Source organism: Erpetoichthys calabaricus, chromosome 5 (genome assembly GCF_900747795.2).
Source record: "Erpetoichthys calabaricus chromosome 5, fErpCal1.3, whole genome shotgun sequence".
Classification (NCBI taxonomy): Eukaryota; Metazoa; Chordata; class Cladistia; order Polypteriformes; family Polypteridae; genus Erpetoichthys; species Erpetoichthys calabaricus.
Genome location: NC_041398.2, coordinates 182,929,859 through 183,074,037, shown reverse-complemented (window position 1 = coordinate 183,074,037; position 144,179 = coordinate 182,929,859). Strand labels below are relative to the sequence as shown.

The window sequence follows — 144,179 nt, the reverse complement described above, 5'->3', positions numbered from 1 at the left end:
TGACATGTGGAAAAATTAAGTTCCTCCACATCCACTTACATTTACCGCTGATTTTCCTTAACAGTCCTGGAGCCTCATGTATAAATACTGCATACGCACAGAAATGTTGCGTACGAAAGTTTCCATGCTCAAATCGCGATGTATAAAACCTAAACTTGGCGTAAAGAAACGGACATTTCCACGGTACCTCATACCTTGGCGTACGCAAGTTCTCCGCTCAGTTTTGCAGACTGGCGGCACCCAGCATCAAAGCAGTGCTACTGTTCCTGTGTGGATTCCTTTTCTTTTTTAGATCCACATCCCTGACGAGGCTTTATAAATACACTGAAATTAACCGCATATTGTTTATTAGTTTAATGCATCTGATTGTAATTAACCAGTAACAATATAATGGTCCACGAAATGGTCAAACTATTCCAAATACCATAGCTGCTTTAGCGTTGTTACTCTCACTGCACTTTCTTTTTCTTCTTTCAGCTGCTCCCGTTATGGGTTGCCACAGCGGATCATCTTTTTCCATATTACTCTCACTGCACCACTCGGAGCAGCTGATCGGAAAGAAAATTATTGGTATACAGCATCAAGCACACGCTGCTTCAGCCATGCTTCCTATTTGAACTACTTCTCACATGGCAAACGCTTCAAAACCTTTCCTGTACGGACCTCATGGTTCAGAAAGAGTTTCATCCCAAGAGCTCTAAACGAACTCAATCAGTCCATCAAGTGCTCCTTGTAGAACTGTTTGTACTTATAAGTACAATCACCACATTGTAAACTTGCACTACAGTTATAATATTGCACAACCTGAGCCACTTTATAAAGCACGTATTTACATATGGCGATGATATAATTTTTGAGATGAAATGCAGCAAAATTTGTTTATTATATTGTACAGATAAAACTTTAGCTTCATTTAAATAATCTATATTGTTAATAATTAAAGGATACGGTGTTGCTACGGTAGCAAGGATCTGGCGCTCCGTTCACGGATTATTCCTGCCTCGCACTGTATGCTTCACTGGGTCTGGCGTGAAGGATGGAATAATTAAACATGTACTACGAAGATATTTCAACGTTCCTTAAAAGTTTTGAAGAACTGGCGTTCTAAGCTTACAAAAGGCTTAACGTCTATTACAGAGCTGATTGTGTGGTGATTGGGTATTTGGAGAAAGAAAAGGAAGGACAGGAATTTGGGGTTAGTACGTTTGAAAGAGACAATACTGCTGCAATAAATTATTTCATCAAAGGTTGCACACAATCACTGCACCACCGTGTTCCCATGTTTAAGAATATGCTTTAACTCCTGTCATCATGAAAATTATATCAAGTATATATCTCAGTATTTTAATTATTCAGAGAGCTTTAATATTATGAACGTAATGGATTCTGTGTCCTGTCGGAGGAAGAGAAAGCCGGTAAGCACGTAGTGATTCACACACACAGAGCACATAGAAGATCAAATACAAAACAAAACATTTAATGTGCTACTTTAGTTACGATGGGATTTGAGAAACTAGTAAATGATTTTAAGATGAAGTTTGTGATGTTCTACTTTAATGACAAAATAAACTACATGATCAAAGTGGAAATTTCGAGATTAAAGTTGACATCTCGTGCTTTTTTCCCACTTTGTGCCCATTTTTTTTTTCTCTGTACCCTAATAAGCTTTCATATGAAACTCACATGGTGGGCTACGACTTGGCTTTTCACGGCGACTTTGATATGTGACAGCTTCTTTTTTATTTTGGGCACTGTGCGACTTTGTGAACTTCAGCTTTCGAGTTTTTCCAACACTCTCTGTCACTCAATCAACTTCCTTTTCTTGTTTATACCACTGTTTAAACCAGCAAATAGTACGTTTTTCCTTGCCTCCACTTGGTATTCGCTGAAATTCCTCTGTTTTCCTCTGTGCTTGTCCCATTGTCTTTTCACAGAAGGATGATCTTAAGGGCTATTTATATTGATTTGCATATTCAAAGAGGCATAATTCTGGGAGGAGTTGGGGCGGGACAGCAGGCGCGTGCACGTGCGTTACTTTCACGTGGAAGTTTGCTTACGTACAGATTCCTGCATCTGGATTTTTCTGTGCGTACGCACATTCCCACTTTTGTGCTTACGCGATGTTATAGTGTGAGTTCTACGCACGCCATTATACATGAAGCCCCTGCAGAGTTTTCTGCATACAGATTTTTGTACCCAATGTTTTCTTGTGTGTGACACTGAGTTTTAAGTTATGCGGCAGGTTTTTGTTTCTATTTATGAGCCCTAGATTCTGCATGGAACTTGTGATCTTCTCAAGGAAAAAAACAAGCATAGCAGAACATTACACCTTTCTACGTGAACATTTTAGTCTGCTATAGTGGTCAAACCAGGAGGTACTGAAACAACTGACATCAGGATTGTGTTTAATGGCCATTGCCTCAGCAGTATCTCCAGATGTACCTCCTCTGCATGCGGATCTGGACTCTAGGATGGGTATGGACAGCTACAGCTAACATTAACAACAAATTCTCAAGCCAGTTCAAGCTGTGAGAGTGCCTGAGCCTACAGCATCTCAGCAAGGCTGAACCAGCCCTGGACTAGGTGCCAATCTGTCTTAGAAAACTACATTACTTATTGTTATTTCATACTTGGTCGTTTATTTTTGCCAATATCATTACTTTGGTTATATAAATACTAGTAGCCACATCCAATAAGAATGCTGAAGTACAGAGTAGTTAAGCAGATAATTGCTACAAGATTATACTTTGATTTGTGACACAATGTAAAATATCATCACTTTCCGTTAGAGTAAACTCACACTGGCAATTCGTTCTGTGTGTGAGAACGTTTGTCCGCATGTAACCCCACAAAGTCTGGTTCGTTTGACAAGTGTGATCACTCTGTGCTGTGCCAACCATACCATGTCCTGATCTGCTTGGAAGAGGTGAGCCCGAGCATGGTTCAGTACCATTCAGGAACAGTGTGATCACTAAACGTGCCCGAGCACGGAAAACAGACGTCAATGATGATCATTTCATTTCATTCAATATCTTTTAAGTTAAAAACAGTTTTTTTTTCTCACCTTACACATGAACATGAATTGTAGGTGGAAAGAAAAGCTGCAAATTCCTCCCTTAACATCATTTTTCACCATCAAATCTTCTTGGACGTAAATCTGACCTAACTTTTATTCATTTTTTTTTGTTACTCCACTGAAAGCCACCTCATCCTAACAAATCCTAGGTATTTTTAGGTATTTTTCACTAGTAATAATTCAGACAGATATATATTCGCTCGCCCACCCCCCAATCCGGGGGCGTGCTTCACGCTCGCCACTTCGCATCTCTGCTGCTCGTGTTGTGAAGGGGGTGGGGGCTGAACGCATGCTAAAGAGATGCGGACGGATCAGCTGCTGCTACCGAGCTGCATTTTCTGCATGTCGCGCTGCCCGTTGATCATTTAAAAGCCTGTACAGCAGCTGTCCTTTTGTCTCACTTCCTTGTCTCGTTGGAGTGTCTCCGAGAAATTGTTTGTAAATAGGGCATGACGTGCAAGTAGTTTTGCGGGACTTCAAAGTGTCTCTCCGAGATGATCACATCTCGACCCAAGATTTTTTTATATAATAGATAGATAGATATTAAAAAATCCTGGGAAGAGACGTGACTTTTTCAGATAGATACTTTCAAGTCCCGCAGGATGAGCTTTTGTGCCAAGAGATTAAATAAAAGACAAAGAGTAGATGACAAAGTAGAACGTTGTAAAGAGGTTCAAAAACTTTGGAACGATACACATGCAGAGCAGGTTAGAGATTACGAAAGCACTAAAATTCGAAAGTCTCAAAAAAATCACAGTAAGGATCGCATTAGCGTAAACAAACAGAAATTATTACTCAGTGAAATAACAGAACAGCAAAAAGAGATTGAATATATTGTTCGATTTAAACTTTAAATCAGAGACTTGTAGATCGTCTAATTCATTTTGCCATCAGGGAAAAGTAGTGTTTCTTCCCAATGAAGAGGCCTATCCACAAGAATTAAAAGATTTGTTGTCTGGTGAAAGTGAAATCCACATACGCAAGCGAGAGAGACATGAAGTGGCTGGAGTGTAGTGCAGGACGGGGGATTGGTGAGCAAAGTGAGCAGGGGGCAAAGCCCCCTAGTATTATAAAAGAAAATCTTGGGACAAGACTTTCTCTGAGATAATTTCAAGTCCCGTGAGGGATAATTTTCCAGCCCAGACCAAGTGGAATTGAAAACCTAGCAGGTCCAAGCAGGGTCAGAAAAAGTAGAACGTCGTAAAGAGGTCCAAAGGCATTGGCGTGATACACATGCAGAGCAGGTTACAGATTATGAAAGTACTAAAATTCGAAAGTCTCAAAAAACTGATAGTAAAGATTGCATTAGCGCTAACAAATGAAAATTAATACTCTGTGAAATAATGGAACAGCAAAAGGATATCGAATATATGGACATAGGTGATATGACAGAAGTATGTAGATCTTGTTCGGCTTTAAAGTATAAGTCAGAGACTTGTAGATCGTCTAATTTGTGTTGCCATCAGGGAAAAGAAGAGTTTCTTCCCAATGAAGAGGCATATCCGCGAGAATTAAAAGATGTGTTATTTGGTGAAAGTGAAATCCACACACACTATAGGCAAAATATACGAATCTACAATATTCTGTTCGTGTATGCATCATTCAATGCTCAAAACGTAGATTTACATGATTCAGGACCATACGCTATGAGAATCTGTGGCCCTGCAACAATTAAAGCTACTACAAGTTTAATTTTGAAGAAACCACAATTCGGTCAGGTTTATATGTATGATCAAGGAGAAGCGATGCAACATAGAATCGAAAGAGTTAAATGATCCATACGTCCAAAAGTATTGCACTTTACATGAAATTTATAGTTAGTTCTATTATGCATATGTAACAATTACCATGAAAATAACAATCTGTTTAAATTTTACATACGCTTCTCCATTGGCAAGCAAGAGTTTCGCGAGGTGACTATGAGGGTTGGCGAGCAGGGAGCAGATCCCCCTAGTATATATATATATATATATATATATATATATATATATATATATATATATACTGTATATATATATATGTACTAGCTGTACCCGGCCACGCGTTGCTGTGGCTCAGTCTGGTTAAATGGAAAAGAAAGGAAAGAGAAAGCGCACGTTTCTAATATGTTTAATTTCATAATGCTTGCGGGTATACAATATTTTTTGTTGTTCCATTGTCTGTGCAGAATGTTAGACTGAATAATATTGTTAAGTTCGTAGACTTCTTTGTTTTTGGCCGCAAGAATAACTCGTTCACTCAGCCAATCGTGATTCTTATAATTGGTTTGAATATTGGGAAATACTTTTTCAACCAATTCTTCTTTTGACGTCACTAAATTGCAGAAGTTATGAGGCAATGAAATTCGTCCTGATGTCCGATCAACCGGCACCTTTCCGTTCCCAATTTCCAGATTTCTCCAACCCTGTTATTGACAGTTTGCATTATTTGATCGTAAATGCCTTTTTGCTGAAGCGTTAGCTTAGGAATATTTGATTGCACATACGACAAAAGATCACCCGTGTTGTAATTTTGTTCACGACACAATTCTACATCGAACGAAGCAGCAGCAGATCGATTCGGTGATGGCATTCCCAATTGATTGTGAACTTTGTTCGCGATTTCTAAGCACAAATCTTCAATCATTATCAACGCTTAGTTGTAGATTTCTGCTGTGAAATCCATGTTTATATTTGAATTTTACTTGCGTATTCGACAGAAAATATCTTCAGCCATGTGCGATTTATATTTCTCCCATAACTGTGTTGGAGATGAAGGAGAGCAGGCGGTCAATATGATTGCAAACAATGCACAGATTTGATTTGGATGTGACATGTTGCATGCATCATTAATGTATACATCCCAGTGTCGGTAGTTCTCCAATAAATTCAGAGCTTGACATGCACTGCGGAAAGTGGCATGTGTAATGCCGTTGACAATTCTCAATTGCTGGAAAGACGTTGGACCGGGCACATTTACCAACAGCATGCGAAGAAAGAAAAATTCATCTTGATTGGGATGCACAGTGTACAGTCTGCCCATCGTAGTTTCTTTGAATATGGCAGGTTGTCCGTCGACTCGCTCTCCTCGTTTGCGTCGTTCAAATGATTTTCTACTTGCATTCCATGTGTAATACGTAGGCACTTCCGAATACAACAGTGTTTTCGCAAACGCGTCATTTTGACATAACGTGAAGAAAGCAGTTAACGTTGTAGCCAGTGGATTCAGGGCTATTTGTTGCACATTTGCAGCTGTGAAATAAACGCGTTGTCCATTTTCTAGATGTACTGCTAAGTGAACAACATCTGGACTTCGTTCATGTATGGGAAATGAAAGAATTCGCCATACAGCTTCATTGCAGCTTATGTATCTTCCAGCCTAATACTGTGCAATTTCATTGATATGTATGACCGCATTCCTATCACTTCTTTCTGGTTGCACGCCAAAAACTGCCATGTCACTGCCTTTATTCACGTACTTTCAAATGTATTTGATCAATTTAACGGAGTTACAGTATTCCACGTTTATGTGCGCTTAACAATGTAATCGGAAACATTGAAATGGAATCGTAAAATTGGAAATTTGGAAATTGTAAATGGATCGTAAATCGGAAACATTGAAATGGAATCGTAAAATATTTAGTATAGCGTGTGATGCTTTTACGTCCAACAAATGGCGCTGTTTTTCAAAAAAAGCATGTTTTTACCTGTCACAGGTGTGACATCTATATAATATAAGTATATAAAAACACGTGCGTATTCGAATGCAACGTTGTGTCAAAATTTCAAAGCAATCGGTGAAGAACTTTCGGAGATTTAAGGTTTTGAACAAACGAACATTTACATTTTTATTTATATAGATAATAACATATGTTAGATCTATGACCCTTATAAAAGTAATAATTACTGGACTGAAATTAGGTTTGTTTTTGATTTGTATTTGGATAATCAAGTTATATTGTATTGAAAATTATAGTTTTGTTTAAATTGTCATCCAAAATCAAAGTCAAAATTTCAAGGCAAAAATTTTTAAGATTATTTTTCCAGTCCAAGAAATTGTCACTAAAAGAGCACCATGAAGCAGGGCTAAAATCAAAATGATATAAATTCCAATTACCCGTTCCTCTATGCTGCCAATGCTTAATAAATTGCCACCTTTCGACGTGCAGTCATTCTGAGCATCGACCCATGGTAATGGGTCCTTGGAAAAGAAGTAGCATTTGTTATCATAGGGTATCCAGTTAGTCTCACACTGCTCCTGTGCAAGTGCTGCAAAAAAAATATTAAGGTTAATTATTGCTTTCATTGTGTTAAACTAACTAGATTTCTGAGTACAGTACAGTAAATTTATTCCAAAGCAATGGTGCCTCTTTACAACCAGTATAATGTCATTCTAAATTACTTTCAATATACTCATATATTAAGACCTTAAACTACAACATCTTTAATTGGCTTTGTATCATTTAATATGATGTCTGTCTGAAATGCAGATTTGGCTCTAAGCCAAATCTTTAGAACATTAAAAACAATACAAATGTTTAATAAGGAAAAAAATTATTAATTGTAAATAAACCTCAAAGAATTTAAAAAATAACATTGCATTTTGATACTCTCTCACAGGTGACCACAGCTAAATCAAACAGACAGTAGTTTAATGATTTGTAACTCAAGTGGCAGAGATCAATTACCCAAATCGTGGTTGATAACAGAAGCAGGAGTCGCAATCAACATATCACACACATAAAACTGTTTTAAAGAGGGGACTCTTACACAAAGGTCAGGGTCATCAGTAGGGTTACATTTTTTTTCTTTCATTAAGTGGCCTTAATTTTGCTGTAGGATGCACAGACTACTGACTATTGACCAAATGTAGCAGACGAAAGACAGACGTATTCATTGGCCAGTAGTGTAAACAAATAAGATGAGAGGGGTACCAGTAGATTGTGGGCTTGCAGATTATACAAGCAAGACATAAGACAGCTCCCAACAAATTCATTGATTAGCCTGCTAGGGATTTATCAGCTGCTGCTTTGTTGTATTCCCACATAAAAAATATAAACAGGGACAGGATAAAGTACAGAACACAGGATGTAGTGCCTTGCTGGCAAACAAGTGAACAATACTAAAAGAACCTTCTATCACAACAGAATTAGAAGACCTCCAGTCAGTACAAACAGCTCTAGGGCTCCTGGACAGCAATCTCTGTAGTCCTTACTCAGTCCAGGGCTACAGGTCCTTAACATTTGAAAAACAAATAAAAATAAGAGAGTATCACTGCATTAAAAATAAAATCTAAGCAAGTGAAAAGTTTTTATATCAAACTTTTATATCTTGTTTTCATTTTCATTAAATTTATTGACTTATCAAGAATCTTTTGTTTAAAATTATTTAGCTTATTTTAGGAAATCTTGTCAAACAAATTTTGGTTAGCCCATTGGTTAATTTTGCTGCTAAATTAAAGTAAAACTACTTCTGCTTCCATTCTTTTTCTACTTTTTGCATATGCATTTTAGCAGTGAATTAATTATTGAGTTACTGTTATATTTTTAAATATCACACCAGTGAAAGTACTAAACCTTTCACTTAAATTTATAAGATGTCCAAATTAATGTGCTAACAACAAAGATGTATGTGTCTTGAATTCACATGCTCAAGGCAAACACACAACTCAGTGAATGCCAGGATACAACCAAAATAAAACATCGTAACTAAATAAAAGCCTCAAACAAAGGACAAGTGGCATGATGCAAAAACATGCCCAGCACTGAAAAAATTGTGACGCCTAGGACTTCCATTATTTAATTAGGCATTTGCACACAGCATACGAATTTAATTTACCTCTGTACACTGCAATAATTTCAAAATCTAAAAAATTTTCTTTCAAACTTTTAATTCATTTAACGTCTTGTAGCACTGTTTCTTACTCTCTGTGATAACTAGTTGTTAATATTGAAATTTTATCTGTTCCTTCAAGCCCCTTGCCTTCCAGTTACTAATACAATTTTTTCTGGTACTAGGTTCAAACCAGTGAACAAAAAAGAGAGCAACCGATGAAAATAAAATAAAATCTTACCCTCTTATCTTTGCATGTACTAATGAAAATAAATATTTTTCAGAGTAATTAAAGCAAGTTATTCTTAAAGGAAAAAAACGATATTTTAATACTGACTCTTAAGAGAAGTCAGAACTGCTGCTGCTGCTACATGACAGTGTTAGATTACTAACTTTATGGTTGACCTGGGGAAAAGCCAAGCAAAATGACACCTTTTATTGGCTAACTAAAAAGATTACAATATGCAAGTTTTCGAGTTGCCTCGAAAGCTTGCATATTGTAATCTTTTTAGTTAGCCAATAAAAGGTGTCATTTTGCTTGGCTTTTCTCTACATTTATAATGGCTAACACGGTGCAACACCATAGTACTACAGATATGGTTGACCTGGTTTATATAAATTAACTTTAATTCTTTGCATTTATATAGCGCTTTTCTCACTATTCAAAGTGCTCAGCAATTGCAGGTTAAGGGCCTTGCTCAAGGGCCCAACAGAGCAGAGTCCCTATTGGCATTTACAGAATTTGAACCGGCAACCTTCCGATTGCCAGGGCAGATCCCTAGCCTCAGAGCCACCTGCAATAATTCAGAGTTTGTTCACTACTTTTCTCCTGATGCTACCAGGATAAGCTCAGGTCAAGCTTATTCTTCAAGTCATTTTAAGATTTTTTTTTTTTTATTTCTGGCTGAAAAAATCAGGTAATAAGTCTGTATTTTTCAAAAATTATTTTAAGACTCATAATCAAAGCAGAATAGCAAATCGTAATCAAAGCAGAAAGTGAAGGAAGGAAAAAAAAGATTGAAGGAAAGTATAGGAAATTAAATATACACTAAAGGCAATGGAAACTAAAAAAGAATATAAGAAAAAGGGCAATGAAGAAGTAGTTGTAAATATGGAGAAGTATCATATATCATTAAATGAAAAGAAAGAAGCTTTTAAGTGGAATAAGAGCAAAACAGATTATGAACAGCAGAAGAAAAATCATCAGTAGGGGATTTGGAAAGAGCTATATGTATATGGGATAAGGAAAAAACACTATAATTTTTGCTTTTTTATGTGAAACCATTAAGAACTGTTTAAAAGAAATATACCAAGAAGTTTTCAATGACAGAATATGCTAAATTATAACAGGAAATTGAAGACCATGACCTTATTTTTGATTAAGCAGAAACGTTTGGGCCAGAGCTGTGCTATAACAGGATGAAAAGATGTAAACAGTTTGTGTGTGTTTACAGATGCAAAGAAGTATGTTTAAGACAGAAAGTATCATATTAACGTTATGATATAAATCATTTTGTGTATTTTGTTTATTCCCCTAAGGATTCCATTTTTGCAGGTTAATTTTAATGCAAACTGGAAAAAATGTATTTTTGCTCACATCTTGTTCTATTTGTTTTTTGTGTCAGTGTGTGGAGAAATCACATGGCTGCAAATGTCACAAGGATGACTCTCCAACTGTGACGATCCCAGCTTGCATTATTACTCAGTGGATGTATTACATTCAATGCGTCTCTGTTAGCACAGTTTGCTTATGAACTCAACTGGTTTCGAATTTCTTTTGATCCTGATTACAATTCTCATCAAGACTGTCTTTTTATTTTGGTACTATCTTATCTTACAACATTTGTCACTGGCCTCATTTGATCATTTGATCACATCTCTGTTTCATGCTTTGCATCTCCTGGTTGACTGGAATCTCACAACAATCCTCTCGCATGTTCAATACTTCAGCCAGATGTGGACTCCACAATGATAGATTAAAAATGGAAAACGGCACTGGAAAAACTACTGAAAAAAAAATAGAAATCCTTGGATCCAAGTAATATTACAATGGTATATGGACCATAATAGGAAACTGCACAGAAGAAACTAATCTTGATTAAAACAATAGAAAGACAAAGATGCCATTAGTTGGTGCCATTATTTATATGCTGCAATAAGTGTTTAACAAACTGACGAAGATATAATATGGAATGGCAGATGCATGGTGATGTTAGGGAAGACATAAGCATAATGAATACAGACAGCAGAGTGATATATGTAATAATAACACATTTTTAAATATTCGTAAGACATTATAGTCACAGAACAAAAAGACTGGAGCAAAGAGAAATGAAACCACACAAACACTGATACTGTATAATCGATTAATTATTGTGTATTAAGAAATTTGTCAATGAAAGTGATAACATTTCTTTTGAAAATTTCTCCAAATTTAGCCCCTTCCTAAACAGAAAAAAAATCAGTAACCACAAAAAATAAAACATTTAGAAAATGAAATGCAATTACATTTAATAGATTCATTCCTCTGGATCAGTACTATTTTTAATCACTAAGTGACTAAGTGAAAAACTGTCAGCTTTTTGGATACGTCTCACTTTTCATGATGTAATCAAGCAATACGATTTGTCGGTAATTACATAACAGTGATGGAGAGCAATTAACAAGGAGTTTTGAATCGATTAGAAAATAATACAACTCTTCATGCTATATACACAATATTCTCAAGCTGACATGTTACACCCTTTCTGGCCAACAAAAAATATTTTCTCGTGGACATCATTTCTTCTGTAGCTACTCTTCCATAAATTTAGAGAATGCCTTGATGAATCTTCCTTCATGAACACCTTCTATAGTCACATTCCCTGACTTCTGTAGCTCATTCAGAATTACATTCGCAATTGGTCTTGTCCAGTGGCAATTTCAGAAGGACATCTAGATGTTCAGTAGTCTGTGTGACACAGGTTTTTCAATTCTGCATAGAGAACTGGCCTTTGAATTTGTTTTGTATCCATCCTCAGGTTTGTATTCCTCCATAATCATATCAGACTTGCTTATCGTGCTGTTTCGTCGTTAATTTAAAGCTTTCTTTTGAAAGTCTGCACCATACTGTGTGACTTTACAGAAAGATATGTGGGGCAACACTCTCATAAAGTCATGTAAAGCAGGTGAACTGAACCACAGATTCTCTGCACTGGTGAAGTATATCAGTAAACAGCATGACTTGTTGCAATAACACCTTGCAAGTTCAAAGAGGAAGAACATTGTTTATGTCACCATTTCCATATTTCATTTTTGCAAATTGTTAAAAAATGTGAAAAGGTGCTATATGCTTAAGAAAATAATGTTGAAAGGAAGAATCAACAGCACAAACTTTATGTCATATGGCTGAGGAGGTATGAAGGAGAGTTTGGCATTATGAATGAGGATAGGGACACACAATTATTAAAAGATGTGAAATGTGAATATGCAAAAAAGAAGAAAAATTAAAATGTAGAAAAAAATCAGTGCAAACCAAAAAGTTTTGGAAAGTGAGCCTTGTGATTAAAAATAAAAATTTTAATTAATTTAGTGAATCGCAAACCCACTTAATCTATGACAGGGTCACATGGCCTATCATGGCAGCCCTTGGTGCAGAAAACAGCTTTGGACAGGAATGCCAATCTATTACAGGGCACACGGACACCCATATTCACACTCAGATTGGGACCAATTTGGAATTCAACTGAGTGGGAGACAAGCCCCTGTGGCACCCGGATGGGGCTCATGCCAGGCCGGGATGCCCAGGAGGACAGGAGGAGGGCTCATTCCTCCTCCAGAACGCAAGGGGGCGTCTGCCCTGGTTGTATTTGGGGCAACGGGTACAGAGCTTGGAAGCTCTACCTTGTAGGGGCCCGTGGCCACCGCCAGGGGGTGCCCTGATGCCTTGGGGACCCTGGACCCCAGCGCTTCCGCCACACCCGGAAGTGCTGGGGGGAAGAGAAGAAGGGACACCCGGAGTGCTTCTGGGTACACAGCCGACACTTCCGCCACACTGGGGAGTGCCGGTGGAAGACTGCCGGGGAGCACTTGGAGCACATCTGGGTGTGTATAAAAGGGGCCGCCTCCCTCCAGTCATTGACAAGAGTTAGGAGGAAGGAAGATGATGTCGGGAGGACAGCAAGGAGGCGGCCTGAAGAGAGAGAAGGCACTGTGTTGTGACCAGGACTTTGGGGTTTGTGAGCACAATAAGGACTGTGTAAATACTGTAAATAAACGTGTGTTGGATGACATGAGCGTTTCTGCCTGTCTGTGTCTGAGCCAGTTTCTACACCTCCCACAGACAATATCAGGGTGCAGGGCTTGAAATGAAGATGTTACCGTAGATCAGTCAAGGAGCTAACCACTGCATTGCCATGCCTCCAACGTTAATTCGGCATAATGAAAATATGACAATTAACATTGTATTAATGTGTTAACAAATTCAAAGAGTATAAAGCAAAAGAGTGTTTAACACTAAGAGATTAATGGACACTCACTGACTACGAGTCAACATCACTGCAGTCAGCACTGAAGATACTCCTGTAAGCCTAACAGGAAATGCGTCGTTTGGAAATGAAACTCGGAACAAAAAACAGACTAGAATACTGGGAATAAATACTCTGTGGTGTGTGAAAATTGGAGGCAGCGGGGAAAAAACGTGTTAAAAAAAATGGACAAAAGTCTGCAGGACACAACATTCAGGTGCGTTTACAGTCTTAGTTAACTGTTTTAAAAGTTGTAGCATTTTTACATTTTTTAATCACTTCAAAAAGTTAGTTATTTAACACAATTTTGTTAATGCAGTATTTTGTAACAGTGATTATTGAATGTAATTACATGTATTTGTACAGTGCATAAAAATATATATCGTTAGTACCATCTCTCTATTATAATAAAAAAATCTTGGGTCGAGACGTGATTTTCTCAGAGACAGTTTAACGTCCTGCGAGACAAGGAAGTGAGACAAAAGGACAGCTGCTGTACAGGCTTTTAAATGATCGACATGCAGCGCGACATGCAGATCACGCAGCACACCACAAGCAGCAGCAGCAAGTCAAATGATCGAGCATAGAGGAGGTAAAAAAAATGTATTTGTTTCCCATTGTATCACCATTTAAGAGGGGGTTTCGGAGGAACGACCAGATCTGCTTAGCATGCGTTCATCCCCCCTCTTCACAACGCGAGAGGCAGAGATGCAAAGTGGCTGGCGTGTAGTGTGCCCCGTGGTGGGAGGGAGGGGGAGTAATTCATTCACTACAGCTTTATTACTGGCAAATGTCAAGAAATAAAAAATGAATGGAAATGAATGGAATGAAAATAACAATCTCTTTAAATTTAATATCCGGTTAACCAAACCTGGGGGTGGGTAAGTGAAGCGAGCAGGGGGCAGAGCCCCATTGTTTTACAAAATATCCATCCATCCATTATCCACCGCTTATCTGAGGTCGGGTCGCAGGGGCAGCAGCCTAAGCAGGGAAGCCCAGACCTCCCTCTCCCTGGCCACCTCCTCCAGCTCCTCTGGGAGGACCCCGAGGCGTTCCAGGGCCAGCCAGGAGATATAATCCCTCCAGCGTGTCCTGGGTCTGCCCTATGGCCTTCTCCCAGTGGGGCATGTCCGGAACACCCCCCCCCAGGGAGGCGTCCAGGGGGCATCCTAACCAGATGCCCGAACCACCTCAACTGACTCCTCTCAATGCGGAGGAGCAGCGACCCTACTCCGAGTCTCTCCCGGATAACTGAACTCCTCACCCTATCTCTAAGGGAAAGTCCACCCACCCTGCAGAGAAAACTTATTTTGGCCGCTTGTATCCGCGATCTTGCTCTTTTGGTCACTACCCAAAGTTCGTGGCCATAGGTGAGGGCAGGAACGTAGATTGACTGGTAAATCGACAGCCTCGCCTTTTGGCTCAGCTCTCTCTTCACCACGACAAAATCATTTTTACAAAATAATGAAGTTAAAAATGGCGTCCAAATAGAATAAAATTTCAATACACTTATGCATACAAGGTTTTGGTACCCTCCATGAATAGTCTTCATATTATGGGGTGCTAGTGAGTGTGCCATGGAATACCACAGGAGGAGATGTTTCACAAGATGGTTGCAGAGAGCTGGAATCTATATATCACGTAAACCAGCATTAGAAACATTTATTTTTATTGGTAATTTTTAACTGTCTCCCTTTTTGAACTCATTTTAAACTAACAGCCTGGATCCAATAATTCCCTACATAACATGCATGGTGGTTTATTGTTTATCTCCTGCGTTATGCCTTTACAACAGTTGATCACAAAAAGAGATCAATCATGTCACCTCTTATTCGTCTTTTTCTTAACTGAAAAGGTTGAACTTCTTTAATCTTTCCTCATAACTCATTCCCTGTAGTCCTGGAATCAGCCTGGTTGCTCTTTTCTGGACTTTTTCTAGCAGCCAGACACTAAGACTGCACATAGTATTCCAGATGAGGCTCCGCCAGTGCGTTATAAAGCTTGAGCATAGCCTTTTTGGACTTGTACTCTACACATCAGGGCGCTATATAACCTGACAATCTGTTTAGCCTTCTTAATGGCTTCTGAACACAGTTTGGAAGTTGATAGTGACAAATCAATTATGACTTCCAAATCCTTCTCATAAGGCGTACTTTCAATTTTCAGACCTCCCGTTGTGTTTTCAGATCTAACACTTTTTCTTCCCACATGTAATACATTACATTTAGTTACACTAAATTTCATCTGCCACAAATCTGCACACACCTTTATGCTGTCCAAGTTCCTCTGTAATGATTCAACAGAATCTGAATTTTCTGCCACTCCACCTAACTTGGTATCATCTGCAAACGTAATTAGCTTGTTACTTGCATTCCTATTCAAATCATTAATATATTATTAAAAATATCTGCGGCCACAGCACTGAACCCCGAGGGACACCACTCTTTACATCACCCAATTCTAATAAGGTTCTTGTGTTTTATTTAATTGTGTACCCATCTACAGTGCATGATACTACAGCCTAAATTCTAGCTTCTTTAAATATGATGACCAACCTTATCAAATGCTTTCTGAAAATCAACATAAATAATATGCTATACAGCACTCTGCTCGTATCTTTTTGTTGCTTCCTCATAGAATTCCAGCATGTTGGCAAAACATGACCTCCCCTGTCTGAGCCCATGCTGACTGTTCAGTAAAACTCCTGCTCTTGCCATGTGTTCCTGAAACCGTTCCCTTAATAATTCCTTTCATTAATTTACGTGTGATGCATGTTAAGCTTACGGTTCTATAATTACTTGGGTTTGCCCAGTCATCCTTTTTGTTATAATGGGTTAATATCCCATTTTCCAGTCCTTAGGAATTTCCCTAGTACACAAGACTTTTTAAGAATACACACCAAGGGTAAATATATGCACTCACTAACCTCCTTAAGCACTTGAGGATAAATAGTACCTGGTCCTGGAGATTTGTTTGATTTCAGCCTATTCAGTTTGAGCAGTACGGCTCCCTCTACAATTTCCAAATCACTTGGTACCTCCTTATTAGTCTCTCTTACTGCTGGAGGTTATGCTCTTTCTCACATGTGAAAACCTCAGAAAAATGCAAGTACAGAACATTTGCTATTTCACTCTCTGTATTTTTTCATTCCCCTTTACTATTCCTAATACATTTCACTTTCTCCTTAACTGTTCTTTTAACTGCTAAAATACAGAAAGAATCTCTTTGTAGCAGCAGGGGGGAGCAAGACATGATCAAAGTATGGACAGGTGAACCAGCACACCACAGGACCTACTAACTCTGATAATCGGATTTACACCAGGCCAATTTAGAAATGCTAATTCACCCGACCTGCTTGTCTTTGGAAATGGCACTGGCATGGGAAGAAGACACAAACTTCATAAAGACAACGATCGGGCACAAGATTTGTACCCAGAACACTGCATCTGTGCATGCATCACTAACCATTGCACCAACTATTGAAGAATGATATATTTTAGAATATGAACAGAGCTACCATATATCTGACAAAGCATGAATGTGTTTTAGAAGAAAACGTAAAAACGACTGGCATGCAAACTTAAGTTTATTACATACAGTACTTAAAGATTATTTTTAAATGCAGCAGTTAAGGACTGAGAAACACATCAGATTAAGTTCATTGGAGATGAAGGCAGTGAAAATATATGCATGTGACAAATAACTACATACCACAGCCAAGGAGCTTCAACAAAATGAAGACTAAGAACAGATTTTTCATTGTATTACTCCAGGTTTGTCTTCCTTCCAGATAGCCTGGTGCATCCCTTTGCTCTTCTTAGTCTGGTGATTGCTGAGGTGGTGCTCTGGGAAGCCCAGCCGCCACTCTTCAGACTTCTGACCATGCCCGGGTCAAGAGCTTCAATATCTTAAGACAGCATTAATGGAAAACGTACCAGGCTGTAAAACGCGACCTTGACAACAAACTCAATAATCTTTGTACACTGGCAACAAATAACTGTACACATTTACTCATATGTGATGCCCCATTCCTACCCATAACTGAATGCCACATGACAGCGTGATGCCCAAATTAGATTACCACCATTATTGTATCAACAAGGCAGTCCTTTGAACTCAGCTGATAAGATGTCTGTGTGAAGGTTCACAAAATAGGTGGTTAATATTCTCTTATGCAATTTGCTGATCACATTCAAAATGTGTGTAAGAATTAAAAGAAAGGCAATGCAACATTAATCCAAAACACACAAATAATCTTACAGTAAATTAGTTATTGATTTAATCTTTACATATTGATCACACTGATCAGAAAGTCTTTATATTAAATAATGAACTTTACAGTCAGAGGTAAATATGTCCAAAAAATGTGGTTTCACCTTCCCACTGCCTTCAAAGAATTATCTCCCCACAACCCAGGAACTAATCATCTGGTCCTTTTAAATCAATTAATTGTGAGTTTGTTTTAGATTTACAGAACATGTTGCAAAAAACTGTTTCTTTAATCATTCATAAATAGTCACAGGCACATTGCCTTTGAATTGCAGTTATTATTGTTCTCCAGTCTGCAGGATCAGACCAGTTTTCTTTCATTTAATTCATCACAATATTGTTAAAATAATAACATAATAGTCTCAAATCAGCTTAATCCAATTCATGGTCACAGGGAGAACTGAGACTATTCTAACAGTTTTGGCCAAGGTGCATGTCATTAGGGATGTGGGAGAAAAAAATCCCAATCAACCAATGGGAAGCCAGCATGGACAACAACCAAGCATGAGATTCGAACCCAGAACACTGGGCCTGTAATGTAGCACACTAACCACATTGCTAACCTGATAACAAGTCAATTGAGGTTATGTTTAAGCTACACAACTCACTATTGTGGCCTCACTTTAAGTACTGTGCACAGTTTAGGTCTTCACATCGTTACAATCGTGTTCTGTTTTTTTTTTTATCCCTTCTCACTAAACTCTCAAAATAATGCCAAATGTTTTTATTTTTCAGATAATTCATTGGAAGTAATAGTGCTACATGCAGAAGGTTAAGTTTGGAATATTTTTTATGTCTTTTTGGGATACCATGTTGTTTTTATTATGGACGTCTCCATCTAGTCTTCTTGCTATGCTCAAGGGGTTGGTGCCACACACCTTCTGGTCATCCAAAATTGCGACTGATTCTAATGAAAAAATGTGTCTGATTGTCTTTGAGTATTCTAGCTTTAGACCACTTACTTCATTTCCTGACTTTGAATTCTGGTTAGCATTTTGATTAAATATGAGAGTAGGACTGATCACCCCAGATCAAACTTAGGCTTGTTTATGAACATCCGTTGGTACCTAAATATAAACCAAATCTGCCACCGTGTGACAACAATATACACATTGCAGAAAAGACATAACAGCACTAGAAAAAGTAGAAAGAAGAGAAATAGGCTGATTGCAGGACTGGGGGGGGTGTGAACTGTGAGGAAAGATTGAAGGAGTTTGCTATGCACTGCATTTTTGTATTAATATTTTCTCTTAAATATACAGTATATGGTCCAAGTATATTCCCGTCTGGGAGATTTGAAAATTTGAAGAATAATGTTTATTTCTCATTTGAGGGTAATATTAAAAAGATGAAAATTATTACCATTGTGCTATGATGTCATCTTTTATTTGTTTTTGGCACCGTTCATCTGGAGATTCAACGTTGGATGTTTTCTTGACAATTGCCTCCTAGAATTCTTACAGACGGGCGACACATTTAGAATGGCTCAAATGTTAATTCTGTATCTGTGATTGATGGTGTGGCACGCGGCTGGGTGTGGTACCCAGCCGGGACGCCCCAGAGGACCGGTGGAAGGCTTATGCCTATTCCAGACCACGAGAGGGCGACCACCCTGGTGGCTTTGGGGACCATGGGTACAGAGCTTTGAAGCTCAGCCCTGTAGGGGCTCGTGGCCACTGCCAGGGGGCACCCCGATGCCTACGGAGCCCTGGACCTCAGCACTTCCACCACACCCGGAAGTGCTGGGGGGAAGAGGATCAGGGATACCCGGAGTGCTTCTGGGTGTGGAGCCGGTACTTCTGCCACACTGGGGAGTGCCAGTGGAAGCTCATCGGAATACACCTGTATCACATCCAGGTGTGTATATAAGGGGCCGCCTCCCTCCATTCGATGGCTGGAGTCGGGTGGAAGAGGATGGAGCTTGGAGGAGAAGAGAAGAGAAGAGGAGTGGAGTGGAGGCGGTCAGGCGGAGAGAAAGGCATTGTACTGAGGGCCCGGACTTTGGGGTGATTGGTGCTGTGGCACTGGGTTGTGCATGATCATTGCTGTACATAATAACTGTAAATAAACGTGTGTTGGGTGACAAAACAATGTCTGCCTGTCTGTGTCCGGCCCGTTTCCCACAATGGGTATAAACCTTAAAATGCATGTAAGAAAATTCATTCCTCTGTCCTCCTGGCAGTTAGGTTCTTATCTTCTCCTATTTGGTCTTCGATTTTTGATTTGCAATTAGTTTGATTTCTGACTTTGACCTTGGCTTATTTTGACTATGTTTATTTCCCGGACCCATTCCTTAAGTATACACTGTCTCACTCTGAGTCAGTAAAGAGTTGAACCATTTTTAGTCTAAGCAAACAAAGATTAAGAGGTGACATGATTGAAGTCTTTATAATCATGGAGGGAGTTAGTATGCTGGATCCAAGGTGTTACTCTAAAGTGAATTCTTCACCATGAGACAAGGACAAGGATGGAAAACTTGTTAAGACTAAATTTCACGCAAATGTTGGAAAAGTTTTCTTCACATAAAAACCACAAACACATGGAATAAATTACCAAGTAGCCTGCTAGAGAGAGGACTTTAGGTACCTACAAATCTCAACCCAATGATATTTTGGAGAAATTGGGTGAATAGGATTGGTGGGCTTAATGGGCCGAATGGCCTATTTTTGTTCAAATTATTCTGATTTTCTAATAAACACACTACTGAGCAATAAATAACAGTATGATACAACAAAAACATTTCATATACTGAGCAAATAATGTGTTGTGGCCTGCAGACACAGCCATGAGTTCAGCAACACATGCTTTTATTTTTCTATGGGAAACACTTCCAGGATCCTTTCCTACCAAGCACAATATTTATAATAAAGCACTTTCTTTTCTTCTTCTTATCTCTCTCTCTGTCTCCAATCCTCTTCCGGCAAGCTTCCTCCTGTCTCTGGCTCCTGGAGTGGTAACAGCGCTTTAATGACTGAACCTGGAAGCACTTCCAGTGGTCTGTTAGCATTATCTGGAAGCACGTCTGGGTGATGTGGAAGCTCAACGAGACAGGGCTCTGCAATCTCTGCAGCACCCCATAGCAGCATCCACAGAACCAAGAGGGCTATGCCACACTCCAACTCCCACTTAGCCCTGTTGGAGTCTGAGGCACCATTGCAACCCAGGGGTGCTGCCATCTAGTGCTCCAGGGGAGATAATGCCTGGTATATGTTCTCTACCCCAGTCCATTAAACAGGTGACCCAGCCAAGTAAGGGTTGTAAGCAACACTGCCCCCTGGCCCCCTTTTCAGCTTAGGCATATGGAGCAAAGCAGCCTGTCCTGCGATAGCAGTCTTTCTCCAGGAGGGGGAGTTAATGTAGTCCGGTCTGTGGCTCCGCACTGAAACAAACAGAGCAGAAAGCGTTGGAGAGACATGGTCTCCAACCACTTGCCGGATGGCGACACTAGTAGCACTGTTTACCCCGTCCTGGTGCCCACAACCTGTTGGGAACTTCTGTTTTGCCTCACGCCCAGCTGAGATTGCCTAATATCTCAACGCCTGTGGACAGAGGCCCTCCACCGCACGCGAGCACACAAACTCGCATATTGCAGTGTTTGGAGACCCAATCTTTTTCTTACGGGTCTCCTTCCTTCTTTGAGGTGCAGCAGCAGTCTGGGTCTCTCCATGAGATAAAGAGAGACCCTGTGTTGTCTGCACCCCCTTTGCCTTGCGTGCGACCACCGCCAGCTTGACAAGGGGCTGGGGAGCCTGGACACCAGCACTAATGAGCCACTGCATCTCTTCCAGCTCTTGATCATCATGCCCATGTCCACTGTAGGGGTTGTAGCTACTTGGCACCCGGTATTGTTTACTTTTGGAGACCCTTCACTCTGCCCCTCTCTTTTCTGTATGGTACCGGTCACTCACCTGTACCACTGCATCATGCTTAGTAGAGAATTCCGTAGTGAGTTTCCTTAGTGCCCTTGAAGACGGTGAAGGACTACCTTCGACCATTGTCTCGAGACCCTTGACTGTCCCCTCCAAGAGTCCAATCACCTGTAACAAGCCCTGCATGGGCTGGGGCACGCTTTCCAATGGTTTGATCACACACCGCCCCCTACCCCCATTGTGGAATCTGACCATCAGGCAGGGCAACAGGAAGGTTGTGGGCCACCCTCTGCTTTGGACTTCGCCCAGGTTCTCGGGGCAGGGGCAAACAGTGGGGCAAGGTTTCCATACCTCAAATCCATTCAATTCTGCACCACTTTCGTCCACTGGCCACAGGCGGACATCTGGGCTTTCTCCATCTAGGAGTTGTGCACACAAAAGATGCAAAACACTTGCAAGATGTAGTGGTCTAGCACTCTGCACTTACCCCCTTAAATAGCAGGTTCCTTCTTTGCAGATGGCCAGGAACTCTGCTAACTATGCCACTTGTGGCTTGTATGGGGTGCACTAGCTCCCCACACATGACACAGACAGATGCAGCCACAACTTCAGCAACACGTTTTTATTTTTCTGTGGGAAACAGTTACCAAATCATTTCCCACCAATGCAGCACACTATTTTTAGGCAGTTTTATTTCTTTTGTACATTACGAAATCCTCTTTGAAAGGGAGCACATGTTTCTACTGTTTTTATTTTTTCTTTATATCCAGCCATTTCACCTAGGTCATGTATGCAGGAGTCAGTATTAAATAAATAGTCACCACACAAGGAGTAACTCTGGTTGGAGTACCAGCTGCACCACATGGCTCTCGTTTTGAATGACTTGCCCTGTGGACTTTTTGCTATTTGTGGTATGATAACACATCAAATGTACAATCTCATAAAAGTGGCCTATTAGACATCTGTTCTGATTGGGTCCTACCCATTACCAACCAATCCAAACTCCTATTTTTCTTTAAGAAAATGGTTTTTGATGAGGTCTGATTGAATAGGTTCATAATTATGAGTCCTGAGGTAGGGTTTGGAATTGATGTAAGTGTCTGTGTGTTGGGGAAATATTTTTCTGGTAATAGACCCTTTTTTCTTGCATATGTAAAGGCACCTTGTGGTGTAGCGGGTCCACGGCTCACGTCAAAAAGGCCACTTTTTAAATAATCACCACTCTTGCGGCTTAGAGAGGGAGCATGGTAGTGTGGCTGGGGCAGTTCCCGGATGATGGTTGTAGTAGTGTGGCTGGAGCAGTTCCCGGATGATGATGGTCCTCACTTAAGTGCACAGGTGAGGAGTCGTCGCTGCCAGGAGCTGCTAATTGCCACATCTGATCCACATCCCCGTAATAAATAGAAGCGCAAGGTGGCTAGGAGGGAAGAGAGAAAAGATAAGAGAGAAGGACAGAGGTTAAGGAAGAGGAAGGCTGGAGAAGTGGGGAGCAGGTGCAAGCGAGTGACAGCAGGCTTGCTTGAGCATAGGCAAGCAGCTGGAAGGAGAGCCCTCAGAGAATGTTTGGCCGACACTCAGGGTGGATGGATTGGGTCACTCCTGCTAAGCTTTTCAGAGGAGCAGGAGTGACCAGGATCATGGATGGCTCGCCGCGTAAGGCCAAGAAGGCAGCGGCAGTTGTGGAGGCTTTGGGCGTGTTGAGCCACAGCATGAGTGCCCTGGCCACTGGGGAAAAGAATCCCAAGTCTCGGTCCAGCTGGAGCCCGACGTAGCCAGGGATCGGAGGGTTACTGGACGACTTTTGAAGGAGCTGCATTTTGCTGGTAGGGCGACTCCCCTTTTGCGGGGCCTGGAAGAGATAAGCAGGGGAGTAGCCGGGTTAAAGAAGTATGCATCGGATTTTTTAAAGAAAGACTGATTCCAGCCATTATTTTAACCTCGTTGTTTTTAAAAGGATGTATTTATTGGATTTTAACCTCCACGGATGCACCTCTGTTTTAATAGATTATTTATTTAAAGATTTGTGATGCATTGCACTTTAATTTGGACACTTTGCTTTCGTTGGTTTTAATAAAAGCACTTTGCACTTTTTGCACCATCTCCTTGCTTCATTGTTGATGTCTTCACTGCCTAGCTCATCAGTGACATTAACGACTGTGTCGGGTTCAGAACTCCCAGAAGCCGGATGGGAGCATGGAGTGGAACCCGCATCGTCATACACCTTTGTACGTGTTGTATCCACATACTTGATTTTGTTAAACATACTGGAAAAAAGCAGCTGAAGTTTCTATCCAACACACTCAGGATGACATCTTAGTTTTATCTAATTAAGATTTACTGAGAAATACAACTTTGTCAAAATAAGAGCTTCTAAATCTGAAATCAATCATTTCTTGAGAAGGTGGGAAAGTGTCTTTTTCCAGGTAAAGAGGTTACAACACTTACTTGTGGAGACATTTTCTTGATCCAAAAAGAGGACAGTTGAGATCAAGAGTCCAATCTAATAAGTAAAGTACATCTTTCATGGATAATGATGTATGATAATTATTTGGAATGCTAAATTCTCAGACGGATATTTTGCTTTACCAATCTATCTATGCCATCATCCACACCTATGATCAAAAAGAGTGGAATGATAAAGTAACAGATATGAACAAAGAACCGTGTAAACTGGAGTTGTATAACTGTCAGGTGAATGCAAAAACCACTTAATACATGCACGGGTTATGTGATAATGCAATACAATGTGAAGCTGAAAATTTTCCCAAAACATGGATTAGAGTTTAAATATTACCAGAAACTATATACAGCTTTCAGTTAATTCAAAATGCTGCTGCAATTATCATTCCAAGAACTAGAAAGTATGAACACATTACACCAGTTCACAAGTCTGAACACTGGCTCCAAGTTAAGCTTAGCGTGGATTTCAAATGCCTCCTTTTAACATATAAAGATATAAATGGCCAAGATCGTGCTTAACTATCTGAAATCATCTTTACTTACAAACCACAGTGTGCATTAAAATCTGAAGATGCAGACCTATTAAAAATTCTGAGGATTAACAAAATAACAGAGTGAGGTGAACATTTTAATTCCAGGGCTCCGAAGCTGTGGAATGCTCTGCCTGCTACTGTAAGAGATGTTGTTTCGGTCTCAGCTTTTAAACCCCAGCTGAAGAATCACTACTTTCTCTCTATTATAAAAAGAAATCATGTCCCCTGTCCTGATAGTCTGCGATACGTGATAATCTCGAAAGACATTTTAAAAACCCGTGAGACATGAGACGTATGGGTGTGGGCCAGAAATAAAAGACAGGTATTGCTTTTACAATGCCACACAAGACCAGGCAGTGAGCCATCATTTAAAACAAGTCAACAGACCTCGAAGCTAGCAGTTGTTGGATTGCTTTTGGCAGGCAAGCATCATGTGTTCCCAGCTCTTAAAACAACAACATGCGACAGGCAGAAGAGGCAGCTAGCAAGCAGCAAAAAGACAGCAAATGATCCAAAGGCATATCCTTAGCATACATTCAGCCACAACACCCTTCACAACACGAGCAGTATTATATGTCTGGGAAGAAAGAGATGTAACCTCACGCGGGGAAGGAAATAAAGAAATAAGTATTGTTTTTACAAAAGTTTTTAAAGTAAAAGTGAAAATAATGCATATGTAACAATTCACAAGAAAATAACAATCTATTTAAATTGTAGATTGCCTGCCCTAAGGTAAAGTCATCCCTGATGAATGGGGACGTGGGAATGAGGGGTCCTTTCATCGGATTAGTGCTATTTCAGATGTGGAATGGTAAAATGGGGAAGGCAGCTTGATGAATGAGGTCTCCAGGACTTAAAACAAATCCAAATCATATTATGTGATATCATCTAATGTGAAATTCTACTCCGTACTTCTAGAGTTTTTATTTTTATACTGTATTGAGGATTTATTCTGTTCTATATATTGTACTGTACGGCTCAGAAATAAAAGACAATGAGTAAAATGACAAAGTAGAACTTCATAAAGACGTTTATAAACATTGGCGCTAAACACATGCAGAGCAGGTTAGAGACTATGAAACCAAGGAAATTAGAAAGGCTCAAAAAAAAAAAAAGCAATGGCACTATACACATGTGGAAAGTTAAAAGGATATGAAAGTAGGAAAATTAGAAAATATAAAAAAAGAAAGTAAAGATCACAGTAGCGCAAACAAACAAACTGCCTCATTTAACTATGCACCAGTGTAACTTACCTTAACACTTAATTCTACTTTATTCACATAATTTTACTTATTTATTATGTTCTACTATACTGTTATCTTTCATATCTTTCAATCTATGACTTTTTGTTAATCTAACTGATATTCTTCTAACTTTGCACAGTTTTTGATAAGCGGATGAGGATGCATTTCACTGCGTGTTTTCCTGTATGACTATGCATGTGACAAATAAAGAATCTTCAGAATTTCAAAAAGGGAGTTTACCGCACATGTATTTATTGGTTACTTTGTTCATGTATATATATTTATCTGTCTGCTTATTTAAAAAGCTAAAATTACCCCAGGAGTCAAAAACGTTCTGTCTAGCCCTTGTACAAAAACCTAGACAAAAGCTGGGGTATGACCTTGGTAACCCCATGTACCTTTGGATAGCACGACTTTACAGACAGGAGTCCAATGCAGAATTCTGCTTACTTTTTTACTTTGTAAAAAAAAAAAAAAAAAAACATTAACTGCTGATGATGTAGATCGTTTTGTCTGTGCTGAAATTCCAAACAGAGAAACCTGTCCTGACCTCATTAAAAAGATTCAGCATATTGGGACTCGCAAGATTACAAATATTGTTTTTACAGAAGTTCTGAAATAAAAGTGAAACTAATGAAATAGCAACAAGTCAAAGAAAAAAAAATCTTAAACGTGTGTATCCGGAAAACCAAACACATGGGTTGGCGAGCGAAGCAAGCAGGGGGTGAAGCCCCCTAGTAGTCTAAAATACCCTGACTAGAGCTGCTGATTAGCTGTGTTTTCTGCATTTCTGTTTATCAGTCATTTGTACAAATATGTAAGAAATTTACATTAATTATAACCCATTAATAACCCGCCTCCATTCTGTATTTCGTCTCAGTATCCTGCTGTGGCACTTGGTGCCACTGCTCTAAAGCCAAGCTGTTCTCATTCCCATGAAAAAGGTATCTGAGATAATGGGAACACTGGAATCATTGAATGGAAAGATTCTGCCATCAGACTGGATAACTCACCACTGACTCTAATGAAGAATGCCCAGGAAGAGGTTGGTGGGCAGTTGGCTGAAGTCTCCAGGACTTTGACTGTGTCTAACTTTGTTTTTGTTGTAATTGAGAGTGGACCCCCAAAATGTTTGTTTTTTCAAGAGATGCTGCAGACTGCAGTTTTTGTTTTCCTCTCCTCTATTGACAACTTGCCATAGTTCAGTTCTATTGGTGTTAATTGGTTTTAACGTGTGTTAACTACTTTATTTGCCTGCCTGTTTAAATAAATCAATGTCTATATGTGCATTCATTATGAAATTAGTAATTTATAAAATTGCTTTCATTTTACCATAGAATTTGTCACAACACTCTGCATCTGCACTTATTGAAGGGCACGATAAAAAACTAAACTAAACCGAATAAAATTAGAAAAAACATTTTACTTTTGAGAAGCAGCACAGTCCTCTTAAAAGAAATACACTGTCTGAGCCTCTGTTGACTTATTTGATGTCTTTGAATATATAAGGGACTACTTCATATTGGGTTCTCTGAGCACATAGCTCCCCAAATGGGGTAGAGAAGAGTCATTGAGACTGAATGAATATGAAATGTAATGTTAAAAATATGTTTGACTGAATGGCATCTCATTCATTTTAATGTGATTCATAAAATCAATTAATCTTTTTAAATTAGCAAACAAGACAAAATACATTAGGGAAACTTGACTGTACAACCAAATCCGAATCTACCAAAGCAAAGAGAGCCCAGAATGATGGCAGAGTAATTTGTAATTTTTTGGGGAAGCAACATGTGTGAATATAAAAAAGGGAAATGGTTTTATATCCACCATTCAAATCTGTTTCCTTATTTATATAATCTCGCTGCTGACACTTCCATTCAATTACAAATTACCAATGACTAGTATTATTGTTATGCATTTAATTCAGAATTATTTCAATCTGAAAATCCTAGAATGTCTCCTTAGACTGCAGTGACATGAAAATAACTTGTTTGTTAATAGCAACTCAACTTGAATGTCATCTCAAACAACTTAAGATCCAGCTCAAGTCACTGGAATAGTTGCTGTCATATACTGGTAGTATAAAGTGTGAAAAAAGAAGAAATACAGAAAGCTTAAAATGAAGACATTAAAGGAAAATTTCTGAGCATACATCAATTTTCTGCAATGTTCATGCAGAGATCTTGGCAGCAAAAGAAACAGGGAAGGAAACCAGCTCCAAAGTTAGTATATTGGAATAAGTAATAATAATAAACACAGATAAAGATCAGGCTTTCAAAATGATTTGCTAACATTTAGTTATAATTGCAAACTTTTAACCTCCTCATATTTCTCTGCCAAAGTCCAATGTATATAGTCAAATAAAACCATAAAATATCTATAAAATCTAAAATAACAAATAAACACATCATATGTTGTGTTATCCTTTAACTTGTATGACTTGCACTGGTGTCTGGTCCATAATGCCAAAGACACAGAAAATATCTCAATAAGCTGAATGACCCAAATTCTCAAACTGGATCAATCCTGATTAAAGAGGGCAGAAAATGGACTGCTGGAGAACCTTCTGCTCATTTTATTCAATACAATACCTGAAACATGGCATGCAAATGTTTGGTTTTTATCCTCATTACTTATTTCATCTTGGGCATGTGTCAATTAAAAAATAGTGTTTATCAGGTTATTAGGCTAATATACCTCATGTATATTGTTTTAACATTTCAGTTTATAAGATTTGTCAAGACAAAGACTAATTTTGTAGAAAGATATTAAATATCACCTAGAATAATTAATGTAGAATTATACATGCAACAACTGAAAACATACTGTACTGAAAATATTTAATAATGTGTTAGTTAACATTCAATAAGAAATGTATTTTATAATGTAAAAATTAAATTTATATTGCATTGATGTCAACAGTCGTGGAATGTTTTGAAAGAATTGCTGCTTAGCATATTAAAGCCAGCCTCCATCCCACCTTCGACTCTCACCAGTCTGCTTATAGATCAAATAGATGCTTGGAAGACACCACCAATACAGCCCTCCATAAGGTGATGAGCCATCTGGAATACTTATGGATGCTATTTGTTGATTAAAGCTCGACGTTTAATACAAGCATCCCTAGAATACTAATCGATTAGTTGCATAACCTGAACTTTTCCCCCTCCTTCTGCACTTGGATAAAGTGTTTCCTCACTGGCCAACCACAAACAGTTAGAATTGGGCCCCACAGCTCCTACACCCTCACACTTAGCATTGACTCCCCTCAGGGCTGTGTACTGAGCACTGTACACTTATGACTGGACATCTAATTACTCCAGCAAAACTATCATCAAGTTCACTGATGACTCCACTGTGGTAGGTCTTATAGCCAGAGACGATGAGTTGACATACAGGGATGAGGTGCAGAAGCTGTCAGTGTGGTGCTCCAGAAACATTCCACACACATAAAACTAAACAGATGGTCATTGACTTCAGGAGGAACAAAGCACAGCCTGCCCCACTCTACTTCAAAAGGGACCTGGTGGAGAGGGTCACCTCCTTTAAGTTCCTAGGAACTTACTGTACATTTCTGAGGACCTGAACTGGACAGCAAACACTCTGGCAGTGGTCAAAAAGTCCCAGCAGTGACTGCATTTCCTGAGGGGGAAGCTGTCGTTGACCTTCTACCACTCAACCATCGAGAGTGTTTTAGCATACCATATCTCATCAATCTTTTGGACATCCCAGCTGGGCTGGGCTGCCGGCTCCCTTACACCACATAGGTGTTGCTATTTCTTTTGGTTTATTGGGGTGGTCCATCTGCCTCCTATGCCCATCTGTGTAATGAACAATTTCAATTCTTTCCTTTGTTTTTTTTTTATATTACTATTTAAGTTTTGCCCCTGTCCTCCCTGAAACTGTGGAATCAAAACATCTCTGAAAACAGTGGCTTTATGCCCCCTGTTGATACCATTTCTCTATCTCCAGAGCTTACTTTTAGCTATGTATTCTTTTAAGGAAAGAAGCCTATACTTTCTGCCAGGAGATGGGCAGAAGTGTATTGGCTTCTGCCCTCTCTAAGTTTAAATGGGCAAAACAGGCCCAGTTTCCCTAGCTGTTGACTTTGTGCTGCCACCTGTTAACAAGGAAGGCTTGTAGCCTTTTGCATTCCCTTCCTTCCTTTGGTTTTATGCTCTCTCAATATCCCCCTAATTTTAATGCCCTACACAAATACAACAGGTTTTCCCACCATATATAATCATAAATATTCTGTAAATTATTATTGGCAATACACAGCTGATCTCAGCTTATGTGGTACATTGTCCTCTTTCCTGGACTTTGTCTTCTGCCCATTAACTAACCTGCAATTGTGTTTTTATACATTAATGTAAATGGTTTTATCTTCTAAATTATTCCAAGTTAAAGTGGAAGTACATGATATAAAATGTTTTGGAGTTGTTTGCCACTCCAATCATGTCTTCAAATGTGTGCAAGAAATACTTTTCAGAAGATCTTCCTCTTCAAAGCCCACATCAGATTTGATTTAAAATATTGCTGTCATACAAGCACAAACATTAGACTGAAACAAGCAGGTTAAAGAATGGGCAGATGGAGATGTGGATGGCTGGATGGATGTATGTGCCTAGTCTTTACTTGAACTAATGCAGACTCAGTTTTAGTATTTCTTGAATATTTTAATTGACTCCTTGATATACATACTGTAACTACCATAGGGGACAGATGGGGCTTCCCGTCAGGGTTAGGATTCTCACCCTCTCTTAACCGGGATGCCCAAGAAAGATGGACAGGAATCCCGACTGAGAGACAGAAGGTTCCTTTGCCCAGACAGGAAGCCCCAGGCGACTAGACAAACGTCCCAACCGGTTATACCTACAGTACCTTTCCTGGCCAGGATAGAAGGGAAGAACAGGAAGGACTGTCTCCGGGGGCCATTTTGTCCCCCAGGACTATAGATTGTAGCAGCCCTGGATATCAGTGCCCATTTGGACATCGGCAGGGAATGCTTGGAATTGTAGTCCAGTAATGCAGCCCTACTGGGGTCCAGGGGTGGCACAAGAGGGCACTTCAGGGAGATACACTCCCTACTATTTGGGACTTCCATATGACCCGGAAGTGCTTCCAAAGGGAGAAGCCCTGGTACCAGAAGTACTCCCAGGTCCTCAATAAAAGGGACCACACTGCATCATCCAGGAGAGTCACAGCAAAGCATGAACTGGGACAAGAAATTATTTAGCTTCAGACTGGAGGATACTCTCTGGTAAAAGGTATGGGCAGAAGGAAAATGGTGTTGGCATTCTAATGAATTTGAATGGTATGTACTTATTTTAGGTACTTCTTTTTTGTTATACAGTATGTGCTATAATTCTCATTTAGTTCACAAAATAAGCACTTGTTCTAAACATAGGAAATATAAAATGTCAAAAAATCTGAATTATTTAGAGAAAAGACAAGGATTTACAGATTGGTGTTCACACAAGTGTTTTATTGTGCAGATTTTTGTAGGTGCAATTTATATGAAGATATAAGTGATGTTTTCTAAATTATGAAAGGAATTGGTATACAGTATCTATTTTCAGAAACTTATCCAGGTCTGGGTCGAGGGGGAATGTGGTGTATCGGCTCCACAGCTCACTTCAAAAAGGCCACTTTTTAAATATATAATCGCCGCCTTCGCGGCTTAAAAAGGGGGCGTGGTAGTGTGGCGGATCGGTTTCCGGGGAATTCATGATGCGGGCGATCCTCACTTAAGTGCAGAGGTGAGGAGTCGTCTGCATCCATAATTGTTCCTGGGAGCTGCTAATTGCCACATCTGATCCATGTCCCTGTGATAAGCGTGAGGCGGCTAGGGGGAAAAAGAAAAGTGAACGGAGGCTGCAGGAGGAGAAGTAGGCAGGAAGCGTTGAGAGGAAAGCTGGTGCAAGAGAGTGAGAACAAGCGAGCGCCGACTCACGGGCAGCTGAGCAGTGAGCCCTAGTGGGGTGTTTGGCCGGCACCTAGGGCAGTTGGTAGTGGTCGCTCCTGCTGAGCATTTTGAAGAGCGGGAGTGACCGGAAGGAGGATGGCTCGCCGCATAACGCCAGTGAAGGCAGCGGGAATCGGGAAATGAACCCCCCTAACCCCCCGCCCCCCCAGCATGAGCGCCCTGATCGTTGGGTAGCCCATGTCAAGGTCTGGTGAGGCCCACCAGAGCCAGGGATCAGGGAGGTGAACAGACCTGCAGGAGAAGGCAGAGAGGAGGTCAGTTGCAGGTAGGGTGGCTCCCCTGGTGCATAGCCTGGATGGGAGAAGCAGGGGAGTCACCAGTAGAAAGGCACTGGGTTGTGTTTTAAAAGACTGCTTCCAGCCATTGTTTTAACCTCATTGTTTTTTGTTTTTTTAAAGATTTGTTCTAATGGATTTTAACCTCCACGGATTCACTTCGGTTTTAATGGACTATTTATTTAAAGATTTTTGATGTACTGCACTTTAATTTGGACACTTTGTTTTTTTTGCTGATTTTAAATAAAAGCACTTGGCACTTTTGCACCATCCCCTTGCTTTGTTATGCCTCACTGTCTAGCTCATCGGTGACATTACCGACGGTTTCGGGTTCAAGAGCTCCCAGAAGGAAGATGGGAGCATGGAGCGGAATCCGCATCGTCACAGGGCAACAGTCTAAATAAAGATGCCCAGATGTCCATTTTCCCCAACGCCTCCTACAACTCCACTGGGAACACATGGGCATGTTCGCAGGCCAGCCAATACATATAATCTCCTCAGCTTGCACCTGGGTCTGCCCCGAGACCTTCTCCTGGTTGAACATGCTTGAAACACCTCCCCAGGGACAAGTCCTAATCAAACACCTGAACAACCTCAGCTGGCCCCTTTTTTCAGTGCAGAGGCTCTACTTTGAGTTCCTGCCAAAATGTTTGCTCTCCGTGGCTGTGCCCAGACACCCTGTGAAGGAAGCTCATTTCTGCCTTTTGTGTCTGTGATCCAATTCTTTCAGTCATCACCCAAAGCCCATACCTAAGGTTAGGATAGGGATGTTGAGCAATGACCCGTATAAAGTCCACATTATTGCAGACGTCACTCTGATCCACTGGTCAACCTCCTGTTCCATTCTTCCCTCATTTGTAAACAGAAGATATCTAAGCCCAAGATATATAAACTCCTCCATTTCAGGCAGCATCTCATCCACAACTTGGTTGGGCATGTCACTCTTTTCTAACCTCAGACGTGGAGGAGCCAATCCCCATCCCAGGTGCTTTACACTTGGCTGCAAACTGCCCCGTGCGTGTTTGAGGGGCACAGGCAGATGAAGCCAACAGGACCATAACAGCTGCAAAATGCACTTAACACTTGAAAATCAAAAACAGTATTCTTGTTATAGACCCTTATCAATATTAACATTAGAATTCCTGAAGACTACAGAAAAGCTTGTAATCCCGGCTCACCTTAAATCCCTTCTCACCTCTCCATCAGCATCTTTTGTTTTGTAAATGTGTTGATAAGCACAAGCAGCAACCAGTCTGCTATCCAACCCCACTGTAGAAAGGTCAAAACGTTCTCCCATCTCAAGCCTTGTTTATCTGGGAATGAGGTACCTGGAGCTGTATAGTGTACATAATATATCGTTATTTGGAACACATGCATTTCATGTATGTTCCATGTTTATAAAGATCTATGTAAGTGTAGGATGACAGGAAATCCAAGAAATGTTGAATACATACCTAAAAGACAAACTTTTTTCATGTTTACTAATGACAAAATTCTGACATGAAGTATATAATGTGTGAAGAATGAAGTGAAAATATCAAGTAAGCATTTTCACAAAGGGTACAAGTATAACAAAACAAGTTCGCTTTTATTCAAGACTATAAAAAAAATTGGGTTAGGGTACTTCATTGACACAACTGCTTCGGTAGTATAGCGGTAAGAACTGCTGACTCATAATCAAGAGGTTGTGGGTTCAAACCTTGGCACTTCCCAAAATAAATGTTTTGAGTAGTGAGCTGCTCTTATTGTTACTATTATACAATTAAAACATACATTTGATTTGAGTCTGTAACCGCCGGTGTAAATGTATGGTACTTGTAAAGGTTAGCTTTTTTTTTTTTTTTAATTTAGTTTTATTCTCTCAGTCACGTTCACACTCCCCTCAATCTGACACTGCTGTTTTCAAATAAGGCCATGTTATAACAGAGGTGAACTCAGATGAGGATGAGGGTTCTACATCGGAGAAAGAGAACAGAAGCCCTCCCTGCAAGAAATGTCCACTCGCACATAAGAACAATGCAGCTGCACCAGGCGTAAAGGTGAAAGATGGCAGTGTTTGGATGCAGCAACATCCTGCCAGTCAGTCTGCCCCATACCTGTCGTTCAACGAAACAGCACGGCTTACAGAGCTCAAAAAGGTATCGTGCAAAGTCCAGTTTGTGATTATGTTTTGTGATGGTCTTTATATAAAAATATTTATATGTTACTTACTGTATATAAAAGCCAGATCAAATGTTCTTTACCTTGATTTATTTACATATCTTCTTACAGCATAAAGTCACAATTAAGACTGCAGAGCTTCTTTTGTTTGATCGACATGAGCATGCTCGCAAAGTACATGTGTACTGAAGTGACTTTAGCTGCAGGTGGAAGCTCCACGCAACTGTTGTTACAGTTCTGCCTTTGTCCAGAAACAGTTTCATAAGCTTTATGACCTTAGTCTCGAAAAGCCTTTCTCCTGTGGGGCGACTGGGATCTTTTCCTGAATAAGATCAAACACGGTTGCGTTGAGTGCGACAGGAGACCACAGTGATGCACTGAATATCACTGATCTTCACTGATGCCTTCATCATTGTTATTTCTGACCAGGCTTCTCTTATCCTGGACCCAAGAATTGTAAACATTATTGATAGCAAATAAAGAATTTATTAATTTCCATATATTGACTTTTTTGTCAAGAAAACTGCATGCTCAGTGACATCTGTGGGAACACTAAAATTTAATCTTCTTTCTTTTACAGACAGTTAAGATATTGTTGTACCGGTCAGGTTTTCCAAATATTTCCTCCAGTATTGAAGGTAGAAATTAGTATACTATCTTGCAATAATAAACATATAGGAAGTATTTCTACACTCTACTATTCTATTTTCATAAAGTTTTAATTCAAAGTGGCATTGGGAATCAGACCTTATAATCAGAAGCAGATACAGAACAGAACAGAACCACTAAAGAGATATACTAATGTTTGTCCAAACTGATCTGTGTAATTCAATTGCACTTAAATAAAATTTTCCTTGATCAAGACCTGTCAATTGTATGTTTTTGGATTATTTCTGTCTGACCATACTGGGGGAAAAATATTTGCTGACCTGTTGGAACTTAATGCAATGATAATAACTCCTAATCCAATTTTGGAAGAATACATTACTGAATGAAAAATTGTATGATAAACTAGAATGCTTGTTGTTCTTTCTTCTCGTTTAATTGGAAGAATTTTAATGCACCCTCACAGGGTGCTTTACTTACTTTGCAGTATGTGCAGTAGTGGACAGACCTACAAATAACCTTTGTTTGCTAGAAGAAACAGCAAATAATGAAAACTTTAAAAGCTTTGTCATGTGGTATTAAGTACACTATGGATGTGACTTTTGCCAGATCAATATATGGACAACAATACAGATCTTCACCCCAGATTGGTCGAGGCCCAGGTTAACAACAGCCGCCACCAGTACTGTTAGCCAAGAGTGGGGGAGACGTGTCTGGTGGCAGAAGAGAAGAGCAACATAAAGAGAGTGGGATGGAACTTTCAATGTTGGCAGTATGACTGGTAAGGGGAGAGAGTTAGCTGATGTGATGAAGAGAAGGAAGATTGATATACTGTGCGTGCAAAAGACTAAATGGAAGGAGAGTAAGGCCAGGTGTATTGGAGGTGGATTGTTCCATCATGGTGTGAATGGGAGGCAAAATGGGGTAGGGTTTATTTTGTAAGAACAGTATGTCAAGAGTGTTTTGGAGGTAAAAAGAGGGTCAGACAGAGTAATGATTATGAAGCTGGAAATTGAAGGTGTGATGATGAATGTTGTTAGTGCATATGCCCTGCAAGTTGGGTGTGTGATGGATGAGAAAGATTTCTGGAGTGAGTTGGATGAAGTGATGGACAGTGTACTCAAAAGGACACAGAGTGGTGATTGGAGTGGATTTCAACGGACATGTTGGTGAAGGGAACAGAGGGGATGAGGAGGTGATGGGTAGGTATGGTGTCAAAGAGAGAAATGAAGGTCAGATGATAATGGATTTTGCGAAAAGGATGGACATGGCTATGGAGGACATATTTTAAGAAGAGGGAGGAACATAGGGTGACGTACAAGAGTGGATGAAGATGAAAACAGGTAGATTACATCCTATGCAAGAGGGTCAGTCTGAAGGAAAATGGAGATTGCAAAGTGGGTGGTGGCAGGGGAAAGTGTAGTTAGGCACCATAGGATGGTGGTCTGCAGGATGACATTGGAGATCAAGAAGAGGAGGAGAGTGAGGGCAGAGCCAAAGATAAAATGGTGGAAGTTGAAAAATGAAGACTGCAAGGTGGTGTTCAGGCAGGAGGTAAGACAAGAAGGGTGCTTGGCGTGATATCTGGACAGAGGAAGCAGGAGAAGGAAACTTGGTGGTGGAGTGGGGAAGTAAAGGAGAGTATACAGATGAAGAGGTTGGTGAAGAAGAATTGGGATAGTCAGAGAGATGCAGAAAGTAGCCAATAGTACAAGGAGATAAGGTGCAAGGTGAAGAGAGGTGGCGAAGGCTAAAGAAAAGGCGTATGATGAGTTGTATGAGAGGCTGAACACTAAGGAGGGAGAAAAGGACATGTACCGATTGGCTAGACAGAGTGACTGAGCTGGGAAAGATGTGTAGCAGGTTAGGGTGATAAAGATGGAAACATACTCACAAGCGAGGAGAGGGTGTTGATCAGATAGAAATAGTACTTTGAGAAGCTGATGAATGAAGAGAACGAGAGAGAGAAGGTTGGATGATGTGGAGATAGTGAATCAGGAAGTGCAATGGATTATCAAAGAGGACATAAGGACAGCTATGTAGAGGATGAAGAATGGAAAGACCACTGGTCCAAATGACATGCCCATGGAAGCATAGAGGTGTTTAGGACAGGTGGCAGTGGAAGTTTAGAATCAGATTGTTTAATAGAATCATGGAAAGTGAGAGGATGCCTGAGGAGTGGAGAAGAAGTGTACTGGTACCGAATTTTAAGAATAAAGGGGATGTGCAGAGCTGTAGTAACTACTTATAAAATTGATAAGCCACATCATGAAGTTATAGGAAAGAGTAGTGGAAGATAGTTTAACACTAGAATTACCAGAGTCTACGAAAAAACTCGTAGATCCGGCCCACCTTAAAACCGTTCTCACCTCTCTTTTGTCTTCTAAATGTGCCGATTAAGATGAGCAGCAAAAAGCCGGCTATTCCATCCCCCACCATCGCAAAACGTTCATTAAGTTTTCCCAGCTCATGCCTTGTTTGATTATCTGGGAGTGACTGAACTGGAGTTTTAGAGTAGAAATAATAGATCATTATTTGGAACACACGCATTTCATGTGTGTTCCGTTTCTACAGCAATCTGTGTAAACACATTGTTCAAACAGAAACTTTTTCATATTTTAGTAATAAATGTTACAAAATGCAGGCATAAACTATAGAATGTGTGATGCTTGATGGCCAAACATCAAATAAACACTTTCATAAAAGGTTCAAGGATGTCACAACACCTTCTGTGGTGTAACGCTGAGATTTGCTGACTCAGAGCTCGGCAGCCCTGCCGCACCATAAAGACCCGAGTTCGATTCCCTGCTGGGGAAGAAGTGTTTTTTTTCTTCTTTGTAGCCTCAAATGGACATAAAATTTATAAATTGGTATGCACTGTAAATCGTTAAGCTTAAAATGTCAATCGCAGTTATTTCTGTTGATTAATTCATGCTTTTTTACTTAGAGTCAGAACAGGAGCTTATTCAGCTTCTGATCTGACTCTATGTAACAGCGCCAGTATAAATCACACCCAATCTGACGCTGTTCGTTTTCAAATAATATTGCATTACTTCAACGATATTTTCTGATTGGTACTATTCGCGTCATAAAATGATTTCTTTAAAACGTCACATATATTTGTTTTGAGATAATGAATAGAGCTGCAAATTACAGGTGCTTGTTCAGTGTAATAGGAACCATAGCACAGAGAGGTGTGTACACTGCAACAAGTACACATGTCGTAAATGTAGGAAGGGCGCTCCTTGGGTGAGCTATAGCGTGTCTTTATGTAAAAACAGCAGTGTCAGATGGGGAGTGTCTGATGATTGCATATAGCGCTGAAGTTACTGCTCTTTACTATGCTTTCCTCTGCATGTCCTGAAGTACAAAAGAAACTGCATACAGCAACATGTGGGGACTGGCAAGATTGGGGGGGAAAAAAACACGCGGTCGTATGTTTCGTGATACACTGCAGAGCTATAGCGCGTCTTTATGTGAAAACAGCAGTATCAGATGGGGTAGGGAATGATCCTGAACGCAACTGAGAGAATGAAAAGTGAATAAAAAAAAAAAAACAAAAACAAAGCTAACCTTTAGAAATATCATAAATTACACCGGCTGTTACAGACTGAAATCAAATGTATCTTTTTATTCTAAAATAGTAAAAATAACAGTTCACTTCTCAAAAGGGAGTCGTGCAAGATCGAACTCATGACCTTTTGATTCCCAGTCAGCAACGGATACTGTTGCGCCACGGGGCCGTCGTAGTAAACGAGTGTCAATGTCGCACACTAAGGCGGCTTTTTTTTTCTGCAGTTATATTTTTGAATAAAAGCGCTCTTGTTCTGTTATATTTGTACCTTTCGTGAAAGTGTTTCTTTGATATTTGGACTTCAGGCTTCATACATTATATAGTTTATGCCTACATTTTGTCATTTACTACTAGAATATGAAAACCGTTTCTGTTTTAAAAATGTGTTTACACAGATTTCATGTGTGTTCCATTTCTACAGTAATGCGTGTGTTCCAAATAACGATCTGTTATTTCCACTCTAAAATTCCACTTCACCCCCAGATAATCAATCAAGGCATGAGCTGGGAGAAGTTCGTGCACGTTCTAAGTCGGTGGGGGGATGGAATAGTCGGCTGTTTGCAGCTTGTCTTTATCTGCACATTTAGAAGATAAAAGACGATGGTGGAGAGGTGCGAACGGATTTAAGAGTTTTTTCGTAGGCTCTGGTAATTCTAGTGTTAAGAAGGGAGATGATGATTAGTGAGCAGCAGTATATTTTCATGCCGGGAAACCGCACCACAAATGCGATATGTACTCTGAGGGTGTTGATGGAGATGTACAGAAAAGGCCAGAAGGAGTTGCATTGGGTCTTTGTGGACCTGAAAAAAGCATATGAAAGGGTGTCTCGAAAGGAGTTAGGGTATTATATGAGTGGCAGAGAAGTATGTATGAGTTGTACAGGATATGTACAAGGGAAGTGTGACAGTGGTGAGGTCTGCGGTAGGAGTGACGGATGCATTCAACATGGAGGTGGGATTACATCAGGGACTGGCTCTCAGCCCTTTCTTATTTGCAATGCTGTTGGACAGGTTGACAAATGAAATTAGACAGGAGTCCCCGTGGACTATGATGTTTGCTGATGACATTGTGATCTGTAGCGAGAGTAGGGGGAGGACCAGAATGAAGGTCAGTAGGAACAAGACAGAATACATGTGTGTAAATGAGAGAGAGGTCAGTGGAATGGTGAGGATGCAAGGAGTGGAGTTGGGCAAAGGTGGATGAGTTTAAAAACTTGTACAGAGTAACAAGGATCATGGAAGAGAGTGCAGGCAGGGTGGAAAAGAGTGTCAGGAGTAATGGGTTTCAGCAAGAGTGAAAGGGAAGGTCTACAGGATGATAGCTGGTCTCACTATGTTATATGGGTTGGAGACGGTGGCGCTGACCAGAAAGCAGGAGACAGAGATTGTGGGTATATTGGGGAAATGATGCTAAGGATAGAGCTGATAGGCAAAAAGGAAAAGCGGAAAGCCTAAGAGAAGGTTTATGGATGTGGTGTGAGAGGACATGCAGGTAATGGGTGTAATAGAGGAAGATGTAGAGGAAGATATGGAACAAGATGATCCGCTGTGGCAACCCCTAAAGGGAGCAGCCAAAAAAAGAAGAAGAATAGTTTAGGCTCTTATCAGAGTAATATGTGGTAACTGTTACTGCTCTGCATAAATAGAAGACAGAATTGTAAAGCCATTTTAATTAAGTTAATTTAATACAAGTATTCTAAAATGTTTGGCTTTACTTAGCTACAAAGTTGAATAGATAGTGAAAGGTTCTTCACTATCCACTATATAAATAGATTTTACAGCCTTTGAATTTCATTAAAAGTTTAAAAACTAAGATACCTGGGGCCTCATGTATAAACAGTGTGTACACACAAAAATGCTGCGTACGCCCATTTCTGCGGTCACATCATGATGTATAAAAACCAAACTTGGAGTAAAGCCACACACATTTTCACGCCAGCTCAATCCCTGCCATACACAAGTTCTCTGCTCGGTTTTGCAAACTGGCGGCACACAGCGTCAAAGCAGTGCTACTGTTCCTATATGGTTTCCCTTTATTTTTTAGATTCACATCCCTGACGTGGCTTTATCAAATGCACTGAAATTAAACGCATATCGTTTATTAATTTAAAGCATCTCATTGTAATCAACCAGTAACCATATAAAGGTGCACAGAATAGCCAAACTATTCCAAATATTATAGCTACTTTAGCATTGTTACTCTCAGTGCACCACTGAGTATTTAACCCACTGTATCCGAGTGTGGAATCACAGCTGTACAACAGCTGGTCGAATTATCAGGATACAGCATCTAGAACACGCTGTCTCAGCCATGCACACAGTCTATTTGAACTTCAACCATACAGTACGGCAAATGCTTCTGAGCCTTTCCTGAAGGGACCTCGTGGTTCAGAAAGTTTCATCCTAAGTGCTTTAAACACACTCAATCAGTCCATCAATTGCTCCTGGTAGAACTGTTTATACTTATAAGTACAATCACCTCACTGTAAACTTGCACTACAGTTATAATATTGCACAACCTGAGTCACTTTATAAAGCACGTATTTACATATGAAGACAACTGGCTTCTAAGTTGATTTAGATTTCCAAGCGTCATCTTCTTGGAACTCTTGATATCATTTTTAAGATGAAATGCAGTAAAGCATGTTTATTACATTATACAGATAAGTTTTAAACTTCATTAAAATAATATTGTCTAGCTGGTTTCCCGTTCAGGGATTGTTCCTGCCTCATGCTGTATGCTTGATGGGATTGGCGCGACCCTGGATGGATAGACGGATGGAAAAAATTAAACATATACTATGAAGATATTTCAATGTTCAATAAAAGTTTTGAAGAATTGGCGTTCTAAGCTTACAGATGGCTTGGCATCTATTACAGAGCTGATCGTGTGGTGATTGGTTACTTGGAGTAAGAAAAGGAAGGACAGGAATTGGGGTTAGTACGTTTGAGAGAGACAGTACTGCTGCAGTAAATTATTTAATCGAAGATCGCCCACGGCGCAGCAAGCATCTTGTGGGAGGCAGGAACAATCTCTGGACAGGGCACCACTGTGTCCCCATGTTTAATACATGCTTTAATTCCTATCATTATGAAAATGATATCAAGTATACATCTTAATATTTAAATTGTTCAGAGAGCTGTAATATCATGAATGTAATGTATTCTGTGTCCTGTCAGCGGAAGAGAAAGCCTGTTTAAGAAGCATGTAGTGATTCACACACACAGAGCACATAAAAGAACACAGAAAGAAGCATTTAACGTGCTACTTCAGTTACGATGGGATCTCAGAAACTAGTAAACAATTTTAAGATGACGTTTATGACGTTCTACTTTAATGACAAAATAAACTACATGACTAAAGTGGAAATTTCGAGATTAAAGTTGTCATTTGGACATTTTTTTCAACGTGTCCCTATTTTGTTTTTCTTTTCTCTTCACTCTAAAACGTTTCCATATGACACTCAGACGGTGGACTACTACTCGCCTTTTCACGACGACTTTGATATCTGACCACTTCTCATTTATTTTGGGCACTTTGCAACTTTCTGAACTTGAACTTTTGAGTTTCTCCACCACTCTGTTACTCGATCAACTTCCTTTTGTTGTTTATATCACTGCTTAAACCAACAAATAGTAAGTTTTTCCTTGCCTCCACTTGGTATTTGCTGAAATTCTTTTTTTTCCCTGTGCTTTTGCCATTGTCTTTTCACAGAATGCAAAATATAAGGGGCTATTTATATTGATGCATATTGAAAGAGGTGTAATTCTGGGAGGAGGATAAGCTTGGTATTTTTCAAGTCAAAGTTGTTTCTTCACAAACATGCTATAGATGCATTTGCCAAGCAAAACTGTGTTCTAAAGATATGTGCTTTCTATAAATTAAAATAAATAAATACTTTGCACGCAGTGGCACTTTACTTTGAAGGGCTATGGGGAACAGAGAAATAAGTATATAAAAAAAAAAAAAAAAAAAACTTCTGCAAACATGAAGAGGATTAAACAGGTTTGAGAACATTTATTATTAAATATACTGCCATATTATTCCATAGCTGCTACATAATCTGTTGTTTACCTGTTCCAATGCTTTTTCACAAGTGTGTACATATTTTCTAGAAGAGGTTAAGAACTCACACTTGCTTTAGACTAACGAAATATTGTTTTCTTAAGCATATGAACAATGGTGTTAAAGAAGTGCACAAAGAAGTTTAACAAAAAAAAAAGTCACCTTATTTTATGGTCAGCAACAATGTATCCAAAGTTAGCTCATAAAACTAAAAAAAAGGTTCAATAAAGCACAAGATAACAAGGAAGATTATAAAGTAAACCAGTGGAGAGCAGCCAGCAAGCAACCTGTGTCATCAAGCCAAATTATTGGAGAGTATGACAGTAAAAAGTGCCAGAAAGTCAGTGCAGCCAGTACAAGAAGGCATATTGTTAAAAAAATACAGGAATAGCACATCTAAAATGAAAAACAGATGTGATATGAATATTGCTATTAGTACAGTCTCATGGTTTACATATGGTTTGTTATGCAGATAATGAGCTAAGTGCCTTTAGCATTGAAAGGGTGATAAATAAATAAATAATAATAATATCCCATGAGGATGAACAAGCAGTTGTACATGTGGTCATGGGATTTTTGTCAAAGCTCTGAAAGCAGCATATTTCATTTCTTAAAGGTTTGGAGATAACAAGAAATGCTAGCCGATAAAGTGTTTTTTTTGCTTGAATTACAAATCTAAATCCTCATCATTAAAAGTTGTGTGGGCAAAAATGGGGGAAAAAAAACTTTTGGCACACCCAAAGAAAAGGAACGGTTAATTATCATGTTTATGTATCATTCTAATTAAACATTAAACTGAGGAATATAATGTTTGGGGCTTGTTGTGGTTATCCAGTTGCTTTACTCAAATTTAACATCTTTCATATTCAAAAATGAAACTGCTCATTTTACGTTTTAACGGATGATTTACATGTGGATTAAGTGGGGCTACAGAATGGCAATGTTATTAAAATGATGCATCTTAAAATAGATTTCAACTACCAAATGTCACAGAATTACCTACAGTATCCTACATGTGCATTACTCAAGGACTTTACACATCATTTTTTCAAAGTAGTTTGCCTTCTCCTTCAATTTGGCAATTTATGAACAATATTGCCAGGAAAGATACAGTGCCACGAAATAGTACTTGCCTTGCCACCACAGTCATTAAATTATCATTTGATTTATTAAAGGGAAAAAAAGTTCACCAAAATCTGCATCAGCCATGTGAAAAAATAATTGCATCCCTGAACCTTAGTTGTGGCACCTTTAGTAACAACTGAAATCAAACGCTTTAACAGTAACAGGAGATTAGTCATTGGTATCACCATGGAGAGATACTGGGCCACTCTTCCCTGTAGAATTGTTTTAATTTAGCTATACTGGAGGGTTTTTGACGCTGAACGGGCCATTTAAGGTCCCTGTCACAACGGGGTTCATGTGAGAACTTTGGCTAGACCACTCCCAAACCTTAATTTTGCTTTTTTCCCCCCAGAGATGAACTTGCTTTACTGCATAACCCATATGGCCTTGAGCTTTAAAGCACAGTAAGATGAATGGACTTTCTGGTAGAAAGCTCTCAATTATGGCAAATCACCCAAGCCCTGAAGTAGCAAGGCCTCCTCCTATTATCACAATCATGTTTGACAGAGGGCATGTTGTTCTTATTGCGGAAAGCTGTGTTAGCTTTATGTCAGATTTAACGGGACCCATGCTTTCCAAAAAAATTCCACTTTTGACTCATCGGTCCACACAACATTATTGCAAACATTTGGAGGTAATAAAAGTATTTTTGGCAAATGCTAGATGAGGCCTTTATGTTCCTCTTGTTTAACAGTGGTTTTTGCCTTGCAGTTCTACCATGGACAATTAATTGCCCAATGTTTTTCTAATGGGGGAATTATTAACATTAACTTAGCCGAGAGCCTTAGATGTTTGACTGGGCTCCTTTGGTACTTCCGGATGAGTTTTCTATGCACTCTTGGGAGTAATTTTGGTAGGCCGGCCAATCCTGGGCAGATTCACAAATGTTCCAAGTTTCTTCCATTTGGAGATGATGGTTCTCACGGTGGTTAATTGGAGTTCCAGCTATGGTGTGCTGCTTGTTGAAATCTTTTAGCCAAGTTCACATTGCTGGAAAGTTTCTACTTAAGTGATGTTTAGTTTCAATATGGTTGGCAACAGTCAAGCTTAGGTGTGTCTAGTCTATTTTAACCTGTCAGTTAAGTTTGGTTCATTAGTGGATTGTGTGACTAAGGGGGCAATTACTTTTTCATATGGGTGACATAGGTCTTTGGTGAATTTTCTTCCTTCAATGAATCAAAGAATCATTAAAAACTGTGTATTATGTTTATTCAGATTGTCTTTTGCATGATACTAAATTTGGGTATCAGAAACAAGTAGGTGTTATGAATAAGCAAAAATAAATCAAGGAGCAAAAACCTTTTTACAGCACTGCAGATTTGAGTGGACTATTTTCATTGAGGAAGATTCTTAATGTGCATTAAATGTAATTCTTGCAAAAATGAATACACCTTCTGTTGCCAAATATTAGAGAGAGGGTAATGTATCCCCATGTTTGTGTGGTCAGAAAAAACATTAAAACTGCAAAAAGTTGATTTTTCAGAGTGTTGTGGATTTTACTGAAGTAAAACAAAGAGTGATTTGTCTGCAGTCACCTGAGAAATCTGAAGCATACCCTACATCAAAAAACACATTTTTTCATTTCCTTGGGAAGGTGAGGCATAAAGTTGATTACATTTAAGCTTAATGCCACTTTCAATTCACAATCCCTATTTTGGAAGTCTTAATCTAAGGTATTACATGTGGACCAGCAGCACACATAGATAAATAAGCTCTGCATTAACCACTTGCTCTTTTGTACCTGTCTATGATAAGAAATTAATTCTCTGGTCTGGTGACAACTCCATCCCCTCACTTAAATTCAGTCTGATCAGAATTCTCCCAAGTGCCTGAATAAACATGCTTCCAATGGAACTGGTGTAAATCATTCCGGAATACATTGTCAGCCCAAAATTCTTCAAGGTGTCAGTTTTTTTACAGCCTTTTCAATAAAATTAACTCACTAATCTTTTGAAACATGTGTAAGCGATAAGATAAGTAGAATACTTTTAGTTGAGGAATTTGCTAAATAGGGAGAAAGTTTTTATAAACATTAACTTGGTTCAAGAAGTTGAAGGATTGTGAACTAGATGTGAAGGCTACATCTTCTTAAGAAGCACTGAGAGTGGAAAAAAACAACAAGCAACTACTTTTTAACCATTCATAGCTCATCTCAAAAATGACCAAATGTAAGAGTCAACAATCAGAAATAACTGTACTTTTTATTAGAATACTTTTAACTGGCATAAAAATTATGAATATAATAGGTCAATAAACTAGCGCTACAGCAGTGTTTCCCCGACCTCGGTCCCCCTGTGGCGGCAAGTTTTTGTTCCAACCAGCTTCTGTTTTTAATTGGACTCCTGGGCTAATTAAGTGATGTGTTATTTCCCAAGTTCTGTGTTTTGGGAACAAATTAGAAAACTAAGTTTGGTAATATATATATATTAAATATATATTAAATTATATTAAATTATATATATATTATATATATATATATATATATATATATATATATATATATATATATATATATATATAATTACTTAATATATATATATATTAAAATGTACCAAGCAGTTACAGTATTTGTTTTCTTTTTAACAATATTTTCATCTTGATTTTCATTCTATTCTTCTACGTGTTCTAATTTTTTAATTAATCCATTATTTACTAATTAGTGGGTCTGATGCTAAAGTAGTTAGCCTTTGATTATTCAGTGTTGTTTGCCAGCGTGTCTGCTCTGCTTATTTTTAAATGTCATTAATAAGATACAACAAAGGGGAAAAACTGCACAGAAAAAGGGCAAAATATAATAAAATCAACAAAAGAGATTTAAGCATTTAAAGCTATAGCAAAAGCAGAAATATTTCTAAATGTCTTATAAATGTAAATAGCATGCTGCTGTGCTTTTCTGAATATAGAATAAAAGAAAAATAATACCAGCTAATTAAATGAGATCAGTGTTATCAGGTGTTGTCACTGATTAGGAATCTGGTTGGAACAAAAACTTGCAGCCACTGTGTACCTCCAGGACCGAGGCTGGGAAACACTATGCTACAGAACAAGAGAAGTATTAATAAATTACATTTCCAGTACATTTTTCAGTGAAACTGTACTGTGTATTTCTGGCCATATAGTCTCAATGATTCATTTTATCTTTTTTTAAAAAAAAGCTAGCCTGAGATCCCATATCACTTCCCAAGTTGCAAGCCATTCACAGCAATGTCCTTTAAAGCATAGTTTATGAGTTAATATTTGTGCTGGGCATATTCTTCAGTGATTCACTTCCTTCTATTAACGTTTGCTGTTGGAATAGCCATATTACTTCAAAAGTTTGGTTTCAAAGCCCTGCAGGGATGCCTGGAGTGTGGACAGTGCACGTCTTACTTAAACTTCATTCCAAGGTCTAACAGCAGTCCAGATGGCTGCAACAGCTGTATTAATGACTAATGTTTTTTATAAACCTGTGCTATTCAATACACATAACATCTATAGTGTTGGGTCTATTGTTGAAATATTTACAGTCAGGATAGGCTCCATAATATGGGCAGAGAATGAAAGTCTTGTGCTTGCCATGCTTCACTACCTCTGTGGCTGCCTTTTGGCTCCTAATCTTTCTCAAATGCCAAATGTCATGAACAATTCCTTTACTATGAATCAAGTTCCAAAGAAAGACACAAGGAAAGGAACTATACACCAGTATAATGCACATATTAAACAAATGCAGCCTGAAGGTTATGAACGAGTTCCCTTCCTATGGTGTATGCAACCCAATTATGTATGCAAGAAAGAAATAGGATCAAAATGCCTAATGATTTATTACCTAATTTATCAAAAAAAAAAAACTTACAACATTACTGTATTTTAAATTACAAACCAAATAATTTTACCTGAAAATGAGCCACTAGTACATAGAGTTTGTTATTCTTGAGCATCCTATGTGTTGGGAAACGCATAGTGATGGTACAAAATGTAACCACTAACTGATGATTGATCCTTCAGCAGAGACTTGCTGACTTCGATGAAAAATCGGCAAGAGTGCCGCTTATCCATCATAGGAGTTGTAGTTCTTGTAATGGCAAGGATGGAATGTATACTTAGGATGTTGGGAATTACAAGCAGCAGATTATACAGTTAAATGAAAAACCACTTACACTTTAGACAGCTTACTGCGTGGCCCCCAGTTACATTCAGTGACAAGTGCTGTCTTTGTGGAGGGACTGCTGGGTGTCACCATCCACTCCCTGCAGTGGATTTAGAAAAAAATGTAACAATTTAATAAATGGAAATTAAGATTATTTATATAAAAAATTGAATGTTTACACTCAAAAATGAACATCTGTAAACAGTGAATAATCTAAACAAAATACATATCTATCATACTTCAGTTGCTTTGTTTTATGACATTATAATCAGAATTAGCTACATCAAATTAGAAAATCAAACAATTTTAAATACATCTTTGATAATGCATGCATGTTTAGTAGTTTAAATATGTTAGATTTGGTCATTTATGATAGTAGTGTATTTAAAAACAAAGTTCAAACCTTTTTAAATTCTGACTTTCTGGTTGAGTTTAAGACAAATATAATTGCAGAAGTACTTTAGCAACCCCTAGTGAGCAAATGAATTAATTGGCTTGATGAAAACATAAATTTGAATAGCTTCATTGCGTTTTTGTAATTCACATTTAAGTTTATTTCCACCTTAAATGAATACAGAGAAATTCTTATTTGCGCATCAAAACTCTCCAACACCATGATCAGTAAGTATTAAGTGAATCTTACCTTGAAAGCTCTGAAATATCTTTTTCTTAAAAAAAAAACAAAAAAAAACCACACACTAAAAAAGAAACCATAATATCTTAAAGATAGTAGCAATCAAAATTATTAAAAGTCAGTCTTGAGACAGCAGGTACTTTACATTGCCAAAGTAGACTCAACTTTTCTATGAGGGAAAAAAAAATCCAATGCTTACATACAGTCACATGGGAAATATATTAAAATTCAACTGAGTTCAGTACATGTAGACTTAAAGAAATAAAATCATGATACACTTGCAGAGAACCTTGCCAAATTACACAGTGCTGAATGTGCAAAGAGCAATCATAACACAGGTGCTAGCCTAACCTTAATAACTTTTAACTATTCTTTTAAGGAAAAATGAAGAAAAAACAAACAACAAACATACGGTTTCCAAAAGTTAGATAACTGGCAAACCTAAGTCATCTGATGTACAAAAGTGTGCATCCTTTGTTGGTTCCTAATGGTTCTGAGATAAACTCTGGTATCTTGTTAAAATGCTATGGACAAAACATGTAAATAACATTGAAACATAAATTGAAGCACATTATTTGTTCTGAAATAAAATCAACATGCAGTCTTAAAGAAAGAGAAACAAATTTGCAGTTGTGGAATATTAATTTATTTTAACAAACAAAAACAAATTAGAAGAACTCTCCTTAAATATTCATTACATTTGCAAGTGGTAATCTGGCAAAAACAAAGAATTTGGTCATGTATTTATCACTTCCACAACTGTTGTCCTTAGTGAATTTAATACTAGAAATATTAAATTAGCATCACATATTCAAATGCCACATCTCTAGATTATGTATAAACAACAGAATCATTTATTTCACCACATGACAACTGTGTATTGTAAAATTTGGGTTTCACAGCAGCAAAACATTTGTTTTTACCTTAATTTTGAATGTTTATTCAAATTTGAATACAAAGCTAACAATTCAAATATACTTTTATACACAAGAATATACTAATGCAGCATACACAATAAATGTGTATTACCACTATTTACAGTAACTTCCAACATAGAATATGATTCACCTGAAAGTTCCAACCACAAATTAAAAAAAAAATAATGAAGCACATTTTTATGCATGACTTAAAACAGTCATGCAAAAAAAAAAAAAACCCTGAACTTTCAAAAGTCAAGACAATGTACAAAATAATTTAAATAATTCACTATATGGCAAAAAGTATGTGGTCAGTCCTCTAAATTGAGTTCAAGTGTTTGAGCCACACTCACTGTTAACAGGTCCATAAAACCAAACATATAGCCAAGAAACCTCCATTGACAAACACTGGCAGTAGAATGGATCATACCGAAGAGCTCAGCGAGTTTAAACGTGGCACTGTCATAGGATGCCACCTGCTCTGCTAGATCTACCCTGATCAACTCTAAGTTCCATTATTGTGAAATGGAAGCATCTAGGAGCAAGAGCCGTGTTATTCCTGCTAGCAAAAATTACAACAAAACATGATGTTAACAAAAAAATTATTTTGTTAACTAAAACTATTAATAAAAGAGACAAAAATGTCTGAAAAATGGAACGAAACAAAATGAGAAAATAAAAACAAACGTTACATAATTATAATTTTCACAACACTAATCTATGTGCATAATGTTCACGTGAGATTGCAGTTGCCAGCAAATTTATTGAATATTATTTAAAACTGTGCAGTCATAATATTAGTTTAGTGATGAACACTGATTTGTGTACATTTCCATGTATTCCTCACTGCTGGTGTCTGAATCTGTGGATTTCATTGGTCATTTCATCAATTAGTCAGCACTCCCTTCTAGAATTGAGAGCAAATATGAAAGCCTCATCACCGGTCAAGGACTTATTCTGTGGATTTAAGTAGACATAATTGACCATCAATCATAGATGTCCTGCTGAAAGTGAATGGCAGGGAGTTTTCACCAAATGTCAATGAGTAGGTACATTAAATCATGTCAAAGATTATTTTGGAAGATACGGCTAAATAGTATAAAAATTAGAGCCATGGAGGATTTGTCATGCTTGAATATCCATCCCCACAATTCAAATTTAGTAGGTATTTAGACTGGAAAGAAGTTATCTTTATTTGCCAAATTGGGTGGTAGGAATTTCAGCAATTTCACCCTTATGTTGCACAGATGTTACTTGTTTGTTAAAGGTACCTTTGCAATGCAGTGTTATTAATCAAGCCAAAGTTACACCTACATATTTAGTTTAGGTTATTAGTACTGATGTTTCAACGTGGGCAGCGCAGTGTTACAGACGCTGTGTTTGAAATTTTGGGATAGGTTCCTTGATTCCTGTGAAGGGTATTATTAATGCTATAGCATACAAAGAAAATTCCTGCTAAACTATTGCTAGGAACTAAATTCTTAATTTTAAATGCTTCATCGACAGCAAATGGAAGGAATTCAATAATCTTAATATACAGTATTTTGAATGATGCAGTATAGCAAAGTTTTTAAAAGTGGATTGTGACGTTCTGTGCTTGGAAGCTCATCAGAACCATAAATTCAAAAGTATGCCATCCCACTCAGGGCTTATTTTAAGAAGAGTAATGTATCAAATCTACTCTGTATTAAAATAAATTCTGGCAATGTATGTTTGTGCAGCAAACTTTCTTTATCTAACATTGCCATGCTTAACATATAGTTCATCAATGGCAAAACACATTCATTGCAGACTGCAATCTTGTGCTATGATGCAAAAATGAGGGAAAAAAAAACTTTTATTCATAATTGTTTCTTAATCTATTCAAAATTTGACTTTCAAATTATTTGGCATTAAATGTTTAATATTAGTCTGTACCTTGTGTCATTAATGTCATCTTTGCTTTTATTACTACTGTATTCCTTTGACTATTTGTGAAGTACTTTAAGCATGTGCAAGGTGCTATATAAATAAAATTATTCTTATTATTAATCATTGGCATGAATTCAGGTCTGAGTGCAAACCTGGTCAGTGTCTGAATGCAGCTTACATGTTCAGTTCATGTGTACATTGATTCAGTATGCCTAACTTCAGGCACTGTTTTATACATTTTATACACAGAAAATTTTTCATCTCTACTTTTGCTATTATTGTTATTTAGCATAGCTCAAGTAGAGACCTCAGCAGTATCTAAAACAATAAGCAAAGTAAGAATTCCTTGACAGAAATACACTTTCAAAGTTCGGAAATGGGTAGATGACATATAGTTAGTATCAGGAGATATCAAAAATAAATATAAGAGTATGCGTGTGAGGAGACCTTATTGTTTACAAACATAAAATCTCAAAAATAAAAATAGTATTTTTGAAATTAAATAACCATAACCAATTAAACTTGTTGCATGTCAAAGTAATACATGACATAAGAATACACTTACTTGATTCTTGCATTTTTTGATTATACTGGCAGCCTTGAAAAGTCACATTATCCTGAAAAAATTGAATTCCGTCACAGACAGTAAAATTGTATGCATTAAGTTGACAAGTACAATATAAATGATATATAATTTGTCAACTTGCAAAACTGTGTATGTGTGGAAATTTTAGTGAGAAACACAAAACAAATAATATGTGATGAGAGCTAACTTAATTGTTGAAAAACTAAAACTAAATAAAAACTAAAAATGCTGGGTTTAGCAGAGGCAAGGAGAACGCTACCTTCTCAATTGTGCCTAAAGTGAAATTCGGTGGACGAGGGATAATGGACTTGGGGCTGTGCTTGAAAGTTTGGGATAGGTTCCTTGGTTCCAGTGAAGGGTATTATTAATGCTACAGCATACAAAGACATTTTTGACCACTTTGCACTTTCAACTTTGTGGAGGTAGTTTGGGGAAAGCCCTACTGAACACCTTTGGGATGTATTGGAATGCCAACTGAAAGTCGGGTCTTCTTGTCCAACATCAGTACTTGACCTCACAAATACTCTTTTAGCTGAATGGTCACTGATTCCTGTAGGCACACTCCAAAAACTTATGGAAAGCATTCCCAGAAGAGGGAAAGCCATTATAGCTGCAAAGGGGATGCCAATTCCATATTCATGTCCATGGTTTTGGAAAGGGATATCAAAAATATTCATATGGGAGTGATGGTCAGGTGTCCACAAACCTTTGGCCATATAGTGTATTTAAAGGTATAAGTATTTTTATACTGAATCTGGTGCTTCATCTAATAACAAAAGATCAACTATATGAGGTGCTGCTTGCTTCAATTAAAAGAGGATATTAAGACCAAATACATATAAAAAATAATGCTTTGTTTGATCATATCTAAAAACAAATTTTATAATTAGGCATCAGATTTGTATGGCATTATTAGACACAATTTTGGCAACGACATATAGTGCAAACTAATGTCAGATGAAGGGAAAAAAAGATCTGTGAAATGTTTACAGGTGATGATCATCACTCACCACTTTGAATTGTGTTACTTTATCTTCAGAATACCATCAACTTTGCACATTTTTGAAATTAAATACAATGACATTAAATGTTCCTTTCAAATAAAGTAAACCACAACTGTACTACTTAAAGCTACAAACCACCCATCACTAAAAACAATATACAGAAAAAACCTAATTACCAAAGAAATAATAGAGAAAAACTTTTCTAAATAAAGTCTGGTTAAAAAAAGGATTGATTTCAGTGTTCAAATGAGAATCATGTATAAAAACAAAAACACACTATACAGTATCAAGTTTAAAGAAAAAGCTTTCCATTGTACCAAACATACATCATCTTATTTTTTAACCTCAGGATTTGAAAGTGACCTAAAGATTTTTGAGTAGTTGTTTAGGTTTCTCTGACAAGCAAAAACACACACAGAAACAGACCCATTCCTCTAAATGCCACTTTCAGTAAAAGTGCAACAAATATAATATTGTGTTCAGGAAATTAAAGAAAACAAGACAAAACAAAACCAACAAATCAGTGGGTTTTCAGACTATTAGATATAAATACCAACCTAATGCCTTCAGTAAGAAAAACTGCAGTAATGGGGTGCTTATAAAAGTAATTTTATAGTTTTACTATTACCACTACAAAAATAGATTGGTTTGTTTTACCCCCTTGATCTTCAAGAGTCTGATTGTCTTAAATAAAAACAAGAAATAACATCACAGAACTAATATGCAATTACATATTTTAATAATTTTTTATATTTAATAAAAAAAAACCTTAATATGAAGAATAACTTCAAGGCCTCCATATTAAGAAACATTATCATATTATACATCAAATACTGAATGATCACTTCAACAACATACTGAAATAATACCATTGTCAAACTTGCATGGTAAATGTACTGTTATTGGAAAAAGCAAACAATATAATACATAACCAGAAAACAAAACCAGTATACAAAAAAAAAAAAAGACAAACAGTAAACTTTAAATCACCGCCACCAAGGAGGAAATTACTTTTCATAATTTTCTTAGAAAACACAAAACACAGATTCTGACTATATCCTAAAAGGAAAAAAATACAATGCACAAAATTTACGAAATATGTGAAATACACTAAAAAAATACCATTTCCATAAATTATTTTAGAAACAACCTGATTGCTTTTTACATTATATTTAGTAATTCTACTAATGCAAGAAATTGTGAAAAACACCAAATGCCACCACTATTTGTTAACATTTGTAAATTACTAAAGTTTGCTTTCTCAATGATACCTGACAAATATAACAGTGTGCATTTTTCTGCACCAGTAGTCCAACTAATAAAAGTAAACACTGATCACGAAAATCCTACAAAATGTACTCCCTGATACAAAGACAGAAGCATTATAATTATGTAAGACCACGGTCACATGCAGTCTGTAACATTGCTTGATCCTTGGCCCACATCTCGAATCTGGCTAATATGACACCCACATACTGCTACACCTGCACCAGCACGACAGTGTGAAACTGATCCTACCAATTCCCACCTGCAAAAGAAACAGAAAATGACAAAAATATAAAAAATAGAACAGTAAGACATTTCTCAGAAGGAGCAGCAAAATTTCAATCAGAAGATTTATACACGTCATATTCTTCAGAAAAGAATTCTTTGAACGGTGTTATTCAGGACATTTCAGTTATCTCATAAAGAACTATTTATAAAATATTTAGCATGCAAACTTCTGAACAACTTATAACTGTTTTTTTTAGATCAAGAGAAGGAGAACAGTTTCCTTTAAGTCACTGTATACAAACACCTAACATACACCTTGGCTCGCTATTGACTTCATTTGGGTATCATTTTTACCTTGACAAATCCTCTCCTGCCACTCATTTTATTTACATTATTGGACATCACCAAAAAGTGTAACATTTATAATCACAATGTTTCACTACACATGATGAAGAAAAATAGACAAATGTGAAAAACAATCAGCACTCCAGTTATTTCAGGTAACTCATGAGCATAGAGCAGAGCACTGCGTTGGAGGGTGGCTCACTCAGCGTATCTGCAAACACTACAAATCTGGCAATGACTGCAAATGCGAAAATAAACTTCTCTTTCTTTCTTTGTGCTACATGAAAATATGAACATGCATCTGAGATCAAACATGCAGAAGCTAGGAGGATTGATGGCATATGAAACTCGTGTTCTGTTACTTTTAGAGCATGTCTATACAGTTTTCTTTTGTTACATAAAATATGAAATTGAGCCTTTGTACAGATCCTCAATGTATGATGTTTGAGCACCTTTCAAGGGAGTTCCTTTTATCCCCCAACTCTATGTTAATTTCCATATGTTTAATCAGCTAGAAGAAGGTGGGTGTGAGAGACTTGCAGTTTTATTCAAACACGATTAAAAACTACACTGAGAAGAAACACACAGACTGGAGAACATCTACTGTAAAAGCTGAAGTATTGTACAGCTTATGGTAAACGTGCTTAGCTGGAGAAAAAGTCTTAAGGAATTGGACTTACAAAAGGGGGAATGTGCTTTCAAAGACCCAGTTTCCCCTGAGTCATAGTGTCTTATGTTGTTTATGTCACGGTTAAATTAAACTAATTTTTCAGAATGGGTGGTATGACTGAAGAATGCATGCAAAAAAACTTCCCAAAAAGAATAAACAGGTCTTGGTGTTTTGAACTGGTCATTTACATCTGATCCAATAATACTGGTCAGTCCTGTGTATGTATGTTAACACTAGAATCCCTGAAGCCTTCGAAAAAAGTCAATGTCAGGCCACGTTAAATTCCTTCACACCTCTTCATCAGTGTCTCTGTTTTGCAAATGTGTCAATCAGCACAGGCAGCAAGCAGCCTGCTATCCCATCCCCTACCAACGCAGCTGAAGTTCTCCCAGCTCAAGTCTGTTTATCTGGGTGTGAGGTGCCTGGAGTTGTATAGGGTAAATAATATATCATTATTTGGAATACATACATTTCATGTGTGTTCCGTGACTACAACGATCTGGATTAATATAGGATGATAGCAAATGTGAAGCAAGAAATGCGGAACACATACTGTAATAAAAGCAGAAACTTTATTCATGTTATAATAATGACAAAATGCTGATGTGATGTGTATAATGTGTAAAGACTGAAGATTCTAGTGCTAATGTTGTTAGCTGTTGCTAGTAGTGAATTTAATAGAGAGAATTGAAGGTTTTAGGATTTGGTGCTGGCCAGTTCCATCCACGTCATTATCTCTTATAATCTGGAGTATGTATAATATAGATAGATAGATAAGATAGATAGATAGGATAGATAGGATAGATAGATGGATGTAATATCTATCTATTATATAAAAAAATCTTTCGACATGACAAGACTTTTTAGGAGATAAGACATGACTTCTTGGAAAAGATTTGTTCAAGTCCCGCGAGACGAGAATATTGCCATGATATTTTTACAAGTCATGCCCTCCTAGCAACCATTTTCAAACAAGACCACGGTACTCTCACCTCTCAGTATTGTGAATGCTTTTGTCAGACACACTTCCTGCGCTCTCAGCTCTTATAAATTTTAACGTTTTCCTCACTTTAAGTTTCCAATTAAAGAAGACGTATTATGTCCAAATCGTATTGAAGATTTTCATCACGAAGGGTTATCAACAGAAGAAATGAGTACACAGCAATCCTAGCACCTAGAAACGAGGAAGTCAAATGAATTTACTCCAAAAATATAGATTGGTAACATGGCAAAATGGTTAAATACGTATCAATAGACTATGCTGAAACAGTTGGTGGTGATCGTGCGGAAGATGAAAACAACAACTTACAATATCACAAAGAATATCTATAACTTAACACCGTCCAGTCTTCCACCGCACAAATTACTGTAGAAAGAAGGATGTATCCAAGAAAGGTAATGTAATACATCACCTGCGGATAACATTAGATGCCAAAGGAGATCTTGATATGCCATTCATATTAAAACGTTAACAGTTTCCTGTTAGAATAGCTTTTGCAAAGACAACAAATCTCAGAGCCAAACATTCGAAAAAGTTGTTTTATTTAATAGAGAGAAAGAAACGAAATGCAATCATGGGCAGTTATATGTCACACGAATGCAAATATAACAATTCACATGAAAATTAAAATCCATTTAAATTGTACATCCACATCCCCATACATAAGTGGCAGAACTGCAAAGAGGCCAGCATGTAGTGTTGGCCAGGGGGCTGGCGAGTGAAGCGAGCAGGGGGCAAAGCCCCCTAGTATATTATATATAAAACATATACTTTGTTATCAATTATGATTGCAGAACAGAATAGAACATGTTCAGAAATGCTCTTAGTGACTGAATTTCATGGCTGTACATTTGACTTTGCAAGTAACAACTGCATCAAGATATTTCATGTGAAGTTCTCAGTTTTCATTTCACTTCCTCAAAACAGTACACACATGTTAACATAAAATTTATCGGAAAGACTACTAAAATTACTTTTAAGGTGTTTAGAAGCTATTTCAAACATTTAGGAGAATAAAAACAGAGCAGTTTTTAGTAAAAACTTAGTCACATATTGCAACTCATTGTGCTATAACTTCTGTGTACAACATAAATATGAGTATTACTTGGAGGATGAGTTAATACTTAGAGGAAACTCTGTCCTTTACCTTTATAAATGGAATATGAATATTGAGTGAAATATAAAAAAAAGGTTAGTTAAATCAAAAACAGATGAAAATGGCCAAAAATTAGACTGAGCTTAGAGTTTTAAAGTATATATGACCAAATAAAATCATACAATAAAAATGATATTCTGTGTTTCTTCTTGTTTGTTTTTTTATTTGTGAATCTTAAACGTGAACTGCTTTACTGAAGTGGAATAAGCAATTTTGACCTTACCATGTTGACATTTGTTTGGAACTCCATAACCCTCTTCCATGTTCCTCCACAGATGATATAAAACATACCAAAAACAAAAGTCTCGCAAGAAACATACAGCCACCTATATACTGTTGGCATGAATTTATGGGGCGGAGTAGTGGCTCTGAGGCTAAGGATCTGCGCTGGTATCCTGAAGGTTGCCGGTTCGAATCCCCGTCACTGCCAAAAGAGATCCTACTCTGCAGGACCCTTGAGCAAGACCCTTAACCTGTAATTGCTCCAGGGGCGCTGTACAATGGCTGACCCTGCGCTCTAACCCCAAGGGGTATGCGAAAACTAACAAATTTCTAATACGAGAAATCGTATAAGACGAAATAAAGAACAAATTTGCTTGTATACAATACAAATGAGACAGAACACAAGTATATATTTCAATTTATGAATATTACTTCTCCAAGTATTATTCTTTAAATGAACTCTATAGTGTTCTACTATACTAGAGGTTCTGTAATTTAAGAATTGTAAAGGAGGATTCAGAGGACAGACATCTCGGATGGTTTGGTTAGTGGTACCATCCCTGCAGAAATGTCGTTATAACAGAAGACAGAAGGCGACTGCTTCTGAGACCCATGTGTTTCTCCCAAAACACTTAGTGTCAACATCCCTCTGGCATGGCTTCCATTTGGATACCTGTAAGGCTGCATCAGAGTTAAACTTCTGGTGGGCAGCTATTTTTGGTATCTTTGGGTGCCACTAGACAGAGCTACTAGGGGTGAGCTTTCAGCCAGGGGGAAGCCGTACCACACCCAGAAGTGTTTCCAGGTTACAGTACTGATGTGCCAGAACTACTCCTGGGTCCAGGTTAAAATGGTGCGCTCCCCCTTCCCCAGGTGAGTCACAGGCAGGCCAAGCTATCCTGGGAGGAGTGGAAGACAAAGAAAAGAAGAAGGAATTGATAAGGAAGAACTGTTAAAGGACAAATCTTGTAAGAAGGTATATGATTAAATCAAATACTTTATTTGAATCCAGGACTGAGTTTGGAGTAGTTGTATCAAGCGTTTGAGGATCATTGACTCTCTAAAGGCCACACAACTATTAACCTATTCATTGCTAATCCTGATGTGAGGTCCTGAAGAATTTTTTAGTGTGTCAATATTTTTAATTGTTACTTGTACCACAATTTAAAATTTTAGCATAATCATAGGTTTGTTAATTACACACTGTACAGTGTACACTATGAGCTTTTTAATGTTGTATTGTGGAGGTGGCATTTAAGCATGAATGAATGTATGGGCAAATTACAACCTGCAGGCCAAATCCAGCCACAGGCATGGATTGTGCAGTCTACATGGCAACTTGCATAAATGTATAATATTTCAGTCCTCGTGCGGTGTTCTCAACAAGATCAATCTACGGTTAGCTGGAATAAGTGTGGTAAAGTGGTCATACAAAGTCATCTAAAAATAAATAAATAAGCCATTATGTATGGGAACAGTCTGTATTGCTGTTACATAAAGGGGTAATTGTGTATGTTTTAGGCTGCTGGTTTACCTTCGCCTTCTGTGTGTTTTTAAAGAATATGAGTTTGCATAGCAATGTTTTCATCAGCAATGGATTTAGATGGAAGTAGCAGCTGTGAAGGAGAAATTGTGGGTGTTGAGCGCAATTTTCAAATGTGAGTGAAGAAATTTATCGGGAGGAAGGTTTTTCAGCAGCAGATTGACCAAAATGGATTATTCTTGTACTTTACTGTGTTTGGAGAGACAAGGACTAAAATGCACAACAGCAATGCAACCATCCATTCAGGCAATTGGCATGTTTTTCAATTTTTCATTGGTGGCACTCCAGCCACTGAAAGAACAAAAAAACAACTTCACAATAATCTAAATCAGCTGCAACAGGGAAAATATGCCCACACTCTTTTCTGAACGTTATTCCTTAAAATTGGGACAATGAACGTTAGTTCGTCATTTTTTTCCTCATGGATTTGAATCAAACTTTCAGTACTTTAATAGCAACTGAAGATTAAAAAAATCTCTCACAATGCCTCATGTGAACAATGTTCCAAAATTCTTTTAGCCGATGTTAACTAAATGCAAATGCATTAGTAAACTTATTTTTAAAGTTTATCAAAATTTTTCTTTAGTTGATTTCTACAGCACTGTACATTATTCAGGATTTGTTGCCAATGCTGTTATTTAGTAGAATATACAGTTGTGAAAGGTCTTTTCATAGAAGCAAGCAGTTTCATATTTATGACTCAAACAATGTCATAGCTAAATGACTTTGCTTGACAATTATTCTTTTGCTAGTGTTTAATCATTGCTATTAATAGCTTTTAATAAAAAAGTCTTTTTTAATAAAACCATTTCTTGAAAGTTAATAATGGCCATTAATGTTTGCTGAACTGCATGGGTTCATTGGAATACCTAGATATTTATATAGAGACTGAAACTTTGACTCTCCATCAAAAATGTTTGCTTACTCAGGATTACGCTATTAATGACCTTACTGAAGACTGAAATATTGAAGATTAAATCATTAAATAATCAGGAACAAAGGCATCTTCTTTATGGATTAAGAATAATATTCTACACAATTAAGAGAACAACTGCTTCAAATCTCAGACTGAGTCCTCACATTGTGATGAATGAGTGCTTACAGCAGAGTATGCTAAGTGACCTTAAGATATGTGAGGAAAAGTGGACATGTCATATGATGAGCTGGAAAGATTTTGACATACATATGCAGCCATAAACCATTATTAATCTGCATTAAAATATATTATACTCACCTGTTCAGAATGGGGTCATAGGCTTCCACAGTATTTAAATAGATGTTTCCATTATGTCCTCCGACAGCAAATATTTTACCCATAAGAGTTGCAACACCAACCCCTCCTCGAGGTGTAGTTAGTTCTGCCACATATTCCCAGCAATGGGTTCGAGGATCAAAACGCTCTACAGAGCTCAAAGGTGAGTTGTCATCAAAACCTCCTGAAACAAGAACACCGCCACTTCATTTTTAAAATAAAACAAAAATTGAGTTGCAAACTGTAAAAAATAATCTAATGTGAGGATCACAAATTATTTGTGAACAATTTCCAAATAGTTGTGCATACTCAATTTAAAAATGGAAGCGACTACCAAAAAATATTACTGTTGAAGAATTATTTTGCAAAACCTAATCCATTTTTGCACATTTACCTGATTAGAACAATATAAGCTGAAAGCATATTCATGCCTAAAGAGACTTTTTAAAGGCCAATTCTGTCAATAGAGAACTTATACTCCAAAGTACCATTTTTATTACATTCTTCTCAGGTCACTGACTGAATTCAAAGTATGGTATAATAAACATAATTAATACATTTACACATTCATGGCAAAGATGAAGATATTATTGAATGTAAATATATTTGCTTGTTTTTAGCAAATGTTAGGGATGTCTGTCATACAAACAAAAGGTTTTTGTGATTATCTGAAAAGTCATGCTGTCAGAATTGCTAAACCCCAGTTATCAGTTAAAGACACCACTTTTACAGGAAAAACACTAGTCTAATGAATTATTAATTGGCCATCAAAGTCTTAGGTACATAAAAAAGGCAAAAAAGGCAAAAATCAAAGCAAACTTTATTGTCATCTCAACCATATACAAGTATACAGATACACGAAATTGCGAAGCTCAGGGTGCACAGTATAACAACATGAAGTGCAAATAATAAATTAAAAATAGAATTAAAATTTTAATTTAAAATTAAAACACAAACAAGACATTGTGCAAAGACAAGATAAAGAAGTAGCAGCAATATTGACGTGTAGTAAGTAATATGAACATTGATGCAATGTATGGTATTTGCAATCTGGATACATAAATAGTTAATAGATATGTAATATAATAAATAAATAGATATAGATAATACAGAAATTAGTGTATGATAATAGGTGTTTAAGACGTGTAAACAATGACAGGTCAGAATGTTTCATAGCAGTTTAAAAGGGAAAACTGTAGCTGAAAAAATGTCAGGCAATCTTGATACATAATTAAGAGCTTATGTATGTATGTTTATTTTGGTGTTTTGCAGGGAAAATATAACCAACATCATTTCTTGTCACCATTTTGTAGCTTGTATTGTTGTAATGTGATTGTTGTGCCTCTAAAACGCCTGCTGTGGCTTTGGTTTTTTAATCCTGGCAATCACGGTACTAAAGAGAAGGCATCAACAGTGTCTTGAGCACAGATATTGGGTTCATCATATTCTGCTGAAAAAAAATGAATTGTGGCTCTTTTTCTCATCCTGAAAAATTCCAGGATTACACATGGATGTCGATAAGCATAGTATAGTGAAATGTCCTAGTGTCTTTATGACATTATTTTCCATTTCAATTTAGATTTTTTAATGTTAAGTCATACTAAGCGGATGTCAGTTTCTACTCAGGTCTGTACAGAATTATGCAAAAACATATTATAATCTTTATAATAATAGGTCTGAGCTCATACTTTCTAGAGGGGAGAGAAAATTCTGTTAGTAATTGGTTGTAACAAATTTCAGATCGTAATGGCAAGTTCATGCAAGATTGTTTATAGAAGAATAAATAAAAGGTTTTTATACTTTCAAGAAAGACTGCCTATTTCCTCTATTATTTAAAAAGGCAATATAAAAGCAAATATTTATAAAATTGAGCTTTTTTGCATGTCTTTTTAAGTTTAATCTGTTATGGGTAAGCCCAATATTTTAGTTTGTCTTTCACACATTCATTTGCCCTTGTGTTGTTATGTGAAGTATTATATATTATGAGATACCAGAGACTGCTGGGGCAAACATGATTATGTTAAAATCTCTCTCTACAACATTTTACAGTCTTATAACACATTACAATATATGCTAATATATTTATATTTTTCTATGTATATCTAGAAAAAAAAATAAAAACAGGGACATCTTCACTAATGATTCCATTTTTGTTGGATCTTTGTGTGATTTTATTGCAATACTTCCCGAACACAACATGATATTGACATGATTTTTACTTGAAAAGAATTTAAAAAAAAAAACATAACAAATGCATAAAAAATCACCACATTTAGGTGTTTATTAGGGAATCCATTCCCGGACGGGTTTATCCATTCCCAGGAATTCGGGAATCCCACATTTTATTCCCGGGTATCCCGGGCTCCCGGGGATGACACAGTGCACGGGCATCTCACATGTGAACAGTTTTAGAACAACCGACACTTATTTTTAATAAAACTACTGCAATATGTTGACACAAATAAAAGACTAACCTTATCTACAAGCAGTTCATGCTGTCATACAGGTACATATATCTTTAGTTGCGGTAATAAGAGCGTAAAAAGTACAACGTCCTCACAGGTGGCGCAGTGGTAGTGCTGCTACTTTGCAGTAAGGAGACTGTGGAAGATTGTGGGTTCGCTTCCCGGTTCCTCCCTGTGTGGATAGCACTTTGAGTACTGAGAAAAGCACTATATAAATGTAATTAATTATTATTATTATTATTAACATGCCCAGCGTGCGGTCTTCCAGGCAAGAGCGCACCTTCATGCAGAAGTACACCAGCCGCTGAGAAAGCATGCTCTGCCTCCATTGAAGTAGGCGGCACAATCATCAGATACTGATACACTTGTTCTAAACAACGCCCGCGCTTGCCGTTGCTCTGAAATACTGCAGTTTCAGCTTTTACTAACTTGTCATCATTCTGTGATGGCAAGTTTCTTGGCACAGATAATGCGGATGAAACAGACTGACACATTGCAATTTCAAGTTGCTTTTCAAAGTTGTTGTCTGATGAAGTGCAAGCTGAAGCAATGGCGCCACCTTAATTATTTTCAACTATAACTCTGTTATTTCTTGATCCATTTTTACACGCTATATATGCAAGCTTGGTCGTTCCCGTTTTCCCGGGAATTACAGCAGTTTCATTCCCGAGAATGCGGGAATGAAAAATGTCCAGGAATGGATTCCCTAGTGTTTATGTTGACCACAATAACTAATACATGTATGTTTGAAAACGTTAAGATTTTTATGTTTGCTGCTCAATTACTCTTTAATTGTTGATCATAACAAAAATGTGTTCCCTTTTTTCTGAATGCTCATTTTATGAATAGCAAAAAATGTCCTATTCTGTTTTTCTCTAGGGCAAATAAACAGCAAGCAAATGACTCATTTTTGACGAAGTCTGTGCTTGAGACGGAATAACAAAAGACTTTTGAGATGAGAAGACTTTGTGGGGATCTGCGAAGGGGGACAAGAGTGTTTGCCTTTATTACTGATTGCTTTCTAAAACGTATAGTAAAGAATTTGTAAAGAACAAATTGCCATCTGCACAACTAAAAAAAAAAAAAAAAATCCTTGTCAGTCACTTACCAACCACATACAAACAGCCGTTAAGTTCACTAACACCATTGCCAGCTCTTCGTTGACCCATCTCTTTCAACTCAATCCACTTGTCTAAATGAGGATTATATTGTTCAATGCTAGACAAAGAGGCCACACCATCATTTCCACCCACAGCATAAACATAATTCTGAAAAAAGAAAAAACAAAAACAAAAAAAAAAAATTTACCTATAGCTTTACTTATTTCCTTCCAACAACTACATCACTGTCTGTGTGTATTTAACCTTACACTACAGTGCTCTATTTATTATTACTTTATCAAACACTTTAGCATGAGTGGACTTACAAACATGCAGTCATATGAAAATATTTGGGAACCCCTCTTAATTCTTTGGATTTTTGTTTATCATTGGCTGAGCTTTCAAAGTAGCAACTTCCTTTTAATATATGACATGCCTTATGGAAACATTAGTATTTCAGCAGTGACATTAAGTTTATTGGATTAACAGAAAATATGCAATATGCACCACAACAAAATTAGACAGGTGCATAAATTTGGGCACTCCAACAGATATTACATCAATACTTAGTTGAGCCTCCTTTTGCAAATATAACAGCCTCTAGACACCTCCTATAGCCTTTGATAAGTGTCTCCATTCTGGATGGAGGTATTTTTGACCATTCTGCCATACAAAATCTCTCCAGTTCAGCTAAATTTGATGGCTGCCGAGCATGGACAGCCTGCTTCAAATCATCCCATAGATTTTCGATGATATTCAAGTCAGGGGACTGTGACGGCCATTCCAGAACATTGTACTTCTCCCTCTGCATGAATGCCTTTGTAGATTTCGAACTGTGTTTTGGGTCATTGTCTTGTAAGAATATCCAACCCCTGAGTAACTTCAACTTTGTGACTAATGCTTGAAAATTATCCTGAAGAATTTGTTGATATTGGGTTGAATTCATCCGACCCTTGACTTTAACAAGGGCCTCAGTCCCTGAACTAGCCACACAGCCCCACAGCATGATGGAACCTCCACCAAATTTGACAGTAGGTAGCAGGTGTTTTCTTGGAATGCGGTGTTGTTCTTCTGCCATGCAAAGCGCTTTTTGTTATGACCAAATAACTCAATTTTTGTCTCATCAGTCCAAAGCACTTTGTTCCAAAATGAATCTGGCTTGTCTAAATGAGCATTTGCATACAACAAGTGACTGTTTGTGGTGTGAGTGCAGAAAGGGCTTCTTTCTCATCACCCTGCCATACATATGTTCTTTGTGCAAATTGCGCTGAATTGTAGAACGATGTACAGATACACCATCTGCAGCAAGATGTTCTTGCAGGTCTTTGGAGGTGATCTGTGGATTGTCTGTAACCATTCTCACAATCCTGCACATATGCCGCTCCTGTATTTTTCTTGGCCTGCCAGACCTGGGTTTAACAGCAACTGTGCCTGTGGCCTCCCATTTCCTGATTACATTCCTTACAGTTGAAACTGACAGTTTAAATCTGAGATAGCTTTTTGTAGCCTTCCCCTAAACCATGATACTGAACAATCTTTGTTTTCAGATCTTTTGAGAGTTGCTTTGAGGATCCCATGCTGTCACTCTTCAGAGGAGAGTCAAAGGGAAGCACAACGTGCAATTGACCCCATTAAATACCTTTTCTCATGATTGGACACACCGGTCTATGAAGTTCAAGGCTTAACGAGATAATCCAACCAATTTGGTGTTGCAAGTAGTATTGAGCAGTTACATGCATTTAAATCTGCAAAATTACAAGGGTACCCAAATTTTTGCAAAGCCAGTTTTTCACATTTGATTTAATTTCATACAACTAAATACTGCTTCACTAAAAATCTTTGTTCGGAAAACATCCCAGTACTCAGATGTTCCTAGGAAATGAAAGACATTCCACTGTTATCTTTTTTGTTTGAAAGTAGAGTAAATTATTATGCAGGCTGAGAGGGGTTCCCAAACTTTTTCATATGACTGTACAAAAAGACAATGAATTCATCTAAATGTATGACAAAAATACCAAACCAACAGGCAAGGAGGAGGAAAAGGGCAATAAAACTTATTATGGCAGAAGAAAATCTACTATGTGGTATGGATTTGTTAAAAAAAATAAATAAATATACTGGTATGCTAAAAATTTTGTGGAAACTTGCAAACATTTTTAAATATGAAAAGTGTGAAAAGCTTGAAAATATGTACAAAAGGAACAGAAGAAAAAACTAAATGTTACTTTAAGTAAGTGGTCTTAGCAACTTAAAAGCTAATGCTTTTGTGTATGGACTTGTATGTGTACTGTGTGTTATAACTGAGCCTTCTGCTATGAAAAATATTACACAGAGTGATAGCAGTTCACCTCAATTGGCGAGAAAAAGATGGCTCTGCCTCCCTGTCACTGTGCTTTGAATTAAGTGGGTTTGACAATATATGTACGTTTAAAGCTGTTGAAATAGGGAGAGAGAGCAGAAATTGTTGTCGTCTTCTTCTTGGTTTTCTTGGCAGTTGCATATGAGAGAGAGACACACACAGAGACAATCTGAGCTTACATTGGCAAACCAGAGAGGTTAATATCTGCTATCAAATCTGAGTAGAGAGGTGTTAATCGCTTTGACAGGCACGTGATTGTGCACAATTAATGATCAGTTAATTTGTTTGAAAAATATATTTCAGTCATAAAAGTATATATAAACTAGGGGGCTTCGCTCGCCAACCCCTAAACCCATCCAGCCTGCACTAGACACCAGCCACTTCGCGTCTGTGCCGCTCGCGTTGTGAAGGGGGGGGCTGAACACACCCCAAGGAGACGCTGTCACTCCTCCGATATGACATCCCCTCTTAAACGGTGATACCATGGGAAAGACATACAGTTTGCTTCTTTTTACCTCCTCTTTGCTGGAACTGCTCACTTCTGTCATTTCACTTCTGTCCATATATTTGATCTATTTTCACTTTTACCTTTTCATCAATATCGCACTGAATTTTGATTCTGTGTTTGGAATTATATTGTGACAACGCAACATATAACTGCCCATGACTGAAAATACGATTCTCTCTCTACAAGGAATGTGTCTGACAATAGCATTCACACAACTGAGATATGATTGAACCGTGTGCGTGGTTATGTGGGCAGGACTTTTCCAAATCTCTTTGCATAAGCTCTTGTCTCACGGGGCTTCTGGACCCAGGCATGGTTGCATCTCTTGACACGAACACTCGTCTCGTGGGATGTGAAAGTGTCTCTCTGAGACAATCGGGTCTCGTCTCCTTCCAAGATTTTTTTTATAATAGAGAGATACATCATACTGGTATCTACCAAAATAGTCCAAATTTTTTATTATTTTGTGATATGGATTTCATGCCATATTTATTTCCCAAACTGTATATTTTGTCGAGCCTGAATAGCCCAAGTGGTTTTAGGACTACCTTTAGGTAGAAAAGAATGCCACTACTGCATTAGGCTGTGCAGACATTACTGCATGTGATATAAGCAAACAGTTTAAGAACCAAGTAGATGCTTAAAATACACTATATCAACAACAAAAAACTTGTTACAAGATTTTAAAATAAATCAACTGGAACAGTAACTGAAACTATTCAACATTCTAAATAGGAGCTGCACAGAGGGCTACGATGACCGTCTGGCTAAATGAGCATCGGTCTAATTTTATTGCAGATGTCAGATTTTATTAAACAATCAGTTTCAGATTTTCAGTTCCATCTGTTAATTGTGGTGTGTCTGTTGACATGGCTGCAACATTAAATTCCTCATAATGACACTTATCTGAAAGTCTTCAAACTATTAAGAGCATCCTTTAAAATTAGAAAATTCCAACTTAGAAAATAAATAATAAATAATGAAATATGTACCAGATTTCAAAGTTCAGAGTCAAGTTTGCAGTGTTCAGTAACAAGAAAACCAGAATTAAAAAGTATCCTACATCTGTGGAATGCAAAGACGAGACAATTGCAATCCCGACAAGTAACCTGACAACATAAAAGACAACTCTGGAATTTCTTAGGCTACCTATTTTCTTCTACAGTTGTTGCAGGATGCATTTCATTCTGTGATACTAGAAGACTGAGAAAACCGAAATATTTAAAAATTGCAGAATTTTCAGGAAGACTGAAACTCCTGTACAGAGATTCAGACTTAGCAGACTAACTATAACACGCTGAAAAGGCATTGACCTACCAGAGATTATATTTGCATATGCACCTTATCATTCTTGAAAGGCTTCATTAATTTCCAACAGTGGTCTGTCAGCATCCAGTTACAGACTAGGGAAGTAAACCATTTTAAAAGCAAGTTAAAAAATATTTAAGTCAGTAAGTATTACATTGTTAGTTTGGTTGGTACTATAAATCAGGAAGGGAAGGGATAAATGTTTTTTATTTTCTTTCAGCATTTTTGCCCAAATACATAGTGAAGTATAAGATACAGTTTAACTTTTATACTGTGAAAGTTTAAAGTGAATGCTGGCTCTTTGTGAAAAAATCATGTTTTTATTTCCATCAACTTAATTAAAACAGATAAGAATATGAAAGTTAGTGTCTTCCTTTTGGTGTTTGTCCAAGAAGGTGAATGATTATCTACTGAGATTAACTGAATCTTCAGGTTTAACCTACTACACTTACAAAAGTAAGCCATAACTGTTGATACCCAGTCACTTTGCAGGAATTGCAACATTGTTCACATAAGGAGGAGTGGCACCCAGCAAATATATATAGATCAACAAAAACAGGATCGTGAAAAATGTTCTCTTTCTTTAAATATAGTGTACTTCATCAGCTAAGAGCGTTGGGGAGGTCAATTGATATACATATTATATACATATAAATATTTGGACAGAGACAACTTTTTTATAATTTTGGTTCTGTACATTACCACAATGAATTTTAAATGAAACAACTCAGATGCAGCTGAAGTGCAGACTTTCAGCTTTAATTCAGTGAGGCAACTAAAGCATTTTTTTTTAACACAATCCCTTCATTTCAGGGGCTCAAAAGTAATTTGACAATTGACTCAAAGGCTATTTCATGGGCAGGTGTGGCAAGTCTGTCGTTATGTCATTATCAATTAAGCAGATAAAAGGCCTGGAGTTGATTTGAGGTGTGGTGCTTGCATGTGGAAGATTTTGCTGTGAACAGACAACATGCGGTCAAAGGAGCTCTCCATGCAGGTGAAAGAAGCCATCCTTAAGCTGCGAAAACAGAAAAAAACCCATCCGAAGAAGTGGAAAATTCTTGAATGGCCAAGTCAGTCACCTGATCTTAACCCAACTGAGCATGCATTTCACTTGTTGAAGACTAAACTTCGGACAGAAAGGCCCACAAACAAACAAACAGCAACTGAAAGCCGCTGCAGTAAAAGCCTGGCAGAGCATTAAAAAGGAGGAAACCCAGCATGTGGTGGTGTCCATGAGTTCAAGACTTCAGGCTGTCATTGCCAGCAAAGGGTTTTCAACCAAGTATTAGAAATGAACATTTTATTTCCAGTTATTTAATCTGTCCAATTACTTTTGAGCCCCTGAAATGAAGGGATTGTGTTAAAAAAAATGCTTTAGTTGCCTCACATTTTTATGCAATCATTTTGTTCACCCCACTGAATTAAAGCTGAAAGTCTACACTTAAATTGCATTTCAGTTATTTCATTTCAAATTCATTGTGGTAATGTACAGAACCAAAATTAGAAAAAAGTCTCTGTCCAAATATTTATGGACCTAACTGTAAATGCCCATGAACAACACAACATTAATTTTGGGAATGACTTCATGACAGTCGGTATACACTACATACAATTGGTCAAAAATTGCTTTAGTCTACAAGTTGCTCTGGAAAATTTGTCAGGTCAATGAGCACTTCAATTACACATGACTAGATGAATACTGTACAACATTTAAAACAAAAAATTAATCAAATAACAAAGTGGAAAAGTTATGTTTCTAACATGTTTGTTTCATACAGCACCACAAAACACTTGAGAAAGTCCGGGCACTTAAGAATATTACAGAATTTTCTATGTGCATTAATTACTGTAACAGACAAAAGGATTACGTTTACAAATACTCTCTTAAACAAACAGTCCCAAATTTCCACAATACACCAATCTTCCCAACCCAAGTCAGATGCTAATAAGCGCTTATCGAGTCAGGTGCTTGACGAACTGCCCATATAGCATGCAGCTAAACAAAACATTTGTTTTGTATTAATTTTCATGCAACAGTCCAATTATTCACTTGAGCCCGATAATGCTTTTAGCATAACACATTTATATAGCGCCTTTATCATGCTCAATCTTGAGTAATCACCCCACCATCATGCAAATCAATTTTGCATGATGGGGGGTGATTATTGTTAGGGAAGAAGGGAGATAAGTTTGCCAGAATGAGATGTACCATGCCACTCCATAACATTTCTGCAGTTTGTATTTTGTCATTTTAAAATAAATGCCTCTCTGAACACATTACAGTAAATTAACCTAGTGACATCAGAACTTTATTTTAAGAGAATCTGTTCCAAACATACAATATTCCTGAAAACATCTGAAAAGCTGAACTTAATACTGTAAGCGTAATGCTATATGTACTCCATGAAAGAACAATACTGCACCAGACTCTGATGAGATATCACAGAAACATATACTGTGTAAGCTGTTTGGAACCAACAATATGATTCTCATTAGCTATGCTCCATTTGTCAAAGCCTGACATTTATACAAATGGAAGTCTCTCTCCAAGATTTAGTCAATTGATTGCCCAGTTTTAGTCAGAAATTAATACCACACACAAAAGTTGGTTCTGTTTTCTCAAGACTAACCATGTGGAGTAACAGGAGACTGCACAGTATTACTGAATTTCTCTCTATTTCCAAGCTGCCTACTGGAATATTTTTCAACAATCTAAACTGGTTTTATTTTTGGCAAGTACACCACCCTATGTGAATGCATGAAGCTTTTTATTAATATAAGATTTTATTTTTTTACTACCCTTAAGTGCCCATGACAGTACGCAATATTTCCAACAATTTTTGCTCTTATAACTTCTAGTCAGGTAGTCGGACATCTCTGTGCATCCAAACAGGTTTTATTTTGTCTTAAGGGCAGGCTGTGTGTGTACAAGCTAATGAGCTTTCACCTGGAAGTAATAAAATCAACACACTACAAAATGAATGGACCTTCGATCCTCAAAGGAAGGTGTTTCTTATGAAAGATGCTCTTTAAATTCATGGCAAGTACTCTGTACCGTGAAAGCTGCCTAGCTAGGAGATGGGCCACAGTGTTTTAGCAAGGTGCTTAACGGCTCTGTAGTCAACCTAACCACTCGCTTTGAAATGTGTGGCAGTATACTGCTGTCTCATTGTTTCTCGTTCATTGTCAGTGAAACCGTTCCCATTTTTAGCTTCATGGTGAAATGAGACCACAGATCTTCCTGTTAGTGTGGCATAATGGTGTGCATGACTTTGTTTTGTGAACAGAGTATATGGCTTTTGTTTGCAATGAAAATGACCAGTCTGGTGTGAAGACCCATGGTGTATGCCTGCTCTTTTCCTGACAGGCGTGGTGAACACCTGCACAGCTGTTCGTTTCCTGACAGCCATGGTGGACACCTGCCCCACCGATTACCATGGGAAGGACATACGGTCCAATTTCGGTGCCAGGGTAGCCCACACCTCTATTTGATTGCTACAGGAGCATGCATTACATCATAAGCTCTTGATTAAGATCAAGATTCAAGCCCCAGTGCTTTTCAAGTTTTTGAATGACAGATGGACAAGGCTTATTTTTTTGTACATAGATATCATTCATAAATATATTTGAAAATGTACAGGTGCATAGTGGAGGCCAACCTCACTAGGTGCAGCACATCCTAATACAACACTTGCTCAGCCCATGATCATAAAGCACTGAAAAGGGTGGTGAAGGCGGCACAGAATATTACCAGCATCAAACTGCCTTCTGTTCAGGATATATTACAACACGTGTTGCCTTAGAAAGGCAAACAGTATAATTAAAGAACTCAGCCATCCTGTATAGTCATTTTTCTCATTCCTTCCTTCTGGCAAACAGTATAGGGCCATCAGTAATCGCACTAGCAGATTCAGGGCTAGTTTCTAATCATAAGTTGCAGTAATAGTAATAATAATAATACATTTATATTGCGGTTTTCAATACTCTCAGCGCTTTACACAGTGGGTGGGAAGCCACTTCAACCACCACTAATGTGCAGCATCCACCTGGATGATGTGATGGCAGCCATTTTGCACCAGTACGCTCAGCACACATTAGCTTTTAGGTGGTGATGTGGCGAGTAACAGTTAGCCAATCAGAGACAGGGGATGATTAGGGGACCAGAATGACCTGGCTGTAGTGAACAATTTAGCCAGGACATTGGGATACATCATGCTCTTTACGAAGAATGCCCAAAGATCTTTTATGAACACAAGACCCAGGACCTTGGTTTTACATCTCATCCAAAGGACAATGCCATTTTTACAGCACAGTGTCCCCGTCACTGAACTGGGACATTGGGATCCACATTCAGACTACAGGGTGGGCACCCCCTGCTTTTTCCTGCGTGGTCTCCCATCAAAGTACTGGCCAGGCCCAAACATGCTTAAATAAGACTTGTAGCCAACAAGAAATAAAAAACGTAGAAGTGGGAATAGAAACATGAGGTTTGTTGGCTAACGAAACAAAAAAAGTATAATGTGCATATATTATAATGCAGATTGTCACAGATAGACTCTAAACAGCAAGAAGTTCCTAAGAATTAAAGTGTAAGGAAGTGCATATATAGTACCCAGAGAGTTGGCAACAGTGCATATATATGGTATAGTAAGTTATCACAAAATCAGTCCTGTATTTGGACAGCTATGTGTGTAGAAGTACTGGAAATGGGCAATGTAATTTAAAGTGCATTATGTGCATAGGCTCACCACCTATGGGAGGGGCCAAGGAGGTCAGGTGCAGTGTGAGTTGGTTGGTGGCCGAAGACGGGGACCTTGGCGGTCCGATCCTCGGCTACAGAAGCTGGCTCTTGGGATGTGGAATGTCACCTCTCTGAAAGGGAAGGATCCTGAGCTTGTGCGCGGGGTTGAGAGGTTCCAGCTAGATATAGTCAGGATCACCTTGACGCACAGTTTGGACTCTGGATCCAACCTCCTTGAGAGGGGCTGGACTCTGTACCACTCTGGAGTTGCCCCTGGTGAGAGGCGCCGAGTGGGTGTGGGCATACTTATTGCCCCCTGACTTGGAGCCTGTACATTGGGGTTTACCCCGGTGGACGAGAGGGTAGCCTCCCTCCGCCTTAGGGTGGGGGGACGGGTCCTAACTGTTGTTTGTGCATATGCACTGAAGAGCAGTTCGGAGTACCCACCCTTTTTGGAGTCCCTGGACGGGGCGGAAAAGAGGGCATACCTTCTGGGGACTCCCTCGTACTGCTGGGAGACTTCAATGCTCATGTGGGCAATGACAGTGAGACCTGGAAGGGCGTGATTGAGAGGAATGGCCCCCCCGATCTGAACCCGAGTGGTGTTTTGTTATTGGACTCCTGTGCTCGTCACGGATTGTCCATAACAAACACCATGTTCAAGCATAGGGGTGTTCATATGTGCACTTGGCACCAGGACGCCCTAGGCCTCAGTTCGATGATCGACTTTGTGGTCGTGTCATTGGACTTGCGGCCACATGTCTTGGACACTCAGGTGAAGAGAGGGTCAGAGATGTCAAATGATCACTACCTGGTGGTGAGTTGGCTTCGATGGTGGGGGAGGATGTCGGTCAGGCCTGGTAGGCCCAAACGTTTTGTGAGGGTCTGCTGGGAACATCTGGCAGAGCTCCCTGTCAGAAGTAGTTTCAACTCCTACCTCCGGCAGAACTTCGACCACATCCCGAGGGAGGTGGGGGACATTGAGTCCAAATGGGCCATGTTCCGTGCCTCTATTGTTGAGGCGGCTGACCGGAGCTGTGGCCGTAAGGTGGTCGGTGCCTGTCGTGGCGGCAATCCCCGAACCCGTTGGTGGACACCGGCGGTGAGGGATGCTGTCAAGCTGAAGAAGGAGTCCTACTGGTCCCTTTTGTCCTGTGGGACTCTGGAGGCAGCTAATAGGTACTGGCAGGCCAAGTGGAATGCTGCTTCGGTGGTTGCTGAGGCAAAAACTCAGGCATGGGAGGAGTTTGGGGAGGCCATGGAGAACGACTTTCGAACAGCTTCGAGGAGATTCTGGTCCACAGTCCGGCATCTCAGGAGGGGGAAGCAGTGCAGTGTCAACACTGTATATGGTGGGGATGGTGCGCTGCTGACCTCGACTTGGGATGTTGTGGGTCGGTGGGGGGAGTACTTCGAAGACCTCCTCAATCTCACTAACATGCCTTCCAATGAGGAAGCAGAGCCTGGGGACTCAGAGGTGGGCTCCCCCATCTCTGGGACTGAGGTCACCGAGGTGGTCAAAAAACTCCTTGGTGGCAGGGCCCCGGGGGTGGATGAGATACGCCCGGAGTTTCTCAAGGCTCTGGATGTTGTAGGGCTGTCTTGGTTGACACGTCTCTGCAACATTGCATGGACATCAGGGACAGTGCCTCTGGATTGGCAGACCGGGGTGGTGGTCCCCCTCTTTAAGAAGGGGGACCGGAGGGTGTGTTCCAACTACAGAGGGATCACACTCCTCAGCCTCCCTGGAAAAGTCTATTCGGGGGTTCTGGAGAGGAGGGTCCGTCGGATAGTCAAACCTCGGATTCAGGAGGAACAGTGTGGTTTTCGTCCTGGTCGCGGAACAGTGGACCAGCTCTATACTCTTACCAGAGTCCTGGAGGGTGCATGGGAGTTCGCCCAACCAGTCTACATGTGTTTTGTGGACTTGGACAAGGCGTTCGACCATGTCCCTCAGGGAATCCTGTGGGGGGGGTGCTCCGGGAGTATGGGGTACCGGACCCCCTGATAAGGGCTGTTCGGTCCCAGTACAAATGGTGTCAGAGCTTGGTCCGCATTGCTGGCAGTAAGTCGAACCCGTTTCCAGTGAGAGTTGGACTCTGCCAGGGCTGCCCTTTGTCACCGATTCTGTTCATAACTTTTATGGACAGAATTTCTAGGCGCAGCCAGGGTGTTGAGGGGGTCCGGTTTGGTGGACTCAGGATTTGGTCACTGCTTTTTGCTTCATCAGGCTGTGATCTTCAACTCTCTCTGGTTCGGTTCACAGCTGAATGTGAAGCGGCTGGGATGGGAATCAGCACCTCCAAATCCGAGACCACGGTCCTCAGCCGGAAAAGGGTGGAGTGCCCTCTCAGGGTTGGGAGCGAGATCCTGCCTCAAGTGGAGGAGTTCAAGTATCTCGGGGTCTTGCTCACGAGTGAGGAAAGAATGGAGCGTGAGATCGACATGCGGATCGGTGCGGCGTCCGCAGTGATGCGGGCTCTGCATCGGTCTGTCGTGGTGAAAAAGGAGCTGAGCCATAAGGCGAAGCTCTCAATTTACCAGTCGATCTATGTTCCTACCCTCACCTATGGTCATGAGCTATGGGTAGTGACCGAAAGAACGAGATCACGAATACAAGCGGCTGAAATGAGTTTCCTCCGCAGGGTGTCTGGGCTCTCCCTTAAAGATAGGGTGAGAAGCTCAGTCATCCAGGAGGGGCTCAGAGTAGAGCCGCTGCTCCTCCACATCGAGAGGAGTCAGATGAGGTGGCTCGGGCATCTGATCAGGATGCCTCCTGGACACCTCCTTGGTGAGGTGTTCCGGGCACGTCCAACCGGGAGGAGGCCCCGGGGAAGACCCAGGACACGCTGGAGGGACTATGTCTCCCGGCTGGCCTGGGAACGCCTCGGGATTCTCAAGGAAGAGCTAGAAGAAGTGGCCAGGGAGAGGGAAGTCTGGGTATCTCAGCTCAAGCTGCTGCCCCCGCAACCCAACCTCGGATAAGCGGAAGAGGATGGATAGATGGATTATGTGCATGTGTGAGATCCTTTTCGTCTTTGATTTGCATTTACCCATCACATATAAATAACAAGTTTTATAGTTTATTTAAAATGTGCAACAAAAGTTTTTTAAAAGCCAAGTGAATAGACCAAGCTGCCGCTGAAGTGCACAGCCATGTAAACAGTCATATTAAAAATTAAAACTTGAAACATGCAATATATACTTGCTGTGTGGACCTTGGACTAAACATGTTTAGGGATCTAGTATTTTTTTTTTTTTTGCTTGTTTGGGTCCTATGATTTGATTAACTCGGACATAAATGAAAAAGAACATCCATATACCAGGATGTCTAATATATACAGTGCCATATATAATAATATGTGATTAACCATTTATGTTAAACTTACCCCAAGAGCAACAGAGCCAACACCCCCTCGTGGAGTAATCATCGAGGCTGCAGAAGTCCAACGATCAGATTCAATGTCATATCTTTCCACATCATTAAAACAGGAATTGTCATCCAAGCCACCAATCGCATAAATAGGTCCACCTAATGCTGCTAAGGCAATTCCTCTCCTGTTGAGGGAAGGGGTAGTATTGCAAACAAAATTTTATAAAACTTTTTTTCTATCTTTATGATGTATAAATAGTATTATAACCTAAAGGGACCAGAATGAAACTGAGGAAATGCTGCTATATTCAAGACTGAGCGCTTCCTTCATGGAAGGAGAGAGGATGGAAGGAAGGAAGAATAAAGGAAGGAAAATGCAGATATAAACCAGATGATCATGTTCAATGGGATATACTCAATAAGAAGAATAAGAATAATGTCTGAAGGAAAACACGGCAAATATAGTTTAACATCACTATATGCAAGGTAACGTTGGTAAAGCATATATGTATTCAAATACAGATATTAGAAAAGAGCATTTACATTAAGGCAATAAATATATCCTCTAAAGTCAGATTTTTTTTCATTACATCATTCTGGGAATAACAGTTCATTAATCTTTCCTGGATTATGATGATTTGCTTTGGAAAATACATATAGGTTGGAAGGATGGGGTGTCTATTACTTCCAATTTTGCACTTTTAGCATAGCTAGCCTACTGCTGATTTAATTTACACATCCTAGTAGGCAATGTCATTCTGCTCATTGCAGTTTGCTTCAGTGTTGAGGCAACATGTTAAAAGTAACGCGCGTTACATAGTCAGATTACCTTTTAACCCTTTAACCGCCAACTCCCTAAATATTCCCCACGCCAGGCGAAATCTGAACAATTTTCGTTTTTTTACTTTTTTACATTTTTTTTACATTTTTTACATTTATTCAAGCAGTATTGACCACTAAATGTTGTGCAAGTTGCCAGTGTATACACGAAATCTATAAATGTAACCTGAATTCTCAGCTAAGCAAAACATCTTGATACCAAACCGTGCCCTTTTCAATGGTAGATACTGTCGAAACTGTAAGCGGCCCTTCCACGACAATAAACTTTCATCAACTGCAACTGACGGTCCTGGCATGTAGGGCAACTGAAATGCTTCAAATAAATGATCAATCAAAGGACGTAGCTTGAACAAGCGGTCGCGGTTTGGATCTTTCTTATCTGGCTCGTTTCTGTTGTCATTCAAATGAAAGAATTTCAGCAGCAAAGAGAATCGGTTACGTGTCATGACAGCTGCAAAAATAGGTGTTGCATACATAGGATCTGTAGACCAGTACATCTCAATATCTGGTTTTCTGATTATTCCCATCAACATCAAAATCCCAATGAATTTTTTCATTTCGTTTTCATCAGTGTCAAACCAAGCACGAACACAGGAATGTGGAGGTAAATTGGGATTTTTCTCAATAAACTGTGCTGCATACAGATTTGTCTGATGAACAAAATGTCTGATCAAATCAGGTGACACAAACAGCTCATAAAAACTGCTCAGCAGTGTAATTGTTTACATCAACAATAAAGCCACACGTTCCCTCAAACGAATGCAGAAAAGGTAGTTCACCACGGGCAGCAGCCCAGCTGAGATGCTGGGGATACACCCCACTCAGCGCCGTCATCTGATGCGTCTTCATTCACAGTATCATGCAGCGCACGTGCTGCTCATCACTGTCGCTAAAATCTTCTTCAGAACTGCTACAATCATGATCAGAACTGTCCAAAATCGCCTGCAAAGCCTCACTTGAAGTCAGTTTACGTTTCGCCATATTCACAGCTGTTACATGCGAATCACGTCACATGACCGGCCAAAACAACCACAGACTTGTCGAAATACAACGTAGTAATAATACCCACGCCAAACCGTCAGTTATACTACTTGCCAGGCATTCATATAACCACAGGCAAATGTGCCGGATAATTCCGGCAGTATGGCGTTAGCAATAAAACAACGGTGCCGGATATATCCGGCAGAGGGCGGTTAAGGGGTTAAAGTAACAAGTAATGTAACGCAATACTTACATATTCTACTGAAGCAAAAATACCTGTGTTACTTAAAAAAAGATTTGCATTACTTTTTTTAAAAATGTCTCCGGGGCTCTGTAATGCTGCATTTTCTCTAAGTGATACAGCTTGTATGATAAATGCAGCATTGCTCAAAACATCTTTTAACAGTTGGAAGTATTCATATTATTTTGGCTTAAACTAAGGAGCACTATTAGTTGCATAATAAAATGGGCTCAGGCAGGTGCGACGGTTACTTGGTACAGAGATGCTGAACACGTCAATTTAAAGAGGCACAATCATTTTTTAATATTTTGAATGTTTAATAAGCACAAAGGCACAGTCATTATGGCATACTGAGATGGGCTGCTGCTGCGCTCACCAGTACCAAGTGCCAGTGGATTATTACACTTTTACATCACTCTTGTGGTCATTCACTCTTACTGCCCTACTTGAAGTTCTTTTGCAGCTTTGCAGTTTTACTGTTTTTATTGATATTGAAGTTGCTTACTAAAATAATGGAATACTAGCTCCTATTATGTGCGATTCTTCCTTTGGCAACATAAGAAAAAAAAACTAAACTTTCTTCTGTCAGCATATAAAGGCACAGGTCTTTACTTGTGTCAGGCCAATAAACTGGCCTGATCCATCTCTGGGCTTAGGATTTAGTAAAGAATGCTGGCCAGTAAAATGTGCAGTTTAAAAAGTAAAGCAAAGGTAATGCACGTTTTGTAATGCGTTATATTTTATAGTAATAACTATATAACATATTTAGTTACTTTCTAAAGTTACTTAATTACATTACTCGTAAAAAAGTAACGTTCCCCAACACAATACATAAATACATAATTTTTGATGTTATATGTGTTTTTCTCCATGTTACTCTAGTATAAAAGGATGTACACAATCAACAGTGTTTCAACCTAAGCCAAGCACATTCATTAAGCAGCAAATATGCCTTTGGAGGGAAGTCTTAGCCTAGGAGATTAAAAGAAGGTTTTACTTATGCATTATACAGTATGTGTCAGAAAAAAAATACCCAACTACTGCATCTTCTCTTTGAAGTGTGCTAAGTATTTTTCTTTTAGAATAGGATCATACTGGCACGCTTAACAGTCAGCGGCATGTTAATTGTCATGGTTGCAGGTGAACAGCTGTTCTAACAACAGCTATGTTATGGGTATGCTCAGGTTGCTTCTTACCAGAGATAAGATACATATCAAAAATGATTAACTGTGACTTGCAGTTTATGAGGAAAAGAGGCTACCAAGGCCTAGCTCATGTGGATGTGTGAATTAACAGGCCCAGTGTTTTGCAAGTTACCATAAGAATATGCAGCCACTTCGACTAGATTTTTGGCATGGCTGTCAGATGTGCATCTCAGTGGAATATTTTGTGTCTATGGTACCACAGACTTCATCGCTTGAGCAACACATTGTAACATAATTCTTAGTTGTTAGTGCTGTCTAAAATTCGGTTGTGAATAAAAAAAATGATTAAATATGGACAGCTCTTGCATCTTTTGGTAAGCCTCAAAGTATTAATTTAGCTGCTTAAAGCCTCTGCTGTCAACTACGCTGATTGATGACATACATTATTCTATTACTGTAAATATCCACTGTGTGAAGACCAGTCAGATGTTTTTCCTTTGTGAATGAAGTTGTGAGAAATAATTCTGCAGCATGAAGTCAAAGTGACAGGCTTGTTTCGTATATGTCAATGTAATGCATAAGTGCTACTTTTGTATTCTAGTAGTGTCATGGCCTACAATGAACTTCATCAGTCTTTAGCTTAAAATACTACCGTCACGTATCTATGTAAATGTCTCAAAGTAAGTCTGCCTCAGTTATTGCAATGCAACAATTATGGGGCCTTTACCAACATAAATTAATGTTAATTGTATAATTAATAAAATCATTTGGAATGAACTCTATATGTAGATTAATTAAACAAGTTATTCCTCAACATCTCTAGTATAAAGACAAGTAAAAATGGAATTCAATTGTCATAAATACCGTTTGGTATTCATTGAAGCCTTCATCATCCACTTGTTTGTCAGAGGGTCAAACACTTCCATACTGCCAAGATGCTCACTGCCATCATGACCTCCAACTGCATACACCTTACCTATCACAAAAGAAATTGGTTAAGGCAATTTAGCACATTATTATTCATAACTTTCTAAATTATATTTTGCCTGCTAAAATCCAATGTAAAACCATTTATTTATACAGTACTGTTTTTGTCCTTTACACAACCCCAATTCCAAAAAACTTGGGACGCTGTGTAAAATGTAAACAAAAAACAGAATGCTATGATTTGCAAAGCTCAAAAACCCATATTTTATTCACAACACAGAAAACATCAAATGTTTAAACTGAGAAAATGTAGCATTTTAAGAATAAGGTAATACTGAATTCTAAAAAAAGTTGGGACAGGGCAATGTTTACCACTATGTAGCATCCCCTCTTCTTTTAACAACAGTCCATAAATGTGTGGGAACTGAGGAGACCAGTTGCTGGACTTTTAAGGCGGATGGTCCCTCTCCCGTTTAGTCCGGAGGGTGCGGCGTCTATGTTTTCCAAAATGAATTTCAAATTTTGATTTGTCTGACCACAAAACAGTTTTCCACTTTACCTCAGTCCATTTTAAAAGAGCTTTGGCCCAGAGAAGACCATGGCATTTCTGGATCATGTTCACATATGGCTGCTTCTTTGCATGATAGAGCTTTAACTTGCATTTGTACATCAGATGAACCTGCTGTATTAAAAAACATCTTTAACTTTTGAAGTGTGATCTACTTGCTCCTTTAGGCAAATCTGATCACAACCTAATTTATCTTACTCCCACCTACAAACTTGGTATTAGATGGTAAAATGTTACCATCAGAAAAGCAAAGAAGTGGAACTTGTAGGCCGAAATGGCTCTGAATGACTGCTTCCAAATGACAGACTGGGAAATGATGTGCAAGTCAAATGGGGACAACATTGAGGAACTTTGTCACTGCATCACAAACTGTATTACCTTCTGTGTTCACACAGTGGTACCCAAAAAGACAGTGTGTGGCTTTCTAAACAACAAGCCCTAGATTACAAGAGTAGTCAAAAGATATCCTGATTGAAAAAAAAGAGACCATTCAAATCCAATGACAAAGAGGTTCTGAAAGACAAACAAACAGCACATGCTAAAAAAAAAAGCTGAGAGAAGAAAAGGAAGCTTATAATGCTAAAATAGAAAACAATCTCACTCAGGATAACATGAAAGATGTCTAGAATGGACTGGGTATAATTGCGGGACTCATGTAATCCAGGGCTCTGGTGCCAGAAGGGGATGTGGACAAAGCCAACACCCTGAAACATTATTATTATTTTTTTTTAAATAAATAGACTTTCCCTCCCACTTCCACCTTCTTCCAATGACCAGTCTCCCCACACAATCCCTAATGCCAGTGATATTTTCATAACGAAAACGAGAACTACAACTAAAAATATTGTTTTCTGTTTTACAAGCACAAGAACTGAAATTAAGGCAATCAGAGAAACTAATACTAAATAAAAATAAAAATGAGTGATATGTGAACAACATAAAACGAGAATGAAAATTGAGTAAAAACAAAAAAAACAGTAATAGTATTTTCGTTCAATCCGGTTCAGTCGTGCAGAGGGGTTGTTTGTAGGTTGCCCTGGGTGTGTAGTTACGTTGCGCCGTTGCAATCTTATAACGTGACCTTACTATACTCACATGGTGCAACTTCCGTAAAGGACCGTTGTTTGTTTGTTGAGCACATTTGGTTCATTGGGTTGAAGCAGTAAGCACATGTGGTTGATGATGGCGAGTTTTGCACAGCTGTTTGCGGGTAGAAAGCGAGAAAGTAACGTATGGAAATACTTTAATTACAGCACACATGATAATAAAAGCAAATGTTGCGTGTAAGAAGAAGAAAAAGTGTGTTTTTAGTTAGTGGGAAGAATACTACAAATTAGAGGGCTCATTTAGTTTGACATCATCCAACAATTTTAATTGCATTAGATGTGGAAAACAAGTCTAAAGCTAAAAAGAGAAAGCGAAAAGGTAAGAATATATTGAGTTATATGCGTAACATATTTGTTTTGATACCACAGTTCACTATTGGTCAAACAGTTAACGTGCTGTTTATAGTAGCCATGAATATTAATATTAACACTAGAATCCCTGAAGCTTCCGATTTTTTTCCTATTGCCCCTGACCTCAAATTTTCCAGACATATGCCAAGAACCTCGTAGCTCCTTATCACTGCACTAAAAGCTTGCTTTTGTTTTGCAAATGTGTGGTTTAAGTAGAGCGCAGTCTGCTTCACCCCCACCCCACATTCAGACACATTAAGGCATTGCCCTGCTGAAGTGTTCATCTGGCGATATGTTTGTATGGAATTACAAAGGCAATGAAATACCATTATTTGAAATATATACATTTCATGTGTGTTTAATGTGTACAACAATCTGTGTAAATACAGAATGACAGAGGAAATGCAAGGCAAGAAATGCTGAACACACGGCTAAAACAGAAAATGTTTTCATATGTTACAGTATAATGTTGACATGAAGTGTAGGATGTGTGAGCATGGAAGCCCAAATATCCAATAAACACTTTCACAAAAGGTGTAACAAAATAAGTATGCTCTTATTCAAGAATAAAACCAAAGAAAAAGAAATTACACAACTGACAGGTTGCTGAAGCCTAAGTATCGGTCGGTACAAAATAAAAGACAATCACATACATGTGTTTTGGTTTTGGTGTTTAATTTTCAACCAGTTGTCGCAGTTGTAGCTCTTTTAGAATAAAACAATTCAAATTGTTCAAATGACATGTTGATGTAAATGCCCGTGTGCGAAGAAAAGTAACATCCACCATAGACACTGCGGTGTCCGTTTGCTCAACATAACACCAACAAGATGAGCAAATATTTTCATTGTGTGGCGAACTGTGCAACTGGCGGCATTGCAACATGAACAAATCTCTCGAAATGCACACTTGCTCAAAGCTTAACAGCAATGTGCTTCCACAGACTGGTTTCTTGGATTGAAACATTTGATTTTGCTGACTATACTCATTACACCACTTAATCTGTTTGATCATTGATAGTCAAGATGTGTTTAACAGCATTATGAACTGTGAGTGTATTTTGTTGACTGAAACATAACTTGCATTGAATATGTGAAGGCCGGCATTTGTGGTCTTGCAACGGGAAAAAAATAAAATTGTATTAATATTATATAAAAAGGCCAGAACTAAATAAAATAAAAACTAAAATTTTAAACACAGAACTAAATATAAATTGTTGACTCCACTGAAAAGTAGAACAAAATAAAAATAATTTAGATAAAATAAAAACTACAATTAATATCAGAACTGAAATATCACTGCCTACTACATCAACAACTCTTAACATGTCAACTAGAATGTCTAGTGACAAGTTCACCTCTGATCATCAGTGTGAACTGTCCATAGCTGAAGAATGAGTAAGGAGACAACTGAGGAAGCTACACACAGGAAAAAACTGCAGGACTAGATGGAGTCAGTCCTCAAGTTATTAAGACCTGTGCTGACCAACTTTGTGGTGTCCTCTGCCACCTGTTCAATCTGTTCCTAAGGCTTCAAGCATCCTACATTGTTCTTGTTCCAAAGATGACAGGTGCCTCTTCACCAAATGACTACAGACAATAGGCACTTGCGTCTCACATTACGAAGATCTCTGAGAGACTATTTCTGGAAAATAGAAGTCCATTTGTGCTGGACCACCTACACCCAACTGCAGTTTGCCTATCGGACAAAGACTGGAGTGGAGGATGCAAGTATCTATCTGCTCCACGAGGCTTATTCTCACCTGGATAAAGCTGGCAGCACTGTGAGGATCACTTTTTTAAATTTTTTTCTCCAGCACCTTCAGTACCATCCAGTTATCCCTGTTAATGGGTAAACTCAATGATATGAAAGTGGATGAGTCTATGGTGTCATAGAAAATGGACTATCGGTCGAGCAGACCAAAGTTTGTGAAACTCAAGGACTGTATTTCTGATACCGACGTGAGAAACACTGGAGTATCACAAGGAACAGTCCTGCCTCCTTTTCTCTGTTCAACTCAGACTATACAGTGTATATAGAAAAAAAAATCACCCCCTTCAAAATATTCACATTTTGTTGTTTTGCAGCCTGAAGTGAAGACACACTCAAAACAATATTTCTTGATCTGTATTTGCTCAATGCAATTTATAACAGCCAAGCAGAAAGATAATAGCAATAATTCAGAAAAATAACTCAGTAGAATTGGATGACCACTGGTGTGCTGGTGTTCTGCAATCTTGAAGTCATTCCATAGACTTTCAACAGGGTTTAAGTCTGGGCTCTGACTAGGCAATGCAAGGACATTCAACTTTTTCTACTTTAGCCACTGTGTGGTCAACTTTGCTGTGTACTTCGAGTTTCTGTCATGTTGGAAGGTGAAACTTTTTTCCACTGACAACTTTCTGGCAGAGGAAAGCAGGTCTTCATCAAGAATTTCATGGCATTTTACAATACCATGCATTTTTCCTTACTATCTTGACAAGTGCAGAGAAATACAACCCCCCCACCACCACCCCAAGGGCAGGATGCTACCACCTCCATGCTTTAATGTAGGTATAGTTTGATGTTGGTCTAATCTAAACATAACTTTTTCCACTTGGCCATAAAATTGTCAAGGTACATTTTAGCAAATCTCAAACAAGCCTTGATGGGGCCTTTCTTGTGGAGTGGCTATTTTCTTGCAACCATCCCATAAAAGTCACACGCACACAATGACCACTCTCTTCCAACAATTCCTATACTTGCATCAAAGTTGCCACTGGCCTCTTGGTAGCCTCTCTGACCAGTTTCCTCCTCACTCTTCCATTCAGTTTGGAGGGATGGCCTGATCCAGGAAGGGTCCTAGTAGTACCAAACACTTTCCATTTCTTGATTATGGACTATACTGTGCTCCTAGGGATTGGTAAAGCCTTTGAGATTTTTTTGCATCCATCTCCTTAGTTGTGCATGTCCACAACTTTATTCTTGAGATCTTCTGACAGTGCCTTGACGGCCATAGTTGATTGCTTGCTTTCAGCTGCACTTCCAAGCACTGGGATGCTCTAGGAATAGCAGTTTTTATGCTAAACTAATAGGAATTATTACAATTGATCACAGGTGGAAGTCAATTAACTTGTTGTGCAAAGGAGAAGGTGATTAGTTACACCTGATTGAGTTTTAAAAAAATGAGAAATATTTCTAATGTCCGTCTTTATTTCAGGCTGCAAACCAACAAAATGTGAATATTTTAAAGGGGGGTGATTATTTTCTGTACACACTGTAAATATATATAGGTCATGTCACTTGCAGAAATTCTCAGATGATTCTGTGCTTACGGGGTATTGATAAAGGAGATGATATAGTGTATTGCCGTCAAGTAGAGAAGTTTGTTTCTTGCTGTAAAGACAATTGCCCGCATCTTAACATCAGCAAAACCAACGAACCGCTTATTGAATTTCACCACACCAAAAAGCCTCTATATCCGGACACTATTCAAGGAGAGGATGTAGATGTGGTCCACTCCTACAAGTACTTGGGTGTCCAGAAGTCGGACTGGTCTCGGAACACTGAGTAAACTATATACGAAAGGGTACAGTAGTCTTTTTCTTTAGGAAGACATGGGAAGAGAAATCCTTCACATCTTCTATAATTCTGTGATGGCCAGTGCGATTTTCTAAGCTGTGGTGTGCTTGGGCTGGTAACGTCACTTTAAGAGAGGCACACCATCAAAACGGCATGCTCAGTTATATGACACACTCTGAACCCCTTGGTGGTAGTAGCAGCAAAGGAGAGAATTAAAACTAAATTGAGTGCCATTGTGAATAATGCTGCACATCCTCTCTGTGACACACTAACACTGATTACTTTCATCCAACGAATTATTCAGGATAAGCATGTCAAGAAACACTACTGGGGCTCCTTTATACAAACAGCAATTCATCTGCATACTTACTTAATTACCTTTTTATGTACTGTATTTATTTATTTATAGAGCCTCCGTAAAATGCCACATTTCACCCTGGGGACAAATAAAGTTTTATCTATATATATGTGTGAAAGGCAGAAACCAATAACTTTCACACAGTACTATGGAAGGCAAATAGAAGTGAACACTAATTTTAACCCTAACATCCAGTAATAATAAAATATCACTAAAACAAGCAGTTAGGGCTTTTACTTTTGCTCTATCACAGCACAGAAATTAAATTGGGCATTTAAGATAAAATTCATATTGCAAGATTAAAAATTTATCTAAAAGTGTAAATTGAAAGGAAACATTTAATTATTAAATATCTAACAATTGTTATTTCAAATGGAATCCTGAGCAATGCCATGGAATAAAATCAATTTATTCGGTTCTGTCTGTACAATGTGTATCTACTGCAAGTGACTTTTAGAACAGAGCTATAAGATAGTATCCTTTGGCACAAGCCTATCTGCAATCAACAATTGTTTACTTACGTTGTTAATGGATGTTACTGTGCCTAATATATGAACCACTTGATTAAAGATGTCATAAATACCATGTTTACACAAGGAACTTCCAATTGCATATGGATAGGCTGCCAACATATTGCTACACACACTGCATCTACACTAGAAACTTTAAATGCATCTTTAGCAGACAGAAACAAATCTGATTTTATTCTCCTGTTCAAAATTTAAATTAGCAGTCTGATAACTTCCTCTGTTGTGTGGTTCAATATGGTGAGTGCACTAGATAGTTGTACTCTTATTTGATTTTTACTAGGGCTGCTGTTTGATTAAAATGTAATCGTGATTAATTGCACAATTAAAATTTTAATCATAATAATAATAATAATAATAATCTCTATTATATTTTCTTTAAGCATATTAATATTTTTCTATAAAGCAGACATACAGTTGTGCTTGAAAGTTTGTGAACCCTTTAGAATTTTCTATATTTCTGCATACTGTAAATATGACCTAAAACATCATCAGATTTTCACTCAAGTCCTAAAAGTAGATAAAGAGAAACCAGTTAAACAAAGGAGACAAAAATATTATACTTGGTCATTCATTTATTGAGGAAAATGATTGAATATTACATATTTGTGAGTGGCAAAAGTTTGTGAACCTCTAGGATTAGCAGTTAGTTTGAAGGTGAAATTAGAGTCAGGTGTTTTCAATCAATGGGATGACAATCAGGTGTGAGTGGCCACCCTGTGTTATTTAAAGAACAGGGATCTATCAAAGTCTGATCTTCACAACACATGTTTGTGGAAGTGTATCATGGCACGAACAAAGGAGATTTCTGAGGACCTCAGAAAAAGAGTTGTTGATGCTCATCAGGCTGGAAAAGGTTACAAAACCATCTCTAAAGAGTTTGGACTCCACCAATCCACAGTCAGACAGATTGTGTACAAATGGAGGAAATTCAAGACCATTGTTACCCTCTCCAGGAGTGGTCGACCAACAAAGATAGTTGGCGAGGACACAAAGGACCCCAGGGTAACTTCTAAGCAACTGAAGGCCCCTCTCACATTGGCTAATGTTCATGTTCATGAGCCCACCATCAGGAGAACACTGAACAACAATGGTGTGCATGGCAGGGTTGCAAGGAGAAAGCCACTGCTCTCCAAAAAAAACATTGCTGCTCGACTGCAGTTTGCTAAAGATCACGTGGACAAACCAGAAGGCTATTGGAAGAAAATGTTTTGTGGATGGATGAGACCAAAATAGAACTTTTTGGTTTAAATGAAAAGCGTTATGTTTGGAGAAAGGAAAACACTGCATTCCAGCATAAGAACCTTATCCCATCTGTGAAACATGGTGGTGGTAGTATCATGGTTTGGGCCTGTTTTGCTGCATCTGGGCCAGGACAGCTTGCGTTCATTGATGGAACAACGAATTCTGAATTATATCAGAGAATTCTAAAGGAAAATAGCAGGACATCTGCCCATGAACTGAATCTCAAGAGAAGGTGGGTCATGCAGCAAGACAACGACCCTAAGCACACAAGTCGTTCTACCAAAGAATGGTTAAAGAAGAATAAAGTTAATGTTTTGGAATGGCCAAGTCAAAGTCCTGACCTTAATCCAATCGAAATGTTGTGGAAGGACCTGAAGCAAGCAGTTAATGTGAGGAAACCCACCAACATTCCAGAGTTGAAGCTGTTCTGTAGAGAGAAATGGGCTCAAATTCCTCCAAGCCGGTGTGCAGGCCTGATCAAGAGTTACCAGAAACGTTTAGTTGCAGTTATTGCTGTAAAGGGGGGTTCACACTAGATACTGAAAGCAAAGGTTCACATACTTTTGCCACTCACAAATATGTAATATTCGATCATTTTTCCTTAATAAATAAATGACCAGGTATAATATTTTTGTCTCATTTGTTTAACTGGTTTCTCTTTATCTACTTTTAGGGTTCACAAACTTTCAAGCACAACTGTAACTCAATGATTAACTTCTAATACAAAACAATTTTAATTACATCTTGTCTGTGCCTTTTAAATTATTCCAGTTAGTTTATTGAACAGTTTTGTGTATCAACTACACCCAACAACCACCAGTGCTCCCCTTCCCACACTCTCCAGGGGTTGCTATAACATTTGGGGAAAAACAATACATATGGTTCAAACTTTTGTGTTGAAAGACAACATACCAAAAGCAGATATTATTCAGCTTTTTTGGTAGACATATTCATTGCCAGGGACAGGGCTGACCCACTGACATTCTATCTCCCACTCAGACCTATACCTTGACAGACTGTTACGTTTCACAGGCAGACTTGCAGCAGCAGAGATCACTGTGTGTAGTGTCTTGTTCTGGACGTTCTTCTGTACTGCAAGGTGTAGCTGACAAAATTTACACCAGGTTTTACAAACTCAAATCAAATGTATGTGTTTATTATATTATAGTAATAACAGCAGCTCACTACTCAAAACACGGAGCGCCCAGACACAAACCCGGAACCTTTTGGATATAAGGCAGCAGTTCTTACCTGTGCACCATCCAAGAATACATATCAACTTTCTGTGGATTGACATTTGACCTTGGGTTTGTAACTCATTGACAGCAACATGTAAATTGAATGGATTTTTTTTTTTTTTTTTTTAACTTTAGTTATATTCTTGAATAAAAGCGCACGTGTTTATTTGATATTTGGACTGAAGTCTTCACACATTATACACTTCACATCATTATTAGTATAACAAGGAAAAAGATTTTGCTTTAGGTATGTGTTCGGCATTTCTTGTCTCACATTTCCTTTCATCCTACACTTACACACATTAAATGCATGTGTTCCAAATAACAATATATTATTAACCCTATACAACACCAGGCACCTCACACACAGATAAAGAGCTTTGAGCTGGGAGAACTTTTTGCCCAAGTTGAGCTGCTGCGGTGGGGGGATGGGATAGTAGACTGCTTGCTGCTTGTGCTGATCAACACATTTACAAAACAAAAGACGCTAATGAAGAGGTGCAAAGGAATTTAAGGTGGCCCGGGATTACAAGTTTTTTTGTAGGCTTCAGGGATTCTAGTGTTTATATATAAAAAAAAAAAAAAAAAAAAAAGTGTGAATGAAGCATAATGGCAAAGATGACGCAGAAATGCAATCTTACTTAGTGCACAGTAGTGCTTGTCCATCTGCAATATTGTGACATGACAATGTAACTTTCTGCGCTTGCATAACTGGTTTGATTTAAATTGCTCTCATGTCATTCTCTCAACTTTTAAGAGTTACTGTGTATACAGTGCATCCGGAAAGTATTCACAGCGCATCACTTTTTCCACATTTTGTTATGTTACAGCCTTATTCCAAAATGGATTAAATTCATTTTTTTCCTCAGAATTCTACACACAACACCCCATAATGACAATGTGAAAAAAAGTTTGAGATTTCTGCAAATTTATTAAAAATAAAAAAATTGAGAAAGCACATGTACATAAGTATTCACAAAATTGAGCTCAGGTGCAACCTGTTTTCCCTGATCATCCTTGAGATGTTTCTGCAGCTTAATTGGAGTCCACCTGTGGTAAATTCAGTTGATTGGACATGATTTGGAAAGGCACACACCTGTCTATATAAGGTCCCACAGTTGACAGTTCATGTCAGGGCACAAACCAAGCATGAAGTCAAAGGAATTGTCTGTAGACCTCCGAGACAGGATTGCCTCGAGGCACAAATCTGGGGAAGGTTACAGAAAAATTTCTGCTGCTTTGAAGGTCCCTATTAGCATAGTGGCCTCCATCTTCCATAAGTGGAAGAAGTTCAAAACCACCAGGACTCTTTCTAGAGCTGGCCGGCCATCTAAACTGAGCGATTGGGGCAGAAGGGCCTTAGTCAGGGAGGTGACCAAGAACCTGATGGTCACTCTGTCAGAGCTCCAGAGGTCCTCTGTGGAGAGAGGAGAACCTTCCAGAAGGACAACCATCTCTGCAGCAATCCACTAATCAGACCTGTATGGTAGAGTGGCCAGATGGAAGCCACTCCTTAGCAGCTGTAATTGCTGCCAAAGGTGCATCGACAAAGTATTGAGCAAAGGCTGTGAATACTTATGTACATGTGATTTCTCAGTTTTTTTATTTTTAATAAATTTGCAAAAACCTCAAGTAAACTTTTTTCATGTTGTCATTATGGGGTGTTGTGTGTAGAATTCTGAGGAAAAAAATTAATTTAATCCATTTTGGAATAAGGCTGTAACATAACAAAATGTGAAAAAAGTGATGCGCTGTGAATACTTTCCGGATGCACTGTATATGAAACAATGCGCACAAAAATATGGGATGAATTTTGGCCCTTATTGAATCAATACGGTAAGCAGCATTTTATGTTCCAATATAGCACAAACCTGTATTATTTGGGACCAGTGGCAACACTACTGGTGTGTGTGGATGAACAACATAAATGATCAAGTGCTGCCGACCTGCTTCTGTTATTAAAAGACTTTGATTCATCTGGCGCTGCTTCATTATGTGTAAAGTACAGTCAAATTAATCAGATTAACTTAACGCATTTAGAGGATGTGGAAAAAAATTTAATTGCAGAAATGTAATGTGTTAATCACATGTGTTAACAGTGATTAATCAGCAGCTCTAATTTTTACTGATAATGGAGGCCCCACAGAAGCTAACAGTGGCATAATTAGTAACGGAAGACAAGAGAGGCAGAAGATGCTCTACAATACCCTAATTGTTACAGCTTTTGTCAAAGCCCTAAGTGTGCTGTAGTCAATCAAGACTTGTGAACACTAATGCAATAAAATAAAATCCCACTAAGATTGTTCAATGACTGCAACTGGCTGTATAGTCTCTGTACCTGGTGACAAAAACTATTTCTGCATTTATGAGATATGTCTGCCATGGATACTAGTTGTAAAGCATGCCAAAAGTGGTATTACAGTATCTTCCCACTGGTTCTGGCTATACCACCTTATCCAATTTTTTTTAATAAGCTAACCATCAGTAAGCCTGTTTATTCAGCGCTCTGTAGTCAGCTCTGCAGAAGGAGTACATCAGCCTCACAGAAGTAGACTCTAAAATTGTGAGAGGCTTTGAATACACATGGAGGTTTCCTCAGTGTAACAGTTCAAATGATGGGTCACACATCTCCATTTCTGCCTCAAAAGAATTTCATATGCATTATTTCAACCAACAGGGATACTGCTCAATTAAAATGGTGGCTGATGGGACATTAGGCACCACCAGAAAATAAAAGCTTAAAAAACTTACTAAACATGTCCAATACAGTCTTTGAATATTGATCCAGATCTTGCTATCATTAGCACATTGTAAAATTATTTAAATATCATTTTTGAACTAGAAAAACAGCAATATAATGAAATTCAGCCACTTTAAAATAATACAAGCTGTGCATGATACCTCAGCATTTGTCTTCTTTTGCAATAACCATTCACCACACGAGGCTTGCTTTCCTCTCAGAAGACCAAATCACAACAAGCTTTTCAAGCCACATGTTTTTTTTTTATTTTATTATTATTTATTTCCATATTTATGTGAGGACTCACACAAGCAAATAGAAAATCTATCTTTACTATGAGAAAAAATAGTAACAGAGATATGTGATAAAATGATTATTACCAGATCCTGTTTGTTGTTACAAACACATGCTGGTGTTTTCTTATATCAAACCTTTTGCTGCTTCATCAGTAAATTTTTAAGCCATCCAGTGGTGCCCCATGCTCATTACCCTCCACTGTATACCGTCAGTCTCGGCAAGATATTTTTAAAAAATCTACAGAAAATGGATAACACAGAACACAACTGCATAATATAATCATGCATATTTACACTGTTTGTGAAGAAATAATGGACTTGAAAAATACCGCACTTATCCTTTAGTAGAAAGTCTGTATATTGTACTGGCCTAATGTCTGGATTTTCTTAACAACAAAAATAATCCAGCAATTACAGGAAAAATAAAAAATCATTCAACATTAAGCAAGGACAGTGAACAAAAAAATACCTCCAACAGAGATAACTCCCACGTGTCTCCTTCTACTATTCATCTCGGGGCCAAAAAACCAGCTGTTCTTGCTAACAGAATAGCACTCAATACTACGAAAAGGGTCTCCTGATCCTCCTCTGCCCCCAACACAGAAAAGTACTCCTAAAAGGGAAAAAAGGAATATGTAGAATAGCAAAATCTACACTGTTTTGTTTTCAATTCATACTTATGAAAATTAATCAATATTGTGACAACCTACATGGCCAGCACTATCAATTTAATTAGCAGCCCATTCACACAACACTACCCTCATAACCAACTATTTCTCTACTTCAATCACACATTTTATGAAGCGAGTGCAGAGAATAATTCTGAATACTTTCTTTGGGTGCCTTAAAGCAATCTGTGAAGATGTAAAAAGTATTCTTATATGATCAAAAATGTACCAGCCAAGTTTTGAAATAAAGTAAGATCTCAAGTGTTGCACAATCACACCTATACCAAGAATGAAGGCAAGAAATCTGTTGAAAAAGCAAAGTTGAAAGAGATAAGGCAAAAATAATAAAATATAATACTTTTATAATTATCAAGAACCTCGGCATGCAATAACAGTCATATCTGAGATTTTCAAAGATTCAGTTTACTGCTTGCAATCTTTGTGACAAGATCCATTAAATGTGCAACAACATTCCACAAAATGTAGTAAAAAATTATCATGTCTCTCTATTATAAAAAGAAATCCTGTCCCCTGTCCTGATAGTCTATGATACGTGATCTTCTCGGTAGATAATTTAAAGACCCGCGAGACGAAAGAGACCTGCCACGGTGCGTCTCACGGGAACATAGAACGAGAGTCTTGCAAGACACACCCTACTTACAAGCAATATCAAAAAAAACAAATCAGTAGTGTAAAGGCAGTCATGCAGCACACACAGCTCCAGGGCTCTCAGTGCATATAAAGTGTATAAGGGCAATACAGTAGAAATGAATAGGGTAGAAACGAAATGTCGACGATTAAACAAAAAAGAAAGAAAAGCGCGGAGAAGAGAGACCCAAGAGCGATGGAGAGAAAAAAATGCTAAAAAGAAAAACAATAACCTAGGTGCAAATTTAGAAAATAAGGAACGTGATGATCAGCCCGGAAAAAGTGGAATGAAAAAAAAAAGCACGTCCAATCGGGCGCGAAAAAAGAGACTCAAATGCGTTGGACAGAAAAAAGAGCAAAAAAGAATAATCGAGGTGCAAATTCAGAAAATAAGGAAAGTAATTATCAGCCCGGAACAAGTGGAATTGAAAAAAAAGCACGTCCAATCCGGCTTAGAATTAAAAGACAATGAGTAAAAGAAAGTAGAACTTCATAAAGACGTTTACAAACGTTGACGCTAAACACATGCAGAGCAGGTTAGAGACTATGAAACCAGTGAAATTAGAAAGGCTCAAAAAAAAAAAAAACAAAAAAAAAAACGGCGCTATACACATGTGGAGCTACCCCAACTGAATGTGAGCAGCATTATACATCCTGCAAGAAAGAATTCAACCACGCCAGTGGCCAGAAATAAAAGACAGGTATTGCTTTTACAATGTCACGTGAGACCAGGCAGTGAGCCATCACTTAAAGCAAGTCAACAGACCTCTAAGCTGGCAGTTGTTGGATTGCTTTTGGCAGGCAAGCATCATGTGTTTCCAGCTCTTAAAACAACAACATGCAACAGGCAGAAGAGGCAGATAGCAAGCAGCAAAAAGACAGCAAATGATCCAAAGGCATATCCTTAAAGTACGTTCAGCCGCAACACCCTTCACAACACGAGCAGTATTATACGTCTGGGAAGAAAGAGATGTAACCTCGCACGGGGCAGGAAATAAAGAAAAAGTATTGTTTTTAAAAAAGTTTTTAAAGTAAAAGTGAAAATAATGCATATGTAACAATTCACAAGAAAATAACAATCTATTTAAATTGTAGATTGCCTGCCCTAAGGTAAAGTCATCCCTGATGAATGGGGACGTGGGAATGAGGGGTCCTTTCATCGGATTAGCGCTATTTCAGATGTGGAATGGCAAAATGGGGGAAGCAGCTAGATGAATGAGGTCTCTACGACTTAAAACAAATCCAAATCATATTATGTGATATCATCTAATGTGAAATTCTACTCCGTACTTCTAGAATTTTTATTTTCATACTGCATTGAGGATTTATTCTGTTCTATGTATTGTACTGTACGGCTCAGAATTAAAAGACAATGAGTAAAATGACAAAGTAGAACTTCATAAAGACGTTTACAAACGTTGGCGCTAAACACATTCAGAGCAGGTTAGAGACTATGAAACCAGTGAAATTAGAAAGGCTCAATAAAAAAAAAAAAAAAAGGCGCTATACACATGTGGAGAAAGTTAAAGGATATGAAAGTAGGAAAATTAGAAAATATAAAAAAAGAAAGTAAAGCATTGCAGTAGCACAAACAAACAAACTGCCTCATTTAACTATGCACCATTCTAACTTTGGTTTTGCACAATAATTACTACACTATTGCACCTTAACACTTAATTCTACTGTATTCACATAATTTTACTTATTTATTATGTTCTACTATACTGTTATCTTTCAATCTATGACATTTTGTTAATTTAACTGATATTCTTCTAACTTTGCACAGCTTTTGATAAGCGGATCAGGATGCATTTCACTGCGTGTTGTCCTGCATGTGACAAATAAAGAGTCTTGAGAATTTCAAAAACGGAGTTTACCGCACATGCATTTATTGGTTACTTTGTTAGTGTATATATATTTATCTGTCTGCTTATTTAAAAAGCTACATTTACCCCAGGAGTCAAAAACGTTCTGTCTAGCCCTTGTACAAAAACCTAGACAAAAGCTGGGGTATCACCTTGGTAACCCCATGTACCTTTGGAACTGTGAGAGGAAAATAGCACGACTTTACAGACTAGAGTCCAATGCAGAATTCTACTTACTTTTTTACTTTGTAAAAAAAAAAAAAAAACATTAACTGCTGATGACGATGTAGATCGTTTTGTCTGTGCTGAAATTCCAAACAGAGAAACCTATCCTGACCTCATTAAAAAGATTCAGCATATTGGGACTCGCAAGATTACAAATATTGTTTTTAAAGAAGTTCTGAAATAAAAGTGAAACTAACGAAATAGCAACAATTCAAAGAAAAAAAAAAATCTTAAAAGTGTGTATCCGGAAAACCAAACACGGGGGTTGGCGAGAGAAGCGAGCAGGGGGCTAAGCCCTCTAGTAGTCATAATAATAGTATGGCAGTGTACCAGTATTTCTATTCACAAGACAGCATATAAAATATGCACTAAGAGTGTGCATGCATCTATAATATGTTAAAGACATAATTTTCAGGAAACTAACTGTATATGGTATATGTTGAATACACCATAAAAAAAGAGAAAATTACTAGCCACCACAAACAAACTGGAGATACAAAGACTTCTAGTTAGGGCTATAAAAATAGCCAAAAATTTAGTATTGATATGAAAATGAGCATTTGAAAACATGCCCCGTCACAACAACATGGTTCTCCATGAGTACAAAGTCTCTTTCGTCAAGATATACTTGGCTTTCCCATATTACTCACGATTTCCAGATCTGAAAGTATACTCTTTGTCCTGGCGCAGTTGTCTGAGCTTTGGGAATGAACCAAGGCTTATCATTGCTAAAATTCACAATTGTTTTTGTTGGAATGCAAACTCTTCACCAGATCTAATATATCAAGTTACAGCATCAGTGTATACGTGGATGTTGAAGGAGGCAGTTTTGTAGGCACTCCAGTCTGTAGAGGCTGAAGGCAGATTAAAATTAAAATTAATATTATATAATATATAAAACACTGTTTTTCATTTACCTGCTGTGTATTTCCTAGGAATTGTGCGCATGGAGTATTCAAAGCCTGGGATTTCTTTGTTGCTCAAATGAAGGTGATAGTTTCTAGCTTCATCTAGAAGATCCCTGCATTTTAGGTTGAATTTTATCATTTCTTCTCTTGCAACAGTTCCCATGAGAAATTCCACAGGCAACAGTGGTAGACGCACCTAACAATAAAATACCAGACATAAGGTTTGTTACAAAACTTTGTAATAGAACAATAAGTGTATATACAAGTTAGTAACATGAAATGACCAACAAGGAAATGGAAAAAGAACATGATATTGGAACTAATATAAATAAGCTGAAAATGTGTTCCCAAAATAGAAAAAATGTGCAGAATGTGTTTCTCTCTATGGGGAAGCATGCGCATTTATTGAGCCTTGAACACCAATAAACAATCCTCTTTAATAAAATCCCTGTGTGCGTCCAGGTGTCCGTGTGTGTGTGTCTTCTGGCGAGGCATGGTACGATGCGCGATATTACTGTCAGAGAAAGTTGCAGGCGTTTTACGGAAATACAAACCAGTATTACTGCGAGTGGAAATTATACACAATACAGTGACTCATATTACAGCCACGTACAAGCCAGTATTACTGTCAGAGGAGATTAAAGGCATATTGCCGACGCGCATACCTGTATTACCACTAGAGAAAATTAAAGGTATATTACGGACATACAAGACAGTATTACTGTCACAGAAAATTAAAGACACACAATACACAACGGCAGCCCACGAAGAACGGTCAGCTCAGCAAGTAAACATCAACAAAAGAAAGGCTGAAAGAAAGAAAAATACGACCAACAAAAAGAATGAGGTAAAAGTCCCTTGCCATTTAATATAGACTGTTACTACTAATGTTTATGCACTACTGTTCTAGCGCCCGTTATTGTAACGGGCTAAATGACTAGTTTACAATAAATGAATGGGTTTCTAAAAATGTTTTAATACAAGAAATTCACTTAAAAGCAGTAATACAATTGAAATCAAATCTGTAAACAATTATTTAAATTTCATTATTTGTTGATGTAAAGGCAGAATAAAAAAAAATTAAAACAAAATTTTAAACCTTTAAAAAAATCTTGTAATGAATTATCTGAAAAAATGAATAGTTTTAAAAATATTTATACTGTATATATTAGTTTAGTCAATACACATACTAGGAAAAAAATTACAGTATAGAATATTACAGATCACTTAAAAGTATTTTTTAAAAAGCAGAAAAAATATTTAGCAATAAAATAACACTTGTCATCACATATGAAGTTCATATTTCATTGTCATTAACACATATTACATTAGAAAAATTATAAAATATATAATGAAACAGCTTTGAGCTACTGTATGCAATAACATGATGACATTAAAGTAGTCCAAAAACAAAACTGAAATAATTTAAGTTATCCATATTAATCTTATGCAAATTTTCAGAGCAAAGAGGCGATTTGTCTTTAATGGTAAATGCAATGAGCAGGTCTTGCATGTAGACCTTGTGCCATCTTCACTCATGCCTTCATTATTTATACAGTATATCTTGAATAATGTTACAGTCTTCTTTCCAAACAGCTGTCTAATGTAAACCTGTCCTCTGCTTCCCAATGATCATTTTATTAATTATTGTACTGAACAATTGTTGCAGTCAATGTTTAGCTTACAAAACTGCAGTTAGTCAAGGCTACTTTTTTTAAGAGTTTCATTATTAAGGAAAGAATATTACATCATCCTTTATTGGTTATTTTATCATCATTAAAGAATGTTTTTTAAAAAAGTTAGTAACATTTTGAAAATGCTCTCCATCTGCATGGCTGAAAAGTGCAGTGTGCCTTAACACTAGAAATACCAAAGCCCACGAAAAAACTTGTAGATCCATCCCACCTTAAATCCCTTTGCACCTCTCCACCAGCGTCTTTTGTCCTGTAAATGTGTCGATAAACAGCAAGCAGCCTACTATCACATCCCCCCCACCGCCGCACAGTTTTCTCAGCTCAAGTCTGTTTACCTGCGTGTCAGTTGCTTAGTGTTGTATAGAGTGAGAAGTAAAGCAAAATGACACTGAAGTGGTTGTATCACAGGGGTGTGAATGTTGAACCCTAACGCGGGTCCTTTTTCTGCAGTTATATTCTTGGATAGAAGCGCACTTGTTCTGTTATATTTGTACCTTTTGTGAAAGTGTTTTTGATATTTGGACTTCAGGCTTCACACATCATACACTTCATGTCTACATTTTGTCAATTATTACTAAAACATGAAAAATGTTTGTTTTAATGATGTGTTTAAATAGATTGTTGTAGACACGGAACACACATTAAATGCATGTGTTCCAAATAATGATATAGTATTTATAACAGGTGTCATTTTGCTTGACTTCTCACTCTATACAACTTTAAGCAACTGACACGCAGGTAAACAGACTTGAGCTGAGAAAACTGTGCGGCGGTGGGGGGATGTGATAGTAGGCTGCTTGCTGCTTATCGACACATTTATAGGACAAAAGACGCTGGCAGAGAGGTGGGACGGATCTATGAGTTTTTTCATAGGCTTTGGTAATTCTAGTGTTAAAATGTTAATGAAAAACAAACCTCAGCCCCAGGGCTGTGGAGTCGGAGTCAAGGAGTCAGAGACAATTTTGGGTACCTGGAGTCGGAGTCGGAGTCGGCAAAAATGTACCGACCCCAACTTGAACTTGCTGTATTTTTTTTCATTACAATTTAAATGTCCCATTTCACAAACAATAGTCATAATTAAGTACTTCTCTGATGTAACAATAGCCCAGTGCATAGTTGTGTAATACTACTAGTTTGAAGTTCAGATGAGGTATTATACAACCTGACATTCACATATTGTAATCTGGATTATGGTCCATTACAAAAAGTGTTTTCATTTTATTTCAGATATAATGTGTCTAACAAGTTAATCTGAGTGTAAACAAGTGTAATGATGTAGGTGGAGGTGTGTGCTATGGCCTGATGTGTGTTCAGGGGTTTGTGTTTTTTGTTTAAACTGGCTAATACGGTAGAGAGTCAGCTTCCTAGCCAGTAGATCTGTGGTTAAATGGCATGTATGTTGCCTTCCTTCAATCAACATGAAAAATACATTAGCATATTAAATACAGAGGAGTCGGAGTCAGAAGTACCGTAAACTATGGAGTCGGAGTCGAAGGATTTATCTACCGACTCCAAAACCCTGCTCAGCCCATCTGTTGTGATTAAACCACAATGTCAATTTACAAGGACTTCTTTCCACTTAATCCATAATATTGAGGAGTATATCCGGAGCATGGAAATAAGGATTTCTTAGTTCCTATGCCTTGCTCACAGAACCAGAAGTATGCATGTTTTCATCAGTTCTTGAATTGTACATTTCAGAGTAGCGCTCATAATGGTGGGAGATACTGTTTCACATATACTTCATGTGTTAACATGAGGAAGGTAGTATGAATATTTAACTTCATAATTAAAATAAAAATCTCCCTATGTCATCAAGTACCCAAACTAGAATGGAGTGGAGTGCAGCTCAGATCTATTACCATGTGTTGTCAGCTTTGTAGTCCATACAGTATGTGTGTTTCCACATGCTATGTGCATACATTTTAATTTTTAAAGGGTTACTGTTTAATCTCATAGTGGAAAAGATGAAAACAAAAACACAAGACACTCTGTGCCTACTTTAAAATTACATTAGAGTCAATAAGAGATTACATCATGTTTAACAGAGATAGCGTGAGGTATTTTTCTTAGTTTTTACATCACACATTCAAAAACTTAAATCATTTTTGACATTGCTTTTTGTAGAATGCCTTTAAGCTTATTGACACTGTAGCTTCCCTAAAATCAACTCCTGCTTCAGGGTGTCAAACAGATTTAACTTTGGAATTTACTTTACAAACTTGAAAGTCTAAATTTAATTTTCTTAAATCATAAGCGAATTTAAACTTGCTTTTTTTTTTTTTTTTTTTTTTTTTTTTTTTTTTTAATTATTGTTTGATGCATGACATATCTGCACATCATAAGACCTATGGTTCACAAGATGTAGGTTTTTTAGGTACTGCAATAGTTTACAGATAGATAATAGCAACTTTTTTTGCCAAAAATATTTTTAAAAAATTCTTTTGCTAATAATGATTGGCACGTTATGAAATTGACAACTTCTCTTATACATACTTCTGCATCTCCCAGGATTATTTCTGTGCAGCCATATAATGAGGAATAATTGACACAAGGGCCTGTTATGGTTTCTAACACCATTAACTGATTTGCCTTCTTATTATTCATAACATCTGCAACCACTTGCAGTACATTTTTGTCACTGTATTATGACAGCATCATAACTGAGAAACAAAAAACAAAAACACAGTGCAAATCTGGTATGTAAAGCACCATGCCATCCAAACACAGCAATAAAAAAATTAAAAAACTAAAAACTTTTGATATATTTCTGATGGAGACATTCCTCTCTGGCCCATTAAAGAAAAGTCACATCACATTTAGAAGTCCAGGATACAGGATGAGATACTGTTAAAATACCATTATTGTGCTTGTATCCAAAACATAATAAAGTACATATAATTCAAAATATACACTATGCAAAGATACCAAGTTAGTTGCTGAAGTAACTGTTCTATGAAAATTAAAACCATTGTTACTTAAAATATTATACATGTGGTAAATACAATATTACACCTTACCTGACAAAGTATTTCATCCAACCAGGCAGCATGATGCTCTGGATTAGCTTTAAGCCATTTGATTGCTGCACTGTAAACTTGTTTTTCATTTTCAATCCTAAGGTCACTGGATGACAGAAGGCTTCGGAGATGCTGAGGAGAGATGCAGGGAAAGTCCTCACATTCTACAACCTCATTAAAGTGCTCACAAGCATATCGGTCAGCCATATCCATTAAGTCAATGCGATTGTGACTTTCTGCAAATGCTCTGACTGCCAAGCAGTTCGATGGATGAAAATGAGCTTTCATGTACTCACAACAGGCTCGTGCAACAAGCTCCACCTGAAGAATACAGGCAGCATAAAGAAGAGGTTGAACATTGTCCACAGTGAGAGTGATCCTGGAGGTATAGGCAAACTTTACCAAATCTTGGATTGCATCGCCATCAAAGTCTTTAATCTCAATTAAAGATTGTTTTGCTTCAGCCATATCGGACAAAAACATGGCCTTAAAGTATGGAATCACACAAGCCAAAACTAGTTTGTGACATGGTATTAACTTGTTTCCAACCTGTAGAGAGAAAAAAATAACAGTCACCTTTATCCTTACAAGGTTTCATTTGATTGTGCAAAGTAAAATACACTGCAAGTTCAAGAAATGGCACCATTAACTCTTCTTTTTAATTATGTGATTCCTTGTTAATGTTTAGAAAATTTCTTCTAGTTAATTCAAAAGTAAAACATCCCATTGTGCAGTCAATCCAATCAATTTTTGTATTTACATTTCTCTATTTTTTTTGCTAAGGTGATAAGGAGGATCTCAAAATGAACAGAATGCAAATTACACAATAGAAAACACATATATTACCTTAAGTAAAGCCCACGTTATGTTCCCAACTCAAGGACATGTAGGTTAAGTGAACTACTATAATTGTAAAATTGGCCCTTGAGGAGAGGGTGTGTTCACCTTGTAAAGGACCGGCACCATGTGCAGGGATTCTTCTTGACTTAGGCCCAATAACTCTGACTCTGATAAACAGGAAAGATGGATGGATGGATGGATGTTATTTTTAAACAAAGACGGCACAGTTACACAATTTTAATGGTTATTGAAAAGGGCAAGAACAATTTCTGAGGAACAACCTACTGATTGTTTAGTGTGCCTTAAAATAGGTTTATCCAAGGTGATAAAGATTGGATTATATTTAAATTTTAATTAAGAATTTACCATACTTTTAATTTTTGGTGTTAAGTTCTCTTCATTTTTTAGCACAAATACTAGACATAAAACAGAATTTCATTGTATCAACCTTTGCAATACAAATTACTGCCAAAGCGAAATGTAGTCTTGTACTGTCTATTGCATGACATTACCACATGACTGAAATAAAACAAAACAGCAAACAAAAACATCTTTCGCTGAATGCAGGTAATTTAAAAATCTGATTGAAAAGCTAGAACCTTTATTAACTATCTGTGCAATGATATTGAGGTGGAATTGGAACACAGGCCAATAATACTAATCTTTTTTATTAAGTGCCTTTCCCGTGCTCAAAGCACGTCACAGAAATTCAAAACGAACAGGGAAAACAGAATACAGGATACAAATAATTTTTGCTTAAAACACTAAAAGATAAATACAAAGATTTGAATGAAGAGTATGAAACCAAAAAAACATAATAAAAGGCAAAAACATACAAAATACTGCAAGAAAACTGAACAAATAATTTGTGTTACAAATGCAAATCATCGTGATCACCTGGACAGAGTGTAGAAATTGAAAGAAGGGTCAGTATTTCTGGGTAATTTAAATGACTTCTGGGATTCTTTGTTTTTTTTTTAAAGAATGAATTGAGTCAGCTGATCTCATTAATTTAGGGAGGTCATTCTAAAGTCTGGGTGCAACAGAGCTGAAGGCTCTGTCCTCTATAGAGCACAGGTTAGATTTGGACACGACAAGATTGCCAGAACCTGTGAACCTTAGAGTGTGAACAGGAACATAGTGATCGAGGAGGTTACTGATGTAGTTTGTGCAAGGCCATTTAAAGATTTATATGTTAGTAATATAATTTTATATTTAATCCTGTAATACCCAGGGAAGCCAGTGAAGGCAAAGGAGAATCGATGTTATATGTTTGCTGTTGTGGGTCTGTGTAAGAAATCCTGCTGAAAGAATTTTGTACCAACTGAAGCTGCGATAACATTAGAATAGGCAATTGTCAGAAGGGAGTTGCAGTTGATGTGGGATGTAATAAAAGCATGGAAAAGTTCTATATCAGAAATGGAGACAAAAGATCGAATACTAAATATGATACAGCAGTGAAAGAAAGTTTTGGCTTATGTGGGTAGAAAAAGAAAGTGAGGAATCAAAAATTACACCATTATTTTCTGCAGAAGAAGAAAGTGTAAAGATATCACCAAAAGTAATCAATAAACTTATTTTCTTAAGCTGAGTTTTGGTGCCATTTAGAATGACTTAAAATTTTGCCGCAGCTATATTTCAAGAGTTCTGTTCCATCCTGGGTTAAATTTCAAAGAGGCAAGTTTTGAGCCGAGAACACTCTGAGGAATTTTCACTTTTAAACACCAAAATAGATCAAAGTATCATCCACATAAAAATGATAACCTAGTTCAAAGCTAAGAATAATTTGGCCAAAGGAAAGCATGTTTATACAGAACAGCAAAGGATAGAGCCTTGAGGAGCTCCTTGTGTGATTGGTGCAAATTCTTGCCTATCACTCATTTAAACCAACAGAGGAGATTGCCAAAGACAATGCTTGACAATATCAAATACTGCACTAACAGAATTATACTGGTTTTCCCAGAGTTTGCTGCTATAATAAGATCATTAGTTATCTAAACAGAGCAGTCTCACAGCTCTGCTGTGCTCTGAAACCAGACAGAAAAGATTCCATCAATTTATTACAAGTTACTATTGAGTTGGGAGGACACAACACACTAAGTAACTCGAAGATGAGAGAGAGAGGCAGAAAATTGTTCAGATGGTCAGCATTAAGATCAGCCCCCTTTTTTTTTTTTTTAAACCGCTAAGTGCTCTGCACACACAATTTAGTAAATTGTATCCTCAGACAAGGACAGCAACTTGCAACATCCTCTTTAATAAAATCCCTGTGTGCGTCCAGATGTCCGTGTGTGTGTGTGTGTCTTCTGGTGAAGTGTGCATGCGTGGGGCACGGTGCGCTGCGCGATATTACTGTCAGAGAAAGTTACAGCCGTTTTGCGGAAACACAAACCAGTATTACTGCGAGAGGAAATTAAAGGTACACCATACAGTGATTCATATTACAGCCACATACAAGCCAGTATTACTGTCAGAGGAGATTAAAGGCATATTACCAACGCGCACGCCTGTATTACCGCCAGAGAAAATTAACGGACGTACAAGACAGTATTACTGTCACAGAAAATTAAAGACACACTATACACAGCGGCAGCCCACGAAGAACGGTCAGCTCAGCAAGTAAGTAAACATTAACAAAAGAAAGGCTGAAAGAAAGAAAAATACGACCAACAAACAGAATGAGGTCAAAGTTCCTTGCCATTTAATATAGACTGTTCCTACTAATGTTTATGCACTACTGTTCTAGCGCCCGGTATTGTAACGGGCTAAATGACTAGTTTGTTTAATAAATGCACTACGGGTCATAGTTTGCCTACACCTGGATAAAAGAGTAGCAACATGCTGATTGTTGATTAGTAAGTAAGAATTTCACTACTCTTTGTACACATGACAATAATGACCCTATAAACCTGTAATAAATAAATAAAAAAATAATCTCAGTGTCTATATATCTATCTACATATTACACAAAGTTGACTGACTCACTCACTCACCAACAAAACACTATTCCCTGTTTAGTTTAAAATCTCAAATTTGGAAAGATGATACATCTAAGGCAATAGGCTATCATGAAGAAAGGATATTTCGATATATCTATATTTAGGTTAAATAAAAAACTTTCCTACAATAGAAAAATTAAACACCCAAAAATATCAAAAATGCTTTGACTGATATCACTGAAACTTGGAGAGGTTATTAAAAAGAAAATTAGCCAACATTTTTTTTTATTTGTCGGTAATAATGTTGTAGCAAGAGGACTATTCCTAGCAGAGAAATGGGGCTTACAAGTCACACACATGAAAGTCGCCAGCACAAAAGTATCTCTGACCAGGCTGAGACTAACTGTGCAGAGCAGTGCGGCTGCCACTTTATTCAAATGAATGCCACTACCAGAAGTATTGTAATAGTATAAAATTAAAGCATTATATTCAATTCTGATTGAAGCTACTTTTTTTTTTTTTTTTCTTTTAAATAAAGTGTCACACGGAGAAATTGTATATATTTAAAGCCAAAATTCCTATTATTCCTACTAATTACCAGTCTCAATTCAAAATAATACTTTCTTGTAAAATTGTGTTTTCTAATGGCGATGAACAAAAGCCAACTTCAGTACGAACAAAAAGCAGTAATTGATCTACAACCATATGTTTTACTCATGGGCAAGTGTAAGTAGTAGCAGGTTTTTATTCCAACCAGTGGCCTAATTAGATGACTATACTTGCTGATAATGAAACTTGGTATTGAACTACATTGCTTGTTAGTACTTTCATTCACCCAAGTCAAATTTCAAATACATTGTGCAGTTTCCTTTTCTGAGATCATTATCCATGTGTCTTGTGGAGCAGAAAGGATTTGCACTTCATGTTCCTCATGGACTGTGACTGAGAATTGCGGACGTAGTAGATTCAAGAGCAAGCAGCTCCACTGAACTAATAATAATAGCCTCTGGTGTGCAAACAAAAACACTTTTGTCAATGTTTATTACATTGCTAACTTATTTGCTCTGAGTCATATTGACAGAGGACAGAGCAGAGACAACTGACAGGCTGAATAGCAGCACTAGCCAATAGACTGGAACAATAGCTGAATTATCTATCTGTTCCACAAGGCTAGAATTATCTATGTGCTCCACAAGGCTTATTCTCACCAGGACAAAGCTGGCAGCACTGTGAGGATTATGTTTTTTGATTTTTCCAGTGCCTTCAACACCATCCAACCATCCCTGTTCAGTGGTAAGCTCAGAGATATGTAGGTGGATGTGTTTATGGTGTCCTGGAATCTCTATTGTGAGATTCAAGGACTGTCATTCTGATATGGATGTGAGCAACATTACAGCACCACAAGGCACGGTCCTGTCTCCTTTTCTCTTCACTCTGTACACCTCAGACATTAAATATAATAGCAGGCCATGTCTCTTGCAGAAATTCTCAGACTAATCTGCACTTATGGTGTGTACTGATAAAGGAGATGAGGCAGAGTATAGGAGTCAGGTGGAAAAGTTTGTTCTTGGTGCCAAGAGAATTGTCTGCAACTTAACATTCACAAAACCAAGAAACTAGCTATTGATTGTGGCTGCACCAAAGTGACTCTATGTCCAGTCACCACTCAGGGAGTGGATGTGGAGGTGGTCCACCACTACAAGTACTTGGGGGGTTAACATTAATGACAACTAGGACTGATCTCAGAATACAGAGGAACTATGTAAGAAAGGGTAAAACAGGTTCTTTTTCTGTAGGGGACTGCATTCCTTTAATGTGGGAAGCGATATCTTCCACATCTTCTACAACTCTATGATGGCCAGTATGATTTTCTATGCTGTGGTGTGCTGGGCTAGTAACATCACTTTAAAAGGGGCCCACCAAATCAACAGACTAATTAAATTAAGCACTAAGAAGCAAATATACACTTTTGTTTAGTTACTGTATGTGTGTGATTTTGCTATAGTGGACTAGGATCAATTCTAGAAATGGTGTAGGGCACCACCTCACATTTACAGCTACCATTGCCGATACAATCCCCCACTACTTGTAGGATGATAGACATATTATACTTACAAATTTTGTAGTTACCTACAGTAGGTTTAGTTTTATGTTCACATTGTTAAAATACACACACTATCGCATGTGTATATCCTGGGAACATTCCACAAAATAATTTTTTCTGTAAGTCTGGTTTCCCCCATTAGGGCTGAGCCGAAGGTTGATAATATTATCCACTGCCAATCGGCTGCGCACATTGTCAATTCAAATAAATACAAGTTGATTGGCTCCAAACATTTGCAGAAATTTGTCTGTTTTACTTGTAAACTTGTTTATCATTATGTGAATTTCCCATTGGGATTAATAAAGTATCTATCTATCTACAAGGCTAACATGCTTAACATCTTATTTGCTACAAGTTTGCATATTGGGAGATGGATGCTAAGGATAGAGCTGCCAGGGAAGAGGAAAAGAGTTAGGCCTAAGAGAAGGTTTATGGATGTGGTGAGAGAGGACAGGCAGATGATGGGTGTAACAGAACAAGATGCAGAGGACAGAAAGATATGGAAGAAGATGAACCGCTGTGGCAACCCCTAAAGGGAGCAGATGAAAGAAGAAGAAGATTTATATATTTTAACATCTTGGCAAAGGAAGGAGAAAAAGGAAACCTTGTGGTGGAATGGGGAAGTACAGGAGAGTATACAGAGTAAGAGGATGGCAAAGAAGAAGTGGGACAGTCAAAAGATGCAGAAAGTAGACAGGAGTACAAGCGATAAGGCACAAGGTGAAAAGAGTGGTGGTGAAGGCTAATGAAAATGTGCATGATGAGTTGTATGAGAGGTTAAACATTAAGAAGGGAGAAAAGGACCTGTACCGATTGCCTAGACAGAGATCAAGCTAGGAAAGGTGTGCAGCAGTTTAAGGTGATAAAGGATAAAGATGGAAACATACAAGCAAGGAGAGTGTATTGAGCAGATGGAAAAAGTACTTTGAGAGGATGATGAATGAAGAGAATGAGAGAGAGAAGGATGGATGATGTGGAGATAGTGAATCAGGAAATGTAACGGATTAGCAAGTAGGAAATAAGGACAGCTATGAAGAGGATGAAGAATGGAAAAGTTGTTGGTCCAGATAACATACATGTGGAAGCATGGAGGTGTTTAGGAAAGATGGCAGTGGAATTTTAACCAGAAGAAGTGTACTGGTACGAATTTTTAAGAATAAGGGGGACGTACAGAGCGGTAGTAACTGCAGTGGATAAAATTGATGTGCCACAGCATGAAGATATGGGAAAGAGTAGTGGAAGTTAGGTTAAGAATGGAGGTGACGATTAGTGAGCAGCAGTATGGTTTTATACTGGGAAAGAGCACTACAGATGTGTTGTTTGCTCTGAGGATGTTGATGGAAAAGTACAGAGAAGGACAGAAGGGGTTGCATTGTGTCTTTGTGGATTTAAGAGAAAGCATATAACAGAGTGGCTAGAGAGGAGCTGTGGTACTTTATGAGGAGGTTGGGAGTGGCAGAGAAGTATGTAAGAGTGGTACAGGATATGTACGAGGGAAGTGCATCAGTGGCAATGTCTGTGGTAGGAGTGATGGATGCATTCAAGGCAGAGCTGGAATTAAATCAGGGATCAGCTCTGAGCCCTTTCTTATCTGCAATGGTAATGGAAATGTTGACAAACAAAATTAGACAGGAGTCCCTGTGGACTACGATATTTGCAGATGGCATTATGATCAGTAGCGAGAGTAGAGAGCAGGTTGAAAAGACCCAGGAGAGGTGGAGATATTCTCTAGAGAGGAGAAGAATGAAGGTTAGTAGGAACAAGACAGAATATATATGTGTGAAGGAGACGGAGGTCAGAGGAATGGTGAGGATACAGGGAGTAGAGTTGGTGAAAGTGGGTAAGTTTAAATACTTGGGATCAACAGTACAGAGTAAAGGAGGTGTGGCAGAGGGGTGAAGAAGAAAGTGCAGGCAGGGTGGAGAAGAGTGTTAGGAGTGTTTTGTGACAGAAGGGTACCAGTAAGAGCTAAAGGGAAGGTCTACAAGATGGGAGTGAGACCAACTATGTTGTATGGGTTGGAGACAGTTGCACTGACCAAAAAATAAGACAGATCTGGAGGTGGCAGAGTTAAAGATATAAAGATTTGTACTAGGTGTGACAAGGATGGACAGGATTAGAAATGAGTATATGAGAGGGTCAGTTCAGGTTGGATGGTTTGGAGACAAATTCAGAGAGGTGAGGTATATATAAAACCTTTAACTGTATATATTTTCACACGTAAGCAGAGTTTAACTGACAATATCAATTAAATGAATTAATGTATTTTTTTGTAAGTAATGGTAAAAAGTACCTTTTTAAATTATGCTTTGTTTCAAATAAGTACATTACAGAAGAATTAAACAATATGACAGCTTGTAATTATGAGAAGCACTTTATTTTTTTTAATGGCATGTATATGATAAATATTTTTTATACATATTTTTAGTCAAAAAAGTAAGTAATTTTATTTTAGTATATTAATGGTCTCGGAATAAGTATCCCGAATTTCATTTTGTTAATACAAAATGAAGAGATAACACCTGTGGCTTTAACTTAATTACAAAAATACCTAAGTTAGTACTTTAGCATAGTACATAAGACTTCGCTGTATCTGGATATGCAGAAGCTTAGTGTAAAGATTTTTTTTGAAGGAGATAAAGAAATAAAATTGAAATTGGTATTATAATTGGCCAATTCAGTAACACATTATCAGTGATAGGTATTTCCCCTAAATACCTGATCAGAGCAGCCCTACTCACCATACAAACGACTATATAGCTTCAACTTTAAACAAATAGATCCAGTTTAGGAAGTGGCTTAAGATTTTATTGAAGCACTGCTAACTGTATATTTTGCAAAACAAGTGAAACCAACTATATAGTAAATATTTTCTTACTCTTGGTGCAAGTTATTTTAAAACGAAAAACTGCTAAAGTTTATGTAAGACTAGCGCATTTACAGTGGAACCTCGGTTCACGACCATAATTCGTTCTAAAACTCTGGTCGTAAACTGAAGCAATTTCCCCCAAAGGATTGTATGTAAATACAATTAATCTGTTCCAGACCATACGAACTGTACGTAAATATATATTTAAGTTTTTAAGCACAAATATAGTTAAACCATAGAATGCACAGCGTAATAGTAAACTAAATGTAAAAACATCGAATAACACTGAGAAAACCTTGAACAACAGAGAAAACTAACATTGCAAGAGTTCGCGCTATACTGTAGCCTTATGAACCGATCGCTGTAAACACTTTTTTTTTTTGGAGTTTTAAGCACAGGGAAAAAAAGGAACATTTGAACAAATCCGAACTTTATTTAAAAGCCAACCATAAGCAACCAAGAAAGTAACATTGCAGGAGTTTACGCTAATAGAATTACAACCCAATCGCTGTGTAAACTTTTTTTAAATGAGTTTTAAGCACAGGGAAAAAAATGAACATTTGAAAAAAGAGAAAAGATAACATGGAAACAAATCACGCTACGAATCGAAAAATGAACCTTTGAAAAATCCGTAATACAAAAACTAACCATAAACCACCAAGAAAACTAACCTTGGATGAGTCCAGTTCTGGCATGAAGTGAGGAGGAACTGGGTGGAGAACAATCCGGTCTCGTCGCAGTCGAACGACTTGTTGCGGGATGTAGCCTTCGTCCTCCACTAATTTTGTGAAATTTTTCACGAATTCTTTCGCAGCTTCAGCGTCGGAACTAGCAGCCTCTCCATGCCTTACCACACTATGAATGCCACTTCTCTTGCGAAACTTTTCAAACCATCCTCTACTGGCTTTAAATTCCTCACTTTCGCTACTCGTAGAAAGATAGTTTTACAGCAAATCGTCATGAATCTTCCTGGCTTTCTCGCATAACATCGCCTCGCTTACGCTATCCTCTGCAAGTTGCTTCTCGTTCAGCCACACTAGCAACAGTTTTTCCACCTCTTCCAGCACTTGAGGCCTTTGCCTGGTTAACGCTGTAACTCCTTTTGCAACATCAGCCGCTTTAATAGATACTTTCTGCTTTAGAATAGTCGAAATCGTAGATGTTGACTTCTTGTACTCGGTGGCAAGATCAGTAACACGAACGCCACGCTTATACTTTTCAATAACTTCTTTCTTTGCTTCAATTTCAATTTTCTGCAAAACTTTCTTCTCACCACTCTTCACTTGCTTAGAAGCCATGGTTAACTGCAAAAGCACATGAAATACTGTAGAGCACAAAGAGTTCACAGGTAAAGCATGCACGTCTGACTGAGAACAATGAACAGGGAGAGGCTGAACACGTGCTTAAATACAGTAATCGGCGCGTACGAAACGGAAGGGAAATGAAATAGAGCACAAAGAGTTCACAGCGAAAGCACGTACGCACGTCTGACCGAGAACAATGCAACACGTGCGGAAATCATTGGCGCGCACAAACCGAAAGGGAAACTGGCTTGTTCGTATATCGAGTGTGTGGTTGTGAACCGAGGCAAAAGTTTGGCGAACTTTTTGGTCGTAAACCGATTTGTACGTGTACCGAGACGTTCGTGAACCGAGGTTCCACTGTATTATATTTCATTCAAGATACAAAAAAGTTTTATAAAGTAAAGTTTTGACAATAATAAACAACTACATACTGATGATAACATACTTCTTAGTACATTCAACAATTATGTTTGGAAAACATTTAAGAACAGAGTATAGAAATAAAGAGACTGACAATGATATTACATTTTTAGGTTCCAGAACACAGAGAAGTAAAATTGAGCAAAAACTGCAAAAAAAAACCAAAAGTATATATCGAAACAACATACCCTGTATACTTAAATGATGCATGGATTTTTTTCTGCATAAAAGTCTCATAGTTCCACATTGTGCAATAGTTAAAACAAGTCTTAAAACACAAAGTTCACATTTCTTTGTTTTCTCTTTTAATTGTGTGACAGTTAAAATTCAAAGTGCACACTTTCGTACTTCCCTTTGACTGTGTCATGTAGGGAGCATTTAAAATTCAGTCATTTACAGCCAATTCCTAATGAAAAGAAGGGTATAGCACCACACATGTAACGTACACGAGTACAGATCTAAACGAAAGACGCAGGTTTGAACTGTCTCCTACAGAAACAAAAAAAAAAAAAAAAAATCAATCTGAGGTATAAAATGTATTATAATATAATTGACTTAATGTTTTGCAAAAGATATTAAAATGAAGTACACAAATTAAAAAGCCAATGACAATAAAGTAGGTTGGAGGCACATAATCAACTTAATTTTGCCTGGCTTTTTCTAAACCTGATGCCTATTTTTTACCATCTTTTGTTAAAACTCTGCTCACAAAGAAATTGACAAAGCTGACTGCTTCCACATAAACAAAATATTCTTTCTATGCATGAAAAAGTCTGTTATATGCAATTCACCATATTGTTAAGGACAGTCCCATTTGCAAGCAGGTGATGGCAAGCATGAATAAGCTTAGTTTGACTCATAGCTCTCTACTCCATCTTGTGGATGGAAAACAAACAAAAGAAACTGCAATACAAGCTAAATAAAGCAATGCCACCATCATGGTAAGCTATTTGATTCAATTTCATAGTGCAAGCTCTCATAGAACCAACACTGTATATTACAATTTTTAACTGTAATAATAAAAAGTTAACCCGATATGTTTAGGCCTCACCTTTAGTGTTATGTCACACAGCTCTCCCACATCATATAAACGGCACAATGATCTATGAAAATCTTTCCAAGCTTCATGTGCTTCAAACACAAATTTTCCATCAGCCTCAGATTCTTCTTCTAAAGTCTTCTCACGATGTTCCTTCTCTTTTTGCTTTTGCAGTTTGGCATGTTCAGGTACCATGTCTCCTGAAGCCATTCCAACTATTTTTTTAACCTATGAAAATACAAAACATGTACATGAGACTATTTCTGATAACACACCCTACTAAGCAATGCTTACTTCTACGTTAACTTTAATGTTTACTGTTTTTTTTTCTTTAAGGTATCCAGATGACCAATCAATTACAGTAAAGCACAACATTAAAAATAATTTGTATTAAATTTACATATACCCATACCTTTGCTTAAGTAATCTACTTTGTCCCAGCCTTCTATATATTTTGAATACATAGTATACACTTCAAATTAACCCATTACATTTTGCTATGAGAACACTGATGGAAATGTAGAACCTACTAATTAGCACAAAATCATTCCTTAAATATGAAATACCTAATATACCAGTTGATTGTGGTTTAAACTAGCCTACATGGCAAAACTACATCAGACAGTTTAGTGTAAATCAATGATCAACATTATATACTAACTGCAACATGTGCTGGGAAAGAAGCTGGCTGTGATAGAACCAAGACCCTTTTCACAAGAACCTGGGTATATTTTATTTATTTATTTATTTATTTTTTTAAAAACACTAGGGGGCTTCGCTCACCCACCTCCGGGTTTGGTTTACCGGATATACAATTGTTACTTTCATGGGAATTGTTATATATGCATTATTTTCACTTTTACTTTAAAACTTTTGTAAAAACAATATTTGAAATGTTGTTTGGACTTACATTGTGAGAACGCAACGTATATCTGCCTGTGAGTGAATATCGTTTCTTACTCTCTAATAAATAAAACTACTTTCTCAAATGTTTGTCCATGCTCTTTCTTCTTCGCTTTGTCGTTGACGTGTCATCTAGAACGTATAAAATGATTGTCCTGTTAAAATTTATAAGAGAAGAGAGCGCAGGAAGTCTGTCTGACAAAAGCATTCACGTGACTGAGAAGTTAGATGACCGTGGTCTTGTTTGAAAATAGTTGTAAGTAGGGCGTGACTTCAAAGAATCTCATGTTAAAAGTCTCCGTCTCACGGGACTTCATACCGCAACAACGTTTTTGGAATCTTAATTCTCGCTGGCAACATGAATTAGACGATCTACAAGTCTCCGAGTTAAAGTTTAAATCTGAACAATATATTCAATCTCTTTTCACTGTTCCGTTATTTCACAGAGTAATAATTTCCATTTGTTTGCGCTAATGCGATCTTTCCTATCTTTTTTTGAGACTTTTGAATTTTTGTACTTCCATTATCTCTAACCTGCTGTGCACGTGTACCGCACCAACATTTATGAATTCTTTGCGATGTTCTACTTTGTCATCTACTCTTTGTCCTTTATTTCCAGCCCAGGGCATGGTTAAATCTAGGGGTGGGCGGTATGACCAAAATTTTGTATCACGGTATTTTTCTAAATTATCCCGGTTTCACGGTATTTGACGGTATTTTTTTCCCATGCATGAGTGGATGTTAACCACATTTTCCACTGCAATTACTGCAGTAGACTGGCTAAGAATAACCTATTCCACTGTCATGAGCATTGTACAAAAAAAAAATTTTAATGTGCACAAAAGTGTTAACACAGGTTTGAATGGTCCCATAAAGTGATGGCTTTCAAGGGGGTGGCACTAATGAAGAGAAGGAATCACATTGCATGACAGATGCAGTCAAAATATAGAACCTTTTTATTGAACAAATTTTGCAAACAACTATTTTGACAACATATTTTCAACCATGCATAATATTTAAACTAGTAAATAATAATAAAATAAATAGTTCAACTCCCAGTAATAATAACAATAAAATAAATAGTGCAAATTCCAGTAATAATACTATTACTTCAAAGCTTCAAGTCCAGATACATTATACAGTATTCAAGTATTGAGAAAAAAAAAATGAATGTGTATTCACACATTTGAACATAATGAACAAGGCACTTATGTAAATCTTAGCCATTACAAATTCTGGGCAAGGAAAACCAGACGGTCAACACCATCGGGTTTGAGTACTGCCCTGTGGCACGTGACAATGTTCCCACCAGTACTGAAAGCTCTTTCAGTACGTGTTCAGCACAAGCTACAGGAACGTGTTCAGCACCACAATCAGCTGGGGTCAGATCAGCTGATCCCGGTACCTCACTTTCATTTTTGATCTCCATCATTTCTATATGATCACTTGCATCAAAATCGGAGTCTCAAACGATAGCTAGCTAGACTGAGGCATCTCACAACGTGGGAGTTTCCGACAACGTATCGTAATGCATTGATCGGTCCACAGAAAAGTTTGTTTGCCGTGCCAACTTGAAAATGTATATTTTACACAATTTTACATAAATTATCGTCTCGGTTTCAACATCATAACTTCAAAAAATCTAAGTTGAACCATCGTAAGTAGGGGACTGACTACCCGTATTGACTGATAATAGAGATAACTGAAAACTGATTATACACACTTTCATTCTACATTTCTTATTGTAGCGTCTCAGCCAGGTTGAAGCCTTTTTTTTTTTTTTTTTTTTGAAGTGACTGCTGAATCCGACTGAGGGAAGGCGGAGTACAGCGCAGAGGAATGACAGCAGGGGCATGATAGACGTGATAAGGGGGGGGCGACACCCGGGAGGGGAGAAGGGGGGGAGAGTGGTGAGTTGGAGAAGGAACTGGAAGGTTGTGTGGTGGGGTTACAAAGTCGGCGTTGTTATTTCTTGACTGTTCAAATAAACTTTTGTGAGACTTTACTACGTCTGTCTGTTTTTTTTTCTTCTCGAACCTGACGCGGAGGTTGCTACATTATTACTATAGTATGTTTTTACTACCATTACTTAAAATAGTTTATTTTAATAACTATTACATACCTATGGCTGTGTGAAGCCTGTGTCCAAAGCACTGGAGTCTTGTCCAATTGTTAATTTTGACAGCCTTCTTGATGTTGGCCCCACTGTCCGTTGTGATGGCCACTTGCCTCTGCTCTGCAAGCCCCCAGCAAGTAATTCGCCAGTGTGGTCATTTGGAAAATAGCTTGTTTGGAGGCAATAACTTTTTAATAGCCAGTCATCATTTATAAAATGAATCGTCAGGCTCAGATATGGCTCCATAGTGCGACTTGACCACACACCTGCTGTAGTTGAATAGTCGGTGACTGTAGCCACCTCTGCTTGTAATTTCCCTCTGTGTTCTCGGTACAAGTCGGGGATCGTCGTTTGGCTAAAGTACTTGCGACTTGGGATCACATATCTGGGATCCAGTGTCTTGATCATAGCCCTGAATCCGCCTTTCTCCACAGTACTTAACGGAACCATATCTTTGGCTATATGGACTGTAATGGCGTTAGTTATCTTGATCCACCGCTTGCTTATTTTGTCGTAGGCAGTACTTCTAGCAAACGCGTCTACAAGTGACATCTGACTTGAATGTTCCCTAGGTTTTTCAGTTTTACCTGAGGACGTGGAGGGTGCCAATCTTAGTTCCATGCATTCATGGTACTCCAACGCATGTTTGCGGCTAAGGTGGTGCAGCAAATTGTTCGTGTTGCCGCCTCCGGCGACAACTTTAGCTCGACAGCATTTACAATAAATAGTTGTTTGGTCCACATCCGACTTTTTAAAGCCAAAGTATCTCCAGACAACAGACACGGCTCCTTTCTTCGGCAAAAGTTCTTCTGTGTCATCATATTTAACTTTATCATCTGCTACAGCTTCAGTTTTACAATGTTCACCGTCCATTTTCACTGCGCAATACCTCCACTAACGCATCCGTGTTTAGCGGTGTAACAGTGAAAAAGGTCCCCCCTTAAACAGTTTCCCGCTGCGCCAGGTTCCGAACATTGCTTAGCCTATTTTAACCGGTGTTGCAGTATGAGAAAAATCCATATCATAACAAAAATAAAAAACGTTTTTTGGTATGAACCGGTATACCGCCCAGCACTAGTTAAATCTCTTTCTTGCATTAACTACATTGTTAATAAAATTCATTATGCAATGCTACTGAAATGCTGCGGTGGGCTGGCGCCCAGCCCAGGGTTTGTTTCCTGCCTTGCGCCCTGTGTTGGCTGGGATTGGCTCCAGCAGACTCCCGTGACCCTGTAGTTAGAATATAGCGGGTTGAATAATGGATGGATGGATACTACTGAAATATATTAATCTTTTTTTAAATGCAATGATGAATATTTTAGAAATACAATAAATGAACAAATAACAGAAGTGCAGCTAATATTAAAAGAAAAAACAACAAAGAAGGAATGTAGTCAAAGATGACATGAACAAGGGTCTGCTGTTACATATATTTTACATTAAAATATCCAGCAGATCTTTACATGTTTTTGTTCATATGATGTTTGCTATTCAGCACTCATATATAACTAGCAGGGATACCGGACTGTTGCTCGGGTTGGAAAAAAGTAAAACAGTTTTCATTTATTATTTGGCAATTAATTTATTATTCAAATACTAGACATTAAGCCCGTTACAATAACGGGCGCTAGAATAGTAGTGCATAAACATTAGTAGGAACAGTCTATATTAAATGGCAAAGGACCGTCTATTTTCTGTTACAGTAATACTGGCTTGTATGTGGCTGTAATATGCCTCACTGTATTGTGTGCCTTTAATTTTCTCTCACAGTAATACGTCTCTCCAGCAAGTATTTTAATCTGTGCTGGCGTGCAGCTGATTATTGTATGTATGGTGTCTCCCCAGCAACAAATTTTATGTGCGCGAAAATAAATCAACTTTTAAAAGTCATCCTATTGTAATATCATGAAAATTCGTATATTTCGGAAAACACTTTACACTTTACCGGGCCAAGTTTGTTAATCGCAAATCTAACATCCTCAGAGTGAACACTTGCACAACAACAAACACTAATCCCACATCTTTGGGGAAGCTGGTCTCCTCATCTCAGTACCCGATTGGATTTTTTGTGCGTTATGTTTTAGGTCTTACCTCATGTACCGAAATCCGATTGGATCGGCCACGCAATATTTTATAGGTCCCGCCCTCTCTGTCTTGTGTGACGCATCAGGCGGCCTTTGAAACATCGCACCATGCCTCGCGCATGCGCACTTCACCAGAAGACGAAGACACACACACACACACACACACACACACACACACACGGAAGCACACAGGGATTTTATTAAAGAGGATTGTTCAAAAGTCAAACTGCCATTATTAACAAATAATGGATTAATGTTTTTCATTTCGCCATTAGAAGCAACAACGTATAAATTCTTTCCAGATCCTACTGTGGAACAGGCGGTGTATAGCTGGCCATGTAAACATCACAGTTTTTTGACGTAAACTCCAGTAACTTTAAATGATTATCCTTGCGCTTCATTTACAGACGTTTCAAATGTGAGACGTACTGGAAATTAAAGTTGTTTGAAGTCGAAAAGGAGTTCATCGGAAATTATAGGTATACAGTAATCCCTCCTCCATCGCGGGGGTTGCGTTCCAGACCCAACCCCCCCCCCCCCCGCGAAAGGTGAAAATCCGCGAAGTAGAAACCATATGTTTATATGGTTATTTTTATATTGTCATGCTTGGATCACAGATTTGCACAGAAACACAGGAGGTTGTAGAGAGACAGGAACGTTATTCAAACACTGCAAACAAACATTTGTCTCTTTTTCAAAAGTTTAAACTGTGCTCCATGACAAGACAGAGATGACAGTTCCGTCTCACAATTAAAAGAATGCAAACATATCTTCCTCTTCAAAGGAGTGCGCGTCAGAGAGAGAGAGAGAAAAAAGCAAACAATCAAAAATCAATACGTGCTGTTTGATCTTTTAAGTATGCGAAGCACCATACGAGAAGCATATCGCTTGCAAAGCAGCCACATATAAGCCCAGCAAGGAAGAGAGCAATGTGAAGGTAATCTTTCAGCGTTTTTTGAGGAGCAGCCGTGTCCTCTAGGGGTGCGAACAGCCCCAGTGCTCACAATATATTTGAGGAGTTTTATTTAATACATAATACGCGCTGTGGTTGGGTAGCTTTTCAGCCATCTGCCAATAGCGTCCCTTGTATGAAATCAACTGGGCAAACCAACTGAGGAAGCGTGTACCAGAAATTAAAAGACCCATTGTCCGCAGAAATCTGCGAACCAGCAAAAAATCCGCGATATACATTTAAATATGCTTACATATAAAATCCGCGATAGAGTGAAGCCGCGAAAGTCGAAGTGCGATATAGCAAGGGATTACTGTACATGGAATAAAAACGTCCACTCCCTTTGCGACTCTAGTTGGAAATAATAGCCTCGATCACGTGTGAATGACGTGACAGTTTTTTCAGTTACTAATTACTTATTTATTTTCTCTTTTTAGTATTCTTTGACGATATTCGGCACTACTGTCTCCTTTAGCATTCTTTTGATGCAGGAAGGATGAACGACACCACCACTATAATGATACCAGCAATATCATATTTTGTTGAACTTTTTACCATATCTAGATATTAATAATTATCATATTTACTGCTCAGATGGTTGGGTTGTCTTTTGGTCATGGAACCCCTAGAAGTTTACATTCCTCAGCTCCCAAAATGTCAGTAAATTTGTTTCTCCTACCTGGATATCTGCCCATAGAATATGTTAAAAAAAAAAAAAAAAAAAAAAAAAAAGAGACAAACTTTTGGCAAATGAGGACACACACACACAAAAGTAAGGGAAAGGTGTAAAGGTACTCAGTGCTTTTATAAAAACAATTCAAAAATCAAAGTGTCCAAAAAGTGCAGTGCTAACAAAAGCGTTCAATAAATAAATAATCCAATAAAGAAAAATGTAATACTAATGGAGGTTGAGCTAAATGAGCTAAACTTTTGTATAAAAAAGTATTTAGTCAGCCACCAATTGTGCAAGTTCTCCCACTTAAGAAGATGAGAGAGGCCTATAATTTTCATCAGAGGTATACCTCAACTATGAGAGACAAAATAAGAAAAAAAAATCCAGAAAACCACATTGTCTGATTTTTGAAGAATTTATTTGCAAATTATGGTGGAAAAAAAGTATTTGGTCAATAACAAAAGTTCATCTCAATACTTTGTTATATACCCTTTGTTGACAATGACAGAGGTCAAATGTTTTCTGTAAGTCTTCACAAGGTTTTCACACACTGTTGCTGGTATTTTGGCCCATTCCTGCATGCAGATCTCCTCTAGAGCAGTGATGTTTTGGGGCTATCGCTGGGCAACACGGACTTTCAACTCCCTCCAAAGATTTTCTATGGGGTTGAGATCTGGAGACTGGCTAGGCCACTCCAGGACCTTGAAATGCTTCTTACGAAGCCACTCCTTCATTACCTGGGCGGTGTGTTTGGGATCATTGTCATGCTGAAAGACCCAGCCACGTTTTATCTTCAATGCCCTTGCTGATGGAAGGTGGTTTTCACTCAAAATCTGACGATACATAGCCCCATTCATTCTTTCCTTTACACGGATCCGTCGTCCTGGTCCCTTTGCAGAAAAACAGCCCCACAGCATGATGTTTCCACCACCATGCTTTACAGTAAGTATGGTGTTCTTTGGATGCAACTCACAACGAGTAGAGTTTTTACCAAAAAGTTCTATTTTGGTTTCATCTGACCATATGACATTCTCCCAGTCCTCTTCTGGATCATCCAAATGCTCTCTAGCAAACTTCAGACGGACCTGCACATGTACTGGCTTAAGCAGGGGGACACGTCTGGCACTGCAGGATTTGAGTCCCTGGCGGGCGTAGTGTGTTACTGATGGTAGCCTTTGTTACTTTGGTCCCAGCTCTCTGTAGGTCATTCACTAGGTCCCCCCGTATGGGTCTGGGATTTTTGCTCACCGTTCTTGTGATCATTTTGACCCCACGGGGTGAGATCTTGCGTGGAGCCCCAGATCGAGGGAGATTATCAGTGGTCTTGTATGTCTTCCATTTTCTAATAATTGCTCCCACAGTTGATTTCTTCACACCAAGCTGCTTACCTATTGCAGATTCAGTCTTCCCAGCCTGGTGCAGGTCTACAATTTTGTTTCTGGTGTCCTTTGACAGCTCTTTGGTCTTGGCCATAGTGGGGTTTGGAGTGTGACTGTTTGAGGTTGTGGACAGGTGTCTTTTATATTGATAACGAGTTCAAACAGGTGCCATTAATACAGGTAACGAGTGGAGGACAGAGGAGCCTCTTACAGAAGAAGTTACAGGTCTGTGAGAGGCAGAAATCTTGCTTGTTTGTAGGTGACCAAATACTTATTTTCCACCATAATTTGCAAATAAATTCTTTAAAAATCAGACAATGTGATTTCTGGATTTTTTTTCTCATTTTGTCTCTCATAGTTGAGGTATACCTATGATGAAAATTACAGGCCTCTCTCATCTTTTAAGTGGGAGAACTTGCACAATTGGTGGCTGACTAAATACTTTTTTGCCCCACTGTACTTTATTAATCCCCAAGGGGAAATTCACAAACTCCAGCAGCAGCATACTTATAAAAACAATATTAAAGAGCAATGAAAAATAAGTGCAAGTTAAAAAAACAAAAAAAAAATGCAAGGTGGAGAGTGCAAAGCAGGTATAATAGACAATAATCTTGTATAGTGTTAATGTTTACCCCACCGCCCCCCCAGAGTGGAATTGAGGAGTCTCATAGTGTGGGAGAGGAACGATCTCCTCAGTCTGTAGATGATACTGTTCAGTGGATTCTCCATGATTGACAGGAGCCTGCTCAGGGCCCATCGCTCTGCCACAGATGTCAAACTGTTCAGCTCCGTGCCTACAACAGAGCCTGCCTTCCTCACCAGTTTGTCCAGGCGTGAGGTGTCCCTCTTCTTTATGTGGCCTCCACAGCACACCACCAAGTAGAAGAGGGTGCTCACCACAATCGTCTGATAGAACATCTGCAGCATCTTATTGCATATGTTGAAGGACGCCAGCCTTCTAAGGAAGTATAGTCGGCTCTGTCCTCTCTTGCACAGAGCATCAGTATTGGCAGTCCAGTCCAATTATCATCCAGCTGCACTCCCAGGTATTTATAGGTTGGTACCCTCTGTACACAGTCACCTCTGATAGGGTCCAGGAGGGGCCTGGGCCTACTAAAATCCACCACCAGCTCCTTGGTTTTGCTGGTGTTCAGGTGTAGGTGGTTTGAGTCGCGCCATTTAACAAAGTCCTTGATTAGGTTCCTATACTCCTCCTGCCCACTCCTAATGCAGCCCACAATAGCGGTGTCATCAGTGAACTTTTGCATGTGGCAGGACTCCGAGTTGTATAGGAAGTCCGATGTATATAGGCTGAACAGGACTAGAGAAAGCACAGTCCCCTGCAGCGCTCCTGTGCTGCTGACCACAATGTCAGACCTGCAGTTCCCGAGATGCACATACTGAGGTCTGTCTGTAAGGTAGCCCACGATTCATGCCACCAGGTATGAATCTACTCCCATCTCTGTTAGCTTGTCACTAAGGAGCCGAGGTTGGATGGTGTTGAAGGTGCTAGAGAAGTCCAGAAACATAATTTTTACAGCACCACTGCCTCTGTCCAAGTGGGAGAGGGATCGGTGTAGCATATACTGTAGATAGATAGATATTTTATTAATCCCAAGGAGAAATTCACATTCTCCAGCAGCAGCATACGGATACAAAAAAAAAAAAAAAAAAAAAAAAACAATATTAAATTAAAGATTGATAATAATGCAGGTAAAACAGACAATAACTTTTTATAATGTTAACGTTTACCCCCCCGGGTGGAATTGAAGAGTCGCATAGTTTGGGGGATGAACGATCTTCTCAGTCGGTCAGTGGAGCAGGACAGTGGCAGCAGTCTGTCGCTGAAGCTGCTCTTCTGTCTGGAGATGACACTGTTTAGTGGATGCAGTGGATTCTCCATAATTGATAGGAGCCTGCTTAGCGCCCGTCGCTCTGTCACGAATGTCAAACTGTCCAGCTCCATGCCTACAATAGAGCCTGCCTTCCTCACCAGTTTGTCCAGGCGTGAGGCGTCTTTCTTCTTAATGCTGCCTCCCCAGCACACCACCGCGTAGAAGAGGGCGCTCGCCACAACCGTCTGATAGAACATCTGCAGCATCTTATTGCAGATGTTGAAGGACGCCAGCCTTCTAAGGAAGTATAACCGGCTCTGTCCTTTCTTACACAGAGCATCAGTATCGGCAGTCCAGTCTAATTTATCATCCAGCTGCACTCCCAGGTATTTATAGGTCTGTACCATTTAACAAAGTCATTGATTAGGTCCCTATACTCCTCCTCCTGCCCACTCCTGATGCAGCCCATGATAGCAGTGTCGTCAGCGAACTTTTGCACGTGGCAGGACTCAGAGTTGTATTGGAAGTCCGATGTATATAGGCTGAACAGAACCGGAGAAAGTACAGTCCCCTGTGGTGCTCCTGACCACAATGTCAGACGTGCAGTTCCCAAGACGCACATACTGAGGTCTGTCTTTAAGATAGTCCACAATACATGCCACCAGGTATGAATCTACTCCCATCTCTGTCAGCTTGTCCCTAAGGAGCAGAGGTTGGATTGTGCTGAAGGCGCTAGAGAAGTCTAGAAACATAATTCTTACAGCACTACTGCCTCTGTCCAAGTGAGAGAGGGATCGGTGTAGCATATAGATGATGGCATCCTCCGCTCCCACCTTCTCCTGATATGCAAACTGCAGAGGGTCAAGGGCGTGTTGAACCTGTGGCCTCAGGTGGTGAAGCAGCAGCCTCTCCATGGTCTTCATCACATGTGATGTCAGAGCAACAGGCTGGAAGTCATTCAGCTTACTAGGACGTGATACCGTTGGGACTGGGGTGATGCAAGATGTTTTCCAAAGCCTCGGGACTCTCCCCTGTTCCAGGCTCAGGTTGAGGATGCGCTGTAGAGGAACCCCCCAACTCCGATGCACAGACCTTCAGCAGTCGTGGTGATACTCCATCTGGACCTGCTGCTTTGCTGGCACGAAGTCTCCTCAGCTCTCTGCTCACCTGCGCTATTGTAATTATGGGTGGGGATGTCTCTCCTATGCTGGTATCAGCAGAAGGATGTGTGGAGGGTGCAGTACTCCAAGGTGAGAGTGAGAGTGGGTTAGGGTGGTCAAACCTGTTAAAGAAGTTGTTCATTTGGTTTGCTCTCTTCACATCTCTCTCGATGGTGGCACCCCGCTTCGAGCTGCAGCCAGTGATGATCTTCATCCCATCCCACACTTCCTTCATGCTGTTATTTTTTTTTTTTTTGTTCTTTATTTCGCCTTATACAATTTCTTGTATTAGGAATTTGGTAGTTTTCGCATACCCCTTGGGGTCAGAGTGCAGGGTCAGCCATTGTACAGCGCCCCTGGAGCAATTACAGGTTAAGGGCCTTGCTCAAGGGCCCAGCAGAGCAGTGGCCTTTTTTGGCACCACTCCGCCCCAAATTCTGCAACTTCTTCTCCATCTTTCTCCTGTACTGCTCCTTCGCCGCCCTGAGCTGGACTCGGAGTTCCTTCTGCACGCACTTGAGCTCATGCTGATCACCGCTTTTAAAAGCCCTTTTCTTCTGGTTCAAAAGGCCCTTGATGTCACTTGTAATCCATGGCTTGTTGTTAGCATAGCAGCGTACAGTTCTTACTGGAACTATAATGTCCATAAAGAAGTTGATGTAATCAGTAGTGCAGTCAACAACCTCCTCAATGTTCTCACTATTTAATACCTGCAGGATATCCCAGTCTGTAGTTCCAAAGCATTCTCTCAGAGCCTTCTCTGCCTCTGGGGACCACTTCCTGAATGAGCGTGTGGTTTTAGGTAGGACCCTCACTCTTGGTGTGTAGTGAGGCTGAAGCAGAACCAGGTTATGATCTGCTTTCCCAAGCACAGGCAGCGGGGTGGCTCTGTATGCGTCTTTAACATTTGCATACAGTAAATCAATAGTCTTATTTCCCCGGGTGTTACAGTCCACATACTGGGAGAAGGCAGGTAATGTTTTGTCCAGCGTCACATGGTTAAAGTCTCCAGCGATTATCACAAGCACTTCAGGGTGCTGCATTTGTAACTTAGCAACAGCAGAATGGATGATGTCACTCGCTGTCTCCACGTCTGCCCGAGGAGGGATGTATACAATAACATGTCCAAATTCTCTGGGCAAGAGAGAGAGAGAGAGAGAGAGAGAGAGAGAGAGAGAGAGAGAGAGAGAGAGAGAGAGAGAGAGAGAGAGATACTTTATTAATCCCAGGGGGAAATTCACATATTCCAGCAGCAAAAATATTAAATTAATAGGGATGCAGACTTACTTACTTAGATGATGGCATCCTCTTCTCCCACCTTCTCCTGGTATGCGAACTGCAGAGGGTTGAGGGCATGGTGGATGTGCATATATTTTGTAGAATTCTAGAATTTTCTAGAATTGGATGAATTCCATCTCCTACAAATTATGAGCTTACGTAAAAATTAACAATGTAGCATAAAATATATTTAGTTTTGACCAACAGTTACAGTATCAGTAAACATTTGATATATTTTTTTTTTTCTCTCGAGAAATTAGGTGGAAAAAAAAAAATCTGAGCTTGCTGGGCTGGATCTCCTGTTCTCATCAAATCTGATCCTAAATTTTTAGAGCCCATTCACACCTAAATGTTCTTCTATCATTTTAGCACTAGACTAGAATGCTCCTAAACCACTTAAAAAGTTATTTTCAATGACACTATTCATGCCTAAGTGTTTTAGCAGAAATTGCTTTAGAAAGTTCCTGCATGCAGCAGTTTGCACGTTTTCAGCCATTTGCTTGTTCCATTGAAATCAATGATAATGCTCATAAAATGCTGATAAAAGTAAATAAAAGAGCGTTTAGGAAGCATTTTTACAGGAGGTCAATGCCTCTTCCTGGGTGAAACAGCTGAGAGAAACTAACAAAACAGTGACAAGAATTTAACAAACATTGTAAGTGTAGATTAAAGATTAGTACAAATGTTTCAACAAATAGGAAGGGGAGCTCTTCCTCAACATATGGGATTTGCATGTGTCTGCATTTCTGGATTGATTGGTATTATCGAGTATGTTGAACTGAGTACTATTACCTGTTTTAATACTGAATACTAAAAATGTGCCCCTTTGCCACAAAAAACATCAAAGCCTGTATACATTTTGCAAACACATTTACCATGACCAAGGTCCAAGTATTTTAGCTTCAATGTTCATATGTGTTCTTGGTTATATCCTTGCCCCAAAATAACAGTACTGGGTGTGGTTTTTCGCCCCTTTTGATGTCTTTGTTATTATGAGTCTTGACTACAAGACAGACAAGATGCCTTTACAATAAGCTAGACCAAAAAAAAAAAATCAGATTCAGAAGGGCCATAGTGGCTACAGGATATTCATGCCAGGCACATTCTTATTTAGTAACCAATTACTGCTGCTAACATGGCCAACTAACTTGATCTCAGAACACAAAAATGAGGGTGTGCGAAATCTTGATCTGCTGCGATCCACAAAATATTTGCTGAGATATGATGGGCTAGACCAAAGATACTCTTGAAAATTAGCAGAAGAATTAATTCAGCACTAGAACTAATTTTTAGTGCTGGAGAAAAAGTTGGCAGTTGAATGTTGTACGTAGTGCAGTCTCCTAAGACAATATAGAATACAAAATACAGTAGTCCAAAGACAGGATTTGATAAAAGCAGAAGTAAGAGTCTCAACTGCACTGTAAATGTGAAAGAGCATGGATTTTTTTAATAAATAAAAGAAATCTGTCTTAATAATGTCCTTAATATAGGGTTCAAATAAAAGAGCGTATATAAAATAACTCCAAAATGCCTCACTTCTCAAGTGGGGAATGGAAAAAACTTTCAGTCTTACTCAGAATGCTTGGAATGGCAATAAAAAGCATCTAAGTTTTATTATCATTTAGCTTTAAAAATAAGGGGTTATCGGGGTATATGTTTAAATTAAACAGGAAGTGAAATTATTAGGTGTTATGTACAGAAGGATTTGAGATAACAGGCCAGTCAGCCATAACATATTGCAGCTCCCTATGTCTCAGTCAACTCATGATATACAGTATTTCCAAGTTATCAAAAATCCTCAAAATTCTTCTTTGTACTACACTACTGTAATTAATTAATTAATTGTTGCAATCATTCTGAATACACACTGGATGAGGAAATGTTACCCTATGAGTACCAAATACAGCATATTCTTATGCACCTTTTATCTGCACTGTCCTGTTCTTGTAGATGATGATTTTTTTTTTTTTTTTTTTTTTTATAAATGCTGAACAGCATTTTCTCTAATTACTACATGTTTTATAACAATTCTGTCAGATTATTCCTAAATATCTATTTATTTTAGATGAAAAATATTCCTCCTTAAATCTTTCTTCATAACTCCTACACAACAGTCTGCGAAGTACTGTAGTAGCTGTTCTATGAACCTTTTTTGCAGGGGTGTGTGTTTCTTGTAATATATATATATTAATATATTGTCCAAACCTGCACAGTATAATAAAGACTAGAACTTATCCCTGAACTGTGGGACACAAGGCTGGAATAAACCTAGAGGAGTCAATATACAGACTAAATACAGCACAATATTTCAGATGAGGCTTCATGAGTGCACTACTCATCTTACTTATATACCACATTATTCAGTCACTTCTGTATACTATTGGCTTGTGGACTGACAAGTCTGGTAGGCTTTTTAAATCTCATTCTCTCTTGGAATGTTTACTGTTTCCTCTGGACCACATTTAGCTCCAGACCCCTCATAAAATAAATATATTTAAACATTAAAGTTAATATGCCACACCTGATTTTGGCCAAGTCTGTTTATATGAGAGAAGGATTTGCCTAGCAGGAGAAAGAGTGGTCGGAGTTGTTACACACAAAGGAGAGGAGGTGATAGGTGTAGATGTTCAGAGGACCATTTATATGTGTACAGAGTACAGTGAAATTCTTAATTGTGATAATCAGCATCTGCAGGTGCTGCAGTGTTCACGGTGGGATGGCTGATCCGCAGCCACAGGCTAGAATAAGTATTATCTCTTCTATTAAGTAGGCCTGGAGAGGATCTTGCCTCTTGTTATTTCTCTTTTGTTATTTTACTGCATTGTGTATTATCAATCTCTGTGCATTTTTAGCCTATTAAAACACTTTTTTCATTATCCCCATGAACATGTTTTGCAAGTAGATTTCAAAGATGGATAGATAGATCTCCATAGTAGTTATCTGGGTTTCTGGTCTGGTGCATTGCCCCTTCCAGTTGGCTCAACATATTCACCGAATGTATAGTCATTAACATATTTAATATTCTAGTTAGATTTGATCCAAATTCTGCATGGAAATCAAAAACAGAACATTCAAAGGCCCCCAGACTGATCCCAAAAGAGCCTCAGTTTTAACTCAGAAAAGTATTGTAATTGAAAGTTTACTGTATTTTAGTAAATAGTGTAAATGCCCCAAAGATATGCACCCTCTCCAAACTGTAATGGAATAACTTACCGCCAGTTTCTTAAAAGTCAAATAAAACGATATCAAATGCCTGAACTACAACCAACTCAGTTTGTTGCTTCATATAAAACTCCCAGCATATTGGTAAAATGTCATAATGCACCTAAAAGATCCATATCAAATGTCTGGTACTACACCCGCCCGGCCACAGACAGACGGACACCGAATGTCCCAAATACACACGCTTTAATTACACACAACACTACACAGTGCCACAACCGGCCAACTCAGTCTCTTTCTATCTTTTCTCTCTCTTTCAGCCACCTTCTACTCCTCAGGCTCCTGTCTTCTTTCTCCCAACTCTAGCCCCGAGTGGAGTGAAGTGGCCTCCTTTATACAGCACCTGGAAGTGCTCCAGGTGCTTCTTGATTAGCAGCTGGCAGCACTTCCGGGTGTGACAGAAGTGCCGCATGCCAATTCAGCTCCTCTTCGGACAACACTTCCTGTTGTAGCAGAAGTGCTATCAACAACCGTTCTGGAGCTGTCCAGGCACCCCTTGGCGGTGGCCATGTCCTCCCACATGGTTGAGTGTCCCAGCTCCGTGGCCCTCTCACATCCCGGGGGGTCAATGTCTGTCACAACCTATACTTCTTGTAATTCCATTACATTTTCCTGATTGGCCTATTATAGTTTTTAAAATAGCATGCCATTTGATCCCATGTCCCTATTAAACTGGCATTACAGAACTATAAACAAATAGTAACTTTTTTAAACTATGAATTTAGTGTATGTGCAACTTACTTTACCATTTATCTAATTTTAGTATAGCTGCTCATACATGTTTTCTCACTGCTAAAATGCATTAAAATTTCTACATTAGCAATATTCTTCTAAAACTGAATATGCATTTGTATGTTTGCTTTTACCTGTTGATTTCATGCATTCAGAAGCCCAAAGAAAACAGCACCAGCACTATGGAGACTTGCCTTTTCCTCAAAAACTTTCAGCTTTCCCATCACTTATGAGTTTTGGCATGAAAACTTGGAATGCACTACTACAGAAATACTTTTAGTGTCATCATTTATCAGTTTATCCCATGTATTTCCTACTAGTCAACCCCCTAGTATGTATAAAGTGTGCAGGTTCTAGAATTATATTTTGCAACAGCATCAGCTAATTTCAAAGAGTTACCCGGAACAGGGGACACAAAGCCAAAAGAGTTGGGGTGTTATTTTGGAAAAAACTATTTCATTCTTCCAGAATTTAATGTTGTGGTTTGATTAGTACTAACTGAATGTTGTGAGATGTTCTCATTGCCAGAAATAGTTGGATTGATTCAATTAATCAAAATAATTTTTCCACACTGATGTTCAAACCATATATGCATGACAAGATCCCAAGAATTTGCTTACTCACAATAATGTCATTACAAGGTTAGCATTCTGCACACTTGACCTTGTTGTTTTAGTATTTTTGTTTACATGTAAGCAAGCAGATACGGTTGATTCCCCAAGAACCACGCAAGGTCTTGACCTGTTATAATACCACATTATGTATCCTCAAACACTAGCATTCATTCACACATAAGTATAACCTACAAATTACAAGGACATTACAGGGACAGTCGGCATGATGAATGAAAGGGGCTTTGAAAAGATGGATCACAAAACCTACAGATATACTAAATGTTTAATTAAAAACAAAACACATAACCTTCTCAAGACTGCTTAATCTAGTTAAGATTCGTGGGGGCCTTAAGGCTACACAGGCAGCAATGACCACAAAGAACAGGGCACCAGACCACTATACATATACATATACACACACACACTATTTAAAAGAATTCTTTCCTTTCAATGCTAAATCAGCAAAACACAGGAAATCTACTGCCCCCATAAATTAGAAAAGTTAGGTTTGATTTTGTCATACCAACAATGTAAAATCATCACTCCCATGCATCATCAAGAAGAACTTTGCATTTCACAGCACAAACATATTCATCTCCTCTTTTAATGTAACTCAATGTTCCAAGTTAAAAGGCTGAACATGTGTGAATGCACAAAACTTCTTCAACAAGCCTTTCAACTGAGTGACATTACAAGCAAAATTCAAATATGTTAAAGGTGCTCTGATGAAAACATTAGGATTCACGTCTACGTCAGGTTTAAAAGGCTTTATACATACATTAAAAACCCTTTATGAATTCTCTTCGATTTCAGTATGAGTGTTAATGTAGAATACTCTCCAGATGCGTATATGTCTTACAATAAACTGTAATTTTTGCAAAGCACTCTGCCCCACATTCAATGTGTAAAACTTTCAGAATTTGTAAGAAGTCTAGAAGTATAAGTTTGCATCCGAGCTCAGTTTCTCTTTGTATACAGTGTATACGTATTGTATTAGTGAGCACTGATTTCTTTCAAGTATTCCAGTTTTTAACACAAATTGAAAGTGTCTTTTAAATTAAATGACAATTCTAAATTGGCTGTATACATGTGGGTGTGTTCCTTGTGGTGGATTGGAAACTTGTTCCAGGCTGGTCCCTCCAGGGTTGATTCTTGTCCCCAAGACTCTGAGCTTAATCAAGGGGTTTCAGTGATGCATGAATGAAATCATCACTTAGACATTACAGGTGCAAAACTGGAGAAATACATTTGCATGTATATTTAGCCATACATGGTAGTGTGGGGTTGCGTTTCCCTAAAGGAACACAAAAGCTGTAATTAAGCAAAACTGTTTACCGATATAAAATCGGATATTTCTTCAATATGTTGCTTAGTAAACGAAATCTCACAGACTGCATTAAAAAGTACAGTTCAGTAACAGAGAAAAGGTTTACACACAATGGACCCTCCGTTATTTTATTACCTTGATGGTGACTATACTTCTCACCATAATACACTTTAACTACACACCAAGACTAGACATACCGCCCAAAAATCATAACAGATTCAGCATTACCGAGCTGGCGCAAGCGCAAGTTTCGAACTTCTTAAACCTACCGTCTAGTTCCAAACTTTTAAGTACATCTGACAAAAACAAACGGCAAAAACAGCGCACGTTACCACACTGATGCTCCCGATGTATTAATATGTACAGATATATAAACAACACACGTATTTCTACAATATACTTCACCATGAGTGTACAGGGGGTAAAAAAAATACATTAGAACTAATGCTTTACCTCATTCCTTCCACTTCCTGTAGTTAATACGTTTACACACGTCCTCCTTTAACCAGGTGTAGCTTGAGTAGCTACACTAAGAACATCTAGTCCGCAGGCGCAAGAAGCACGCAAAGATATCTGGGAATAGTAGTTTATATGTGTCCCTGTGACTGGTGTTACATCTAATTTGGTTCCACTGTTTCAAAATAATGTATGCTTATGTCTTACAACAAATGCGACATTCTTTGTCTGATCGCCATTGCATGCATTAATATAATTTGTATTAAAAGGTAAAAGTGTGACTGTAATGTTACCAAATTATGTACAGATGCAGTTATGTGAAATGAATGCTTCAAATTCAGTGCAGGGTGTGGGGGCGAGATTTTATGTAACAAATGGGTGTTGATATAATACTCACGGTCTGGCGTCTATCGGTGCAGTGAGAATAGCAATAAGCTGCAGTTCTAAAGTGACAGAACGTCAAAGTTAAAGAACAATTAAACAACACCGTTTAGCCCAGCTCAAAGGTTTGAAGAGAGACTGGGCTAATAATTAAGAAAAGATGTAAACATTAGAAAAAAATCATTTTTCGCATTTGAAATTTAGAAAATTATAGATAAAAGAAAAGAGGAATAAATGTAGAGATTTCAAAGAAAACGGAATAATCATGCAGGCTTCCAACTGAACATGCAAGCATGAATTGATTCAGCAATAATAGCAGAGAATTATGTGGTGTTGGTTGTAGATAGAGGTAATGGGAGCGGCCGCACAATGTGTTAAAAATAAATCTCCATTAAAGGTTGTTTATTTATTTATTTATTTTAAGGCCACAGCTAATGCAAATATGTTAACAATCAACGAGGAAGACCATCCATCCTAACTAAACTCTTTCTTGCCCATCACCTAAGCACACATCCATCTATCTTTTTCCAAACCCACTTTTCTTTACTGTTTCAAATTTCGCTTGAGAGAGGCCACTTCAACTTGTTTATTTTTAATGTAGTATATTCCTCTTTTACATATCAGATAACTGTTCCTGTCAGCAAAACAGATCTTGAAACAGCCATTTAAATGACCGCAATTCCCTTCTGCTTGAATGTGCTTCCTGTACAAATAGCACTGTGGTGGTCTGAGCAGACCCCAAAGTGCATCACACACACCACCATGACAAAATATTTAATAAACAAAAATGTCTTTTTCATTAAGTAAATAAATGTTAAGAATGCTCCAACTTTCCTTCAGTACATCCTATTTCTAAACCCACATATCCAGAGAAGAGAACACAACCCAGGAAGCATCGAGCACAAGGCAGGTGTAATCCGTGGGCAGGGTGCCAATCCATTGCAGGGTGAACACATAGAACACTAGGCGACAATTTGGCATTGCCAGTCCACCTAACCTGCTTGTCTTTGGGCTGTGGGAGGAAACCAGAGCACCTAGAGGAAAGCCATACATACACAGGGAGAACATGCAAGGAGGAACTAGGACATGACCTCCAGCCTCCTTGTCACAAGGCAGCAGTGCTAACACTGCATCACCCAGCCCTGAACTATTTATCAGAAAATCAGTGGTGATCTTCCATTGGTATTTTTGGTGTCCCCTAGATTGCTGGAAGACCATGATTTTATAGTTTTCGTTACCTTGTCCCAGAAAAAAGAGATATATACAGTATAAACCATAAATCCTAAAATGTGTAATGTTAGAATACAGGAGCTGATTCTTAAATTGTCAAGATGATTTAATAAAAATGAATTGAATTTTTTATGTTCAGCTGCAGGACATTTACAGACATTACGGTGCCTAGGTCACTGAGGCAGGCACGCAGCATCCAGAACTCATAAACAAATTGAGATAGGTGTTGTCATTTATGAATGTTATATTCTACATTTTTCTCAAAGAACTTTGCCCCCACGTTTCCCAGCTGCATGTTTGATATATATATACAGTTGTAACATCCAGAAGTGTGCTTTAGGCTGTTAAGTAGTTACTCTCAAAAGGCCAGGAAATTAAGGATAAAGAATTACCCACTAATAGATAAATAGATAGAAATGTTTTTTTTTACAGAAACCCTTTAAATAAATAAATAAATCATTAATCTGTGGTTGTAGCCGTAATGTAGCTGCAAAAATGTGATCATTTGATATGTTATTTTTATGTATTTGAATGGCAAAGACAGACGTTTCCAAGCAATAGTTAAACAAAGCTATATCTTGACACCTGTCAACTATATGAATTTACACAACCATAATGATACTGCTCTCTAAGCACTTCTATAACCAAGTAACATCTTATAATTACAAAAGTAAGATGGTGATAAACAAATAGGTGCAAAGATCAAGTACTTGTCAAATAAAAGTGTAATCAAAGGCAGAAATAAATACAATGTTGACATTTGTTGGCCTCTTTCCATACTTCAGAATGCCAACTGTCCCAGAAAGCAATCATCAAGGGGGGAATAAGGCACAGCATCAGCTCTGTTAGCAACTCAGGAAACTGTGCCATTAATTCTTTGGAGACCATGACCTCAATAAGGAAACACTCATAGGTGTAAGGCCAAGGATGCCTACACTCCTAAAAATAAAGATGCCAGAGTGCCTCTTCAGACTTATTCACAGTAAAATTCCAGAATGAACCTTTATTTATTTAGATCCATAACAGGCCCCATACAATAAATACACAGGAATAAATTATTTGTGAAATACCAATGGGTCATGATTTCAGAAAGTCTCTTCCTACATACAGTAACACAGGCTAAGCCCAGATTTTCTTAATCTGTTAGTGTCCAGCTAGGTAGCCTACCATACTTTAGAGATTTCATTTTTTTTTCTACATGTTAGGAATAATGTCAAAGCACAAAGATCCAACTTCATATGCAGCAGCAAATCCTTACCAGAATGAAATAGTTCTATGAAGAACCACACAAACTAATAAAGAACCATAAAATTACATTAAAGAACCAGTATTTTTAAAAGAGTACTTTGGAATTGTGTGTTCTGGACTTATTGAAGTATTTTCTTTAGCAGTGGGTACCATCTGTTTTATCTAACACTGAGTTTTTTTTTATTGTTGTGATTAGTAACTTAGAAAGGAATAAACTTCTATGTGTCTCCTCAGAGATCATACCTGTTTCAATTTTAGATTTCATAAAATAAGGATAAGAAGAAAGTTTCTTTGGTTTAATTTAACAGGGGTGACATGGTAGTGTACAGTTTAGCACCGCTGCCTCACAAATCTTGGGGTTTGTAATCCTGCACCTGGTTGTTGTCCATGTGAATTTTGAAAATTCACCCATGTTTGTGTTTTTTTTGTCCAGGTACTCTGACGTTTCTCTCACATCTCCAAAGACGTGTTAACTGGAAACTCTGTATTAGGCCCTTGTCAAAGTGAGTGTGGACATGTGCTGTTAGGTAAATCTATTTTGTAATTCTTTCTGGACTCTTGGGTTCAGACAGTCATTTAACTGCCTTAAATAAACTAGTATTGTTCTAGGGTGAAGCCATGTGGCCTGTGTCCTTGAGTTAAGTCCTGAAGCTTTGCATGACCAACACGGAAACTGTGTTACCATTACATTTACGGTATGTGCCTACGTGATTTCCGTGTGCTTATCAGGTATATGTTAGTCAGGCATTTGTGTACTCAACATACTTTATAAAAGCTTTTGTCTAACAAAGAACTTTAGCATAGCTGATTTTGCTGCAATGACTAGGTATGTTGATATGCTGTACTCCTAAGAGATATGGTAGCTTTATATACTGCTCAAAAAAGCATAGAGTATAGCATCAAATCAATGAAACTTCTGGGATATTAATCTGGTTAGTTAAATAGCCTGCGGTAGGCTGGCGCCCTGCCCGGGGTTTGTTTCCTGCCTTGCGCCCTGTGTTGGCTGAGATTGGCTCCAGCAAACCCCCGTGACCCTGTAGTTAGGATATAGCGGGTTGGATAAAAATAGCAGAGGGGCTTGTTAATCAGTTTCAGCTGCTTTGATGTTAATAAATTAGCAACAGGTGCACTCAGTGATGCCCTGGTCCAGAAAAGGGCAAAAATGAGATGACCCCCAAAACAGGAATGGTCTAATAGATGGAGTCCATTGACATTTTTCCCTCCTCATCTTTTCTGTTTTTTTAACTAGTTTTGCATTTGGCTATGATCAGTGTCACTACTGGTAGCATGAGGCAATACCTGGACACTACAGAGGTTGCACAGGTAGTCCAACTTCTCCAGGATGGCACATCAATACGTGCCATTGCCAGAAGGTTTGCTGTGTCTCCCAGTACAGTCTAAGGGCATGGAGGAGATTCCAGGAGACAGGAGACCTGGACAGGGCCTTAGAAGGTCCTTAACCCATCAGCAGGACTGGTATCTGCTTCTTTGGGCAAGGAGGAACAAGATGAGCACTGCCAGAGCCCTACATAATTACCTCCCACAGCCCACTAGTGTGAATGTCTCTGACCAAACAATAAGAAACAGACTTCATGAGGGTGGCCTGAGAGTCCGACATCCTGTATTGGGCCCTGTGCTCACTGCCCAGCACTGTGGAGCTTTATTGGCATTTGCCATAGAATGCCAGAATTTTCAGGTCCATCACTAGTACCCTGTGCTTTTCACAGATGAGAGCAGGTTCCCCCTGAGCACATCAGACCAGATGTGAAAGGGTCCAGATAAGCCGTGGAGAACATTATGCTGCCTATAACATCGTTCAGCATGACCGGTTTGTTGGTAGGTCAGTGGTAGTCTGGGGAGGCATATCCATGGAGGGACGCACAGACCTCTACAGGCTAGACAACAGCACCTTCACTGCCATTAGGTATCGGAATGAAATCCTTGGACCCATTGTCAGACCCTATGCTTGTGCAGTGGGTCCTGGATTCCTCCTGGTGCACGACAATGCCCAGCCTTATGTGGTGAGAGTATGCAGACAATTCCTGGATGATGACGGAATTGATACCAATGCCTGGCCCCCATGCTCGCCTGACCTAAATCCAATAGAACACCTCTGGGACATTATGTTTCAGTCCATCCAATGCTGCCAGTTTACACCTCAGACAGCCCAGGAGCTCAGTGATGCCCTGATCCAGATCTGAGAGGACATCCTCCAGGACACCATCTGTCGTCTCATTAGGAGCATGCCACAATGTTGTCAGGTATGCATACAAGCACGTGAAGACCATACAAACTACTGAGTACGATTTTGAGTTGCTGCAATGAAATTTCAGCAAAATGGAAAAGCCTGCCTCATCACTTTTTCACTTTGATTTTTGAGGTGTCTTTGAATTCAGCCCTCTGTTGGTTGATAATTTTAATTTCCATCAAACAATGTGGCATTATTTCGTTCTTAACACATTACCCAGTCCATATCAGTATAGATAGCCAACATGATTTTTTTTCCCATTGAGATCTGATGTGTTTTCAAAGTCTTCCTTTAATTTTTTTGAGCAGTTTACATTGCTGGAGTCTGAAAAGCCTTTGTGTATGAGAGTTATGCTAATCTGGGGATCAAAGGTTTCACATACTACATATGAGATGGCCCTAGGATCAATTGATCCCCTGTCTGCTACTTATTCCTGCTCTGGACCTGATGTTACCAGGATAGGCTTTAGCCCTGTGAACCTGAGCAGGATTAAGCAGGTTTAAAACTGTTAGGTTGTGATTACTCTTACGAAATAATAATTAGACTATATTAATCCTAGCAGCTGTCTGCTGTGAAAACATAAAAAGATGTAATTGAACAAAATATATGTGTGTATAGAAAATAGGACAGAATGACGAAACTTGTTTGTGTTTTGCGTACGTGACAAAAAGCATGTATACTTTCTAGAAGTTTCTTTTGATAATGTGTGTGACAAGAAAATATACCTTTAGGGTAATGACTTTACAAAAACTGGAAAAGTACAATGAGTCAGGATGCTATTTTTTGCTTATATGGTCAACGATCAGGAGATTAGAAAGGTATAAAAGAACAAGGACATCTGCGCTCGAGGCAGATGAAGCGCGGTGTCCTAGGACTGTGTTTCTCTGACATTTTACCCTTGCCTGGTATGTATTAATAAAAGGTTTTGACTAATTTTAATTTTCTTCTCTGTCTTCAGTCACAAAAAGTGTCCACAGTTTTGGCGCCCAACGTGGGGCAAGAGACGGCCGGTCGACTCCTCCGGCAAGACCATTTCAGTGATCCGTCTTACCAGCGGACTGCCGTCAACTTCAGCTTCGGCAGCAGAGCATGCAGCTCCGGCAAAAGTTAGGACTGCCCTGTCCTGAAACAGTTCTTGCGTGAGGAGCCCCTGGTCTCCTCTTTGCTACATCCACGGTGACTGAACGGATTTCCAGACAGAGCTTGCACACTTCCAGGCTGGGGTAAGCACCGGGGGATTTCCGAATATTTTTTATTTTCTAAATAACGGGAGGGCGAGTTTCCTGTTGACCGTCTAGTCATACTCATATCTCAACGGGTTGCTTAAGGTGATGGAGACTTGACCCAAGCAGTTTGACGCATACGAAAGGTCTGACGAAAGGATACTGGCCTCACCCATATCCTAGACTCGGCTGGACGTATTGATGTAGTATTCTGCTGAACCGAATCGGACACGAAGTCACCTGAGCTGGAATCCAGGGATGTGAGCGGACAGGCTAACGGGACGAGTAACGGGGTGGTATGGAAATATAAACCGAAAAGAGCACAGATTGCAGGATTGCTGTTAGGAACGGAATGACACGTAGCGCTATGGAAGATATGTAGCTATGGAAGACACGTAGCGCTATGGAAAAATAAATAAATCTACATACGGAATAAGCAACAAAACCGTGTTCTCCTGGGAACTGGATCAGTTGATAGTTAGGTGTCTCCCCTTGGAACTAAGAAGGGAACAGTTTAGGTTTAGTGAGTGGCACACTTAATGCCTTGCTGATTCATACGTACAAGGGATTAGGCGAATCAGTATATAGTTGGAAAATTAAATACAGAACCCGGGAGGGCAAGGGAACAAAATGGGATCACTAATAAGTAAGCCTGCTAATCGCTGCACAGGGGGATCAAAATCATTAGTGCTGGAGGGATTATTTTCGGAGGATCAACAGACGCCCCGTAAAAATGGGTCTCCTAGAAAATTTATAGAAAAGAAAACAGGTTTAGACTTATCCTATTATTTTTTTCCCCTCCTCAGAACCAACACCTCTATTATCCCCTCCTCTATTCCCCATTCCGACTGTCCCTCCCTGCACTACAACTAGCAGAAGTTTCCCCTGATGAATCCCCAGGCACAGATCACTATGACTCACCCTGTACTACACAAACCCCCGTCTCCAAATGCACTCGAAGTCAAACCTCCACTCACAAACCAGCTCCAACTTTTTTCTCCTCTAATCCTTCACTTACTTGCCCTTTAATAGAAGTTCCCAATCCCCATTATAACCCTGCCCATCCAGCTGGACCCCAAAATCCCACAACAGTTATGATAAATCGGAATTGGGACATCCAAGAACTAAAAGATGTCGTGAATGCACTTCCAGATCCAAAGGAAGTAGGAGGACTAAAATTTGTCGAACAACTTGATCAGTTAGATAGCATGTATAAGCCTAATGCTGCTGAATGGACCCAGGTACTTCGTCGAAAGTTTGGGACCACATGGGCCACTGTTAGCAGGGGTGTCCGCAATGACATTCCATGGGTATGGAACCCAGCTTTAACTCGAGGACAGGGGATAGGTGGAGAAGGCGAATTTATTTCTGCTGCAAAACAAAAGAGAGACGAAACAGTTGATGAATGGGCACATAGGATTCAAGACCTTATGGCTAATCACTCGGGCTTGGGAAATGCTGATGACCGCACCCGAGCTGCAGTTCCACCTTTTGTTTCCGGTTTGCACTTTGATATACAAAACAAGGTCCGCACTTCCTGTATTGAGTGGGAAAGTGCCACGTTTGATGAAGTCAAACGACATGCTGAACAGGCCGAATCGAACTCTCATGCCAAATTATTGGCAGCACAGATGAACTATTATACCAGGAATGCTCCTGACCAAGGTCGAGGATATGGCTTTAGAGGAAGGGGACGAGGACGAGGAAGAGGACGAGGTGGTTTTAGAGCTCCTCCTGTTGACCACACTAAGAATCCTTTTATTCCCTCTCCCTTTAATTCCAATGCTAATTCCTTCTCTTGCTACGCCTGTGGTGAAACTGGACATTTTCGTCGGGAGTGCCCTCACAGACAGCAACAGCCCCCACCTCCCCTTATTCCACCTGTTTCCTCTGACACCCCTGACTAACAATACTGGCCATAGGAAAACGCTGGGACCTCCAGCCACTCTTTTCAACTACCTTTGCTCACTCATAATTCAGAGACTGATCCTTTACTGACATTGTTCGTTGATGGAACTGAGACTGTTTTCTTAATCGATACTGGTGCCGCTCGCTTGCTGGCAAAGGTCCCTGCTTCGAACGAAAACTGTTACTGTGCTTACTGCTTCTGGACAACCTCACCTTTTTCAAGTTTGAATCAGCTTTGTTTTTTCTGTTCAACCCCCAAGTTGTTGTGTCAAATTACCCCTTATCCCAAACCCTCTTTTGCAGCATGGACTTTAGATATTTCCCCACACACCATTCTCCTCAAAGCCCTACACTCTTTTTCCCCTTGTTTTTTCCCAATTTACAGGCCCCTGACATTTTACACTGTACTGCCCAATACTTCCCTATAGAAGTAGACACCACCTGGCTAGAATCTTTCCTTACTTCTGGTACTTGCCCCGAAACCCTTCACATCTACTGTGTTTTTATTTCATCCACAAAGGCAGCTGCTTCTGTTCATCTTACATGCTCACAGCACATATATTATCTTGGCAAAATAGTGCCTCATATTTTTTCCTTAGCTAAATCACACACTGTTAAATGGGGGGAAATAGGACCATGGGTGGAAAAATGCCTTGAAAGAACAGACTGGTTACAAGTTACTCCAGGTATTTTTGATACTCCTGACCATTTAATAACTAAATTAGTGTTTCAAAGGATAGCCCACTGTGAGCCTCTGGTGATCCACCCGAAATCCTCCTTCCGCCCGCACCGTGCCCAATATCCTTTGTCTCCCGAAGCAGAGGCTGGCATCTCCGCCGTACATCCCGATCTCGTCAAACGCGGTACCGCCGATGGACATGGACCGTCATGCCTCAGGGATACAGAGAAGCCCTTTGTGTTTCTGGTTAAGCTCTTGCCCAAAATTTAGAAGGCGTCTGGCCGGAAAAAGGTAGTACATTGATACAGTATGTAGATGGAAATAATATGTAGCGCTACGGAAAGAAGATTGTACAATAGATACTCAGAAATTGTTGCTGTTTCTGGGGGAAAATGGCCATAAAGTTTCTAAGGTTAAGCTGCAGCTAAACAAAACAACAGGTTATGTCTGTTTTAGGTATTCTGGGCTACTACAGACAGTGGGTTCTAAATTTTACTGAAAGAGCACAGCCGTTGCAACAACTGGCTGAGAAGGCTCTGTAACCTCAAAGCTACTCTTTTATCTGCGCCCGCGCTAGGTTTGCCTGATCATTCTCGTCCATTCACTTTGTTCGTGGACGAAAAGCAGGGATTTATGAATTCAGTACTAAACAAAGACCGGTGACTTATTTTTTTCTAAAACAAAACTGGATCCAGTGGCCGCAGCATTTCCTCCGTGTCTTCGTGCTGTGGCTGCAATAACAGAAGCTGTATTAGCAAGCACGGATGTAGTTCTCATGAAATTTCTTCTGTCTTTTTCTTTTTTTCTTGTGACGTGTGTATTTGAGAGGCTGTTTTATGTTTGTTTGTCCTGAAGAGTGGAACTTGCTTTTCTTCAGAGTCCATTTGTTTCTGTTTCCTTTGCTGCATTGTTTCCAAATATAGTGTAAATATAGAATAATACTGGGGTGAAGTGTGTTGAAAATGGTATGGGTGATTTTGTGTGTTATAGAGTGTATTAAAGGGATCCCTATGAGTATCAGAATGTACTCTGTACTTTGTCAAATGTTACAATTGAAAAAATGGAGCACCCTCAACCAGTTACGCAGTGGTCCAAGGGGACCGCCTGCTGGAAGCAAATCAAATTTCATCAAGCTAAGTGCACAAAACAGCTGAACTCGTAGCACTCACTCAAGCATGTCAGCTGTCCGAAGGGAAGATCGTAACAATTTATACAGATTCCAGGTATGCTTTTGGAGTCTGCCATGATCATGGAACATTATGGAAACTAAGGGAATTTAAGACCAGTCCTGGAGAGCTCTAACTAAAAACTGAAAAAGATAATTATCGATTTGTGTAATTGGTTTAGCGCAAATGAATTGTCTCCACTTTTGTTTAAGGCTTGTAAATATACAAAAGTATTTTTCCTTTTAAACCCTGATCAAGTTTGAAGGGAAAATGCTCTTTTAATAATATTACATGAGAAGGGAGACAAGTTTTTTTTGGCGATAAGCGGAATGTGTCTAATTGTGATATGAATGTGTGTCTAATTGTAATATGAATGGAAGTTGTATATTTTAGGTACTATAAAGGAAGAGCATGGTGACGCAGTGGTCAGCACACTTGATACGAATAAAGGTTCAAGCACGTATGTTTTCCTTGTTAATAACAAGGATGAAGGAAAAGACGCGTTTAAGTATGTTGCATAGATAACTTTTAAGCACAACTTAAGACCAGTACTGGCAAACCCATCCAACATCAGAAATTGATCGAATCCCTTTTAGAAGTTATAACCAAACCATCGGAGCTAGCGATTGTTAAATGTCAAGCTCACACAGGAAAACAGGATCCTGCTAGCAAAGGGAATGATTTAGCTGACCACTTTGCTAAAGAGGCTGCATATAATAACACACCAATTTCTTTATTCCAACAGAGAAATGACCAGGACCCTGATAATTAAATTATTTCTTTACAGAATGCAGCCACGGATATCGAAAGGAGAAAATGGTCCAAAGAAGGGTCCCTCTCTGATGGAGTCTGGACTCATAAACACACTAACAAACCTTTTCTCCCAATGATTTTCTCTCTAGTCTTGCAGGTTTGCGAACCTCGTTGAAGGAAATCCACCAGCAGGTTGATCAAGCCTGGAGGACCAGCCCCCTTTCCAAGGATTTACCAATTCCTTTGGGCACCTGGATCCTGGTTCGAGATACTCGGAGGAAACACTGGCATCAGCCTAGGTGGAGAGGATCATTCCAAATTCTTCTATCCACACCACACGCCGTGAAAGTTGAAGGACTGCCTGCCTGGATTCACGCCTCACAATTGCAAGAGATGGCACCCTTGATTGCTGTGCTACTATGCTTTTCTTTTCAATTGTCTACTGCCCTGGTCACCTTGACTTTCCCGCTGGGAATTACCACATCAGTGCAGTTTGATTTCTGCTCTATTATCAACTGTGGGACTGGTCGACAAGCCCAGTGGAACGGATCTGACAAATACGTGTGTATGAGGGGAAGTGACTGCGACAACTGGCAATGGGTTTTTGCTAACACTGGAACTGAGGACTGGGGTTATCAACCTTTTTGAGGCCCAAAAATACGGTTTGAAAAATCGGTTTTCTATCATAAAAGGACATGCCTCTCATTGTATGTGCTGACAACCATTGTAACTCAGGTATTTATGTATTAGGGGTATATGTATCTGGAACAGACCCTTTAGGGAGATTTCTAATTAAGATTGACAATCCTGTTACTAACACCCCTCATTCTCTGGCACACACACCCATCTCCCCAACTTTTGGTTATTTAATCTATCTATTCTTTTTTCCCCCACCCGTCACATGGATACCCCTATGTTTCAAACTCACGAAGGAAATTATACATGTTTCAAATCTTATGGAACGACATGGGTAGGAGAATTACCATTTTCTTTCTGTTCTCAAACTTTTCAGGTTAACTTTTCTCTGAACACCGTTCTGTCTTCCTTTCTTCTCTCCCAAACCACTCCTAGATCAGATATTTGGTGGATGTGTCGTAGGTCCAAATTATTTGCCACCTTTCCCCCTAATTGGTCTGGTACCTGTGCTCCAATCCAATTAGTTATGCCTTTTAGACTTCTATCCTTACCTCCCTCTCCTTACATGGCCCTGGAGTATACATAGATGCTATTGGAGTCCCTAGGGGTGTCCCAGACAGATTTAAAGCTAGGAATCAAGTCGCAGCCGGTTTTGAATCTATCATACCCCAAATTACTATTAATAAGAATGTAGACTGGATTAATTATCTTTATTATAACCAGCAACGTTTCCTTAACTTCACCAAAGACGCTATTGAAGGCATACATGAACAGCTTGATCGTACTTCTCTGATGACTTGGCAAAATCGTCTAGCCCTGGACATGTTACTTGCCGAAAAGGGAGGTGTTTGTGCTATGTTTGGTGATGCTTGTTGTACATATATTCCAAATAATACCGCGCCAGATGGATCAATAACTCGTGCATTGGCAGGCCTTACTGCTCTCTCTAAAAAGAACTTTCCACTAATTCTGCCATTATAAATCCCAGGGATCAGTGGTTTACATCCTCCTTCGGATCCTGGGGACAATGG

At 38.6% G+C, this 144,179-nt stretch overlaps 2 protein-coding genes and 1 long non-coding RNA gene across 3 annotated transcripts in view; 1 reads left to right on the top strand and 2 right to left on the bottom strand.

Annotated features, from left to right (window-relative positions):
* The window catches only part of LOC127527905 (macrophage mannose receptor 1), a 183,967-nt gene extending 166,603 nt beyond the window's left edge, over window positions 1-17,364 (bottom strand). Inside the window, exons 1-2 of the mRNA XM_051928073.1 lie at window positions 17,103-17,364; window positions 7,172-7,323 (exon numbers count right to left, since the gene is read on the bottom strand). Of these exons, the coding sequence (XP_051784033.1) occupies window positions 7,172-7,323; window positions 17,103-17,151 (201 nt within the window). The 5' untranslated portion in view covers window positions 17,152-17,364. The remainder of the gene's footprint in view (window positions 1-7,171; window positions 7,324-17,102) is intronic.
* LOC127527909 (uncharacterized) overlaps window positions 1-35,926 on the top strand; it is a 55,798-nt gene extending 19,872 nt beyond the window's left edge. Inside the window, exon 2 of the long non-coding RNA XR_007935084.1 lies at window positions 35,818-35,926. This is a non-coding gene — a long non-coding RNA (uncharacterized LOC127527909). The remainder of the gene's footprint in view (window positions 1-35,817) is intronic.
* A 15,338-nt stretch (window positions 35,927-51,264) lies between these two features.
* klhl8 (kelch-like family member 8) lies at window positions 51,265-131,764 on the bottom strand. The gene is made up of 10 exons (XM_028802288.2): window positions 131,674-131,764; window positions 112,958-113,173; window positions 101,431-101,979; window positions 96,726-96,912; window positions 92,872-93,015; window positions 80,352-80,463; window positions 76,297-76,465; window positions 63,997-64,156; window positions 60,406-60,607; window positions 51,265-54,269 (listed from the first exon to the last, which is right to left on the bottom strand). The coding sequence occupies exons 2-10, from the start codon at window positions 113,153-113,155 to the stop codon at window positions 54,146-54,148; spliced, it is 1,845 nt and encodes a 614-aa protein (XP_028658121.1). The 5' UTR covers window positions 113,156-113,173; window positions 131,674-131,764; the 3' UTR covers window positions 51,265-54,145.
* Between the last annotated feature and the right edge of the window lie 12,415 nt (window positions 131,765-144,179).

Bases quoted from the DNA above. Each gene is read 5' to 3' on its own strand.
- klhl8 (XM_028802288.2), bottom strand. From the start codon at position 113,155: ATGGCTTCAGGAGACATGGTACCTGAACATGCCAAACTGCAAAAGCAA. The intron at 80,464-92,871 runs GTATTTTTTTGT...CTTTTGTGATAG, and splicing joins GGGAGTTATCTCTGTTGGAG to GTAAGGTGTATGCAGTTGGA. The intron at 54,270-60,405 runs GTGAGTATAATA...TTTCTTTTGCAG, and splicing joins TATGACCCCATTCTGAACAG to GTGGGAATTGGTAGGATCAG.